Source organism: Lolium perenne, chromosome 5, assembly GCF_019359855.2.
Source record: "Lolium perenne isolate Kyuss_39 chromosome 5, Kyuss_2.0, whole genome shotgun sequence".
Classification (NCBI taxonomy): domain Eukaryota; kingdom Viridiplantae; phylum Streptophyta; class Magnoliopsida; order Poales; family Poaceae; genus Lolium; species Lolium perenne.
Genome location: NC_067248.2, coordinates 189,303,129 through 189,447,307, shown reverse-complemented (window position 1 = coordinate 189,447,307; position 144,179 = coordinate 189,303,129).

Here is a 144,179-nt window from a genome sequence, read left to right as displayed (position 1 = left end):
GGCTGCTTCGCTGACCGGCCCTTCCCAGCCGGCGGCAGCGTCATCTCCTTCGGCGGCCACGACGTCTACGTCGCTACCGTCGCACCGCCGCGCTACCCGCGGCAGGTCCTGCACTGCGCAAGCCCTCCTCCACGAGCCGGCAGCAGCGCTCCCGCTAGCCCCGTCGTCGTGCAAGTCATGATGGCTGGCGAGGAGCTCCCCACCAAGAACCCGCGCACCCGTGGCCCCAACCTGGAGCGCAACGTCGACCCCAACGCCTCCGGCTCGGGCCCAAAGGCGCCACCTCCACCGTCCCGGCTGGACGAAGTCCGGGAGAAGCTGAGCACCCCGCTCACGCCTGGCGCCGACCCCACCACCATCGAGGCGGATTTAGAGGCGCACCGCCAGCTCCTCCTCAAGCAAACCGAAGAACTGGCTGCTGCCAAGCGCCAGATGGAGATCACCCAGCGCGAGTACAACCGCGCCCACGGCCTCACTCCAGGCGGCGACGGTCCCAGCCGAGCCGGCCAGATCTGCCGCAGGGGCCGCGACCTTGGCGCCGAGATCGCCCGCGACGGCGCTCCTTCGCCGGCTCCGTCCGCGGAGCTACCCGTCTACAACACCCCCGACAAGAACATGCGCGCGGCACAAGCCGCCGCAGAAGAGCTGAACCGCCTTGAAGGTGAAGAGTTACGCCGCCAAACCATGCGGGTGACTGAGCTGCTCAACGCAGCCAACAAGCAGGCGGCCGACCCCAGGTATGTCAATGCCCCCAGAGCTTCTCACGCTCGTGGCGCTGCAGGCAACGACAGGGAAGGCGCCAGGGACACGGCCGAGTCCGCCTCCCCAGCACCAAGCCGGCACCGTGACTCCCGGGCCACGCACGCAAGCTCGGGCCGGCCGAGCCAACAGCCGAGCGGCAGCAGCCGCAGCCGGCCTCCCCCAAGCCGGAACCAGGAGCAAGACTCCGAGCCCCGCCGTCAGCACCGGCCGGCTCCAGAAGCAGCCGGCACACGCCAGCCGGCACGCTCCCGGCTGGGTCCCCGCATCGAGCCCACCGACGCCAGAGACCGCCTCGATCAGCTGGTCGAATCCCGCATCGCGGAAGAAGAGGCGCCGGCTTGCCCCAAGTGCTTCGGGCCCCGCATCGCCAACGAGCCCTTGCTCGACGGCTTCCAGCTCCCCCGCGACACGCCCAAGTACGACGGCACCGCCAACCCGGAGGACTGGCTGCAGGACTACTCCACCGCAGTCGGCATCTCTCGAGGTAACAAGCGGTGGGCGGTACGCTACTCCCCCCTGATGCTGGTTGGCTCCGCCCGCACCTGGCTCAACAACCTGCCAGCCGGCAGCATCAACGGCTGGCTGGATTTCGAAGAGGCCTTCGTCAGCAACTTCACCGGCACCTACCGCCGGCCGGGTCGCCCTCAGCAGCTTGAGATGTGCAAGCAGGGCCCGGACGAGACGGATCGCGCGTACCTGACGCGCTGGTGCGAGATGCGCAACTCCTGCGAGGGTGTGCACGAGATCCAAGCCATCAGCTTCTTCATGGGAGGCTGCCGGCCCAACACCATGCTGTGGCACAAGCTGCGCCGAAGTGACCCCAAGTCGATGGCCGCCTTGATGGCCATCGCGGACAAATACGCGCTGGCTGAAGAAGCCGGCAAGGCGCCGGCTGACCCAGCACCGACTCCCTCCAGGCGGGACCACCACAAGTCGGCTGAGCACAAGCCGGCAGACGGCGCCTCTCATGGCAGCCGGCGGGACAACTACCGCGGCAAGCGTCACAGCGACCAGCCGGACCGCCGGTACGGCTCCGCCCACGTAGCCGCCGTGGCAGACAACGCGGCAGGCGGCAGCCGCCGCCAGAAGCAAGACCGGCAGTGGAAGCCGAAGTACACCTTCGAGCAGATGCTCGACTCGCCGTGCAAGTACCACAGCGGCAAGAACCCCTCCAACCACACCACCCGCGACTGCCACTTCATGAAGCGGCTGACAAGCGGTGAACCTCTCCCGCCTCCACCCCCGCCCCCACCAGCCGGCGGGCCGGGTGTCCAAGCCGGCGCAGAGAACGCCAACCTCGAGCACCACGAGGCTAACCAAGTGCACCATGGCGGCCGATATCTGGCCGAAGATGCCACCTACATCATCTTCACCTCCGAGCCCGAGGACAAGACGAGCCAGCAGAGCCGTTTCCTCGAGGTCAATGCGGTTATACCACCGGTCCCCCAGTACCTAAACTGGTCAGAGCAGGCCATCACTTTTGATCGCCGTGACACACCGGCTGTCCTGCCGAAGCCGGGCAGCTACGCCATGGTCCTCGACCCCACCATCGGCACAACCCGGCGCAGCGTGCGTTTTTCGCGCGTCCTCATCGACGGCGGCAGCAGCATCAACATCCTCTACCGCGACACCGCCCGCAAGCTGGGCATCCAGGAGGCCGAGTTGCGCCCCACCCCCACCGTCTTCCATGGCATCGTGCCTGGCCACTGCTGCCACCGATCGGCCGGATCACGCTGGAGGTGATGTTCGGGAAGCCGGACCACTTCCGCACCGAGAGAATCGAGTTCGAGGTGGTGGACCTCGTGAGTCCCTACCACGCGCTCCTGGGCAGGCCGGCCCTGACCAAGTTCATGGCGGTGCCCCACTATGGGTACCTGAAGATGAAGCTGCCTGGCCCCAAGGGGGTCATCACCGTAGCCGGCGACTATCGCCGCTCCATGGACTGCGCCACGCAGAGCTCCAAGATGGCCTAGACGCTGGTCATCGCCACCGAGAAGCAGCTCATCCACGACGCCGTCGCCCTCGCCAAGGCCGCGCAGACAGACCTGCCGGCTGCAGGCAACCCGGCTGGGACGACTCACTTCCAGCCGGCCGACAACACCAAGAAGATCCTGCTGGACCCGGCGCAGCCGGACAAGTACGTCACCATCGGTGCCGGCTTGAGCAAGAAATAGGAAAGCGAGCTCACCAGCTTCCTCCGTGAGAATCGGGACATCTTCGCATGGACTCCAAGAGACATGCCGGGTGTGCCGAGGGAGTTGGCTGAGCACCACCTTCACGTCCGGCCTGAAGCCAAGCCGGTGAAGCAGCCTCTCAGGCGCTTCGCCGAAGAAAGAAGGAAGGCCATCGGTGAAGAAATCGCCCGGCTGCTGGCAGCCGGCTTCATCATGGAAGTGCTGCACCCGGACTGGTTGGCGAACCCGGTCCTGGTCTTGAAGAAGAACGGCTCCTGGCGCATGTGTATCGACTACACCAGCCTGAACAAGGCGTGCCCGAAGGATCCCTTCCCCCTGCCGCGCATAGATCAAGTCATAGACTCGACTGCCAGCTGTGAACTGTTGTCTTTCCTAGATGCCTATTCAGGCTACCACCAGATTCCTTTGAATCCGGCTGATCAAATAAAGACTTCGTTCATTACCCCGTACGGGGCTTATTGCTACACGACTATGCCGTTCGGCTTGAAAAATGCAGGTGCCACCTACCAAAGGTGCATGCAAAAATGCTTGCAGGATCAAATCGGCAGAAACGTTCACGCATATGTGGATGATGTCGTTGTAAAGACCAAGGAGACGACTACCCTCCTTGATGACCTGAGAGAAACCTTCACCAATCTGAGAAGATTTCAGATGAAGCTCAACCCGGCCAAGTGCACATTCGGCGTGCCGTCTGGCCAGCTCCTCGGCTACCTCGTCTCTCAGCGAGGGATTGAAGCCAACCCGCAAAAGATCAGTGCCCTGGCCTCCTTGAGCCGCTTCGTCAGCCGGCTGGGGGAGAAGGCACTGCCCCTGTATCAATTGATGAAGAAGGCGGACAAGTTCGTCTGGTCACCGCAGGCGGAGGAAGCCTTCCGTGACTTGAAGCGCGTGCTCTCAACCGCGCCAATCCTTGCAACGCCGGCTTCAATGGAGCCGACGCTGTTGTACATCGCAGCCACCAACCGAGTGGTTAGCATTGTCCTGGTGGTGGAGCGCAAAGAAGACGGCAGGGAGCAGCTGGTCCAGCGCCCAGTCTACTACCTTAGCGAAGTGCTCTCCCAGTCGAAGCAAAACTACCCCCACTACCAGAAGGTCACCTACGGCGTCTACATGGCGGCAAAGAAGCTCAAGCACTACTTCCAAGAGCACCCCATCAAGGTGGTTGCCACGGCACCCTTGGCGGAAATCATCGGCAGCAAGGATGCCAACGGCCGGGTTGCCAAGTGGGCCCTGGAGCTAGCCGCCCACACCATCCTCTACGAGCCACGCACAGCCATCAAGTCGCAGATCCTCGCGGACTTCTTCGTCGACTGGGCTGAGATGCAGTACCTGCCGCCCGTGCTGGATTCCACACACTGGAAGATACACTTTGACGGCTCGAAGATGCACAACGGCTTGGGAGCCGGCATCGTCCTCACCTCTCCCAAGGGAGACCGGCTGGACTACGTCCTGCAGATCCACTTCGCCGCATCCAACAATGTGGCGGAATATGAAGCGCTCATTCATGGGCTGAAGCTGGCCAAGGAGATTGGCGTGCGTCGCATACTTTGCTTCGGCGACTCCGACTTGGTTATACAGCAACCATCTGGCGACTGGGACGCGAAGGACGCCAACATGGCCTCATACCGCTTCCATGTCCAGCAGCTATCCGGCTTCTTCGACGGCTGCGAATTCCACCACGTGCCACGAGCAAACAACGAGGCGGCTGACGCCTTGTCCAAGATTGGCTCAACCCGGCAAGCCATTCCACCGGGCATCGCCTTGGCAGTTCTCAAGAAGCCGTCCATCATACCGTCACCGGATTCGGATTCAATATTCGTGCCGGCTGACCCGGGGGCTGCTCAGCCGAACCCAGGGGCTTCATCGCCCAAGTCGGGGGCTAACAAGCCAAACCCGCCGGCTACCATGCCGAACCCGGGGACTTCTCAGTCCAACCCGGGGGCTTCATCGCCAAACTCGGGGGCTAGCAAGCCGAACCCGCCGGCTAGCAAGCCGAACCCGGCGACCATGCAGTCGAATCCGAAAGCTCCCACGCAGGAGGCCCTGTTGGTTAGCGTATTCGAGATAAGATGCGTACCTTCATGGGCACAAGAATTCCTCTCCTACCTCACCGACGGTGTGCTGCCTGATGATAGAGTCCAGGCCAGGCAGATTGAGAGAAGGGCCAAGGCCTATACAATCATCAACCACCAGCTGTACAAACGCAGCGTAAGTGGGGTGTTCCAGCGGTGCGTCGAGCCGGCTGAAGGGATTGAACTCCTACGGGAAATCCATCAAGGGGAGTGCGGACATCACGCCTCATCCAGAGCCATAGTGGCCAAAGCCTTCCGGCACGGTTTTTGCGGCCGATCGCGCTCAGAGACGCAGAAGAGTTGGTGAAGAAGTGCAACGGCTGTCAGCGCTTCGCAAAGAAGAGACACCAGCCGGCCTCCGCCTTGAAAACCATCCCCATCACATGGCCATTCGCCGTATGGGGCTTGGATATGGTGGGCCCATTCAGAACGGCGCGAGGCGGCATGACACACCTCTTGGTGATGATTGACAAATTCACCAAGTGGATCGAAGCCAAGCCAATCAAGAAGCTGGATGGCTCCACAGCCGTCACATTCCTCAAGGAAATCATCGTGAGGTTCGGCTACCCCCACAGCATCATCACCGACAACGGCAGCAATTTCTCCCAAGGCATCTTCTCTCGCTATTGCGGGGAAATGGGGATCCGGATGGCCCTAGCCTCTGTGGCGCACCCAGAGTCCAACGGACAAGTGGAGAAGGCTAACGGCTTGGTCCTAGCCGGCATCCGGCCCCGGCTGGTGGAGCCGCTTGAGCGAGCAGCCGGCTGCTGGATTGAAGAACTGCCCAATGTGCTGTGGAGCCTGCGCACAACGACAAACCGCTCAGTCGGCTTCACACCGTTTTTCCTCGTATACGGGGCCGAAGCCGTCCTGCCGACTGATATCGAGCACGACGCGCCAAGGATCAAGCTCTACACAGAAGCCGAAGCCAAAGAAGCTCGCGAAGATGGAGTTGACCTGGTCGAAGAGGCCCGGCTGCTGGCTGCGTCTAGATCTACTATCTACCAGCAGAGCCTCCGACGCTATCACAGCCAGAAGGTCCAGCCCTTAGCATTCCGAGAAGGAGACCTAGTGCTCCGGCTGATCCAGCGGACAGCCGGACAGCATAAACTGTCATCCCCATGGGAGGGTCCCTTCATCGTGAGCAAGGCAGTAGGCAATGATTCCTACTATCTCATAGATGCCCAAGAGGCTAAGAAAAACAAGCCGGACAAGGCTGACGAGGAGACTAAACGTCCCTGGAATGTCAACTTACTCCGCCCATTTTACACATGAGAGCAGGAATGTATGTATCCCTTGTATCCCCTTTGTAGGCTATGAAAAAGCACGCGCCAAGAGCGCCGTTTCCGACAAGTTTTTCGCGTACTCTACCTTGTTTCGCCAATTGGCTTGAACCCTCTCACGCGGTCGGCTCAGTAACGTGATCCGGTTTCCGACAGCCGGCTTCCGATCCAGCTACAGACCGCAACCCGGCTGTCCGGCTGGCGGGAGTAAGGCCTAGGGAGCCGGCACGCGAAAAACGACTAAGGGAAAGAGTAAAAGCGAGTTGACTTGCAACTTTTCATATAAGTGCCGGATTGCCGAATTCAGCTCGTTCGACCGAAATACTGTCAGCCTCACCCAGCGGCCCGCTCTTGATCCGGCGACGGATCGCAAGTCGGACGTACGACCGGCAAGATCACAGCCAAAGAGTGGGGCGGATGGGAAAAAGCGAACGAGTCGAAAGAAAGCAACTCGGCACACAAATGATTAACAAACACATTAAAGTGTGACATAATTAAAGGATGATAATATTCATACATGCGCACCCGGCATCCCGGGGATTTAATAAAATTGTCTTGGCAAAAGAACAACTGGAAAGACAGGTAAAACTAAGACGCGGCTGGAGAAGGACCAGCCGGAGGAGCGTCAGCGGAGCCGGCTGCCGGGTCGTCTTCGGGCTCGTCTTCCGCCTCCTCATCTTCCATATAGTCCTCATCGGATGGAGGAGGGTTCGGGTCCGCGATGAAGAGGCCCTTGTCGACGAAGTCGGCGATGGCGCTGGCTCGGGCAAGACGGGCGGCCTTGTGTTCGGTTGGGAGCTTGTCCTCCACGCCGGCTCGCCGGTACTCGAGCTGCCCCAGGTCCACCTCGTTGTACCAAGAGAGGACGAAGGACAGCGCCATGTCGGCACCAGCACGCGTGGCCGACTCCTTCCAGTCGAGGAAGCGATCCGGCGCCCGCTCCATCAGGGAGGTAAGACTGGAGACATCTTGCGGCACCGCCTCCTCAGGCCACAGCATCGGCACCAGCTCTTCAACCGCCTTCCGGAGCTCCCAGCCGAGCTTGGTGATGGGCTCGACGCGGGCAGCCATGGACGCCGTGTAGTCCTCCATGGAGAAATACTCCGAGCTGCCCTCGCCGGTCTCCCGCCTCCTGGACTCGTGCGCAACGCCAACGGCTGCCAAAGCCGCGTCCTGCGTCTCCGGAAAGGCCGCTGCAAGAAGAAGCAAGTCAGAAATCATCGAAGCCGAAATAAGCTGAAAAATGCAAATTTTCGAAGTCCTAAGCCAAAAGGAAAAGCCTGGCGGCAGCCGGCAAGATCCGACTGCCACCAGCCCGAAGATGGAAATAGCAAAGGAATCAGAAGTTCCTGCTGCCGGCTGCCAACGAAAGCCGGCAGCCGACAGCCGAAAGCCGGCAAAGGGAAAGGAACATAGAGATGCACTCACCCGCCAAGCCGCGATCAAGCGCGGCAATCTCATCCGTCCAGCGCTTGGCGGTAGCCGTCAGCTCCGTGGACTTGGCGGTGACCTCCTCCTGCAGCGCAAGCCGCTGCTTCTCCACCTCCATCAGCCGCCGGCTCAGATCCTCCACCTTCTCCTTCTCCGCCGTCCTAAGGGAGTTGAGCTCAGTGAGGTGGTTCTGCTCCAGCAGGCGCAGCCGTGTCAGCTCCTGCTCAGCTAGCTTGAGCTTGGCGGCTGAAGAACGGCCCGCCTCCTCGCTCTCGGCGCACTGGGCGCGAGCAGCCCGGAGATCCGACTCCAGCCGCGGGACCTTGGCGGCTTCAACTGCGAGGCAGCCGGAGAGAAACGTCAGCCAACGAAGATTAAAAAGAAAATAAGACATCGAGTCGAAAGAAGCAAGAGCTTACCCTTGGCGGTTTCCAGCTCGCGGGCCAAGTCGGCCCGGTCCAGCTTGGCCTTGTGATAATGGGTAACGGCGCGGTTGTACAAAGTAGTGCGCCGATCCATCACAGCCTAAGGAAAAGAGAAAAACAGTCAGCTAGGCGAAACCCGTGCCGGCTCCAAGCAGCCGGCCCATGCCTCGGAGGGCTACCAGGATGATAACCAAATCAAAAAACAGATAAAGCTTACCTTGCCGGCTTCCTCCACCTTGGCAACGCTGGCCGCGGTCTCGGCAGCCCTGGCCTTGAGGTGGGCCTGCAGGCTGGAGAAGAACATCTCCACCGATGCTTGGCCGGGGTTCCCCCCCCCGGCTAGTCACCTCGTAGGAGTCGGCACTGAGCCACGCCTGCTCCATAGTGCCAGCCGAGCCAAGGCTGGAGTCGGAGGCGGATGGCACATGCAGAAGCATGGCACCCTTGGCCACGTGCAGGCCCTGCTGCGGCGCCGATGGGGCTCCCGTCCTCACCAGCGCGCGTGAGCCGGCACCCTCCGTGCGCGCCGGCTCATCCCTTGCCGGCTCCTGCCTGGTTGGCTCCCCTGTCGTCGGCTCCGGTGGTGGCGGCGCTCCGTGCGGCGAGATGGCCCGGCTGGCGCCGCCGTCTCCGGCGCCTGAGGTGCCCCCTCCGGGCTCTCATCCAGCACCACCACACTTGGCGGGGTGCCGGCTCCGGTCGCAGGCGGCGCGGCCCCGCCGGCTCCGGCTCCAGTCGCGGATGGTGCAGCTCTGCCGGCTCCGGCTCCGGCTGAAAGCGGCATGCCCCGCCCGGCCCCAGCGGCTGGGTCCGTAAGGCGTGTCCGGCGCGGGAACATATCGTCCAGCGTCGGCTGCCACGTCGGCTCGGCCCGCGTGCCACGGTCAGGCGCTGAGGCCAGCGGCACGGCGAAGGAAGGTGCCCCTGCGGAAGGCGCAGTACCCGCAGGCGGCGGTGGCGTAGGAGCGCGCGATGAAGGCTGCGGCGTTGGCTCCCTCCTTTGGCGCAGCGGCGGCGACGCGACGCGCGGAGCCTGCCGGGAGCCGCCGCCCTGGGCAAACTTGATGGGAGCCCTGGCCGGACAAACAAGGAGAAGATAAGCATAAAAAGTAAGGAAAGAAAAGGAATCAAAGAAGAAAGAGAAAGAAAACTCACCCGGCCTGCTCCGGAACCTTCTTCGGCTGCTGCCGGCGGAGCTTCTTCGCCTTCGCCTCCAAGGCGCCAGTAGAGCGGGGCTCGCTGGCCCGCTTCTTCCCCTGGCGCGCCGAAGTCGCCGTGGTGCTTGGCGGTCTCGCGCGCAGAGGCACGGCCGGGATCGGCCCCGTGCCGGACGTCGCCGGCTCCTCGTCCTCCTGCTGCTCCGGTGAAGGGGGCGGATTGTGCTCCCCCTGGCCGCCTAGGTCAGGCGCCTGCAGCAGGTCGTCGTCGCCGGCCTGGTCGCCGGCTTGGTCAGCCGGATCGACGTGATCCGGCGTCCACCTCCTCGTCGCCAGGTCGCCGTCCTCGGCGTTCTGGCGCTCAAAGAGCTAGAATGACAGAAAAAGCATGAGCGAACAACAAGTCGGAAGTCGGCAAAAGCAAAAGGAAGTCGGCCTCGCAGCCGCAAGCCGGAAGCCGGTGAAAACACAAACTTACCCGTTCGGGCGGGTGGTCCCTGTCGCGGGGCGCCAGCCCGTAGTTCCAGTCGTCCGGCATGTTTGCCTTGGTGATGTTATTCACCCGGCTGGCCACCTGGGCCTTGGAGAGCACCGCCTTGGACGTCCGGTTCGGGTCGAACCGGCCGGACATGTGCCCGATTTTGTGGGTGCGCCTCTGGAGCGGCAGCACTCGGCGCTCAGCGACGGTGCAGAGGAGATCCTCCGCAGTCAGCCCGTTCTCGACGGCTGCCCCCAAGAAGTCCCAGAGCTGGTTCACCTCGGCGTCCGGATCCAACGTGCGGGCGTTGTAGCTCCAGTTGATCCGGCCGACTGGAGGAGCCGGGTTGAACTCCGGCAGGTTGATCCGGTCGACGAGCTGCCCCTCGTTGCGCACATAGAAGAACGACATCTGCCAGTTCTTCACCGAGTCAACGGTGGGGATCTTGGGGAAGGGCGTACCAGGCCGGGTGTAGATCGAGGCGGCGCCGCAGGCCCGCAGGCGGCCCTCGGTGGTTTGCGCCTTCAAGTAGAACAGCCGGCTCCAGAAGTCGATGTCTGGCCACAAGCCGGCGTAGGCCTCCATGAACGCCACGAAGCAGCTGAGGAGGACGCACGTGTTGGCCGGCAGGTGGTGCGGCTGCAGGCCGAAGTTGTTGAGGAACTGCCGAAAGAAGGTTGAAGCCGGCAGGCCCAGCCCGCGATCAAGATGCGCGCCGAAGACGACGCGCTCGCCGGGCTGCGGCTCGGGCTCCGTCTCCTCGCCGGGCGCCCGCCAGACCACCGCCGACGGGATCCGGCGGAGGCGCACCAGCCGCTCGATGTCATCCTCCCGCATGTATGAGCCCCTCCACGATCCGCTGGCGGAGGCCATTGTCGAGGAAGAGGAAGAAGTTGACCACGAGAGGCGAAACGGCGACGAAGAGCCTTGCGACGGCGGCGGCGACGACGGCGGCTGAGGACGCTCCGTGGAAACGCGCGGCCCCGTGGCGCCGGTTTGGTGGAATGGCGGCGGCGGCCCGGCGGGAGAACGTCGGGGCAGCTGCTCGCCGGAGTTCGCCAGGAGGTTTTTGGAGAAGAAGTGTTGGCGTGCGGCGGAACGCTCGAGCGAAGAAAGGAGAGAGCTTGAGCGAGAGGACGAAGAGCGCGAGGAAGAAGAAGGGCGCCTCGGTACCGCTACCGGGGGCATTTATAGCCGCCTGACGCGCCAGTTGCGCGGCCACGTGGCGATCGTGGGCCACGATCGGGATTTACTGCGGCCTTAACTACCCCCACGACGGCAGCGGTTACCGAAAACGGCCACACCACGTTCCCCACTACCGCACCGGATCCGGAGGAACATTGATGTGACCAGACGAACCGACCGCAGAGCCAGGCGTCAGACCGGTCAAGTCGGGTGCAGGACCCGAGGCGGCGGAGACTCCGGCGCGCCGCAAGCCGGAGCCGGACAATAAGTTCAACTCGGACCAAAAGTCGTCAACAAGGCGGAGACGCCACCAAAACTTGCGAGAAAACGAAAGCTATACAAGTGTAAAAAGCGGCCGGCTAGAAGCAGCCGGCGGGAACGAGCCGGATGAGGGCGCAGCCGGCTGAATGGAAATTCTCAGTCGGCCCCTCCAAGTGCCGTCAAATATATTCGAGAAGCCAGGAAAACCTGCCTAGGTCCTTCTAGACGCAGGACCTTGCCAGCTTCGGGGGCTAATGTCGGGGGGAAGACCCCGGATAGGGCAATGGACGCGGAGCAGCCGGCTGGCCACTGGCCGGCTCGCGGCAAATGCCGGCTGAGGAGCAGCCGGCTGGCGCCGTGGCCGGCTGGTCCGGAAGCCGGCTGGCTCTAGGTCCTAGTCGGCCTGGCTACGGCCACCAATGCTGTAGCTGGGCCGGCTTCTACAAGCCATATCCGACTGGGGTTTGTACCTCAGACCGACTCGAGGCTGGCGAGTCTTGCACTGGAAGGAACCGGGTCGGTGATCCGGGTTCCCAAAGTCCACACTGGCTCCATCTTCCGTAAAGCGCGGGGCACTGTGGAGCAATAGTGCCACGCGCCGGACAGGCCGTCAGGGCTTACGACGATCCGTACTGGCTACAGTGGCTGACGGCGACAGGGACACCTCCTCTCCATACCGCTGACCGTGGCAGCCGGATGGGACAGGCCACGACGCCTCAACGGCTCCTGACGTCACCGCCTCGGGAAGGAGCGGAAGCCGGAGCCGGCCAAGCCGGCCAGTAAACTATAGGGTCTTTTATGTAAAGTGCCAGTGCCTATATAAGCCGCACTACCCCCTCTCGTGCAGGGGATCGATCATTCTCACTTCATTCCACCCTTATCGCTGCCCTGTGAGAGAGACCATCGTCTCCCTTAGCCTCCCAGGAGCAGCCGGACACAGCTCTAGGAGCACCATTGTATTGTGTGATCATCATATACACTCATAGCAGGAGTAGAGGTTTTACCTCCATCGGAGGGCCTCGAACCTGGGTACGTCGCCGTGTCGCTCGTGCCCATACCCGCATCCGGATACCGCCGTGAGATCCCTCAGGAACCACTTCGATTAGCCACCCTATGGCATATGCCGTGACGATACCACGACAACGGCACCTTGCCGGATGACGAATATGAATCCAGGAGGATCCAGAGGAGGTCCAAAGCATACACCATCATCAATGGCGAGGTGTACAAGAGAAGTGTTACCGGTGTCCTTCAAAGGTGTGTGGAACCGGAAGAAGGAAAAGAAATGCTTGAGGAGATTCACCAGGGAGAATGTGGGCACCACGCTTCATCAAGGGCACTGGTAGCAAAGGTGTTCCGGCATGGGTTCTATTGGCCTACTGCTTTGGAAAATGCCGAGGATTTGGTAAGAAAATGCAATGGGTGCCAGAGGTACGCCAAGCAAAATCATACCCCAGCATCCGGTTTAAAAACCATACCACTAACTTGGCCGTTTGCTCTTTGGTGCCTTGACATGGTTGGCCCATTCAAAACTGCAAGAGGGAATATGACTCACATCTTGGTTATGGTGGATAAATTCACCAAGTGGCTAGAAGTGAAACCTATCACAAAATGTGATGGGCGCACAGCGGTGAAGTTTTTAAAAGATGTTATCTTGCGGTATGGATACCCGCATAGCATTATCACTGACAATGGAAGCAACTTTGCTCAAGGTGAGTTCAAAATATGTTGTGAGGATAACAACATCCGGTTGGATTTGTGCTCAGTGGCACACCCACAAGGCAAAGGCCAAGTGGAAAGAACGAATGCTTTGGTGCTTTCCGGTATCAAACCGAGACTAATCGAGGCGGTGGAAAAGTCACCGGGGTGTTGGCTCGATGAGCTACCATCAGTGTTGTGGAGCATAAGAACAACTCCAAACCGGTCCACCGGATACACTCCATTCTTCATGGTTTACGGAGCAGAAGCGGTCATACCAACCGACATTATCCATGACTCACCAAGAGTGCAGCTCTATACCGAGCAGGAGGTAAAAGAGGCCAGAGAAAATGATGTGGACTTGCTAGAAGAAGCAAGAGAGTTGGCATTGGCAAGAACAGCCATTTACCAGCAAAACCTCAGACGCTATCATAGCCCGAAGGTTAACCCGAGAGTATTCCGGGAAGGAGATCTGGTGCTACGCCTAGTGCAGCGCACTGAAGGCTGGCATAAGCTTTCACCTCCATGGGAAGGTCCCTTCATTGTGAGCAAGGCTCTCCACAATGATGCCTATTACTTGATCGACGCACAGGAATGGAAAAAAGGAAAGGCGGACAGGTCCGGAGAGGAGAGCAAGCGTCCATGGAACATAGCTCTGTTGTGTCCCTTCTATTCTTGAAGTTGTGCTATAAGAAGTTCCTTTTTGTACCTTATATGCTATGAATAAAAGATGTCGGGACCTCGAATGAATCTCGGGGACTACCCCCGAATTTGCATGCAATATGTTTATTTTTTCAGTTCACTGGTTGCTTAGTGAACATTTTTCTTTCCGGTTTAGTAGTGTGCTAAACCTACCGGAGTCTTCGACTCTGCTGTTGTCCGCAACCCGGCTTCATGGCAAGCAAGATAAACCGGTAGCAATTAAGCACGCGAACTGCGAAAAGAGAAAGTGGGAACGAACAATCTGGAAAAGCTTAACTAACCCCGGTTAAACCGGTTTTTTGTGAAAATTTCGAGTTATTTCTAAGTTCAAGAAAGTGCTTGCTTGGTAAAAGAACTTTGTGCTTATACGCCAAAGAACGCCCAGAGAAGGCAGGCAGAGCCAAAGCAAAAGAGCCAAGTGTGCATCGAATTGGATGCGGAAACAATTCTGAAATCTTTGCAGTGCAAGAAAAAAGCAACATGATAAGCAAATATGCTAAGGCAAACATAAGTTAATTAACTAACGGTATAGACTACCGGCATAAAATGTGGTAGCACAACCAGAAGAGCGATTAAGTTTATCTTACATCATAGACCCCGACATACGGGGGTAGAATTTAACGGACATTGTTTCAAAGTTAAACAGGGCAGACAGGCAGATAACAGGCAGTACTTAAGCAACAGGGGCTTCAGGAGGAGCGTCGTTGGCATCGGGACCTTCCAGAGGCGCATCACCAGTTCCGGCCTCCTCATCGTCTTCACCTTCCTCCTCAGTCCTTGACGTCTGGAGGAGGGGGGATGAAGGTGCGCATCTCGGCGTACTCCGCGATGTGGTACGCTCGATCCTGCCGCTTCGCGGTGAGGACCGGGTCCAGGTCGGTAGCAGCTTGCTCGCGCACGCCGGTGAGGGCGTCCAAGTCCAGGTCCGGATACCAGGAACAGGCAACGCGAAGCGCTGAGTCCGCTCCGGCACGGGCAGCTAAGCACTGCCACTCCCGGATCCTTCGACCGGCACCCTTTAGGCGGTCGCTGATGAGCGAGAAGGTGTCTGGCACCTCTTCTCCAGGCCAGAGAGTCCGGAAGAGCTGGGTGGCCACCTGCGGGATGTCCGAGAGGTTCCGGCCCACGGCACGCATGTGGGAAACCCGCGCGTTCAGCGCGACCAAGTGGTCATAGGGGTCCCAGGGCGCATCCAGGTTCTGATATGCCTGTGCAACCCGGCGCTCTCCAACCTTCTTCACGGCATACGCCTGGGAGTCCGGGAAGAGCCCTACAAGATGAAGAAAAGAAGCTAAGCACATGCTACCGGAAAAGATAAGCTTCTAAGCAGAAACCGGAAAAGAAAAAGAGAAACTTACGGAGGGCAAGCGCGTTAGTCTGCGTAACCAGAAGGTCGTACTCCTTCTGCTCCGCCTCTAGCCGCGCGGCCTTGTCCTCGGCTGCTTTCCGCGCCTTGGCGGCCTCCTCCAGTTCAGCCTGCAACACCACATTGGAGTTGCCAGCATCCTCCAGCGTCTCATGCAGCTTGGTCTCCGCAGCGGCTTGGGCGGCCTTCATCTCCTCGTTGTGCTTGAGCCCAAGCTGGATGAGCTGGTCCTTAAGATCCTTGGAGATGGCCCTCTGGGCGCTCAGATCCTCCTGGTGCTGCCGGATGAGCTGGTCCTTTTCCTCTGGAGCCCGGAAAGAAAATGTTAGCAAAGTTGTACTGATAAAATGAAGAGGAAGCAAGTCAACCAGAAGAGAGGAAGCAGTACCTTGGGCGGCGGCAAGCTGAGTCCTGAGGGCCTCGATAGAAGCTTCTGGGATAGCTGTTAAAGCAGAAAATCATAAGTACTAAGAGAAAGGAAGCTTTCCGGTAAGAAGAGGCCGGATGCGCAAAATCTTACCTTGGCACTTGCTGTGTGCCTTAGCGAGATCCCGGTGCTCCCAAAGAAGCTCCTCAAAGAGGATCTTCCGAGCGTCAGCCATGGTCTGTTCAAGAAAAAGATGTTAGCTAAGTTTCGCGCTAAGATCAAAGTTCTTAACCCGAAACTCGGGGACTGGCTATGCCGGTTTCGCGCGTTTCTAGCTAAGTTTCGCGCTAAGAGCAAAGATCTTAACCCGAAACTCGGGGACTGGCTATGCCGGTTTCGCGCGTTTCTAGCTAAGTTTCGCGCTAAGAGCAAAGATCTTAACCCGAAACTCGGGGAGTGGATATGCCGGTTTAGCGCGTTTCTACTTAAGTTTCGCGCTAAGAGCTACCCTCTCAACACGAAACTCGGGGACTGGGAAGATAGACAAGATTCAGCAAAAGAGAAACCGACATAGATTTTAAAGTTGAAGAAAAGATAGACAAGATCCGGAAGAAGAGAAACCGGCGTGAGTTGAAAAATAGAAAAGGTTTGGTAGGACTTACCATCATATTGTTCGTGGCATCGAACCACGCGCTGTCCAGCTCCTTGACGGCCCGACGCAGCCGCATAAAGTGCTCCTCTGAGCACCGAGGACCAGCAGGGTCAGGCGCCGGTAGCCGGTCCTTGCCCAGGCCGCGGGTCGCCTCGGACACGTCCGCGGCGTTCCACTTTTCGGCGTAGGGCAGCAGGTGCCCCAGCTCCTGGCCTTCACGCTGGAACTCTGTAATCCGGCCAAGCAGGCCGGTGGCCTTCTCGCCGGCAGCGATAGCAGCGCGGGCGGCGTGCAGCACCAAGGGCTGCTGGCCGCCAGAGGAGGTACCGGAGGCTGTCGCCTTCCCCTTGACGGTCTTCAAGGTTTTGGGCGGTGGCGGCGTTGGCGTGGCCCCGGCGGGCTCGGCGCGAGGAGCTTCCGGTGGTAGCGTTGGCGTGGTCCTGGGAGAAGGGGGAGCGTCAGGCGCGTCACCCGGGTTGGAGCTTGCCGGCGCGGAAGTATCCGGCGCGGCTCTGGAGGGGGAAGACTCCTTGGTCTTCTTCTTCTTTCTTTTCTGGACGGGAGGAACCAAAGGTTCCGCCCGCCCGGCAGCTTCTTCTTCGGCACCGAAGTTGCTGGCGCCGGTGTCTTCTTTTTTTGGAGGGGAGATAAGTTCCTCCTCCGCGCGATGATCTGGCGGTGTAGGGGCCGCGCGCCCCGCACTTGTGGTGCCTCCCAGAGGGGAGGCAGAAGCGTTGCCGACACCAGATGGTGCCGGGCTTGTATGAGGAGGAGGGGTTGAGGTCCTTGCGGATCCACCATAGCCCTCAGGCCTTGGGCCGAGCTTGAGCGCAGGGCTGAACGAGAGAAAAAGAAAGGGTTGGAAAAAAGCAACCGGAAAAGAACTTGGTAGAAACAAAACAAGCAGAGAAACGGGGGCTTACCCAGAAGAGGTCGGCATTTGTTTGCTCTTGTAGCGCCTCACGCCTGCGACCTTCCCCGCAAAGGGTTCCGTCCGGAAGCGCTTGGAAGGAGGGGCCTGGCTTGAACTGGCGTCAGACGCCGGAGCTTTGTTCTTCTGGCCTTGGGCCATGAGCTTCTCCACAAACTCTTGGCCTGCCTCGGCCCGCAGGGGAGGAACATGCTCGTGGACCTGCGGGTTGATGTTGGCTGAGGGAACGTCTACAGAGGAACAATAACAGAAGAATATAAGAGATCAAAAAGAAGAGCTACCTCAAGCAAGGTCAGGTCGTCGGACGAACCGGATGCTTCAGGTGGAGATTTACCGAGGCGCGAGGATGGTGTCCGGCCCATCTTCAGATCTTGCCAATGGATGTAGGGGTCCGGGTCGACCTTGTCCAGGGGACGCTTCCGACAAGGACCTCGCCGATCTGCGTCAATACGGGGGAAGCGATCCTTGGCCTGAAAACGATGAAAAGAAGATTAGACATAGTATAAAAGTTACCGGTAAACTGACCCGAGTTGCGTAAACTCTTACTTCTTGGGTCGGAGGGTTAGTGGAACTGAGAGGCCGGAAGCCCCATTCCCAATCATCCGGCATGGCAGTCTGGCAGATCTGCCTAGCCTTGAGGACAATGTCCTTCTTGCGGAGAGGAAGGCCGGTGATCTTGGTAGGATCACCGGGACCGTACATCTCGCTCATCTTGTGAGCCCGGCGCTTAAGAGGAAGCACCCGGCGTGAGATGAAGGCGCGGATGATATCGTCGGAGCAGATGTTAGTCTCCTTCATCAGCTGCTCCATGAAGCGTGTCACCCGGTTTGTTTCGACATGATTTGTCTTTGGGTTGAAGCCCCAGTTGACTTTTCTGGGCGGCGCCGGATTGAAAGGTGGCAGATTGATGAGATCTGCGGCGCCGTCGTTCTTCACGTAGAAGAAGGTCCCTTGCCATAACCGGCACGACTCGAGACCGGAAAACTTGAAGAAAGGGCTCCCTTGGCGGGAGCCGATGATGCAAGACCAGCATTGCACGTGGGGTTTGGGTTTAGGAATTTCCTTGCCCTGAACGGAATTGATCCGTAGAGCAAAGAAGCGGGCAAATGTCTCGCGAGTGGGACGAATGCCGATATAAGCCTCCATAAAGGTGGCGTAACAAGAGAGATAGAAAACGGCATTGCCGGGAAGATGGTGAGGTTGGAGTTGGTAAAAATCAAGAAAACTCCGGAAGAAATCGGAGGCGGGGAGGCCGAAGCCGCGCTCGAAGTGAGCGAGAAAAACGACGTGTTCACCGGGCCGAGGCACCGGTTCGATTTCGTCGCCAGGAAGCCGGCAGGATACTCCCTCCGGAATCCTTCTGGACCGGTAAAGCCAGTCAATCTCGTATTTACTAACGTTAGAGCCCATCCAGGCTCCACGTGTGATACCGGTAAGATCTACGCCGGAAGCTTGGCTAGAGCTGCCGGCCTCTTGGTCGCTACCGGCATCGACGTCCATCTGGACAAGATTGGCGGTTAAACCGTCGGAAGATTGGCTATGGAGGCTACTGGAAGATGAAGCGGAGGAGGACTCTTCGCTAGACATGAGAATCGACGCGGAAAAACACAATCCCCAAGATTTACCCCCGCGCGAAGATCTACGAGTAAGAGAAAAAGAAAAAAGAAAAGAGGAAGTAAATATACTACCGACCCAAGATCTAGAAAGCAAGCAAAAGAGGGGCAAAAGCAGATTAAGCCTAACCTGAGGCAGCGGCGTCGTTGAGGAGGAAGTTCACCGGTGGAGCGGCGAACTAGCGGTCGACGAGGAGGTCCGGCGACGGCAAGGTGGAGAAGAGCTTGAGGAAGCACTAATGCCGCGGCCGCGAGAGGAGCACCACGAAGATTTTCCGCGCGGTGAAGTTCGGCGAGGGCCGGCGGAGCAGCAGTGGAGGTTCGCCGGGCGGCGAAGTGCGAGCGACGAACGGGAGCGACGGAGGCGCAGAGGGCAAAGAGCTCTGTGCGCGAGGAAGTGGGGAATGCGAAGAAGGAAGAAGAAGGGGTGGTTTTCTCCTTATAAAGGAAGAGGAAGAAGTGGGCCAAAAACCGCTGGGCCGCGACGGTTCGCGCCGCGGGCCGCCACGTGGCACAGCGATACACGCGTAGAAAGCAGAAAGCCACAGGGAGGCCACATGGATCCGGAACGGCGGCCAGGATCCGCTGTGCAGCAGTTAATTCGGGCGCAGAAGCCGAAGGGAAGTGACCCCTGACACTGGCGCGTCAGTTACAGTGCGCATGACACTGACAGGGGCGGGGCCCGAGAAATTCTCGACTTCGCCGAGGAGATGTTTAATGACCAAGATACCAGAGAATAAGATACCGGAAAATGCTTTGAAAAGAGCAAGAACGTGAGTCCGGGCAAAGATGCCGGATCCAAGCTAACCGCCGGATAGATTAAACCGGTATCCTAGGATGTGAGAACCTGGCATGGTCTGTTGGATAGAATCCACCAGACTATACCAGCTTCGGGGACTAATGTTGGGGGGATGACCCCCGGTATGCCAAAGGCATGCCAAACCGGATGGTTTGGGCCATCAAGATACTGGTTTAATGTTTATACCGGAGCACAAAGATAAGAGTTTGGTTAAGTAAAGCCAAGCCGGTATCCCCAAGAGGGGTATACCGGAACCGGATGAAGAAGACACCGGGCTACCGGTAAGAAGAGCATGTCGGCAAGACTGGTCAAAGATTCTCTTCAGAGCTAGAGGACAAGGATGAGCTAAGCAAAGTGACATTAAATGAAGCCCTGGCGCCAAAGAGAGGGATGACGCTGAAAGAAGCCGGAGGACGTCACCCTTCCTGATTAAAGAAGACCCCGGCGTCATATATGATTAAAGTAGCTTTGTAAAGTAGTTTGTCCAGTAAAAGATGCCATTAGGGTTTCTTGCCCTGTAAGCCACCCTCTCCCCTATATAAGGAGAGGGGGCATAGCCCTTACGGGCACGGTTGCACAGACGATTACACAGGGGTTAGCTGATAGAGGAATAGAGGAACCTTGTAACCAGAAACCTGTACCATGTTGAGATCAATGAAGATCGTGATCTAGAGCAGAGTTCTTCCTTGTGTGTTTCTTCTTGTATCACTGCCTTTGGCTAAGTTCTTGAGGAAAGCATCCGGAAGTTCATTCCATCTAATCAAAAACCCTCCCCCGAATCCTCTTGCGTCCATTCGGCCCCAACTTAAGCCATCCCATGGCATCTGCTCGTTCGCCACGATGACAGATTATAAGACTTCCTCTTGTCTAATAATCACTTATAGCTTTGTAAGACTTTCTTCCATTTGGCCTTCCAAACCCCCATTAACGTTCTTTATGCCATAACATCCTGGTGCTAATACCAAATGCTTGCGCTCACCGGTTGAGTAGACTTCGAAACAGTTGATTCATGACGTTCATGTTTATGTTTACTTGACTGAATCCTTCTTATGTTGTGAAAATTTACTTGATGCTTGGAATGAAGGATAGAACTTCTACGCTGAATACTTAACACATCTTTAATGAACTTTATACGATTTCATGTCTTTAAAGCAATAGTTCATGAAAACTTCTAGCTTGTTTAACTCTTGCATTATCATATCTTATATCAATATAGACATTTGCTTTGAGTGATTTGATCTCAGTTCATATGCTTTACATCATTATTGGATCAAGATTATGTTGGTAGCATGTCACTTCAGAAATTATCTTTGTTATCGTTTACCTACTCGAGGACGAGTAGGAACTAAGCTTGGGGATGCTGATACGTCTCCAATGTATCGATAATTTCTTATGTTCCATGCTTGTTTTATAACAATACCTACATGTTTTATACATACTTTATGTCATATTTATGCATTTTCCGGAACTAACCTATTGACGAGATGCCGAAGTGCCAGTTCCTGTTTTCTGCTGTTTTTGGTTTCAGAAATCCTAGTAAGGAAATATTCTCGGAATTGGACGAAATCAACGCCCACGATCTTATATTTTAAGGAAGCTTCCAGAGCACCGAAGAGGGGCCAGAGGAGAGGCCCAGGGCCACCACACATGGTGGCGGCGCGGCCCAAAGGGGGGGGGCGCCCCCTATTGTCTGGCCCCACCAGGGCCCCTCCGAGGCTGCCCTTCCGCCTACTTAAGGACTCCGTCACGAAAACCCTAAACGAATAAGCCACGGTACGAGAAACCTTCCAGAGCCGCCGCCATCGCGAAGCCAAGATTCGCGGGACATAAGTCTCTGTTCCGGCACGCCGCCGGGACGGGGAAATGCCCCCGGAAGGCATCTCCATCGACATCACCGCCATCTTCATCACCGCTGCTGTCTCCCATGAGGAGGGAGTAGTTCCCCCTCGAGGCTAAGGGGTGTACTGGTAGCTATGTGATTAATCTCTCTCCTATGTACTTCAATACAATGATCTCATGAGCTGCCTTACATGATTGAGATTCATATGAGCTTTGTATCACTATTAATCTATGTGCTACTCTAGTGATGTTATTAAAGTACTCTATTCCTCCTCCATGATGTAATGGTGACAGTGTGTGCATCATGTAGTACTTGGCGTAGTTTATGATTGTGATCTCTTGTAGATTATGAAGTTAACTATTACTATGATGGTATTGATGTGATCTATTCCTCCTTTCATAGCTTGAAGGTGACAGTGTGCATGCTATGTTAGTACTCGGTATAATTGCGTTAGTCTATCATGCGCTCTAAGGTTATTTCAATATGAACATTGAATGTTGTGGAGCTTGTTAACTCTGGCATTGAGGTGCTCTTGTAGCCCTACACAATTAATGGTGTTCATCATCCAACAAGAGAGTGTAGAGTGGTTTTATTATGTGATCAATGTTGAGAGTGTCCACTAGTGAAAGTATGATCCCTAGGCCTTGTTTCCAAATACTGCAATCATCGCTTATTTACTGTTTTAATGCATCTTTACTTCCTGCAATATTACCATCATCAACTGCACGCCAGCAAGCTATTTTCTGGCTCCATTACTACTGCTCATATTCATTCATACCACTTGTATTTCACTATCTCTTCGCCGAACTAGTGCACCTATATATCTGACAAGTGTATTGGGTGTGTTGGGGACACAAGAGACTTCTTGCATTGTGATCGCAGGGTTGCTTGAGAGGGATATCTTTGACCTCTTCCTCCCTGAGTTCGATAAACCTTGGGTGATCCACTTAAGGGAAAACTTGCTGCTGTTCTACAAAATTCTGCTCTTGGAGGCCCAACACTGTCTACAGGAATAGAAGCGTGCGCAGACATCAAGCTATTTTCTGGCGCCGTTGCCGTGGAACGAAAAGCTACACCACAGATATTTCCTCCCACGTCAACCACGCGCCAGTTGTAGACAGTCAAGTATTTTCTGGCGCCGTTGCCGGGGAGGTAAGGTAAAAGGCACTCACACTCCGGTCCCAGGTAACTAAGTTATTTTCTGTTGTCGTTGTAAGTGCTCAAAGCTATTTCCTTTAGATCCTGCAATTGCATCTTTTTGTTTCTTGTTTTTATTTCACTAGTTAGGCATAATGGAAAGCAACTATGAGCTTTTTAATCTATTTCCTGAGTTAAGACATGGATTGTTTGATGCGAAAATTTAAAAACCTATGGAACCTTATTTGCATGCTAGTAGCAATGATATTAGTATGAACGCTTTGAACACCATTGTTGCTAATGATATGGAAAATTCTAAGCTTGGGGAAGCTGGTTTTGATGAGCATGATATTTTTAGTCCCCCAAGCATTGAGGAGAAAATTTTCTTTGATGATACTTTGCCTCCTATATACGATGATTATAATGATAGTGGTATTTTGGTGCCACCTACTATGGAGAGTAAATTTTATTATGATTATACTATGCCTCCTACACTTGATGGGAATAATAATGATAGCTACTTTGTTGAATTTGCTCCCACTATTACTAATAAAATTGATTATGCTTATGTGGAGAGTAATGATACTTTTATGCATGTAGCTCATGATAAGAATGTTTCATGTGATATTTATATTGTTGAGTTTGCTCATGATGCTACTGAAAATCTTTATGAGAGAGGAAAATATGGCTGTAGAATTTTTCATGTTACTAAAACACCTCTCTATATGCTTGTTGCATTATGCTTCATGAATTTGTTTATTTACAAGATTCCTTTTCATAGGAAGTGGGTTAGGCTTAAATTTGTTTTGAATTTGCTTCTTGATGCTCTCTTTTGCTTCAACTCTTATTTCTTGCGAGTGCATCATTAAAATTACTGAGCCCATCTTAATGGCTATAAAGAAAGCACTTCTTGGGAGATAACCCATGTGTTTATTTTACTACAGCAATTTTTGTTTTATATTTGAGTTTTGGAAGTTGTTACTACTGTAGCAACCTCTCCTTATCTTTATTTTATTGCATTGTTGTGCCAAGTAAAGTCTTTGATAGTAAGGTTGATACTAGATTTGGATTACTGCGGAGAAACAGATTTCTTGCTGTCACGAATTTGGGTTGAATTCTCTATAGGTAACTCAGAAAAATCTGCCAATTTACGTGAGTGATCCTCATATATGTACGCAACTTTCATTCAGTTTGAGCATTCTCATCTGAGCAAGTTTAGTGCCCTAGAAAAATTTGTCTTTACGGACTGTTCTGTTTTGACAGATTCTGCCTTTTATTTCGCATTGCCTCTTTTGCTATGTTTGATGGATTTCTTTGTTCCATTAACTTCCAGTAGCTTTGGGCAATGTCCAGAAGTGTTAAGAATGATTGTGTCACCTCTGAATATGTGAATTTTTGATTATGCACTAACCCTTTAATGAGTTTGTTTTGAGTTTGGTGTGGAGGAAGTTTTCAAGGGTCAAGAGAGGAGGATGATATATGATTAAGAAGAGTGAAAAGTCTAAGCTTGGGGATGCCCCCGTGGTTCATCCCTGCATATTTCAAGAAGACTCAAGCGTCTAAGCTTGGGGATGCCCAAGGCATCCCCTTCTTCATCAACAATTTATCAGGTTTCTTCTATTGAAACTATATTTTTATTCCGTCACATCTTATGTACTTTACTTGGAGCGTCTGTGTGCTTTTATTTTGGTTTTGTTATTTTCATTCTCTGAATAAATGCTTGTGTGGGAGAGAGACACGCTCCTCTGGTTAATATGAACACATGTGTTCTTAGCTTTTAATGTTCATGGCGAAGGTTGAAACTGCTTCGTTCATTGTTATTTGGTCGGTTCAGGAAATGTTGCATGTGGTAGTGGTATAATGAAACACTTGTATAATCTTGTAGATCATTGAGCTTTGATAACTTGATTCTTTGCAAACGTTTTGAGGTATTTAGATGGTAAGGCATGCTGGATAAATAAGTTAAAATTAGTAGTGGATTGTTCTCTTTAAGCTTGTGCCGTACTACAAACTCTATTTAAATAGTTGAAGGTGTAGTTGGACTTGATAGTTTTCCATGTCTGAGAGTTCATCGTAATAACTAAGTTGTGTTGAAGGTCGAGGGAGCTAGCGGGGTACTTGTGCCACCGTGAACGGCCCTCCTTTTAGTAAATTTTAATCATGCTCTTAATGATGAACCTGCTAGTTGTTTGCAATAAGCTTGTGAGTTCTTTTTGACTAATGTTAAGCTATGGTTTTTGGCACTTCCACCATCCAAATTTGCTAGCCTCTTTGGTACTGTGCATTGCCTTTTGCTCACATTGAGAATTGTGCATACTTCGCCAGTACATCCAAACCCGTGGGAGGACTTTCTCTTGTTCTCCTACACATAAGCCCATACATCTCCTCAAAACAGCCACCATACCTACCTACCACAGCATTTCCATAGCTGTTCCGAGATATATTGCCATGCAACTTCCATTTTACATTACATGCCATGTTGTCATTTATCATTTACATATTGACAAGGGATTAACTTGTCAATGCCTACGGGTTGTAGACTAGGGTTTAGTTGGAAGTAGAGGGCAAGTAGATCTCGAAGGTTTTAGCCGAAAAGTACTCGACGATTATGAAAACTAGGGTTTGAGAGACGATGATTCGATGCTTTCTTTGTCCCTCGACTCCCCCTTATATAGGAGGTGGAGCCAAGGGATTCGTGTTGTACAAGTTACAGAGTCCGGGAAGGTTTACAACTCATCCCGCAAGATTACAAACACCACCTCTATTACAATTCTAACTTTCCTTAATATCAACTTGGGCTTCCGAATCTTCATATTCTTCGGGTCGTGGGCCTTTAGTAAACCCAGGGTACTATCTTCGGCAGGCCCATTGGGGATGCCTATGTCAGTAGCCCCCGAGATTTTGCTTGAATCGTAGAATCAGGGAAAATCTCCACTGTTTATTTTTACTCGACAACTTTAAAACTTATCTATATTTCTTCTTATGAATTTCTATATTGTACAGGGATAATGGTAATTGGGGCTAGTTCATCTGACAGATCAGGTACTAGTTAACTGCTCTAGTGGCAATCCGCAAAAACCTACTTCAAGATCACGTCCCTGGACATGATCTCGGGATACTGGTGTAAACTTCGACAGGTGCCGCTTAAGGTCTTACCATTCTGTCGAGTCCCAGTCATATTTATCGGGTACCTAACGCGTCCGTTAGGATTTTTCTTCGTATCTGTTGATACGGATAAAAGTAGCAAACCGACGTCAGAGACGGCGCCACGCCACACAGAACGGATCTGGGGTCTTACCTTCGCAAATTTGCGGCATTCAGAAATTGATCGCAACTTTGGCATTCTGAGAATATATTGTCGAGTGCTTATTCGGCTGTTGGAATGGCACATTTTATTGAGTCAATGGATGACTTATATTGCTCTCCCGATGGGAGTATATGTAGAGTTATGTATATAACTCGAAATATGCTCACTTTTTCTTCTTCTTTTTCTCCATCTCTCTTTCTTCTTTTTCTTCTCTCTTCTTTCTTTTTTTTATAATTTCATCGGGCACGCGAACAGCGTTCCCGATGGGAGTAGCCCCCGAGGCTACAACCAAGGACTTGTGCTTGGATGTAGGCTCCACGCCTTATGTCGCTATATTTTCTCCTGTCACATATTTTGTCCAAATTTCTCGGGTGCGCGAACAGCGCTCCCGATGGGAGTAGCCCCCGAGGCTATGAGCAAATATTTGTATTTGATCATAGGCTCACGCCATTTCTATTTTGTCTTTCTTGATCTTTTCATTTTTTCAAAGTAACCCCCGAGCATTTGATCAAAAACTTGTATTTGATCAAAGGCTCTCCAACATTTTTTCCCTGTCGCCGTTTTTATAAAGCTGTTGAGTCGAATTTTTCTCCTTCTAAAGTGACGCTATTGCTGACGATAGCCATGATTGCAGGTCCTGAAATCGCAAGAAATCCTCTCCCGCTGCCTTGCGGGCCCAAATTACTCATTATCTTGACACGTCGTGCAAGTGGGGGACACACGTCCTCCGCTTTTCCTGGCGCACGTACTGTAACTTCTCCAGTGTTAAAGTACGTTTTTACCCCTGTTCCACGTGGTCATCATCTGGCACATACTTTTTCCATCCAACGGTCCGCCGCTTCGCCGCACCTCTATATAAGATCCCCTTCTTCTTCCTTGAGCACTTCCGCTCGCGCCGTTCTCCTGCTCTCCTTTGCAAAACCTCCTCCTGCGCCCACAACTCCCTGAGCTCATCTTCTCCCAAACTGCATTCCTGCGCCATTGTTCATGCCACCGCGTAGATTGACCAGACACAGCACGCCGGAATCGACGATGGCCTCTGCGGATCTGGGAAGCGCCGAGTGGGAGAGATCTAAAATCTCCACCCAAGACATCAACCTTCTGAAGAAACTGGGGATCAGCAAGAAGCCCAAAGCGTTGTGCTTCCCCAGCGAAGAAAGCTACCCAATCCCTCCAATGGAATATCGGGTTAGTTTTGTCGACCATCTCATCCGCGGCCTTTCTGCCCCCATTCACCCTTTCCTTCGAGGGTTGCTTTTTTGTTTATGGTCTGCAACTTCATCACCTCACGCCCAATTCGATCCTCCACATTTCCATTTTTATCACCCTCTGCGAAGCCTTCCTTGGCGTCCAGCCCAACTGGGCGCTATGGACGCGCATTTTCTTTTGTCGCCGCAATGGCTCTCCCAATGTCGCCTATAACATAGGCGGCGTTGTTATCTGCGTTCGCCCCGATGTCGAGTATTTCGACGTCAAATTCCCTGATTCAGTTCAAGGGTGGCGCAAGAAGTGGCTGTACATCCATGAGGAGAACAATGGATGTGCTGAAGACAATATTCCTCCTTTTGACGGTGCCGAGAAAATCTATCGTCGCCGCTCTTGGGACGCAGAGGCTACCGAAGAGGAAAAAACGGCGACAGAGGCATTGATGACTCGCATCCACGAGTTGCAAAACACTCGCGGCAAAGAGCTATCAGGTATCCAAATCACAGCCTATTTCCTTAGAATCCGAGTGCAGCCTCTTCAGGCTCGCAAATACCCTCTCTGGAAGTATGCTGGCGACAAGGATGCGGATCGGTTGTCGGTGAATTTAGAGGTCAAGGACTTAGAGAAACTTGTCCGAAAAATCTCCTCTCTCAGCAAAAAAGATCCTGTCCCTTCTTCTTGCCGCGTAAAACCATACAGCGCCACCAATGCGCTCCCCGAGGTAATCCTTATCGACTTTGCTCATTTTCATTTACCATCCTTTGCACAACTCTTTTGCTGACGCTTCTCCTTGTTTTCGTATAGAACCATCCAGACCTTGTCTGGCTTCCTCCCCTTCCTGAAGGTGGAGAAGTCGACGAGCGAGCTGTTGTCATTGAAGACAACCAAGATGCTCCTGTCCCTGATAGTGATCCCGCAGGTTCTCGAAAATCTGCGGGATCCTCTGAAAAGGAAGCGGAATCCGAAGGTACCACCTCGGCACAGTCTCCTCCTCCCGCTGTTTCCCCAAAGAACAAAAGGAAGAGGACTGAAGTCGAAGATTCCGGCACCTCCAAAGCCGAAGAAACTGCTCCTTCACGCCGGAAGGCATCTTTTGATCCATACCTTGAGGCCCTCATCAGCTCGTAAGTCACCTTTTACTTCCCCTTATTTTTGTACTTGAAGATTTTTGTCTATCTTGCTTTTTATGCTGCCGCCATTTAATCGTAGTGGTGACGAGGAAGAAATACCAGCTTTTGATGCGACTGCTCGAACGGGTACGTCGCATACTCTGGTTGTTTCTGAGGTGCAAGTGGAAGGAGAAGAATCTTCGCCTCCTCAACAAAACCTCGACGCTCCTACTCCTCCTTCAAGCCCCCTTGTCCCTTCACCAAAAAGGACGAGGGTTGAAACAATCACGGAGCCTGCCCTACAATTGGGCAGCTCCTCGAGTCCTCTTCTGGATGATGTAAGTCTTTAATTTCTTGCTGTCATTGTCTATATTTCCTCTGTTTGCTTCTTTATGCCATCATATTTTTCCCATACCGACGTTCTCTTTCTTTATCCTTCTTTGATAGCCTATGATCAAAGAACTTATTCGCATTGGTGCCCAATTCATTGGGTACCGTGAGTATGCCAGCAAAACCGAAGGTATTGACTCCTTGCTTGCCTTTGTTCATGACTTCGTACTCCTGTTTTATCGCTATTTTGACTATTTTTAACTATTTTGGCAGAAAAACTTGCGGAGGCCAACAAACTTGCCGACACGCTTGCTCAGAAATTAGAGCAAAGTGAGGCGGCTCGCAAGAAGGCCGAACTTGATGCTGGCAAAGCTAAAGCAGAGGCTGAGAAGGCCAAGGCAGAAGCTGCTGGTGTCGAAGATCTGCAGAAAAGGCTTCATGATGCCGAAACTTCTTTGAACGAGCATAAGGCCGCACAGGCTGCTCGTGAAAAAGCGATCATCAAGCGCTTGGACTCGCAGAATCGGCGCTTTGTCAGTAAGTTTGTCGATTTATTCTGTCCTCTTTAGATTTACTTTTCTTTACTTGCTTGTCGACCAACATATATTTTCTTCGACAGGTAAAACAAACCAAGAATTTGAGCTTGAAGATCCCGACAACGATCCTCTTCTCGACGCACTCTCTATCCTTGAGTTTCATGGAACAGGAACTCGTGAAGGCATTGAACAGGCTGACGCAGGGTTGTCACGGCTGTTCCCCTACTTCTTCCCGAAGAAAATGGAACCCAAGACTTTTCTTGCTCTTGCCAAGGACTTCAATCCACCAGAATATCTTGGACTGAAGATGCGCCAAGAAAACATGAAGATTGCTGTCGAAAGCACTGTCGCCTTGGTTGCTGATAGCCAGCAAACTATCGACTGGACGAAAGTGGGCGACATAGAAGAGATGGAGACCACGAAGTGGCGAGCACTGATCAGGGCAGCAAAGCCCAACACAAAGAAGATCTTGGCCTATCTCGGAATCAAGCCAACTTCGACTCCTAGCTCGTCGAAGCCGGAGGTCTAGTTGAATGCCCCTTCTTTTTCTTTTTTTGTTTTTCCTATTTCTTTTGCCGTTATCGCCACAATAGCTTTGGCGATAATTGTCCTAGTAATCCTTTGAAGAACTCCTTCTGTAATGTCTGTGTAAATTTCCTGAAGATCAATGGAATTCTATCTTGCGCGATCATTTGATATTGAGATTTTCTTTTCCAGTTGATATTTGATAACTACTCTGCAAATCCTCGTCCTGCCGATACTTCTCCTGCTTCCTCCTTCTCGAAGAAAACACTCGTCGATGATAGCCTCAACGAAGGATCCTCGAGTAAACATTTGTCGCAAGATTTGCAAGAACTTCGCCAGCAACTTCAATCCATGAAAAAACAAATGCTTGTGCTAATGGAACAGTCTCGAAGATCTTTGGAGAGAGAAAAAATTGCTCTTCAACAGGCTCAAGATGCCATTGCTGCAAAGGATGCTGCGGTTGCTGAGGCTATCGAGGCTTCTTCCCGAGAAAATTATATGCTTCAACTAATGAGTGACGCCAGTCTGGACATGACAGGTATGCTTCCTACGCGTAACCATACTTGATGTAATTCCTGCTATTTTCCCATAATATTTTCTCCGCTGGACCAGGCTCTTTTTTGGATACTGCTGCCGAAGATCAACGCGTTGAAGCTCGAGCCAGTGTTCTACTCAGACTTGCTGCACAACACAGTTCTAACTTTTGGGTTACCCCTGAGCGTACCCGCCAAATTGTCAGATTCCAAGATCGCACGGCTCAGGTCCGTGATTTCCTCGACTTCTGTACAAAGACCTTGTTTTTAGTGTATGGAACCATGTTCCCGCGCAACAGGATGCCAGAAACTCTTCTTGCTTTGATGGAGAAATTTCGAGATGCTCCTCGAATCCATGGCTTCGTGCGAGCTCAACTCTCTGCTGGCGCAAGATTTGCTATGATGATGATAAAGATTTGCTATCCAAAATTGCCCATGAACCAAATTGTTTCCAAGTGCCTGGCTAAGATGTCAAAAAAGAAGAGAAACATGGGCAAAATTGATGATCTTGTGACTCCTGTAGCCGAAGATATGATGGATGAACTTCTTCGGATGGATGCTGAGTTCTTTGTGAAGGGTAGCTATGATGAGCATAGTACTCGTGCTTCCAATGAGCGAATAACCATAGACCATGTGCTAGGTATCCGCTGAAGGTTTCTTCCTTTTTCTTGCTGTATTTTCTCCATTGATGCGTCTTTGTGTATTTGTAAACATGATCTATATTGTAAAGCTGCTAACTATATATATTTATATTTTTTCTGTTTTTTATCGTCAAGCCCCCGAGTGTCTTGGTGACGATGTTCTATATTTTGTTGCGAGGTTTTCAGACCAAAGCAATAGAATTTTGATGAGTATACTATTTTATGGGTGCTAGCCCCTGATTGTCCATTTGGCGAGGTATTTTGTACCAAGGCGAAATATTTTTGTAAGTCTTAGTTCATCTATATTGTGTATATTTTGTAATCTTGAAGGCATTTAGCCCCCGAGCATGTCAAAGAACAAGAAGTATATCTCCACTATCTTTATTATATTGCAGCACCGCGAGCCCGCCTCATTAAAAACCTTTCCAGCCCCACTCGGTGCCCTAAAGAGGAAAAGAGTGCGTCTGAAAACTCGCGGGCGTTTCAGTACATTTTGTTTTTACAGAGGAGGACTATATTTCGACTCTAAGCGTAGAAACGCCTAAGCTGCGCCACGTTCCAGGGGTTTTTCTCGGGAACCCCTGTCTTCTTGTCCTTGATCCTGTATGCTCCTCCGTCGATTACTTCTGTGACGATGTAAGGGCCCAACCATGGTGACTCGAGCTTTTCAGTACTTTTTTGATTTAGCCGTAGGACCAAATCTCCGACCTGGAAAGATCTTGGCCTTAACCGTCGACTGTGGTAATTTTTGAGGTCCTGCTGGTACTTGGTAACTCGTGAAAGTACTTCATCTCGAGCTTCATCGAGTGCATCTACGTCGTCCTCCAAAGCCTTTCTTGAAGTTTCCTCGTCATACTCTGTCACTCTTGGAGAATCATGCTCTATCTCAATTGGCAGTACTGCCTCAGCTCCGTGGACGAGGAAGAACGGAGTTTCTTGTGTCGCCGTATTTGGTGTTGTTCGGATACTCCACAAAACACTTGGCAATTCTTCTGGCCAAGTATGTCGAGCCTTTTCAAGTGGTCCCAGCAGACGCTTTTTGATACCGTTGCAGATGATACCATTGGCTTTCTCGACTTGGCCATTGGTTTGCGGGTGCCCAACTGACGCGAAGTGCAATTTGATGCCCACTTCCGCGCAGTATTCCTTGAACTCCTTGGACGTAAAGTTACTACCATTGTCTGTGACGATGCTGTGAGATACTCCAAATCGAAAAACGATGCCCTTTACGAATTTGACTGCTGATTCTCCATCTGGTGAATTTATCGGCTTTGCTTCTATCCACTTGGTGAATTTATCGACAACAACCAACATGTACTCGTATCCTCCTGGCGAAGCTTTGTGCAACTTTCCCACCATATCGAGTCCCCATTGGGCAAATGGCCAAGACAATGGTATTGGCATCAGCTCTGCTGCCGGGGAGTGGGGTTTTGCGGCAAATCTTTGGCACGCGTCGTAGGTTCGTACTATCTCTTTTGCATCCTCTATTGTTGACAACCAGTAAAATCCAGCCCGAAAGACCTTGGCTGCAATAGCTCGACTGCTTGCGTGGTGACCACATATTCCTTCGTGCACGTCCTTTAGGATGATTCTTCCTTCTTCGGGTGTGACGCACCTCTGCAGCACGCCCGAAATACTTCGTTTGTATAACTCACCTTTGACTACTATAAAGGCTTTGGATCATCGAATAACTCGCCTTGCTTCAACTGGATCTTCGGGTATTTCTTTCCTTAGGATATACGATATGTACGCTTGCATCCATGGAACTTCTACCATCATCACCAGCTCATGTTCATCTTCTTCGTCTAGAGCTTCTTTGAGAGGCGCCAAAGTTTTCTCCTCCTTCGTTTTCTTCTGCGCCTTCCATTGCTTTGTGGATCTCTCAGCTATTTCTTCCCAAAACACTCCTGGCGGTATTACAAGGCACTGCGACCCGATGTTTGCAAGAACATCGGCTTCGTCGTTGCTCAGCCTGCTGATGTGATTTACTTCACATCCATCAAACAGCTTCTCGAGTTCATTGTATACCTCCTTGTATGCCACCATACTGTCGTTGACTGCATCACATTGGTTCATAACCTGCTGAGCTACCAATTGTGAGTCGCCAAAGATCTTTAGTCAAGTTGCGCCGCAAGCTTTCGCCATCTTCATCCCATGTATAAGGGCTTCATATTCTGCTTCATTGTTAGATGCGTTCGGGAACGTCATCCGTAGGACGTACTTTAACTTGTCGCCTTCAGGTGATATGAGTATCACCCCTGCACCAGCTCCTTCTACTCTCTTGGAGCCATCGAAGTTCATGGTCCAGGTTCTCGACAAATCTGGGGGTCCTGTATTTTGTAGTTCCATCCACTCTGCAATGAAATCTGGCAGGATTTGCGACTTGATTGCTTTTCTTTTTTCATACGTGATGTCCGGAGGGGAGAGTTCTATTCCCCAAAGGGAGACACGTCCTGTGGCTTCTGGATTGTTCAGTATATGTGATAGAGGTGCTTCATTGACCACTATGATCGGGTGTGCCGAAAAATAGTGGCGCAATTTTCTTGCTGTCGTGAATACTCCATATGCTAATTTCTGCTTTATCAAGGGTACCGCTGTTTTGAAGGAGATAAAACTTCACTAATAAAATATACCGGCCTTTGCACTCCATGGAGTTTTCCTTCTTCTTCTCTTTCAACGACTAGCACCGTGCTAACCACCTGGGGTGTGGCTACGATGTATAGCAGGAGAGGTTCCTTCTCTTTCGGCGCCACCAGGATTGGTGGTGTCGAAATTGTACGCTTCATATCCTCGAAGGCTCTATCAGCCTCTTCGTTCCATTGGAATTTCTCCCCTTGCTTGATTAAAGCATAGAACGGTAATGCTTTTTCTCCCAGCCTGGCGACAAATCTGCTTAAAGCTGCGACTCGCCCAGTTAGCTGTTGTATTTCCTTTAACTTTGTTGGCTTCCTCATGGTTACGATCGCTTGGATTTTTTCGGGATTTGCCTCAATCCCTCTCGCTGAAACTAGAAAACCAAGAAGTTCTCCTGCAGGGACGCCAAAGGAACACTTCGTCGGGTTCAATTTGAGGCAGAATTTGTCAAGGTTGTCGAAAGTTTCCTTCAGATCCTCAATTAGCATCGTTCCCTTCTTTGATGTGATGACGACATCGTCGATGTACACTTGTACGTTTTTCCCAATTTGTGTCGCCAAGCACTTTTGCATCATCCTCTGATACGTTGCTCCCGCGTTTTTCAGACCAAAAGGCATGTTCTATAGCAAAACACGCCATAAGGTGTGATGAACGCTGTTTTGACCTCATCTTCTTCTTTCAATCCGATCTGGTTATAACCAGAATATGCATCCAAGAAGGAAAGACGTTCACATCCTGTCGTGGAGTCGATAATTTGATCGATCCTCGGGAGGGGGAAGTGATCCTTTGGACAATGTTTATTGAGACACGTAAAATCGACGCACATGCGAAGGACTTTAGTGTTTTTCTTCGGAACCAACACTGGATTTGCTACCCATGTGGCCTCTGTATGCAGCTCTTTTATAAAACCAGCTTCTCGTAGTCGATCTATTTCTGACAGCATAGCTTTGCGGTTTGGCTCCGAAAAACGCCGCAAAGGTTGTTTGATTGGTCTCGCTAGTGGATCCAAGTTTAGGTGGTGCTCGGCAAGTTCCCTGGGTACTCCTGGCATGTCAGCTGGACACCATGCGAAGATTTTCCAGTTCTCACGGAGGAACTCGACGAGCGCGCTTTCCTATGCGAGGTCCATGTCGTTTGCGATGGATGTCATCTTTTTCGGGTCTGTCGGGTGAATCTGCACCTCCTTAGAATTTTTCTCAGTGTTGAAAGTTGATTCTTTATTTGGCCTTCCAACATCTGGTAGCACGTCGTAGTCAGTCGTGAGCCTTGACGCCATATACTCTGCTTGCATCCCGAAAGTTTCTGACAGTCGATGAAAATCCTTATCACACTTATCGGCTAGGGCAAAGCTTCCTTTGACTGTGATTGGTCCCTTAGGTCCAGGCATCCTCCACAACAGGTACGTGTAATGTGGTACCGCCATAAACCTAGCGTATGTCGGTCGTCCCAACAAAGCGTGATACTGTGATGGGAAATCTACGACTTCGAATTCCAACCTCTCTATCCTGTAGTTTTCTCGGGTGCCAAACTGAACATCGAGATTAATCTTCCCCAGCGGATAACTTGGCTTCTCTGGTGTGATACCGTGGAATCTCGTGTCTGTTGGTTTCAGGTTTGCTAGGGATATGTTCATCTTCCTTAATGTATCTGCATACATAAGGTTTAAACTGCTGCCGCCGTCTATGAACACTCGAGATACGTCGAATCCTGCAATTACTGCTGGTAAGATGAGTGCTGATTGCCCTGGTCGAGGAACTTGCTGTGGATGATCCGCTATTGTGAAGCCAATATCTTGCCCTGACCAATTAAGATACTCGACTGTTGGTGGAGGCATCTTCTCTGCCATGAACACCTGTCGCGAGATTACTTTTTGAGCTCTATTGGATGGCCTGCCTTTCTGAATCGTCGAGACCGCCCCATTGGAATTGGGATCAACATAAGGCGGTGGTGCAGGTGCTGCCGCAATTCTGAGCTGGTGTCGATTATCGTCCGTAATCGCGGGAGGGGGTGGTAGGTGAATTTCACTCCTGGGCCCCTGAGGATTTCTGGGTGCTGCCTGAGCATTGGCATGCCCGGCCCACCTTAACATTGCCTGAAAATTTCGGCAATCCTTCTGCAAGTGTCCCGACTGTCTTTTTCCGTTGTTGTCAAGATAAAAATGCATTTGACACGGCCCGTTCATCATCTCCTCGGGAGACACGAAAGGCCTCTGAAACCTCGACCCGGTGTTCTGCCTGTTGTTTCGAGAGTCATCTCTATTGTCGCCTCGCTGCTCGTTGCTCCTCTGATAATCACCTCTATTGTTTCCTCCAGCGCTTGCTCGGAAGCCAGCCGAAATTTGCCCAGGTGCATCATAACCCGAGTATTGCCGAGGAAATCGTCGCCTATTTTGATAATTTCGGCCGCGGTCCTCCTCTGGTGACCTATGCCGTTTGTTGTGAACATCATCTTCTCCATCTGCCCATATGTTTGCTATCTCCATCAATGCTGATACTGTCTTTGGATTGGTTCTCCCCAAATCTTCGACAAAATCCCCTCGCCTGATTCCTGCGACAAACGCATCAATCGCTCTCTCGTCAGATATATTTTCTGCCGAGTTTTTTTATGATATTCCACCTCTGGATATATTTTCTCATTGATTCGTCTGGCTTTTGTCGACATGCCCGCAATTCCTCTAGCGATGCAGGTTTTTTGCAGGTGGACCGGAAATTCTTGACGAATATGTCCTCGAAGCTATCCCAGCTGTCGATAGATCCTGGAGGAAGCTTCTTGATCCAAGATCGCGCAGCTCCACTTAGATGCACCTAGATGCTTTGCATAGCTGTTGCTCTGGTCCCTCCAGTGAGCTTCACCATCTCGAGGTAATCAACTAGCCAATCCTCTGGATCTGCAGGCCGTCGAATTTCTTGAAGTTATCAGGCAACTTAAATCCCGAAGGGACTCGAGTTTTTCGTACTCTCCTCGTGAAGCATGGCAAGCCGCACATATCCTCATCGTTTAGTTCTGGGGAGTGCCGATGTTCCCTTCTGCTTTGCCGTGCTCTATCCACCCTTGCTTGTGCTGCCGTGTCCCTTGCTCCACTTGTTCCTTTGGGAGTCGCTGCTGCTGCCGCAGGTCGTGGACTATTTTGCCTTGCCGTTCCTTCGGGAGGTGTTGATGCAAACGCCGTTCCCATGGCTCCAACTCCTGCCATTGCCATGTTGTACAGTGCCTCCCTTGGATCTCCTGGAGGTGGCCTGGACGCAAGGATAAAGGCTTGTGTCGCCATATACCCAGCTTCTGGTGTCTTGGGGATAATATTCCCTCTTGTGTCTATCGACATAAAAGACATGTCGAGGTTTTGACCTTGACCTTGACCTTGCTCTGTTTCGAGCTTCCCTGTGGCTATCTCCCGAGGTTCCAGATTGTCGACTCAGCTCTGCCCTTCGCCTGCTTGACGCAGAGGCTGCCTCCTTTCTTCTGTTCAGGGAAGCTGTCTGTTTTTCCAACTCCCTCGCGGCCCGTGTGAGCCTATATTGATATGCTTGCAACTCTTCTGGCGTGGCTGTTGTAGCCATTGGTTCTGAGCCATCCATAGCTCTTGCGGCTCTGTCCCATGCTGCTTGCGGGAGTTGAACTCTATCACGAGGCTCAGATCCGATATATTTGTTGCCTAGACCTCGTCGTAAATCAGAGGGATCGACATATGGATTTCCCAAATCGTCGAAAGCCTCAGATGTTTCCTCCTGATCGCGGCTTGGCTCTCCGATGGCATAAATCTGATGGTATTTTGTATTCAGATCTATGCTGGGTTTGGTGACACCATCATAAAGATTGGTGAAGACCTTGCCCACTGTAGTGGATTTGTCGATGAAGTTGAAGCTGTCGACACTGCTCGAGCCATCGCTTATATAGGAGTCCGCAGATGACTCGAAGGACATGTCGCTGAAGATCTTGGCGAGCTTTTCGCTTGCCCTAGTGCTGATGAAGCGTGGCGATGAAGTCTCCTCTTCGCCTAACTCAGTCGACGATGTTGAGTTCAAAAAATCGGAATCGACCGCCGAAAATCCCGACGAGATCGGACCTTCGAGATGATATGTTCCCTCTTTCTCGACGCGAAAGTGGAATCTTCCAAACGTCATCTCCATAGGCTCCTCCAGATACGCATATGCATCCAAGCGGGAGGGCGGGTGAGGAACAAAATCGACAAGACCAGTTGCGATCTGTTTACCTCGATCCATTGCGTTGCTTGCAGTTGATGAAGTCGACGATCTTGAACGTGCCATCGAGACCAGATCCTTGACGCCTCTAATTCCCACAGACGGCGCCAATTGACAAGGGATTAACTTGACAATTCCTACGGGTTGTAGACTAGGGTTTAGTTGGAAGTAGAGGGCAAGTAGATCTCGAAGGTTTCAGCCGAAAAGTACTCGACGATTATGAAAACTAGGGTTTGAGAGACAATGATTCGATGCTTTCTTTGTCCCTCGACTCCCCCTTATATAGGAGGTGGAGCCGAGGGATTCGTGTTGTACAAGTTACAGAGTCCGGGAAGGTTTACAACTCATCCCGCAAGATTACAAACACCACCTCTATTACAATTCTAACTTTCCTTAATATCAACTTGGGCTTCCGAATCTTCATATTCTTCGGGTCGTGGGCCTTTAGTAAACCCAGGGTACTATCTTCGGCAGGCCCATTGGGGATGCCTATGTCACATATTGCTTTGCATGATTCTATACAGCTGATGTGTGGTTTACCCATGTTACGCTAGATCATTGGACATCCTGCTACACTGGCAGAGGCATACAACTTCATACATCATGTTTTATTCATTATGAGCTATTTGTACCAAAAAGTGTGTTGTCATATTAGGATGTTGCCCCTAAAAGTGAAAAGAGCCATGGAGGCCATCAAAAAGAGAAAAAGAAAAGAAAGAAAAAAAATAGAAAAGAAAAAGAAAAAGAAAAAAAGAGAATAAAGAAAAAGTGGGAAGCATTACTATCTTTTATCCACACTTGTGCTCATGTTTTAGCACCTGCATTATCCATAGTCATCATTTGTGCTCAGGTTTAGCACCTATATTCCATATGAGAGAGTTTTCATGTTTTACTAGTATATCTATGTGGGGAATTTACACTATAGAACTTGCGTTGTATATTCCAATGATGAGCTTCCTCAAAAGTGCTCTAGGTCTTCGTGAGCAACCAAGTTGGATGCACCCCCACTAGTTCCATTGGAGAGCTTTCATACACATATAGCTCTATGTGCATCCGTTGCATGGCAATCACTACTCCTTGCATAGCTTCGATTATAAGACTTCCTCTTGTCTAATAATCACTTATAGCTTTGTAAGACTTTCTTCCATTTGGCCTTCCAAACCCCCATTAACGTTCTTTATGCCATAACATTCTGGTGCTAATACCAAATGCTTGCGCTCACCGATTGAGTAGACTTCGAAACAGTTGATTCATGACGTTCATGTTTATGTTTACTTGACTGAATCCTTCTTATGTTGTGAAAATTTACTTGATGCTTTGAATGAAGGACAGAACTTCTACGCTGAATACTTAACACATCTTTAATGAACTTTGTACGGTTTCATGTCTTTAAAGCAATAGTTCATGAAAACTTCTAGCTTGTTTAACTCTTGCATTATCATCTCTTATATCAATATAGACATTTGCTTTGAGTGATTTGATCTCAGTTCATATGCTTTACATCATTATTGGATCAAGATTATGTTGGTAGCATGTCACTTCAGAAATTATCTTTGTTATCGTTTACCTACTCGAGGACGAGTAGGAACTAAGCTTGGGGATGCTGATACGTCTCCAACGTATCGATAATTTCTTATGTTCCATGCTTGTTTTATAACAATACTTACATGTTTTATACACACTTTATGTCATATTTATGCATTTTCCGGAACTAACCTATTGACGAGATGCCGAAGTGCCAGTTCCTGTTTTCTGCTGTTTTCGGTTTCAGAAATCCTAGTAAGGAAATATTCTCGGAATTCGACGAAATCAACGCCCACGATCTTATATTTCAAGGAAGCTTCCAGAGCACCGAAGAGGGGCCAGAGGAGAGGCCCAGGGCCACCACACATGGTGGCGGCGCGGCCCAAGGGGGGGCGCGCCCCCAATTGTCTGGCCCCACCAGGGCCCCTCCGAGGCTGCCCTTCCGCCTACTTAAGGACTCCGTCGCGAAAACCCTAAACGAATAAGCCACGGTACGAGAAACCTTCCAGAGCCGCCGCCATCGCGAAGCCAAGATTCGGGGGACAGAAGTCTCTGTTCCGGCACGCCGCCGGGACGGGGAAGTGCCCCCGGAAGGCATCTCCATCGACATCACCGCCATCTTCATCACCGCTGCTGTCTCCCATGAGGAGGGAGTAGTTCTCCCTCGAGGCTAAGGGCTGTACCGGTAGCTATGTGGTTAATCTCTCTCCTATGTACTTCAATACAATGATCTCATGAGCTGCCTTACATGATTGAGATTCATATGAGCTTTGTATCACTATTAATCTATGTGCTACACTAGTGATGTTATTAAAGTACTCTATTCCTCCTCCATGATGTAATGGTGACAGTGTGTGCATCATGTAGTACTTGGTGTAGTTTATGATTGTGATCTCTTGTAGATTATGAAGTTAACTATTACTATGATGGTATTGATGTGATCTATTCCTCCTTTCATAGCTTGAAGGTGACAGTGTGCATGCTATGTTAGTACTCGGTATAATTGCGTTAGTCTATCATGCGCTCTAAGGTTATTTAAATATGAACATTGAATGTTGTGGAGCTTGTTAACTCCGGCATTGAGGTGCTCTTGTAGCCCTACACTATTAATGGTGTTCATCATCCAACAAGAGAGTGTAGAGTGGTTTTATTATGTGATCAATGTTGAGAGTGTCCACTAGTGAAAGTATGATCCCTAGGCCTTGTTTCCAAATACTGCAATCATCGCTTATTTACTGTTTTACTGCATCTTTACTTCCTGCAATATTACCATCATCAACTGCACGCCAGCAAGCTATTTTCTGGCGCCGTTACTACTGCTCATATTCATTCATACCACTTGTATTTCACTATCTCTTCGCCGAACTAGTGCACCTATACATCTGACAAGTGTATTGGGTGTGTTGGGGACACAGGAGACTTCTTGCATTGTGATCGCAGGGTTGCTTGAGAGGGATATCTTTGACCTCTTCCTCCCTGAGTTCGATAAACCTTGGGTGATCCACTTAAGGGAAAACTTGCTGCTGTTCTACAAACCACTGCTCTTGGAGGCCCAACACTGTCTACAGGAATATAAGCGTGCGTAGACATTAAGCTATTTTCTGGCGCCATTGCCGGGGAACGAAAAGCTACACCACAGAGTTTTCCTCCCACGTCAACCACGCGCCAGTTGTAGACAGTCAATGTCCAAGAGGACGATGCTGCCGAGGATGATGCCTTCATCAGGAGCAGGCGACGTAAGCAGATAGACGAAGATTTTATTACAACGGCTGAATGAAGTCCTAGCGGACAAGATAATGATGCCGTTGGAACTTCTCCACCTTCCCCTGCCAAAAAAGGGCCGACAGGCTTCTTTGCTGCCGAAGATGACCTGGACCTGTGAGCATCTTTATCCCTTTGTGACTTGTCCTTTGTTGTTCTGTATGCTAATCATTTATTTTTCTTAAGCAGCTCTGATGATGATAATGTTCCTCTCGCAAAGAGGGCCAAATTATCTTTTGAGAGAACGACATCAGCTAAGGAGCCAAATCCCTCTCCTTCCAAGTCGACGCCGCCCCCAAGAATGACTGTAGAGAAGATTCCAATGTCGAAGGTTATTCCTTCTGGCGATGTTCCCACTTCATCGGCTGCTCGCGACCACGTAAGTGTTTAGTTTTCCTTGATTTATCTCTTTCTTTGCCGAGCTTTTTTTTATCCAACTGAATATTCTTGATTTTCTTTATTGCAGCCGATTTATGCCACAGTTGATGCTGTGGTAGATTTCGCTGAGCAGTTCACCCGACTGGAGTCCGAAAACGCTCAGCTTAGGAAGACTGTCAAAACTTCGGCTGATCAGGTGCTGGAGGCCAACAGGCTTGCCACCGACGCCAAGAACGAAAATGTCTTGCTGAAGGAGGAGTTGACGAAGCTGAAGCAGCAGATGAATGATGAACAAGACGCCAGGCACGAGGCTGCGGCTGCAGCCGATAAAAAGGAAGGCGTCCTCCGTGAATCCATCAAGGATTTATTGGGTAAGGTTCATGGCACATGGCTTCTCTCTTGGTATTTCCTTTCTGGTTGCTGATCTGTCCTTTTTTCAGAGGTTGCCGATATAACCATCACTCGAGCTCAACAGCTTCGGGAGGACTCTACATCTGACGCCCTTTCGCTCGCCGCTGAGTCCAATGTCCAAGTTCTTGGACTTCTGCAGAAGACTAAAGGAGCATTGTCGAGGCTATACTCAATGATCTTCCCAAAGATGAAGCAGGACAAGACTCTTGGCGAGATGGCAGAAGCTTTCCTTGTCGACTCTTCCGAGCCTGTAGAGGTATTGAAACGCCGTTCCCACTTGTTTGGGGCGGTTCTTACTTTCCAGCTGCTGATGGGCTATGGGATGGGGTCTGACTTAGAGAAGTTGTCTAAGGCATTGCCTGTGGACGACGACAATCATTTAGTCGACCTCGAACCCTTCAAGCGATCGGCAGTGACATGTGCTAATCAGCTTCTGAAATTAGTTGATGAAGCAAAGACCAAGTCTACTCCTGAAGCTACCCCTGGCTCATCATCGGCATTCCCTTGAACTCTTGCTCCATTAATTGTAAATAAGACCTGACGCAATTTGACTTGGCCCTGTTTTATTTCGGCTCTATTGCCAGTTTGAACAATCTTTTGAATGTAACATACATACTCAGCACTCCCGATGGGAGATTTATGTTAATGTTGTTCTTAACCGAAAGTTGTACTGCAGATTCCTTCATCTTCTTCCCGTGTCGAGCTTTTTCCAAATTCTTCGACTAGCGATGAATCTGGCCTTGTTCGTCATTTACATGACCAAGTGTCTCGTTTGAATAAAGATATCACCTCCCTTCACGCGATGGCAGCATTGGTGAAGAAAAAGAGTGAAATAGCAACTGCCATTGAACAACATGCTCTCGATCGTCTTCATATCGCTACTGAAAGTTTGGGCTGTAAGTGTTAACCCATCTTTTGATTCCTGACGTAGCTTGGATGTTCCTTTAACTGATACTCATTCCTTTACAGTCGTATCTTCAGATAAATCTGAGGAGAACAAGAAGATCCATGAAAAGGTCGAGGCGATGACTGACGTTGCTCACCTGAAACACGATTTATGGTTGCATCGTCCGAAGGCTGTTATCGTGGCGAAGTTTGAGCATCGGGTAGAAAAGCTGCATTACTAATTTGATAAATTCCACGCTCATCTCACGATGGTTTGGTAGACTTTGTTCCCTCTGGATCAAGCACCCGAAACTTTGTCTGCTCTGTTTACCCGATTCAAGTCTCCTGAGAGGATTCGACTGTTGGTGCGGAAAGAGCTCCTGGCTGGTGCTGAACTTGCCTTTGCTTCAGTATTGGCATGTCATCCATCTTTAGACTTGAAAGCCGTAGAAAACACCGAGAGGAGTTTAGGCCAATACTATGATATCGCTAGAGGTCCTGCATATACCATCATCTCACGGATGGAGATAGGTCTCGAGAGAGACCTGAGGGCCCAAGGGAACCAGGGAGCCCAGTCATGAATGTAATAACCTTGTACCTGCATAAGATTGTTTTGTATAAATTTAACGTGTGCTTTGCACATCATATAATACTGGCGAATTTATTGTCGAGGGCGGTTGAGTGATCAATTCAACCTGCTCTCCCGACGACTTCGTTGTAATTTGCAAATTTATTGCGAAGTCGATATGTATGTTTTGTAGGAGCGATACCCGTCGATTTAATCGAGGGAATTAAACGCTTGGCTTCGTCACACGGTGCACCGGTTTGAGCCTTATTTCGTGATAGTATAACCATCGACTGCAGCACTCGCGTATTTTCTCGAGGCTTGGATTGGTTGTTTTTGTGCATCATTAATCTTAGCTCCCGTTGAGAGTATTTAATTAATGACACTGTGCGAGCGTATTTTTTGGCCAGCGCTCCCGATGGGAGTAAGAGCCAATGGCAGGGGCCCCGAACGATTTGTTCGGATGATGAGGCCTGGGTCAAGAAAAGAGGTAGAAAACCTGATTAGATATTTATTCATAATGCAAAAGCAACCTTAAAGGCTATCGAGTAATAAAAAACAATTGTATCCTATGTGTAGAACCGTCGCAACTGCGCGATGTTCCATGGATTCTCAACGTCTTTTCCCGAAGTTGGGTTTTTGAGCCGATATGCTCCTCCTGGTATCACTTCAGTGATGATGTATGGTCCTTCCCATGGAGATTCGAGTTTCAGGGGTCTCTCTTGCTTCAGCCGCAGTACCATATCTCCAACATTAAAGCTTTGACTGCGTATTCGTCGGCTGTAGTGATAATTTCTCAACGCCTGCTTGTAATATCCCAGGTTTAGAGGCTATAAAATGAGAGAACACCAAACTGTGCATTGCACTCATGCATAGAAAATCTAGGGGATTTTCGCGCTTTCAACTAAACTTACCACAGTAACTGAAGTTTCACTTGACTTGCTGGAATGGAAGTAGATCATCAAGTCAAGCGCTATAAACTTCACTGTGATCTTTGCTAAAACCTTGTTTTGGGTAGAGATGATATTATCTAGGGGCTAGATCAAATAGAATTAGTTTTACAACAAACAACACCTTAAGTAAGGATCAACTACAAAATCTTATAAAGGATCTCAACATGCCATTCCTTACAACAACACATGAATAATTATCCAATCCTAAATCAAAGAACTCAATTAATTAAGAAACTATTCTTTACTTATCTTTTCCATGTCTTCTACTAAATAAATGTTCCTACCATGAGTCACATGGTATATCTTTTCAACTACAATACTTGAACCAAGTCAAGAACATTCATATTCGTTCTTCATTAACTTTTGATCATTCCAACCTTGTTTCCCAACTCATTCCATTAAACCTAGAGAAAGGAGAGAACCATTCATGTGCTTATATTATGCATTCCAGAGAATTTAGTTTAATATTCAACCTATCTATGTGAGGTAAACCATTAATACTAATCAATTCTATAAGGAGTACAAGTCAAGTACTAAACCCTACATGACCTAGATAACACTTGATGGTAAGTAAGTACCTATTTGACTAGAGATTCAAGAGAGACAATTGTTGTGATCATTACAACTTGGTAATGATCATAAACCCTAGAGTAACCCTATCTATCTCAGAAAGCTTAAGCTACATATGTATACTCAAGTATATGGACTTATACTTGATCTTGGAGAGAGAACCATGATTCACTAAAGAATTATTATAAGGCCAATACTTTGATCATTACAAATTGGGTGATGATCATAAACCCTAAGAATCTAAGTGAGTGTGTCGAGAGAAGTATTAAAGAAGAGAGACTAGTGAGGAATAAGTTGATCATGTCTAATACATGATCTTACTTTATAAATTGAGGTGATAAGTTCAACCTATATATGTGATCCATAGATCTCATTCTTCTCAGGAAATAATAAGTAAATCGTTAGTAGTTAATCCAGACCAATACTCATGCCTTGTGTAGTTTTGAGTTGGTATTTAAACCTTCCCTGTTCAAACACTTGAGACAAACCTAGCATTGCCTTGATACAATAATTCTACCTAAGTGAGGTGGATAACCCTAGCCAATTAAACATAACCAAGCTTATGCTCATACCTAATCCTAGTTGTGTATCACTTGGGTGATCACTACTAAAACCCTAAACCCAATTTGAGTTTCAATACAAGTATAAATTTAGATTACAAATAGAACCCTACCATGCCTCATGCCTATTTCATACTTCAAATAGTGAAGTATTTCCAAAACCATAAACCTTGTCATATGGAACCAATCTACATAAAATATTATGTCCTAACTTGTGTATCATAGATCACAAGTATCAACCAGCCATATATGCCTAAGGACTAAATGCCATTTGGTGAGTAGAATGAAACCAATACCCTATTCTACTTTGCTATCCAAATACCTTGTTTAGTGAACCAAATAAAATAGTATTCATATAAGTAGTTGAGTTAACCATGATGAGCATAGAATCTATCAAAGATAATTTAAGCTAGAAGTTGCTAAGCAAGATTAGTAATTATAGATTTTGTTCAACCATTTTCTCAAACTCTTAAAAAAAAAATCTCCACACAAAATGATGAATCCAATTCCATCCTCATTTTCACGACTACTTTAAATACTAGTCATAATTATAAACATGGGAACAACTCATATTATTAAGTACTAGCTCAACCTACTCATGTGTTCATTATGCACAGGTTATAAATTTCAAACCATTTACACAGAATTTGTTCCTAAATGAAAAAGGAATTGAGATAAAAATCTAAACCTATTTCTATGTTAATTAACCCCCACAACATATCAATCCAATCAAAAATTCAATATTTATTTAAACAGCAAAATAATACAGTAAGCATTATTATCAATTTATGTTGATATTCAAATAGTTTAGAACCTGCAAAACAAAATAGAAATCAGATTTGAATTCAAATAACAAAATTCAAAACAGAAAATAAAAACAGAAAATGAAAAAGGAAATAGAAGAGAGAAGGACTTACCCTGGTGGACCTCAGCACCGCAGCAGCCCAACCACCATCTCCACACCAAGCCCACCAGTAGCCCAGCCCAAGAACGAAGTCAGCCCAACACCACGTAACGTTTCAACGAAGAAGAAAATGGGCGTCGTCTTCTTCTTCGGCGTCGACAGCGCACAGGAGCTTCATGGCCACGTCGTCGCTGCGGATAGAGATGCTCCTGGACGCCAAGATCATGAACAACGCTCAATTGAAGTTGCACCGAGTCCGTGTGATCCAAAGTTCGCCAAGATTCGTGCCTAGATCGAGTTCATCCTCGTCGCCGTATCCGCACCGTCTCCGGCGATGCGCCGACGATTCTGACCTAGCCATGGCCTATAAATAGGAGGGGAGGACCGCCGTGCTCTCCTTGATCTTCTCCATGCCTCCATTCCCTCTCTAGCTTGTCCAATTGTTCCCAATCATCCATTCACTATCGCCGGCGTCGAGGAAAAATATGGCGATGGGAGCCACCCCAGACTCCAGCGCATGGTCGAGGAGAAGCGCCTCGGCGCGTAGGCCATCTGGGAGCAAACATGCATCAAGAGGAGCTCGGAGCCAGAAGAATTTCACCGTTCCCTTTCCCTCGAGTTCGCCGGGAGTTCATCAATCGCCGTCGTCTTCGTCGACCATCGCCGGAGCCGACCACACCTTGAGCTTCACGGTGATTTTCCGCATCTGTAGAGCATACTCTCGCATCCAATCGACGTCTGTAGCTCCGTTTAGCCACCTCGCCGGAGTGCACCGCCGCGGGACATAGTTTCCGACGAAGCTCCGGTGAGTCCCCGCACAAACCATCACCACCAGTAGCTTTGTCTCGCAGTCCTCGTTCAAATATGCCTAGCCGCGCATCTCGGGAGGTTGTAAATCGGCGGCGCCACCGTGCTCTGGCCGCCGGCGTTTAAACGTCGGTAAGGTCAAAGGCCACGGTCAATTTTGACCAGTCCTTGCCGACGTGTGATACGTCTCCAACGTATCGTTAATTTCTTATGTTCCATGCCACATTATTGATGTTATCTACATGTTTTATGCACACTTTATGTCATATTCGTGCATTTTCTGGAACTAACCTATTAACAAGATGCCGAAGTGCCAGTTGCTGTTTTCTGCTGTTTTTGGTTTCAGAAATCCTAGTAAGGAAATATTCTCGGAATTGGACGAAATCAACGCCCAGGGGCCTATTTTGCCACGAAGCTTCCAGAAGTCCGAAGACGAAACGAAGTGGGGCCACAGGGTGCCCAAACCCTAGGGCGGCGCGGCCCCCCCGGCCGCGCTGGCTCGTGGTGTGGGGCCCCGTGCCCCCTCCGACTTGCCCTTCCGCCTACTTAAAGCCTCCGTGACGAAACCCCCGTATCGAGAGCCACGATACGGAAAACCTTCCGCAGACGCCGCCAACGCCGATCCCATCTCGGGGATCCAGGAGATCGCCTCCGGCACCCTGCCGGAGAGGGGAATCATCTCCCGGAGGACTCTACACCGCCATGGTCGCCTCCGGTGTGATGTGTGAGTAGTCTACCCCTGGACTATGGGTCCATAGCAGTAGCTAGATGGTTGTCTTCTCCCCATTGTGCTATCATTGTCGGATCTTGTGAGCTGCCTAACATGATCAAGATCATCTATCTGTAATTCTATATGTTGCGTTTGTTGGGATCCGATGAATAGAGAATACTTGTTATGTTGATTATCAAAGTTATATCTATGTGTTGTTTATGATCTTGCATGCTCTCCGTTACTAGTAGATGCTCTGGCCAAGTAGATGCTTGTAACTCCAAGAGGGAGTATTTATGCTCGATAGTGGGTTCATGCTCGCATTGACACTGGGACGATGATGTAAAGTTCTAAGGTTGTGTTGTGCTGTTGCCACTAGGGATAAAACATTGATGCTATGTCTAAGGATGTAGTTGTTGATTACATTACGCACCATACTTAATGCAATTGTCTGTTGCTTTGCAACTTAATACTGGAGGGGGTTCGGATGATAACCTGAAGGTGGACTTTTTAGGCATAGATGCAGTTGGATGGCGGTCTATGCACTTTGTCGTAATGCCCAATTAAATCTCACTATACTCATCATGATATGTATGTGCATGGTCATGCCCTCTTTATTTGTCAATTGCCCAACTGTAATTTGTTCACCCAACATGCTGTTTGTCTTATGGGAGAGACACCTCTAGTGAACTGTGGACCCCGGTCCAATTCTCTTTACTGAAATTCAATCTACTGCAATACTGTTCTACTGTTTTCTGCAAACAATCATCTTCCACACAATACGGTTAATCCTTTGTTACAGCAAGCCGGTGAGATTGACAACCTCACTGTTTCGTTGGGGCAAAGTACTTGGGTTGTGTTGTGCAGGTTCCACGTTGGCGCCGGAATCCCTGGTGTTGCGCCGCACTACATCCCGCCGCCATCAACCTTCAACGTGCTTCTTGGCTCCTCCTGGTTCGATAAACCTTGGTTTCTTTCTGAGGGAAAACTTGCTGCTGTGCGCATCATACCTTCCTCTTGGGGTTCCCAACGAACGTGTGATTTACACGCCATCAAGCTAAATTTCTGGCGCCGTTGCCGGGGAGATCAAGACACGCTGCAAGGGGAGTCTCCACTTCTCAATCTCTTTACTTTGTTTTTGTCTTGCTTAGTTTTATTTACTACTTTGTTTGCTGCACTAAATCAAAATACAAAAAAAATTAGTTGCTAGTTTTACTTTATTTGCTATCTTGTTTGCTATATCAAAAACACAAAAAAAATTAGTTACTTGTATTTACTTTATCTAGTTTGCTTTATTTACTATTGCTAAAATGGCCAACCCTGAAAATACTAAGTTGTGTGACTTCACAACCACAAATAATAATGATTTCTTATGCACACCTATTGCTCCACCTGCTACTACAGCAGAATTCTTTGAAATTAAACCTGCTTTACTAAATCTTGTTATGCGAGAGCAATTTTCTGGTGTTAGTTCTGATGATGCTGCTTCCCATCTCAATAATTTTGTTGAACTATGTGAAATGCAAAAATATAAAGATGTAGATGGTGACATTATAAAATTAAAATTGTTCCCTTTCTCATTAAGAGGAAGAGCTAAAGATTGGTTGCTATCTCTGCCTAAGAATAGTATTGATTCATGGACTAAATGCAAGGATGCTTTTATTGGTAGATATTATCCCCCTGCTAAAATTATATCTTTGAGGAGTAGCATAATGAATTTTAAACAATTAGATACTGAACATGTTGCTCAAGCTTGGGAAAGAATGAAATCTCTGGTTAAAAATTGCCCAACCCATGGACTGACTACTTGGATGATCATCCAAACCTTCTATGCAGGACTAAATTTTTCTTCACGGAATTTATTGGATTCAGCTGCTGGAGGTACCTTTATGTCCATCACTCTTGGTGAAGCAACAAAGCTTCTTGATAATATGATGATCAACTACTCTGAATGGCACACGGAAAGAGCTCCACAAGGTAAGAAGGTAAATTCTGTCGAAGAAACCTCTTCCTTGAGTGATAAGATTGATGCTATTATGTCTATGCTTGTGAATGATAGGACTAATATTGATCCTAATAATGTTCCATTAGCTTCATTGGTTGCACAAGAAGAACATGTTGATGTAAACTTCATTAAAAATAGTAATTTCAACAACAATGCTTACCGGAACAATTCTAGTAACAACTATAGGCCATATCCTTATAATAATGGCAACGGCTATGGTAATTCTTATGGGAATTCTTACAACAATAATAGGAATTCACCCCCTGGACTTGAAGCCATGCTTAAAGAATTTATTAGTACACAAACTGCTTTTAACGAATCTGTTGAAGAAAAGCTTGGGAAAATTGATATACTTGCTTCTAAAGTCGATAGTCTTGTCACGATGTTGATCTTTTGAAATCGAAAGTTATGCCTAATGAAAATCATCATAATAAAATTGTTACTACAGCAAATGCCATCCAAGTTAGAATTAATGAGAATATAAGATTAATGGCTGAACTGCGTGCTAGGTGGGATAGAGAAGAAAATGAAAAACTAGCTAAAGAGAAGAATGTAGCTAAAGTTTGGACTATTACCACCACTTGTAATGCTAATGCTACACATGTTGCTGCACCTCCTACTAATACTAATAAAAGAATTGGTGTTAGCAATGTTTCCACTTCTAATGCAAAGCGAGAAACTGCCTAAAACTGCTAAAAGCTGAAACCGCTCGTGATAAAGCTGCTGAAATTTTTTCCAACATTGGGGATGATGATCCCATTGCTTTAGATTATAATGGTTTGAATTTTGATGATTGCCACATCTCTGAAGTTATAAAGTTCTTGCAAAAACTTGCTAAAAGTCCTAATGCTAGTGCTATAAATTTGGCTTTTACACATCATATTACAAATGCTCTCATAAAAGCTAGAGAAGAGAAACTAGAGCGCGAAGCCTCTATTCCTAGAAAGCTAGAGGATGGTTGGGAGCCCATCATTAAGATGAAGGTTAAAGATTTTGATTGTAATGCTTTATGTGATCTTGGTGCAAGTATTTCTGTTATGCCTAAGAAAATTTATAATATGCTTGACTTGCCACCGCTGAAAAATTGTTATTTGGATGTTAATCTTGCTGATCATTCTACAAAGAAACCTTTGGGGAAAGTTGATAATGTTCGCATTACCGTTAACAATAACCTTGTCCCCGTTGATTTTGTTGTCTTGGATATTGAATGCAATGCATCTTGTCCCATTATATTGGGAAGACCTTTTCTTCGAACTGTTGGTGCTATCATTGATATGAAGGAAGGTAATATAAAATATCAATTTCCTCTCAAGAAAGGTATGGAACACTTCCCTACAAAGAGAATGAAGTTACCTTTGGATTCCATTATGAGAACAAATTATGATGTTGACACTTCATCTCTTGATAATACTTGATACACACTTTCTGCGCCTAGCTGAAAGGCGTTAAAGAAAAGCGCTTATGGGAGACAACCCATGTTTTTACCTACAGTACTTTGTTTTTATTTTGTGTCTTGGAAGTTGTTTACTACTGTAGCAACCTCTCCTTATCTTAGTTTAGTGTTTTGTTGTGCCAAGTTAAGCCGTTGATAGAAAAGTAAGTACTAGATTTGGATTACTGCGCAGTTCCAGATTTCTTTGCTGTCACGAATCTGGGTCTACCTCCCTGTAGGTAGCTCAGAAAATTAAGCCAATTTACGTGCATGATCCTCAGATATGTACGCAACGTTCATTCAATTTGAGCATTTTCATTTGAGCAAGTCTGCTGCCATTTTAAAATTCATCAATACGAACTGTTCTGTTTTGACAGATTCTGCCTTTTATTTCGCATTGCCTCTTTTGCTATGATGGATGAATTTCTTTGATCCACTAATGTCCAGTAGCATTATGCAATGTTCAGAAGTGTTAAGAATGATTATGTCACCTCTGAATATGTTAATTTTTATTGTGCACTAACCCTCTAATAAGTTGTTTCGAGTTTGGTGTGGAGGAAGTTTTCAAGGATCAAGAGAGGAGTATGATGCAACATGATCAAGGAGAGTGAAAGCTCTAAGCTTGGGGATGCCCCGGTGGTTCACCCCTGCATATTCTAAGAAGACTCAAGCGTCTAAGCTTGGGGATGCCCAAGGCATCCCCTTCTTCATCGACAACATTATCAGGTTCCTCCCCTGAAACTATATTTTTATTCCATCACATCTTATGTGCTTTTCTTGGAGCGTCGGTTTGTTTTTGTTTTTGTTTTGTTTGAATAAAATGGATCCTAGCATTCACTTTATGGGAGAGAGACACGCTCCGCTGTAGCATATGGACAAGTATGTCCTTGGTTTCTACTCATAGTATTCATGGCGAAGTTTCTCCTTCGTTAAATTGCTATATGGTTGGAATTGGAAAATGATACATGTAGTAATTGCTATTAATGTCTTGGGTAATGTGATACTTGGCAATTGTTGTGCTCATGATTAAGATCTTGCATCATATGCTTTGCACCCATTAATGAAGAAATACATAGAGCATGCTAAAATTTGGTTTGCATATTTGGTTTCTCTAAGGTCTAGATAATTTCTAGTATTGAGTTTGAACAACAAGGAAGACGGTGTAGAGTCTTATAATGTTTTCAATATGTCTTTTATGTGAGTTTTGCTGCACCGGTTCATCCTTGTGTTTGTTTCAAATAAGCCTTGCTAGCCTAAACCTTGTATCGAGAGGGAATACTTCTCATGCATCCAAATACTTGAGCCAACCGCTATGCCATTTGTGTCCACTATACCTACCTACTACATGGTATTTTCCGCCATTCCAAAGTAAATTGCTTGAGTGCTACCTTTAAAATTCCATCATTCACCTTTGCAATATATAGCTCATGGGACAAATAGCTTAAAAACTATTGTGGTATTGAATATGTAATTATGCACTTTATCTCTTAATAAGTTGCTTGTTGTGCGATAACCATGTTCACTGGGGACGCCATCAACTATTCATTGTTGAATTTCATGTGAGTTGCTATGCATGTCCGTCTTGTCTGAAGTAAGAGAGATCTACCACCTTATGGTTAAGCATGCATATTGTTAGAGAAGAGCATTGGGCCGCTAACTAAAGCCATGATTCATGGTGGAAGTTTCAGTTTTGGACATATATCCTCAATCTCAAATGAGAAAATTATTAATTGTTGTTACATGCTTATGCATAAAAGAGGAGTCCATTATCTGTTGTCTATGTTGTCCCGGTATGGATGTCTAAGTTGAGAATAATCAATAGCGAGAAATCCAAATGCGAGCTTTCTCCTTAGACCTTTGTACAGGCGGCATGGAGGTACCCCTTTGTGACACTTGGTCAAAACATGTGCATTGTGATGATCCGGTAGTCCAAGCTAATTAGGACAAGGTGCGGGCACTATTAGTACACTATGCATGAGGCTTGCAACTTGTAAGATATAATTTACATGATACATATGCTTTATTACTACCGTTGACAAAATTGTTTCATGTTTTCAAAATCAAAGCTCTAGCACAAATATAGCAATCGATGCTTTTCCTCTATGGAGGACAATTCTTCTACTTTCAATGTTGAGTCAGTTCACCTATTTCTCTCCACCTCAAGAAGCAAACACTTGTGTGAACTGTGCATTGATTCCTACATATTTGCTTATTGCACTTGTTATATTACTCTATGTTGACAATATCCATGAGATATACATGTTACAAGTTGAAAGCAACCGCTGAAACTTAATCTTCTTTTGTGTTGCTTCAATGCTTTTACTTTGAATTATTGCTTTATGAGTTAACTCTTATGCAAGACTTATTGATGCTTGTCTTGAAGTGCTATTCATGAAAAGTCTTTGCTTTATGATTCACTTGTTTACTCATGTCATATACATTGTTTTGATCGCTGCATTCACTACATATGCTTTACAAATAGTATGATCAAGATTATGATGGCATGTCACTCCAGAAATTATCTGTGTTATCGTTTTACCTGCTCGGGACGAGCAGAACTAAGCTTGGGGATGCTGATACGTCTCCAACGTATCGATAATTTCTTATGTTCCATGCCACATTATTGATGTTATCTACATGTTTTATGCACACTTTATGTCATATTCGTGCATTTTCTGGAACTAACCTATTAACAAGATGCCGAAGTGCCAGTTGATGTTTTCTGCTGTTTTTGGTTTCAGAAATCCTAGTAAGGAAATATTCTCGGAATTGGACGAAATCAACGCCCAGGGGCCTATTTTGCCACGAAGCTTCCAGAAGTCCGAAGACGAAACGAAGTGGGGCCACAGGGTGCCCAAACCCTAGGGCGGCGCGGCCCCCCCCCCTGGCCGCGTCGGCCTGTGGTGTGGGGCCCCCGTGCCCCCTCCTGACTTGCCCTTCCGCCTACTTAAAGCCCCCGTGACGAAACCCCCAGTACCGAGAGCCACGATACGGAAAACCTTCCAGAGACGCCGCCAACGCCGATCCCATCTCGGGGATCCAGGAGATCGCCTCCGGCACCCTGCCGGAGAGGGGAATCATCTCCCGGAGGACTCTACGCCGCCATGGTCGCCTCCGGTGTGATGTGTGAGTAGTCTACCCCTGGACTATGGGTCCATAGCAGTAGCTAGATGGTTGTCTTCTCCCCATTGTGCTATCATTGTCGGATCTTGTGAGCTGCCTAACATGATCAAGATCATCTATCTGTAATTCTATATGTTGCGTTTGTTGGGATCCGATGAATAGAGAATACTTGTTATGTTGATTATCAAAGTTATATCTATGTGTTATTTATGATCTTGCATGCTCTCCGTTACTAGTAGATGCTCTGGCCAAGTAGATGCTTGTAACTCCAAGAGGGAGTATTTATGCTCGATAGTGGGTTCATGCCTGCATTGACACCTGGGACAGTGACAGAAAGTTCTAAGGTTGTGTTGTGCTGTTGCCACTAGGGATAAAACATTGATGCTATGTCTAAGGATGTAGTTGTTGATTACATTACGCACCATACTTAATGCAATTGTCTGTTGCTTTGCAACTTAATACTGGAGGGGGTTCGGATGATAACCTGAAGGTGGACTTTTTAGGCATAGATGCAGTTGGATGGCGGTCTATGTACTTTGTCGTAATGCCCAATTAAATCTCACTATACTCATCATGATATGTATGTGCATGGTCATGCCCTCTTTATTTGTCAATTGCCCAACTGTAATTTGTTCACCCAACATGCTGTTTGTCTTATGGGAGAGACACCTCTAGTGAACTGTGGACCCCGGTCCAATTCTCTTTACTGAAATTCAATCTACTGCAATCCTTGTTCTCTTGTTTTCTGCAAACAATCATCTTCCACACAATACGGTTAATCCTTTGTTACAGCAAGCCGGTGAGATTGACAACCTCACTGTTTCGTTGGGGCAAAGTACTTGGGTTGTGTTGTGCAGGTTCCACGTTGGCGCCGGAATCCCTGGTGTTGCGCCGCACTACATCCCGCCGCCATCAACCTTCAACGTGCTTCTTGGCTCCTCCTGGTTCGATAAACCTTGGTTTCTTTCTGAGGGAAAACTTGCTGCTGTGCGCATCATACCTTCCTCTTGGGGTTCCCAACGAACGTGTGATTTACACGCCATCAACGTGGCACCTGACGTGTAATTTGGTCCCACCAGTCAGTCTCTGCGGGTATAAGTGAACGGGTATGTTTAGTAATTATGTTTAATTTCAAATTCCAAAAAATCACTGAAACTTTGCAAAATTATATAAAATCCATTTCAACTCAGAAAAATCTGAGTAATATATCAAAATGCTCACAAAAATAAACTCTATTCAAATAAAATATAAAACAAAAATGCGTGTCAAATAAAAATTCACTTATTTTTAACTTTATTAATTATGCCTTTCCATTTGTTTTAAATACAATTTGAATTCAACAAATAGTTAAATATCAAAAATTAAATTATAACTATTCAGTAACTAAGTAAAATGTTAAGATTAATTTTCTTTACCATAATATCATTATTTAAATATTAGTGGTAATCCATAAACCCTAAGTTGCATATTACTATTTTCTATTTTCTTTAAATAGTAATAACTCAAGAAAATATTAAAAGCCAATATTATTTTGGTAGCCCAACAATTGTTTACTTAAACATCTTAAGTCAACAAGTTAAATACTTCAAACCTAATAACAATTATTAAACCCTGATTCTTAATTAAACCTAAATAAGAATTACTCTAATTATTAAGTCTTGTGAAAATTAATAAAATGTCAAATCATTATTTTTGTTTCAAAGTAATTAGTTACCACACCTATGTTGCCAATCATCATTTTAAGAGTTGTACCATAATTTAGAAACCCTAGTTTCAATTTGAGCAAGACCTTGATCCCATTATTTCATGTGATCATCCTAAATTAGTGCAACCCTAAAACCCTAGGGGTTTAGCCCATGTGATCATCTCCACTTCACCTTTATATGTAGAAACTTAATAAACAACCAATGAATACATACTCATGATCCACTAAAATAAAACTAGGTACAATTCACAGGAGACTATCATCTCATGTCTTTATTTTTGGTTAACACCTATATGATCCACTAGCATAAAACCAAGTCACATAAGATTATCATTTTATGTCCCTATTCAAACCTATATAATTCCCTAAGTGTCACTTAGGAGTAAACCCTAACTTATTAATTGGATTAGTACCATTGATCACCACTCCATTATACCACACCATTAGGATAACCCTCAACCATCAAACCCTAGTAGAACCATAAGATAAACCCTAGTACCAACCTTGTGTAACCATTCACATCACATGCTCCTATTCCACTAAACCCTACTTAGGAAATGATAAGCCACTTAGCTTAGAAACCATTAGAGATTATTTAGTAAAGCAAATGTGAAGCCATAGTAAACCCAATAGCTAATTTATAGAACCATCTTGATAACCATCCTTTGATATGATGCTTAGAAGAAACCATAGCAATAAACCTACCAATACTTGCTACATATAGACCAATTCTATTTAAGAACCAACTAGTTCCTATTAGTGCAACTAAATGAACTCAATAGTAAACCCTAGAGTTACATAGCTCCTATGTATAGTAGTTCATATTCTTATTTAACCTGTTCTTCAAAAGTTATTCCTTTGAAGTACAAATGTCAATCAAACCATAGAAGCCATAGTTCTTATTTGAAATACTTCTTATTTCTTAAACAACATGTTCTTCAAAAGTTATTCTTTTGAAGTATAATATAAGTAATCATCAACCATGTCCTGTAGAACTTAAAATTGACAACTGTTCTTCACATATTATTCCACTACTATTCTTTATGTGTATGATTGTTATGATGTCTTATATCACTTGATTATGATGCTAATATAACGAAACTCTAATAAGAACCTTGTTTGAGAACCATTCTAAAAGTGCAACCAACCCTAAAGAAATCTTTACAACTCATACATCCTAAATCATCGAGATTAAGTTACGCTCGGGATGATTGCATCTCATACTATGCATTATAGCATCTTGCCAGTTCTTTAAACATTGTCCTTACCGGACGATGATGGTATTTCAGCATTTGGAGTTCTCACGTATCGAAGCTTTTGCCTGCATAATCTTGCAGTCAAGAAAGGCAAGTTCATCGCATGATCATGTCAATTGATTATTTGTATCAAACTATATGCAAAGTACTATACTTATCACTCATGCATTGAAAAGCAAAGTATTATTTTACAATTATGAATATGACTATGTGGTGGGCAATGGAACCATGGTATGTGTTGATATGGTGGAGGTTCCATTGCATGGGTACTACTCATCTAGGACTAAGTACCAATGCCGTCCAGTGATTCTAGCGCCGTACATATCGCGTTATCCATAAGATCTACAATGGCTCTGGGGAAGTCAGCTGTATCTTTTCCCTTCTGCACGCCAACGGGCTGGTAGAGCTGCGGGGTGTTGGAGGCACTGCCGTAGGTTGGGATATCCTTTTAAATCCCCATCTGTGTGTGATGTTGAGCTCTACGGTCTATGATGGATTGTCCAAAGTACACCGTGAGTAAAGCCGTATCATCGGAAGAAGTCTACTGGGGTTGTGCGGTTGGACAAAAGGGTGGGTTTGCAGGGTCGCGGAGAAGGCAGTGATTGGCTTGGTTCTTATACTGGGCCTCACACCAAAGGAAGTGTGGACTAGGACATACTCTCGGCCAGCAACAAGGATAAGTTCTCTTATGGGGTAAAGTAACACACCTCTGTAGAGGGTATTAAGAATTGTGACTGTCACTCCCTGTTCCGGGAAGGGAACTGCGAACGCGGCAGAAAAGGAACTCCACAAAGTTATGTTCAACCTGTGAAGACTGACGGGCATAGTTTTTAGAATAAAATAAACCTTTTGAAGAAATGTTTATGAAAACTTGCATTCGCCTATGACTTTCTGGTCTATGGCTGTAGCTAGTGCATGATACACCTATTTCCTAATATGAACTTGCTGAGTACGCTCGTACTCATTCCCTCCCATTTGAACCCCCTTCTTAGATCAAGGCACCGAAGGAGAAACTACCGTGGAACTCGAAGACAAAGAGGTCAACTGCAACAAGATGAAGAATCCAATCAAAGAAGTCGATGGAGTCAATTTTTGCATCAGCTATAATGGAAACCTAGACTAGTAATAAAAGGGAACTTTTCCCTAATCCTAGCACCTAAGTAGCTAGATTTCTTTAGCAAGCCAAGTAGCTCTTAAGCTTGAGTTAGCAATAAGTTAGACTACGAGTCGTTCTTCTGGAGCTTTATTTGCAGTTTTACCTCACTGTAAAGTAGGAGGCTGTGTGGATCTTATGTAAACAGTTCGTGTGTACTTCTATAGACATACCTTGGACTTGCATATGTTTCTGTTGTACCACTCTGAGAGATGTAATATGAGTGGAACAGTGTTTCACTTGTGTTATGTCAACGACTTGTGTACTACACCATGCAGTGGTACGCTGGGTCATCACAGCTGGTATCAGAGCAAATGCCTTGACCCTAGGATTAAAACCCTTTAAAGGAGACCTATAGGTTTGGTAGTGTCTATAGGAAGTAGTCTTAGTTAAGTCAACTATGCTTAAACCAACTATTCTTCTGACTTGAGATGGGTATTCACTTGAGAATAATCCTGACACACTTGAGTCAATCTTTCTTATCTATCTTTCTTAAGAAAAGTTGATTAGTTATCTTGCTTCATTCCAAATAACTAGAACACCATTGGAGCTTAAGATAATGGGTGGTAGTAGACCACAGTTGGTATACAACACATGGTAGTCCAAAGAGAGGATACAACCATAAGGAAGATATCCTATTGGAAGAAGTATACCAATACAAGTATGGTTAAGTAAGAGTCATTTAAAATGTCAAAGACTGATGTTAAGTAAGGGAGATAAGTTATATCAGGTGGTATATGCCTATGATGAGTCAATCATAGTAGGTAAGGAAGAGTGATAGGAGTATTTAAGTCTACTTTTCATGGTAAAGTTGGTAATCATATGTGATTCACTTGAGAATCATGATGTGAGGGAATAGAACATCATAAGTGAGTGAACAGAAGTATCATGAGGAGTAGGATTTAAGGAATAGTTCGAAAGCTTAGGCCTTAAAATCCTAATAACTGTACCAAGTATGTTAGAATCATAGTCCTTAATTAAAGAAGGCTTATTTAGTGTATATCACATAGAGAAATCCGGGAGTTATAGGTGGTATATTCTAAACAATCATGTGTTTAGAGTAGACATGTTAGAACTAATTGTACTATAGGAAGTAGTCCTCAATAGCACATATATATGATATACTATTTTGTTAGTACTTCCATGGAAAACTAGGTTAACTTCAACTATCCCAGGCCATTGTGTTTCAAGTTTGTCTCATTGCAAATGTGCAATTAAGATAAATGTTGAGACAAATAGTAGAAATTCACGTATTCGTGCTAAGTATCACAATCTAAACCTATCTTATGTGGTGTTATATACTACACATCTACGCCTGATATTTAGGGATGTTTTACCCAACTATTATACTCAGGCATATACTGATGTGTATTATAAGCACAAAGCTGAATCTTCTTGGATTTTATTGGATTTTCATTGATTGACTAGATCCATACATGAAGTTTGACTTTGATATGCAAATGCATGTTGCAATATCAAGCTCTTACTTGATGTTATAGGTCTAGAGGGTAAAGGTATTCGTGTGAGGAAGTGATGAATTCTGAAGATTTTAAAGATAAGATGAAGGTTCACTTGAAGAAGGAAGTACAGTTGTGGGAAGCAACCACACTACTTCAAAGGAAGGATTAATTAAAACTCACTTTTATCCTTAATCAAGAAGTACTTCAACATGGAAGTATCATGAAAGTGAGAAAAATAGTGAATATGGAGCAGTAGAAATGGAGCTATATTCATTATGGAAGAAGGGATTACAAGTAGAGTCACTTACGATACTATTTTCATAGTGTCAACAAGTGGTTATCTGGCAAAACAAACCCTAGAAGAAGGAAAATAGACAAGTGAAGTCGCAGCTGGTATAATAAGACCGCAGCTGATATAGGATAATCATGAAGAGAAAGTATGTGAAGTGAGGTATATCTTAACTAAAACTATAAAAGTAGTCACAGCTGGTAGGTAGATATTGACTAGAACCATAACGTAGCCACAGCTGGTATCCAATAAGCCACATCTGGTGCTAAATAGTCTGCAGCTGGTACCAGATAGCCGCAGCGTGAACAATTCTTTACCCTAAAAGAAAGAGGGATAGCATAGCTGGTATTCCGTAGCTGGTAAACATTTAGTTGGAGGATTCACATCGTGTTATCACCAGAATTTGACCGAGTCAGAGGTGGGCCGCGATCAAGATTGGGCTTGAAGAAATATACATGGAAGAATACGTGAACCGGCCTTGTACACGAAGTTTGGGCTAGTTTGCCCTTGTATCTGTAAATATAGTAGGATACGTGTCGGTTAGTTAGAGTTTCGCTCGTGCACGGTTGGGATTATTCCCACGTTAGAAAGTCTACGGACTATAAATATGTATCTAGGGTTATCAAGAAAGACAACAATCACGTTCATCACAAACCAATCTTGGCGCATCGCCGACCCCTTGTTTCGAGGGTTTCTTCCGGGTAAGCATCATGCTGCCTAGATCGCATCTCGCGATCTAGGCAGTATACGTTTATTCGTTATCCATGCGTTGCTCGTGCTAAAGCCTTGTTGATGGCGAGCAACGTAGGTATCATAGATGTGTTAGGGTTAGCATTGTTTTACCGTGCTACATGTTTTTGTCCATGCAACCCTTAGACGTCTTGCCGTCCTTACACCTTTCTTAGGTGTAAGGGCGGCACCTTGCTTGATCATTGTTTAGTAGATCCGATCCGTTATGATCGCTCCTTGATTCATCAAGGATTAGTTTAATATCTGCATAGTTAGGCCTTACAAACGGGTTGAATGATCCAGTAGCATGTAGGGTGTAGTTTGCTAACCCTAGACAAGATGTTCCGGGGATCAACTTAATGTTGGTTTTTAGGCCTTGTCTAGGGTCGGTTTATGATCACCGTGCGTGGCTGCCAGGCTCAATCACGAGTAGGATGTTCCGATTATGCGGTGAAAACCCTAGATCGTCGTAGGTCGTTTTAGCTTTGTTTTGATCAAGCAGGACCACCATGCAATCGTAAACCCCATACGAGTCATGGGTGGATCGGCTCCTTGAGCCGATTCACAGGACAACCTGAGAGCCGATCGAGGCTCGTATTTAATGTTTATGTGTATGCCATGCAGGAAACTAAGCGAAGCAAATCCATCACCTTCCTGATCAGGTATAGATCAGGTGGCACGCCCTTGCACCAGCATCGGGACGTGCGTACCAGGAGCTTTGCGGGCCGTCGCTCGGAGGGACCAGGGCCAGCCGCATCCCTAAGGTTGTTCCCGGCTCTTCGTGTTGCCAGCCGTAGCTCGTCGGTGGGTTTCGGACGCCAACACATCGGTTACCCACAATTGTGTGGATACACCACAAAGAATTCTTCGTGAGACTCTAGAAAAGTACAAACCTAAACCAGACCAAGACTAATCTTCCAACCTTGGAGTTTAATGATTAGAAGAAAAGGAGCTTGAAGATCATTAGTAAACTCCAAGGGGGAGAGGAAGGCTGAAGGAGAAGTATTAAGATATTATTTGTATTTTGATAGATGGAGAAAAAGGTCTGAACTAAGAGGAAGTCCGATCTTATTTTTATAAGGTTGTTGGGAAGTACCCATATAAAAGTACTCTCAGGAGGTTGTTGATACGTCTCCAACGTATCGATAATTTCTTATGTTCCATGCTTATTTTATGACAATATCTACATGTTTTATACATACTTTATGTTATTATTATGCATTTTCCGGAACTAACCTATTGACAAGAAGTCGAAGTCGCCAGAAACCCTCCAGAACGCCGCCACATCGCGAAACTCCATCTCGGAACCAGAAACTCCGTTCTGGCACTCCGCCAGGACGGGGAATTGGAGGAGATCATCGCCATCATCACCACCGACGCCTCTCCATCGACCAGCAATGTTTCCCCCATCCATGTGTGAGTAATTTCCCCGCTGTAGGCTGAAGGGGATGGTAGGGATTGGATGAGATTGGTCATGTAATAGCATAAGATTGTTAGGGCATAGTGCCTAGTGTCCGTAATTGGTACTTTGATGATATTGTTGCAACTTGTTCTGCTTAATGCTTGTCACTAGGGCCCGAGTGCCATGATCTCAGATCTGAACATGTTATTGTTTCATGATGATATGCATTGTTTTATGATCTTACCTGCAAGTTGTATACACATGTCGCTGTCCGGAACCCGAGGCCCCAAAGTGACAGAAATTGGGACAACCGGAGGGGAAGGCAGTGATGTGAGGATCACATGTGTTCACGGAGTGTTAATGCTTTGCTCCGGTACTTTATTAAAAGGAGTACCTTAATATCCAGTAGATTCCCTAGAGGCCCGGCTGCCACCGGCTGGTAGGACAAAAGATGTTGTGCAAGTTTCTCATTGCGAGCACGTACGACTATATACGGAACACATGCCTATGGATTGTTTAGTACTTGGACACCGTTTTATTATTATCTGCAAATGCCCTGCTTTGATTGTTACATGAGTTTCTCTCATCCATGCAACGCCCGTCATCCATCCCTGTGCCTACAGTATTTTAATCCTGCTATTTACTGTAATCACTACTGCTGTCTTTGTTACTCTGCTGCTGTTATTTCACTACTGCTACTGCTATAAAACTGTTACTACTGATAAACTCTTGCGAGCAAGTCTATTTCCAGGTGCAGCTGAATTGACAACTCCGCTGTTAAGGCTTTCAAGTATTCTTTGTCTCCCCTTGTGTCGAATCAATAAATTGGGTTTTACTTCCCGCGAAGACTGTTGCGAGCCCCTATACTTGTGGGTTATCAAGACTATTTTCTGGTGCCGTTGCCGGGGAGGCATAGCTCTACTCATAAGTTCACCTGGGGAGTACACTCTACCTCTCTCTTGTTTTTTTTTTTTGCTTTGTTTACTTTTGCCTAGTTTATTTGTGCTTAGTTTATTTCTGACCTGTTTTATTTTTCTTAGTTTACTTTTGTCTAGTTTCTTTTTGTTTTGTTTTATTTTTCTCATATACCCACAAATCCATAAAAAATTGAAAAATCGAAAAATTAAAAACTGTTGTTATGGAAGAACGTATAACTATGTTGGAGCTTATTGAATTATATAATAATTATAGAGAATCAAGAACGGGTAAATTCATGAGTGCTGTGATAGAAAAATTGAATACAATTGCTCAAATCTTGCTTAAACGCCATGATATAAATTGTTGCTCTAAAAAGGATACTAAACATCTTAAATTTCAATGTGGCTTTAGTGAAGAAGTTTTAATTAAGAACTATAATTGGAATAACTATATTCATCTTGGGTTCGAAGAGGTAGAACAATTTGTTTTGTTTATGGGAGCTTCTGAGATCGAATCCTTCATAGCTAAAAATTATGAAACTTGTGTTGTTTGTAAGGACCTTAAAGATTATGTCTCTTCTATCCTTAATTTTTGCATAGAAAGTTACAGTGATAATCCTTATGTCATTGATTATAAAGAGAGACTCATTAATGCACAAGAATGCACTCACAATTTGCAGGAACCTGTGGAAGAAGAAATTGATAAACCTGAAAGCTCATTGGATGAAAAAGAAGAGGAGAGTGATGAACAAAAGGAGGAAGAATGGATTAGCTACCCATGCCAACCTTCTAATGAGAGTAAATCTTTATCTCTTACACTATTTGATTGCCCTCCATGCTTACCGAAGAAGGATGAATGTTATGTTCCTATGGATTCTCTTGAAATAGTACCTATGAGTAAAACTTGTGAGAATAATTATGCTACTGTTATCTATGATAATCCATGCTTCTTTGATAAAACTTATGATAATGCTTTGTTTGTGCCTGATGTCGAAATGCATGGTACTAAAGAGTTTTGCGTAGCAAATGTTTATGATAAATCTCTAGATGATGGTCCTATGTTACTTGATAATATTAATTGTACTACTAATGAAAATGGGATTGGAGAGTTCTTGAATTTATGTAGGAGTCCCATATCATTTGAGAATGATCAATCATCTTGTTATATTATTGATAAAAGTGACTTTGAAAGTTTTGATCCCACTATTTTTGAGCTTGATAAAAATTATGTGTTTGTGGATCATGAAAAGTATGCTTCATGATTTGGTGACATATAATTGAGGGAAACTACTATAGGAACTTGCTAGAGTACTAAACATGCTTCAAAACTAATTCTTACAACTTAGAACAAGCATGCCAGCTCACTAAACATGTTACCTACAGCAGCAAAATATTCAAGATATACTCAACCAAACAAAATTCTAATTGGATAATCGGAGGAGTCACATACCGGAGAGCAAATGTGCCAAATTTCAGACAAAAATCTGGGCTGAGCAAAGAGATCGAGAAATCCTGAGCTCTTGAGCAAAAACGCGAGTGAGAGAAAGTTGGTACGAGTTTTTTCGGGAGAGAGTGAGATGGGAGGAAGAGATGAGTAAGTGGGGCAAGGAGGGGCCCACACCATAGGGTGGCCCGCCTCCCTCCTTGGCCGCACCGGTTGGTGGGGTGCAGCCCTGGGGTGCCCCACTGGTCATCCCCAGGTGCTCCCAGATGTCTCTTCGAAAAATAAGACCAACAGTATAATTTTTGTGAATTTTTGAAAACTTTGAAAAATGCACATTTCTGGGTATTAAAATTATTATTACTGGGCAGAAAAAGATTTTCAAATCTCTAATTGACTAAAGAACTTTGCAAAACAAATGGTGCTACATCAAATAGAACAAGTGGAGGAAGAAAGAGATGTTGTTTAGCTCCTCTATGCATATAAAATTTATTTGTTAACAAGGTTGATCAAGTCTTGCCACCAAATAAATTTTACATGGCATAAGATGAAATAAACCTCAAATAAATCATGTTACCTTGTATTGAATTGATATGGATCCAATCATAATATTTTGATATCCCTCTTTAGGCTCATATCTAGGACAATCAATAACTCCCACTTTGATAGTTCTCACATTAGAAATTGCATTAACTCCACATACTTTATCAATCCTCTTGGGGAAATAAACGGTATGCTCCTTGTCATCAACATTGAAAGTAACTTTCCCTTTATTGCAATCAATAACAGCCCCTGCGGTGTTAAGAAAAGGTCTCCCAAGAATAATAGACATATTATCATCTTCAGGCATTTCCAACACAACAAAATCAGTTAATATCAAGCAGTTATTAGTAACTTGAACAGGAACATCCTCACATATACCAACAGGAATAGCAGTAGATTTATCAGTCGTTTGCAAAGATATATCAGTCGGTATCAACTTATCTAAATAAAGTCTCTTGTAAAGAGAAAAAGGCATAACACTAACACATGCTCCCAAATCACATAAAGCAGTTCTAACATAATTATTCTTAATAGAACAAGGAATAGTCGGTATACCTGGGTCGCCCAACTTCTTTGGAACTTTACCATTGAAAGAGTAATTAGCAAGCATAGTGGAAATCTCCTCATTAGGAATTTTCCTTTTGTTAGAGACAATATCTTTCATATACTTTGAATAAGGAGGAAATTTAATAGCATCAGTCAAAGGGATTTGCAAGAATAAAGGTTTCATCCAATCGCAAAATTTATTATAGTGTTCTTCTTCCTTTGATTTTAGTTTCTTAGCAGGAAAAGGCATTTGCTTTTGAACCCAAGGTTCTCTTTCATTACCATGTTTCTTAGCAATAAAATCTTCTTTAGTATACTTTTTATTTTTAGCATGCTTTTCAGGTTCATCTTCAACCTCTTGTTTATCAGAAGCATCATTCTTATCATTATCTTTATCATGTTCATTACCACTTTCAGTTTCAGCATCAGAAATAGAAATACTATTAGGATCATTAACAGGCTCGGAGGATTCTACAACATTTTTATGTTTCTTTTTCTTTTTCTTAGAAGGAGCACTAGTTTCAACTCGTTGAGAATCTTGTTCAACTCTTTTGGGATGCCCCTCAGGATATAGAGGATCCTGAGTAGAAACACCGCCTCTAGTTGTTACTTCATAAGCATGTTTTTCTTTAGAATTATTTTTTAACAAGTCATTTTGCACTTTAGTGAGTTGATCAATTTGAGTTTGAATCATATGAAAATGTTTAACAAGCATCTTAACATCATTGGAGGTTCTCTCCACAATATCATGCAAATTACTAATAGCTTGAGAATTTTCCATTAAATGATTCTCTACTCTCATATTAAAATTTTCTTGCTTAACAATATAATTATCAAACTCCTCTAAGCATTGAGCAGGAGGTTTTGAATACGGAATATCTTCCCTAGTAAAGCATTGAAGAGAGTTTACCTCAATCATGGATGAAGGGGGAATTATCTTACATAAATCTTCTATGGGAGGTAAGTTCTTCACATCTTGAGATTTAATACCTTTCTCCTTAAGAGATTTCTTGGCTTCCCTCATATCTTCATCATTTAATTTAATCAAACCGCTCTTCTTCAATATCGGCGTCGGGGCTGGTTCAGGTGTAGTCCAATCATCATGATTCCGGCCTATTTTAGCCAATAATTCTTCAGCTTCGTTTGGAGTTCTTTTCCTGAAAACACAACCAGCACAACTATCCAAATATGCCCTAGACTCGATGGTTAGTCCACTATAAAATATATCAAGTAAATCATGCTTTTCTAAATCATGTCCAGGTCCAGCTCTGATAAGAGAGCAAAATCTTGCCCAAGCTTCAGGCAATTTCTCTCCATCTTCCTGGTCAAAACTATAAATTTTCTGCAAAGCAATATGTTGAGCACTAGCAGGAAAGTATTTCCGAAAGAAAACATCAAGCAAACCACTTGGACTATCAATAGAATCAGGAGGCAAACTATTATACCAAGTTTTAGCATCATCCTTTAATGAGAAAGGAAAAAAATTTAGCAACAAAATAAGTACGCTTCTTGATATCATCAGAAAACAAGCTACTCAAAGTAGAAAGTTCATTCATGTGTTCTACAACACTTTCTTTTTCAGTACCACAAAAAGGTGTTTTCTCAACAATAGCTATATGAGATAAACCAAGAGAAAAATCATAATCCTTATCCTTAATGTTTATAGGAGATGTGGCAAATTTAGGATCAGGAGACAGTTTATATCTAACAGTATGTTGTGCAAGAAGCTTTTTAATTTTACTTGCATCAGTAGTAGCATTGCATTTAACAATAAAATCATCATCAAGTTCCACATAATCTTCATCAGGATCATCACTAGAGTATTCAACAGACTCAGGTGAATTAACAGGTGTAGCAGTATTTTCATTAGGAGTTTCAGTATTTTTAATTTGTCTAGACCTAGCAATTGTAGCATCTAGAAATGATCCTAACGAACCACTATCATCAAGCACAGCAGAAGAATCATCAAAATTATAAGAATTTTCAGATTCAGCAGAAGTACCAGCATGTGCAGCTTGTGGTGGTGAAACAAGTTGACTTATCACAGATGGTGAATCAAGAGCAGCAGAGGTACTCAGAGTTGTACCTTTTCTTGTAGTGGATGGTAATATGGCGACTTTAGGATCGCGAGATTTACCCATGATGGAGAATTTGCAGCGAACAATATCAATCCAAGTGAACTTCCAAATAAAGCTATGCTCCCCAGCAACGGCTCCAGAAAATAGTCTTGATGACCCACAAGTATAGGGGATCACAATAGTCTTCGCGGGAAGTAAAACCCAATTTATTGATTTGACACAAGGGGAGCCAAAGAATACTTGAAAGCCTTAACAGCGGAGTTGTCAATTCAGCTGCACCTGGAAACAGACTTGCTCGCAAGAGTTTATCAGTAGTAATAGTTTATAGAAGTAGACGTGTAACAAAGACAACAGTAGTGATTATAGTAAACAACAGGATTAAAATACTGTAGGCACAGGGATGGATGAACGGGCGTTGCATGGATGAGAGAAACTCATGTAACAATCAAAGTAAGGCATTTGCAGATAGTAATAAAATAGTATCCAAGTACTAAACAATCCATAGGCATGTGTTCCATATTTAGTCGTACGTGCTCGCAATTAGAAACTTGCACAACATCTTTTGTCCTACCAGCCGGTGGCAGCCGGGCCTCTAGGGAATCTACTGGAAATTAAGGTACTCCTTTTAATAGAGCACCGGAGCAAAGCATTAACATTCCGTGAACACATGTGATCCTCACATCAGCGCCTTCCCCTCCGGTTGTCCCAATTTCTGTCACTTTGGGGCCTCGGGTTCCGGACAGCGATGTGTGTATACAACTTGCAGGTAAGATCATAAAACAATGCATATCATCATGAAACAATAACATGTTCAGATCTGAGATCATGGCACTCGGGCCCTAGTGACAAGCATTAAGCATAACAAGTTGCAACAATATCATAAAAGTACCAATTACAGACACTAGGCACTATGCCCTAACAATCTTATGCTATTACATGACCAATCTCATCCAATCCCTACCATCCCCTTCAGCCTACATCGGGGGAATTACTCACACATGGATGGGGGAAACATGGTTGGTCGATGGAGAGGCGTCGGTGGTGATGATGGCGATGATCTCCTCCAATTCCCTGTCCCGGCGGAGTGCCAGAACGGAGTTTCTGGTCCCGAGACAGAGTTTCGCGATGGCGGCGGTGTTCTGGATGGCTTCTGGCGATTTCGTCCTCTCCCCGTGCGTTTTTAGGTCGAAGATCTTAAGTAGTCCAGAGGGGGGAGTCTGGGGCCGCCCGAGGCGTTGCCACCATAGGGCGGCGCGGCCCAGGGGCCCACCTCGCCGCCTTATGGGGTTGGCGCCTCGTGGCCCCCCTCCTTCTGGTCTTCTGGTTCCGTGAGTTTTCTGGGAAAATAGGCCCTTCGACATTAATTCCGGGGATTTTCCTGAAAGTTGAGTTTCTGCACAAAAACAAGACACCAGGGCAATTCTGCTGAAAACAGCGTTAGTCCGTGTTAGTTGTATCCAAAATACACAAATTAGAGGCAAAACAATAGCAAAAGTGTTCGGGAAAGTAGATACGTTTTGGACGTATCAAGGAACTCGATGAGCGCGCCTTCCTATGCGTCAGTAAGGCATGCCGACTTATTGACCGTCTTCTTCGGGTCAGTGGGGTGCATGATACGTCTCCAACGTATCGATAATTTCTTATGTTCCATGCTACTTTTATGATGATACACACATGTTTTATACATACTTTATGTCATATTTATGCATTTTCCGGCACTAAGCTATTAACGAGATGCCAAAGAGCCAGTTGTTGTTTTCTGCTGTTTTTGGTTTCAGAAATCCTAGTAAAGAAATATTCTCGGAATTGGACGAAATCAACGCCAGGGGCTTATTTTTCCACGAAGCTTCCAGAAGTCCGAAAGGGAAACGAAGTGGGGCGACGAGGCGCCGCCACACTAGGGCGGCGCAGCCCAAGGGGGGCCCGCGCGGCCCTAGTGTGTGGGCCCCTCGCGTTGCCCCCTGACCTACCCTTCCGCCTACATATAGTCTTCGTTGAGATAACCCCAGTACCGAGAGCCACGATACGGAAAACCTTCCAGAGACGCCGCCGCTGCCAATCCCATCTCGGGGGATTCAGGAGATCGCCTCCGGCACCCTGCCGGAGAGGGGAATCATCTCCTGGAGGACTCTTCACCGCCATGGTCGCCTTCGGATTGATGTGTGAGTAGTTCACCCCTGGACTATGGGTCCATAGCAGTAGCTAGATGGTCGTCTTCTCCTCATTGTGCTATCATTTTCAGATCTTGTGAGCTGCCTAACATCATCAAGATCATCTATTTGTAATGCTACATGTTGCGTTTGTTGGGATCCGATGAATATGGAATACTATGTTATGTTGATTATCAATCTATCATCTATGTGTTGTTTACGATCTTGCATGCTCTCCGTTATTAGTAGAGGCTCTGGCCAAGTCGTTACTTGTAACTCCAAGAGGGAGTATTTATGCTCGATAGTGGGTTCATGCCTCCATTAAATCTGGGACAGTGACAGAAAGTTCTAAGGTTGTGGATGTGCTGTTGCCACTAGGGATAAAACATCAATGCTTTGTCTAAGGATATTTGTGTTGATTACATTACGCGCCATACTTAATGCAATTGTCTGTTGTTTGCAACTTAATACTGGAAGGGGTTCGGATGATAACCTGAAGGTTGACTTTTTAGGCATAGATGCATGCTGGATAGCGGTATATGTACTTTGTCGTAATGCCCAATTGAATTTCACACTACTCATCATAACATGTATGTGCATTGTCATGCCATCTTTATTTGTCAATTGCCCAACTGTAATTTGTTCACCCAACATGCTATTTCTTGTGGGAGTGACACCACTAGTGAATTGTGGACCCCGGTCCATTCTTTACATCGAATACAATTTACTGCAATACTCGTTCTTACTGTTCTCTGCAAACATCATCATCCACACTATACATCTAATCCTTTGTTACAGCAAGCCGGTGAGATTGACAACCTCACTGTTAAGTTGGGGCAAAGTATTTTGGTTGTGTTGTGCAGGTTCCACGTTGGCGCCGGAATCCCTGGTGTTGCGCCGCACTACACTCCGCCACCATCAACCTTCAACGTGCCTCTTGACTCCTACTGGTTCGATAAACCTTGGTTTCTTACTGAGGGAAACTTGCTGATGTACGCATCACACCTTCCACTTGGGGCTCCCAACGGGCGTGTGCTTTACGCGTCAACAAGCTAAATTTCTGGCGCCGTTGCCGGGGAGATCAAGACACTCTGCAAGGGGAGTCTTCCACTTCCAATATCTTTACTTTGTTTTTGTCTTACTTTACTTTTTTTTTACTTCTTTGTTTGCTGCATTATATCAAAATATGAAAAAATTAGTTGCTAGCTTTACTTTATTTACTATCTTGTTTGCGTTCTCCATATTAAAAACACAAAAAAATTAGTTATTTGCATTTACTTTATTTTTGTATCATGACTAGTCCCGTAGTTGTTACTCTATCACCCGAGGAATCAATCTTTACTTTTAAACAAGGGGGTGAGGAGAGTTTTAAAGAAGCCTGGTCTAGACTTTTTGATTCTTATAATAAAACTGAACCTAAAATGACGCTAAGTTTACTTCTTAGTAATTTTTATTTTGGGCTTATTCTTCGTTATAGATATGCCTTAGATGCTGTAGTGGGAGGAGATTTCCTTCATTGTGATGGGGATCAAGCTTTTAATGCCATAAAAAAATTGTTTACATCATCTAGCTCCACTAATAATTTTGATCCATCCCTTGTTAGTATTTATAATAGATTGAACACTCTTGAGACAAATGTATCTTGCTTAAAAGAAGGGTATGGTCGAATTCGTGAGCATTTTGATTATGCTCCAATAAACTCTGAACCGTCAATGTGGGACCCCACTATTAAAGTTACTATTGATGGTAAAATTTTCGATGCTCGTTGTGATATTATGACTGAATTTTGCCTTATGCCTCAAAGTATTTATGAAACTTTGACACTCTGGGGACTTACTGAATGTGGAGAAGGAATAACTCTCACTGATAACTCTGTTATAATTCCTAAGGGAATAGCTGAAGGAGTATTCACAACCCTTCTTGGAAAAACGGTATCCACTGATTATCTCGTTATTGAATGTGTAGGTATAGGACAAATCACACTTGGAAGATCCCTGCTGAAGCTCTTCGGAGTAACCATAGATGTGGGAAAAGGCACTCTAAATTCCTCCATAACTGGATGTAGTCATATATTCCCCAAACCAAAGAGTAAGAATAAGAGTAAGAAGGGTAGGCGCAGAGCCTCTGGTAAGAATGCCAATGCTTCATCTCTTGATAATACTTGATACACACTTTCTGCGCCTAGCTGAAAGGCGTTGAAGAAAAGCGCTTATGGGAGACAACCCATGATTTTACTTCTGCACTTTTGTTTTATATTTGAGTCTTGGAAGTTGTTACTACTGTAGCAACCTCTCCTTATCTTAATTTTGTTGCATTGTTGTGCCAAGTAAAGTCTTTGATAGTAAGGTTCATACTTGATTTGGATTACTGCGCAGAAACAGATTTCTTGTTATCACGAATTTGGGCAGTTTTCTCTGTAGGTAACTCAGAAAAATCTGCCAATTTACGTGAGTGATCCTCAGATATGTACGCAACTTTCATTCAATTTGAGCATTTTCATTTGAGCAAGTCTGGTGCCCCAGAAAAATTCGTCTTTACGGACTGTTCCGGTTTGACAGATTCTGCCTTTTATTTCGCATTGCCTGTTTTGCTATGTTTGATGGATTTCTTTGTTCCATTAACTTTCAGTAGCTTTGTGCAATGTCCAGAAGTGTTAAGAATGATTATGTCACCTCTGAACATGTAAATTTTTGATTATGCACTAATCCTCTAATGAGTTTGTTTTGAGTTTGGTGTGGAGGAAGTTTTCAAGGATCAAGAGAGGAGGATGATACAATATGATCAAGGAGAGTGAAAGCTCTAAGCTTGGGGATGCCCCCGTTGTTCATCCCTGCATATTTCAAGAAGACTCAAGCATCTAAGCTTGGGGATGCCCAAGGCATCCCCTTCTTCATCGACAACATTATCAGGTTCCTCTAGTGAAACTATATTTTTATTCCATCACATCTTATGTGCTTTACTTGGAGCATCTTTATGTTCTTGTTTTTGTTTTGTTTGAATAAAATTGGATCATATCATTCATTGTGTGGGAGAGAGACACGCTCCGCTGTTGCATATGAACACACATGTCCTGAGCCTTATTCATAATGTTCATGGCGAAGGTTGAAACTGCTTCGTTAATTGTTATATGGTTGGAAACAGAAAATGCTACATGTGGTAATTGGTATAATGTCTTAACTAATGTGATACTTGGCAATTGTTGTGCTCATATGGATCATGTTTAAGCTCTTGCATCATATACTTTGCACCTATTAGTGAAGAAATACATAGAGCTTGTTGAAATTTGGTTTGCATGATTGGTCTCTCTAAAGTCTAGATATTTTCTAGTAAGGGTTTGAGCAACAAGGATGATAGTGTAGAGTCTTATAATGCTTGCAATATTTTCTTATGTAAGTTTTGCTGTACCGGTTCATACTTGTGTTTGCTTCAAATAACCTTGCTAGCCTAAGCCTTGTATTGAGAGGGATTACTTCTCGTGCATCCAAATTCTTGAGCCAAAAACTAAGCCATTTGTGTCCACCATACCTACCTACTACATGGTATTTCTCTGCCATTCCAAAGTAAATTGCTTGAGTGCTATCTTTAAATTTCTATCCTTTGTCTTTGCAATATATAGCTCATGGGAAAAATAGCCTAAAAACTATTGTGGTATTGAATATGTACTTATGCATCTTATTTCTTATTAAGTTGCTTGTTGTGCGATAACCATGTTCCTGAGGACGCCATCAACTATTTCACCTTTGTTGAATATCATGTGAGTTGCTATGCATGTTCGTCTTGTCTGAAGTAAGGGCGATTTACCATGAGTTGAATGGTTTGAGCATGCATATTGTTAGAGAAGAACATTGGGCCGCTAACTAAAGCCATGATCCATGGTGGAAGTTTCGGTTTGGACAACAATCCTCAATCTCTTATGAGAATATTATCTGTTGTTGAATGCTTATGCATTAAAGAGGAGTCCATTATCTGTTGTCTATGTTGTCCCGGTATGGATGTCTAAGTTGAGAATAATCAAAAGCGAGAAATCCAATGCGAGCTTTCTCCTTAGACCTTTGTACAGGCGGCATAGAGGTACCCCTTTGTGATACTTGGTTAAAACATATGTATTGCAGTGATAATCCAGGTAATCCGAGCTAATTAGGACAAGGTGCGGGCACTATTGGTATACTATGCATGAGGCTTGCAACTTGTAGGATATCTTATACATAATACATATTCTTTATTACTACCGTTGACAAAATTGTTTCTTGTTTTCAAAATAAAAGCTCTAGCACAAAGATAGCAATCCATGCTTCCCTCTGCGAAGGGCCATTCTTTTACTTTTATGTTGAGTCAGTTTACCCACTTCCTTCCATCTTAAGAAGCAAACACTTGTGTTAACTGTGCATTGATTCTTACATACTTGCATATTTGCATTCATCATATTACTTTATATTGACAACTATCCATGAGATATACATGTTACAAGTTGAAAGCAACCGCTGAAACTTAATCTTCCTTCGTGTTGCTTCAATGCCTTTACTATGAATTTATTGCTTTATGAGTTAACTCTTATGCAAGACTTATTGATGCTTGTCTTGAAAGTACTATTCATGAAAAGTCTTTGCTATATAGTTCAGTTGTTTAACCATTATCTTTACCATTGCTTTGGATCGCTGCATTCATTACATATGCTTACAATAGTATTGATCAAGATTATGATAGCATGTCACTTCAGAAATTATCTTTGTTATCGTTTACCTACTCGGGACGAGTAGGAACTAAGCTTGGGGATGCTGATACGTCTCCAACGTATCGATAATTTCTTATGTTCCATGCTACTTTTATGATGATACACAAATGTTTTATACAAACTTTATGTCATATTTATGCATTTTCCGACACTAACCTATAAACGAGATGCCGAAGAGCCAGTTGATGTTTTCTGCTGTTTTTGGTTTCAGAAATCCTAGTAAAGAAATATTCTCGGAATTGGACGAAATCAACGCCCAGGGGCTTATTTTTCCACGAAGCTTCCAGAAGTCCGAAAGGGAAACGAAGTGGGGCGATGAGGCGCCGCCACACTAGGGCGGCGCAGCCCAAGGGGGGCCTGCGCAGCCCTAGTGTGTGGGCCCCTCGCGTCGCCCCCTGACCTACCCTTCCGTCTACATATAGTCTTCGTCGAGATAACCCCAGTACCGAGAGCCACGATACGGAAAACCTTCCAGAGACGCCGCCGCCGCCAATCCCATCTCGGGGGATTCAGGAGATCGCCTCCGGCACCCTGCCGGAGAGGGGAATCATCTCCCGGAGGACTCTTTACCGCCATGGTCGCCTCCGGATTGATGTGTGAGTAGTTCACCCCTGGACTATGGGTCCATAACAGTAGCTAGATGGTCGTATTCTCCTCACTGTGCTATCATTGTCGGATCTTGTGAGCTGCCTAACATGATCAAGATCATCTATTTGTAATGCTACATGTTGTGTTTGTTGGGATCCGATGAATATGGAATACTATGTTATGTTGATTATCAATCTATAATCTATGTGTTGTTTATGATCTTGCATGCTCTCCGTTATTAGTAGAGGCTCTGGCCAAGTCGTTACTTGTAACTCCAAGAGGGAGTATTTATGCTCGATAGTGGGTTCATGCCTCCATTAAATCTGGGACAGTGACAGAAAGTTCTAAGGTTGTTGATGTGCTATTGCCACTAGGGATAAAACATCAATGCTTTGTCGAAGGATATTTGTGTTGATTACATTACGCACCATACTTACTGCAATTGTCTGTTGTTTGCAACTTAATACTGGAAGGGATTCGGATGATAACCTGAAGGTGGACTTTTTAGGCATAGATGCATGCTAGATAGCGGTCTATGTACTTTGTCGTAATGCCCAATTGAATTTCACACTACTCATCATAACATGTATGTGCATTGTCATGCCATCTTTATTTGTCAATTGCCCAACTGTAATTTGTTCACCCAACATGCTATTTCTTATGGGAGAGACACCACTAGTGAACTGTGGACCCCGGTCCATTCTTTACATCGAATACAATCTACTGCAATACTCGTTCTTACTGTTCTCTGCAAACATCATCATCCACACTATACATCTAATCCTTTGTTTTACAGCAAACCGGTGAGATTGACAACCTCACTGTTAAGTTGGGGCAAACTATTTTGGTTGTGTTGTGCAGGTTCCACGTTGGCGCCGGAATCCCTGGTGTTGTGCCGCACTACACTCCGCCACCATCAACCTTCAACGTGCCTCTTGACTCCTACTGGTTCGATAAACCTTGGTTTCTTACTAAGGGAAACTTGCTGCTGTACGCATCACACCTTCCACTTGGGGTTCCCAACGGGCGTGTGCTTTACGCGTCAACAGTGCACCTGCAGCTTCTTGGCTTCCTTCGCAGCGTCAAACTCGTCGGATCTTACATTTCGATTGTCGGCTGGTGACTGCGTGTGATCTGTAACGGCGTCGACTGCATTGAGTTCTTCCTTGGATCCGAACTTTGAGGCGATCTTCTAGAAGTCCCTGTCGCAGTTGTCTGATCGGGTAAAGCTTCCATGAACGATTATCGGTGTCCCGTTGTTGCCTGGCATCTTCAGTTTTAGGTACGCGTAATGGGTTACGGCCATAAATTTGGCAAACGCAGGCCTGCCGAGGATGGCGTGGTACTGAGATTCCCAGTCAACTACTTCAAACTCGATCTTTTCCTTCCTTAAGTTGCCAGGCGTGCCGAAGACCACATCCAGTGATGTTTTACTAAGAGAATAAGCGGGTCGAGTCGGTATAATGCCGTGGAATCCTGTGTCGGACTCTCTTAGCATGTCGACTGTTAAACCCATTGCTTTCTTAGCATGGCCACTTCCTCCGTCCATGAAAACTTTGCTCATACTGTACCCTCCAATCTGTGCTTCAAGAACAAGGGCTGCGTGACCAGGCCTTGGAACGGCCTTCGGGTGATCCGCCCTACTGAAGGAGATACTCTGATCTGACCACTCGATGAATTCGGGTGTATCGACCATGGCAACTTCCGCATACTTTACTTCTCAGGAGAATTTTTTGATTTCTCTCTTTGAAAAGCTGGTTTTATGGATCATGTTGACTTGCCCGCATGGTTCCGGGAACACCTCGGTTGGTACATGCTTGTCTCCTCCTGCTGGCACGTATGGCTCCGGTACGTATGGTTCTGGTGGATAACTGTAGGATCCTGCCCTTCTCTCCGTTGTGCGAACTTTTGACATGGCCTCGGCTCTGAGGTCGTCGCAGAACTGCCGAATTTCCAGAAAATGTTGACAGTTCCTTAACAGGTGACTGGATTTCTCTCGACCATCCTTCGGATCGATGTAAGAGTGAAGATAACATGGTGCCTCGAGCTGCTCCGTAGCCGATAGATACGACGAGCGAGTGCGGCCCTTGATCGATAGCGTGTCGTGGCATCCTCGTTCGAACTGATGAAGGTGAGCTGCTGTTCGTTCTTCCTCTTCGCAGTGCGAGTCCCTTCGTCTTTTCCTTCGCCCTGCTACAACGTCGAAACTTCCTCGGTTGCTCTCTTGCATGTTCCTGGATGGAATTTTTAGGGTTGTCATTGGAGTGACACCTTCCGAAACTGAGGTCTTCGGGCTAGATGCGCTGGTCCTAGGGAGGCGAAGGAAGCCCCTGGAGTCGATGATGAAGTGGACACAACCGAAAGTAGTATCCATGTCGCCAGACGATCCTGCAGGGATCAAGTGCGGCGCTTCGGGGTGCAGCACGAACTCGAAGGACCCGCAGCGGATTGAATCTCTTGGATCTGATGGTGTTGGTGACTCGAGTAAGAACGCCGCAGATGTGATTGGTACTGCCGATGACTTGCCTGGTGCCGACAGGCTTCCCACAGACGGCGCCAATTGTCGAGGGTACTCCTCGGCAATGCCCTCCGATTGGGGCTTAGGGTTGATGGAATCCTGTAGGCTGACACGAGACATCGGTTCACAGACAAGCAGGGAGAGCGATTTACCCAGGTTCGGGGCCATCGATGAGGTAAAACTCTTACGTCCTGCCTGTCTGATCTTGATTATGAAAATATTGGGTTATAATGGGGTGCCGAAGGGTTCGGCTGAGATCTCGTCGAGAGGCTAAGTGCTGCGGCGACCTAGCTCTAGACTTTTGGTGGCTAAGATTGCTAAGATTTATCGTGTCCCTCGGCAGCCCCTCTCCTGGCCTTTATATAGGAGGCCTGGTTTCAAGAGGTCTAACCGAGTATGACTAGGTTTACAGTAGTTCTAGATCTAGACTTTCCTTGTTCGGCTCCTTCCTTATCTTGTCCTCCAAGGAATCTTCTTGCTGCGCCATCCAAGTGGCCCGCCTTGCCATCGAGTACCTTCATGGGCCTCCAGTTAGGTTGTTCAGGATAGGGCAATGTCGGTTACCCGAAGGGTAATGCCCACGTCAGGTGTCTCTCCATAAAGATAAATAGCATGTTGGGCAAACAAATTACAGCTGGGCAATTGATAGAATATCGATCATACACGACAAGATAATTACTATAAGATTTGATTGGGCATTACAACATAATACATAGACCATAATCCAACTGCGTCTATGGCTAATAATCCACTTTCTGGTTATCGTCCAAACCCCTTTAAGTATTAAGTTGCAAGCAACAAATTACCACATTAAGCAATGTGTGTAAAGTAAACAATAGAATTACTCTCGGATAAAACGTTGTTGTTTTCTCCCTAGTAGCAACAGCACATCTACAATCTTAGAAGTTCCTGTCACTCTCCCAGATTACTAGAGGCAGGAACCTACTATCGAGCATAAATACCCCCTCTTGGAGTCACACGCATCTACTTGGCCAGAGTATCTACTAGTAACGGAGAGCATGCAAGATCACAAATAAGATATGACATGAATATATAATCGAACTCAACATAGTACACAATATTCATCGGATCCCAGCAAACGGATTTTCAATCCTCTGCTCTACCAACTGAGCTATCCTGACCATTTATTGTGCATCATCCTAGTAGAGTACTTGTATCTATGTCAATTAAAGGGACTAAAAAATAAAAAAGTATTCTAAAATTGGACTTAGTAAATATAAGGATAATGATATGGATTGTGAATGACTTACTTAATAATAGGGATTACTTGCCTATACTATAATATGTTCATTTGTATGAATGGGATAAGATCGGGGATTGTCACTGACTTAGAACTTTCGACTTTTGCAAGTAGAGACTTAACTGACTGGGTAAACAGTTTGCGGGCAAATCCTAAACTATTGCATTATTTTTTTAAGATATTCTGGTCCGACGCAAATGAATTGATAATCCGACATGAATTCACTTAAGATGATCTTCATCATGTAGGGCAGCTCACAAGATCTATACACGATGCACAAATTGGAGAAGACAACCATCTAGCTGCTGTTATGGACCCATAATCCAGGGATGAACTACTCACGCATCACTTCAGATGCGGGCATGGCGATGTAGATGCCTCCAGCGATGATTTCCCCCTCCGCCAGGGTGCCGGAAAGAGCTATAGAACCCCCCCGAGATGGGTTCTCCAATGGCGGCCGCGATGGAACTTTTCGTGGATGGATGCTCGGGTATCCAAGGTTTTCCCGAGAAGATGTATAAATAGGTGGAGGATTTAGGTCGGTGGGGTGCCTAGGGGGCTCCCACCACCCCTAGGCGCGGGCCACACCCAGGCCGCACAATGGGGTGGTATGGCATCCTTGTGGTGCCTCTTCGACCCCCCTCTCTGGACTCTGTCTTCGTTTCGGTAAAATATTGACTTCGGCTTTTGTTTCGTCCAATTCCGAGATTATTTCATGTACAACTTTTCTGAAATACAAAAAAAATAGAAAACAAGAACTGGCACTGTGGCATCTAGTTAATAGGTTAGTGCCGGAAATCATGTAAAAGTGCAACGAAGTGTAAGCAAAACATATATGAATTGGTCTAAAATAAGCATAGAGCATCAAAAATTATAGATACATTTGAGACATATCACAGGCACCCACCAACCTCGCCCTTCCGCCTATTTATTCACCTATTTGGGAAAAACCTAAATACCCAAGCCTCCATCCACGAAAAGTTCCGTCGTGGCCGCCATCACCGACCCTAGCTCGGGAGGGTTCTGAAGCTCTTCCTGACAAGGTATTAACTTGTCAATGCCTACAAGTTGTAGACTAGGGTTTTCGTGGAAGTAGAGGGCAAGTAGATCTCGAGGGTTTCAGCCGGAAAAGTACTCGACTGCTAAAAAGCTAGGGTTGTGTTGACAATGAATCGATACTCTCTTTCTCCCTCGACTCCCCCTTATATAGGAGGTGGAGCCGACGGTTTCGTCATGTACAAGTTACAAACAACGAGAGACTCTTTCAGTTCGTCCCGTATTGATTACAAGTCTTTATTCCTAATACAACTCTATATTTCCATACCGACGGTTAACTGGGCTTCCGGGCTTCATATTATTCGAGTCATGGGCCTTCAGTAATCCCCGGGTACCTTCTTCGGCAGGCCCATTGGGGATGCCTATGTCAGTAGCCCCTGAGATTTTGCTTGAACGGAGAATCACTAAATAATTTTCATAAAATAATCATATATTGTATAGGGATAATGGTAAATGGGGCTGGTTCATCTGACGGATCAGGTACCAGTTAACTGCTCTCGTGGCAATCCCGCAAAAACCTACTTTAAGGTCAAGTCCCTGGACTTGACCTCGGTATACTGGCATAATTTGACATGTGCCGCTTAAGGTCTTACCATATGCCGAACTCTAGTCATATTTTATCGGATACCTAACGCGTCCGTTAGGATTTTTCTTCGCATCTGTTGATACGTAAAAAAGTAGCAGAGTGCATTCATGTGTGATACCACGCCACGCAGGACGGATCCCGGGGTCTTACATTTGTAAAGTATTACGACATTCAGAGATTTAACCGCGACTGAGGCGCTCTCAGAATATATTGTCAAGTGCCTTTTTCGGCTGTAGGAATGGTACATTTATTCGAGTCATATGATGACTTATTATCTTGACCTCCCGATGGGAGTATATGAAGAGTTATATCGTAACTCGAAATATACTCAATTTGACTCCTTCAGTTTCATCGGGTACGCGACCAGTGTTCCCGATGGGAGTAGCCCCCGAGGCTACAACCAAGTGCTTGTACTTGGTTGTAGGCTCACCTTTTTACCATCTTGTCGCTATATTGTCAACGTTCCTATTTTTCCATCTTTATCGGGTGCGCGACCAGTGCTCCCGATGGGAGTAGCCCCCGAGGCTACAGTCGAGTATTTATACTTGGCTGTAGGCTCATCTTTGTCTTTTTTTAATCAACTCCATATCAAACTTCCTATAAAAAGTAGCCCCCCGAGCATTTGAACAAAAACTTGTATTTGATCAAAGGCTCCCGAGGTTATTTTGTCTGCATCATTAATACACCTCGGTCGCTAACTTTCAAAGAATTGCAGTCGAAATACCCCTTATAGTGACACCGGCACTGACGATGGCCAAGAACGTTGCATTGGGAAGGTGCGGGTTCTATCATGTCACTGACCTGTGGGTCCCTAATACTGTGTCGCTTGACACATTATGCAAGTGGGGGACACACGTCCTCTGCTTTTTCTGGCACGCGCGCTGTAGCGCCTGTTTAGTTACTTTAGAGTAAAAAGACCTTTGTGCCCTTGTGGATACATGTAAAGCATCGAATCCATTTCCTTTCCATCTGACGGCGCGACGGATCAATTCTTTCCTATAAATCATCTTCTTCCCCTTTCTCTTTTCCCTTCGCTGCGCCGTTCAAATCTCTTCTCTCTCTCCTCCTTCGTCATTGCCAACCTTAAGCCTTCTACGCTCGCCCCGCCAAGCACTCTTTTCCACCACCAAAGCTCGCTTCATGCCTCCGCGCTCGAGGCTAGCCAAACACTCCGCTCCAAGAACCGACGCTGCCATGGAGGATGTGGAGATCTCCGGATGGGAGAGATCCAAACTCTCCTACCAGGACAAGAGGGGCCTCAAGAATCTTGGCTTGTTGAAGAAGGAGGACTCCCTCATCTTCCCCGGGGACGAGAGCGCTCCGAAGCCTTGAATCGGATATAGGGTAACTTTCATCGACCATCTTATCCGCGGCCTTTCCACCCCCGTCCATGAATTTCTTTGTGGACTTCTGTTTGTTTATGGGATTCAGCTGCACCAGCTGACCCCAAACTCCATCGTCCATTTCTCCCTCTTTATCACCCTCGGCGAATGCTTCCTCGGGACCCATCCCCATTGGGGCCTGTGGAAGCATATTTTCTATCTCCGGCGTAACAACTCCCGCAGCGTCATCTACAATGTAGGCGGCGCTTGCATTTGCGTCCGACCCGACGTAGATTATTTTGATGTCAAATTCCCCGATTCCGTCCAAGGATGGCGCAAGAGGTGGTTGTACATCAAAGATGAATCTGTCGGCAACCAGGAGTATGGCATTGCTCCTTTTGATGGTGCCGCAAAAATCATCAGATGCCGGTCCTGGGACGCTGAAGCTTCTGCCGAAGAAAAAGCGGCTACCGACGCTCTGATGAAACGCATCTACCAGCTCCAGAACACCCACTGTGAAGAAATGTCGGGTATCCAGATTACCGCTTATTTCCTTAGGATGAGGGTGCAGCCTCTGCAGGCTCGCAAAAACCCCCTTTGGATGTATGCTGGCGAGGAAGACGTCGATCGCATTTCCAAGGATCTTGCTGTAAAGGACTTGGAGAAGCTTATTCGACGCTTTTCTTCACTAAGCAAGAAAGATGAGGTTCCAACCTCTTGTCGGGTAACACCATACAGCGGCTACCACCCCCTTCCCGAGGTAAGTGATTTTTCCTTCGAGTTGATCTTCTCTTTTTCGACTGATCTATTTTTTATATTTTGCGTATTTATCTATAAACTTGTCCCTGCAGAACCACCAAGTCATGTCTTCTCTTCCTCCCCTTCCCGAAGGCGGGGAGGTAGAGGAACGAGCCGTTGTCCACGACGACCTGCAAGAATCTGCTCCTCTCAAGAGTGAAGTCATCGCATCAACCAAATCCACGGCTTCCTCCGATAAAGGAAGTGATTCAGAACCTTCCGCGTCTGGCCGCTCTATCTCTCCTCCTCCCGCTGTTTCTCCAAAGAACAAGAGGAAGAGAGGCCTAGCATGGGCCGAGGGGATGCTCCCTAGCCTAATGGGCCAGGGGCACATGCCCCCCCAAGGCCCAGCCGGCCAAACCCCTAGGGTTTCCCCAAAACCCTAGGGGATCAACTTGGGAGGGAAGAAAACTTCCCCTCCCCCTTTTGGCCGCCGGCCAAGACCTAGATGGGATTGGGGGGCCACCCCAACTGACCTCCCCCCTATATAAAGAGGGGAGGGGGCAGGGGGCGCACCACCCCTTCCATACCTAGCTCTGGCCGCCCCCTTCTCTCCTCCATAGAGCTGCTCCGGCTTGGCGAAGCCCTGCAGCTTTTCTCCTCCTCCACCACCACCATGCCATCGTGCTGCCGGGATTCCGAGGGGATCTACCACACCTCCGCTGCCCGCTGGAATGGGAAGAGGACGGGATTCATCAACACCGTACGCACGGCCGAGTACAGAAGTGATGCCGGATTGCAGCACTGGATGATCGACTATATCAACAACGAGATCTAATCTCGTAGGCTTTGGAAATCTTCGAGGGTTAGTCTCACATACATCTCGTTGCTTCGATCTTCATAGATTAGATCTTGCCTTCTCCTAGATTGGATCTTGGATTTGTTCTTATTCGTGGTAGAATTTTTTGTTTTCCATGCTACGAACCCATCAACATTAACATCCTCTACCGCGACACGGCTCGCATGCTGGGCATCCAAGAAAGCAAGCTCCGCCCCAACCCCACTGTCTTCCACGGCATTGTGTCGGGACACTCCTTCCAGCCGATTGGCCGGATCAAGCTGGACGTCATGTTTGGCAAGCCGGACCACTTCCGCACCGAGGCGATCGAGTTCGAGGTTGTGGACTTGGTCAGTCCCTACCACGCGCTCCTGGGCAGGCCGGTCCTGACCCGATTCATGGCGGTGCCCCATTATGGGTACCTGAAGATGAAGCTACCTGGCCCTAAGGGGGTCATCACCAACGCCGGCGACTATCGCCGCTCCATAGAGTGCGCCACGCAGATCTCCAAGATGGCTCAGACGCTGGTCACCGCTGCCGAGAAGCAGCAGATCCAAGACGCGGTGGCCATGGCCAAAGCCGCGCAAACCGGCATGCCGTCTGTAGTTAACCCGGCTGGGACGACTCACTTCCAGCCGGCCAACGACACCAAGAAGATCTTGTTGGACCCATCGCAGCCGGACAGGTTCGTCACCATCGGTGCCATCTGGACATCAAATAGGAGAGCGAGCTCACCAGCTTCCTCCGTGAGAATCGGGACATCTTCGCATGGTCTCCACGGGACATGCCGGGTGTACCGAGGGAGTTGGATGAGCACCACCTCCACATCCGACTCGAGAACATACGGACGAAGCAAGCCGAGAAAGGGCGTAGCCGGCTAGAAGGAAATTCCCAGTCGACCCCTCAAGTGCTTTTCAATAAAATCTATGGGATCAACGACTAACGGCCATGAAAAACCTGCCCAGGTCCTTCTCTATGCAGGACCTCGCCAGCTTCAGGGGCTAATGTCGGGGGGAAGACCCCGGGTATGGAAAAAAGATTGGGAACAGTTGGCTCGAGGCCGGCTGGCCCACGGCAATGGCCGGCTGAGGAGCAGCCGGCTTAAGCCATGGCCGGCTACCTTGCGAGCCGGCTGACCCCAGGTCTACGCTGGTCCAGTCATGGCCGTCTGCGCTATGGCTGGGCCGGCTTCTATGTGCCATGTCCGGCTTGGTTTTTGTCTCTCCCCTGATCGGCTTGAGGCTGTTAAGCCTTGCAGGAGAAGGTTCAGGAAAGGTTATCCGGGTGCAAAAGTCCACGCTGATCTCATCTCCCATAAAGTACGGGTCATTGTGGAGAACTAGTGCCCCGCGTCGGACAGACCATCATGGCCTAGCCACATCGTGCACCGCAGGCTACGAGCGCCGACAGCGGACGCATCCCCCACGTCGCTGGGCACGTCATGTCGCTGCTAACCTCAGCAGGAAGGACAGATAGGCCCTAACGGCCACTGACGCCAGCGCCTCGGGAAGGAGCGAAGAAGCCGGAGCCAGCGGGCCCGGCTAGTAGACTCTAGGGACTTCCTTGTAAAGTTACCAGCACTATATAAGCCGCACTACCCCTCCTGTGCGGGGGACGATCGATCACTTCTCATTCCATACGTAGAACCGCTCAGGAGAGAGGCCTTCGTCTACCTCCAGCCCTCTCTTTGTAGCCGGATACAGCTCAAGGAGCACCATTGTACTGACATATCTCATATACACCCTAGAGCAGGAGTAGGGGTGTTACCTCCATACGAGGGCCCCAAATCTGGGTACGTTGCTGTGTCGCTCGTGCTCATACCCGCATCCGGAAACCTTCATAGACCATAGGCAGGAACCACCCGACTTGAGCCATCCTATGGCATATGCCGTGACGATACCACGACAGTAAGTGTTGCCTCACTTTCTTGAATGCTAAGGACTACACCTCTTGTTACTCAACTCCGAGTTACCAAGATTTTTCGACATACATGTTTTAACCAAGTATCGCAATGGGGTAGCTTCACGCCACCTATACAAAGGACCAAAGGAGATGTGCATCTCAACTATAGGCCATCCATACCAGGACAACATGAACAACATACGCTGAGCATCCTCTCTAACTATCTCTCACTTTTTTTCTCATACTCTTTTTTCACAACTCTTTTTTCACTCTTCTATTGAGGATGCTCGTTGTTGAAACTTCCATCATGATTAAGCATGAAACTTCCACCATGTGCATCACAACTATATGGCTTTAGCTTTAGGCACAGTTTTACCCATAAAATCACCTCCCGCAGCATAATCTATCATGTTTCTAGACATTATGTTTAACCCGTTATAAAAAGAGTGTAAGATAGTCTATTCATTAACTCCATGTGATGGGAAAGTTCTAAGAATGTTTTAAATTCTTTCCCACGTTGTTACTACATGTTCATTATCATTTTATCTAAAAGAAAATATGCTATTTCTATTTTGTCGGATCTTAACAGGTGGATAATACTTTTTAATGAAAGCCTCTTTAAGATCATCCCAACAATTAATACTAGTAGTAGGTAATGACAATAACCATTCGTTTCCTTTTCCTCTAAGAGAAAATGGTAATACTTTCAGATTAACAATATTGTTTTCCATATTTTAAATTTTTTGTATATCACAAATTTCGCAGAAATCAAGCAAATGCATAGAGGCATCTTCGCTAGAACTACCGCCAAATTGTTCCCTAGTTATAAGATTTAATAACTCAGGACTTACTTCAAAACTTTCAGCAGTTATCTCAGGTGTAATGATAGTATTCGCAATAAAATGATCATTAGGAGTGTTTGTGTAGTCACACAATTTAGTATTTCTTTTCCCCATGATTTTTAGAAGATAGTTGCTACTACGTTTTATGTGTTTTGAAATTTTTAAGACAAAGAACTAACACGCAAAAAATAAAAAATAAAAAGTAAATAAAGACTAAAATCAAGACAAATAAAATACGATGCAAAATCTAAAAGAGATAACAGAGCTTACAGTGATGTTACCTCCCCAAGCTTTGGTGATACACGGTGCTAGAAATGTCCTCATGCGCCATAAAATACTTTGTGGTGTAACTCTTCTCAGTTCCCCGACAACGGTGCTAGAAAATGTCTTGATGACGTTGGGACTCCAAGTGCAGAATGTTGCGTCAGCGAAGTATTTTTCCCACAAGGGTGACTTGAGGGTTTATATCGAACTCTCGGGTAACTGGATGGAAGAGTATTCTCCTCTCTCTTCTTCTAACAATCCTGCAGGTAAAGTAAGTTCCTTGTGTCCCCAACTCCACCGTGTGGTTGTCAAGCACAAGGTTTCGTGTAAGTAAATAACATAAGTAGAAATAAAACAAGTAAAAACTAAACTGGATAAAATAACTAAGTAAAACCTATAAAGAGGTTGATTGTTTTTGGTGTTTTGGATGCAAATAAGAAAAGTAAATATTTTGTATTTTCGGATTAAAATAGTGCAGCAAATAGAAACCAAGGTAAAACAATATAAAGGTGTTTCTTATGATAACTAGTGGACCGGGGTTCATGGGTTCACTTGACTATATTCTCTCTTAAAGTTGTGATGGACAAAAAGCAATTCATCAATGAAATATGAAGGTGCAGATAATATTATATGTAAGATCAGAATTAATATGGGCATCACGCCCTATCATAGAGATGATGCAACACATCTCTCTTATACTCCACAAGAAAAAAACTTCACCAATCTTGTATTAAGAATTAATAGAGCATAGCAATAATTACTTTGACATGAAGTTTGAATATCAAATATGCTACCTTGGACAAACAAGATCATCACTACTATCACATGATGAACATATCACATGCATTCACTTTATCCCTATTGAGGTAACAAAAGAAAGGCAAATCCATGATAGATCTTGAACATATTGTCGCTATACAATCACTAAAACCATGCTACTCCATCTAACACAGACATCACCCCACACACGCTCTTGCACATATGTTTGATCAAAATAAATACTTAAGGATAGGGTACATAATATACATCTATCAATACATCTCACCATATAATAAGATCAGATCTCATAAAACAATATCATAGAATAAGGATCCACCACATAGGTATTACAAATATGGCCATAATCACGATAGGCAACTCATATGGCACTATAACTATGAAGAACATGGGATAAATAGATCAAGTTACTGCCACAAACCCATATTCCAGAGGTGGAATACTCCCTCTTGGTCATGGTGATGCTGATGAAGACGTTGGAGAAGGTAGAGATCCCTCCTGCGCAAATCCCGACGGAGTTTCCACCTCCAATCTTCTCTGCAGTAGCCTCCATTTTCGTGTTTCTGTGTTTGTGCAGTGCTCCCCTCCCGAGAACTGTTCATGGTCATATATATAGTCGTTTGTAGGGAATACGCCGGTTCGCGAAAGAATCAGGGCAAACAAGCAATCGACGGCTGAAAGATGGGGTGGCGCGGCCTCTCTTTCCTGGCTGCGCCACTTGGTCTCTTTTGGCCATCACGCCTCTCCAGGTGGGCTTCCAGGGCCCATGTTGCTTCTCCCGATGAAAAAAGTGACGCTCCAAAATCCCAGGTCAATTTGACTCCGTATAGGTCTCTGAAAGTGAAAAATACACAAAATAGGGTTTTCCTATTCTGCAACGTTATAACTCAAATAAAGTGGATCATTTGTAAATCTCCATAAATAAATGTCAAACATGGTATTATCATGATATATGTTACAAATATGTGGGAATTCAATATGATAAAGGACAAAGTTCATGTATGCATTTTACATGCATCAGTATGCATGGGCATCCGCAAGATTATGCTTTCATTATCTTCTCCTGGCCAAATATTAGTTCTCTCTTGGGCAGTCGTGCCCTTCTTAAATTCAACAACATAGATATTTTCCATGCAGTTGGTTTTACAATAATTAAGGATACCAATGATCGAACTTTTAAATTTAGAAGCTACCGAGAAAATTTCATGTTCACGAACGAAGGTGTCTAATTGATAGGCTGTCATATAAATAATAAATTGCCATACTTGTTCCATCCCTAGATGTGCATAATCACACCTATGATAAATAAGATGCAACAACATATTCTTCATGGGATGTACATTAAAATTGAAAGTGTCTAAAATCTTTTTCAGAGCAACAATTTTTATCTTCATGATAGTCAATCAACTCAATAGCAATATAATTTAAAAATTTCAAGCAATGTTCTAATAATATCCCTTCTTGTGATTCTCCATGTTTCTTAGCAATCTCAGCAACATTGAAGTACATAAGAAAAGTGTCATAAATATTTATACTTGTGCTCATAACAGGAGTATTTTTGGTATTTTCCATTTTCTAAAAGAAAAGTACTAAAAGTAAACTAGCAATGCAAACAAGAACAGAAGCTTAGCGCTACACTCCTCGGTAACGCCGCTAGAAAATTATCTTGATAACCCCCAAGTGCAGGGGATCAACGCAGTACAATTGGATGCGTATTTGAGTGTCGAACCGACGAGGAGCTGAAGGTAAACTATCTATTCTCTAAAGCCCTATAACCCACTTATATGACCTTTTATGCAAAGCTAGGAGATATGGTGTGTGTGTGTGTAGAGGTTTTACTAGAAACTATAAGTGCTGAAAATAAAATGCAAGAAGTAAAATGCAAGACAAGTAAAGTGCAATAAAGTAAAATGCAACGAGATGAAGGAAAGTGAAGTAGAGTAACTAAAGAGAGCAAGTGTTCATGAAAATTGCTATTTCATTCATGTTCTTATCATAGTTAGTGAAGCCCGTTATAGTCTTTTGTGTTTTTTCTAGAGAGGAACCATAGATAGGTGTAGCCATGGACATGAGCAAGTACACCCTCAGTGATTGATCCTAAGGCCATTGTCATGAGCAAACAAAGGAATTATCAAGACATGAAGTACAACCACTAATGTAAGTTTAAAGGTCCCCATAATTGGACTCTCGCTAACATGAGCAAACAAAAGAATTAGGACAAGGTTTCTGTTGCTCCCGCTATCTCTCATCCTATCAGCATGCAATGGTGACAACCTTATGCATCCCCCCAACATATGTGTGCACACATATATCAGTACAAAAGATCATCATAGAAGATAACAAATACTTGTATGCAACCAGCAACAAAATTTATAACAATTTCCATGAACAATTCACTACTCAAACATCAACATAGAGATACAATAGATCATGTAAAAACAATAAAATGCATCATACATCATGTTTTCCAAGAGATTACAGAGGGGGATGATGAAGAGTTGTTATAGATGTTGATGAACATGATGAAGATGGTGTTGATGCCTTCACCGGAGGAAGGTGGAGTCCATCGGAGGCGATTCCGGTAGCGTTTTCCCCCTCCGATCTCCGCCGAAGGCGGCCTGCCGATTCTCTGTTTATGTGTTTTTGATCTACGCTGCCATCGCCTCGACGAAGCCCCCGGGGTCGTGTATATACTATTTTTTAGGTCAAAACAAGTCAGTTCGCAAAATATTGATTCGAATCAGACGGACGAGGCGCAAACGACCCCAGGTGGCGCTCTCAAAGGGGGAGGGCGCACCACCAGGCCTATTTCCCAGCCTATTGACCTCCTGGTGTCCCACTTTATCTTATTTTGTTCGTCTCAAAAATTCCGAAGCGTGGCCCTTGACCTTGCCCTTTTTGGAGTCCCGTAGCTCCTGTAATGTGAAAAACACAAAAAAGTGTCGTTTCCTCCAAACAGAATTAGAACCGGAGGAGGGAACATTGTTTAGAAAATCCCCTAAAATATCATAAAACATGGGAATAACATTATATAAGATGTAAATATATGGTAATATGTTGTAATAAAGTGCAAAGTTCATGTTTTACATGCATCATGCGCCACTGCTACTCTTTTTTTTGAAAATTCTGCTTGAAATCTAAAACCTGAAAGAAGTCATGTTTCCTTTTCGAGTTTTTAGAATCTAATTTTTTTCTAAACACCCGTAAGGGTTGAAATCGGATATGAAACTTTTCCTAGATACATTTTCATATAAAACAGATTTTCATCGGAGGCCGTATGCAACCAGAAATCCCGTTTTAGCGAAACTTGACGGCATTTTGCAAAAAAAGTTAAAATTCATGTTTGTTAATTCTCATTAATAATAGATGACATAAGACATGGGCATCTATAAGGATTTTATTTTAGTGGCACACCAGGTGCCCAAACATTTCCATCACCCCCTATACATAGCCATGGCGGACAATGTAGAGGTGCGCCACTGCTACATCAGATAGCAGTGACGCACCATTAAGGGGTGCGCCACTAGTAAGCTTGGGTGAGGGGTGGACCATGGCGGATCTTTAGTAGTGGCGCACTACTAGGCCGGTGCGCCACTCCTAACTTGCCTATCGGTGGAGCACCATTTTCTGGTGCGCCACTGCTAGCAATATACGGTTATGTCTTTTTCTAGTAGTGTTTAGCCAAAATAAAACCGGGCCGCTGGGGCTACCCTGACACAAGCGGACATAACCGTCAACGATACTAATTTGATGTTTACGGCTTGATCCAAACGAATGCAGACAGATGCTTTTGTTGTCCGTTTTGTGTCATTATACCTCGTCCCTGCACATGTACTCGTTGGCCACTTGGCCAGTCAAATGATCTCAGACTGACTAGAATAAGAATGTATGAACGGAGTCCCCAAAGCCAAAGTCCCTTCTCAAATTTTTAAGACTACTCATAGTGGTAGTAACATAGGTAATAATTTTCTCAAAAAAAAAAACATAGGTAGTAACATCATACATTTCAAGATATTTTAGTGACATGGCATGATAACAAATGAAGAAATTGGCTGAGGTGGTAACTAGTTATTATACCATAACATCACACTTTTCAACATAAGATGAGTCTACAAACTATTGTTCTGGATTCCAAGAGTAATAAATATGACCTTGCATGATACCATCCATTTGTTACTACCCGCTATAGAGGTAGTAACATAGAGTGGTTACATGTGTATGTTACTACTCTATGTTACTCTTCACTATGGCATCTTCTTTCCAAGATATTTCGTCCAATCCAGTGACAGCCCCGTAGCCCAAAACAAACATGCAGGCGTGGATACAGACCACAAGTAGACCCATCCTATATACTACTATAACCTCAAACCCAAGGCTCCATTGATCAAAGCATTGCATGCATAAATATTGGAAATGTAACACCAGCTTGTCTCTAAATCCTCGATCTTAGGGGCGGACTTCTCTCCTTTGTTAGGTCACTTTTACATAAATGGTCATCTCTGACCGCACAGATCCCACAGTTCATCGGACTACCGCCTGAGAGAAATCCCTTGCCTGGCTGCTCGGCTGTCTCAGATGATGCGGTGACGTCTATGGGCGCCGCTAACCTTCTTAGAGGGAATCGTCACTGTGTTGGTTCCGTCAAGCTCTGAGGTAAAGCTTAGCTTTGTCCTACCAGACCGGACAATGGCGGCATGCATGTGGTGTTGTCTACCTCCTTGGAGGCACTGTTCTGGATCCATATCCGTAGGGAAAATCTCGGAAGTTTGGCGGTGTTGGGCCATCATGTATGCTTTCCATGTCGGGTCATTTGATAGGGGAAACCCTAGACCTTGGTCTCTATGGACGGGCTATGACGGCGTCCGGCGCCGTCCTCCCTCCCGAGGGCATCATTTTTGGACCATGTGCTGGCCGGAGTGGTCCAGAGGTGGTGATGTGTGGCTTCTACTGTGTCAACATCGGCGGGACTAGGCTGCGTGGTGCACAACGGTATCTTGACGGCGGACGCATGTTGATGTACGCCCGCAGGGTGGATGCGATGTCTGGCCCCGTGGCAGCGTCAACGGCAATCCTGGCAAGGGTTTTTCTTCGATCTTAACTTCTAAGATGGCTTGGCTAAAATTGGCTTAGGCAACTTCGAGAGTGTGCACATAAGGCGCTCTCTAGTTTTGGCTGGCGAGCCGAGGATGGTTGTAGTCGGAGAACTAGACGCCGTTTTGTCTCCTATCGTCGAGCTAGTTGGTGATGCGTTGTCATCTTATTTGGCGGCTTTGCTTTGTATGTTTGTTGGTAAGCCTTATGCCACTCTTTGTGAATAAATAAAATAAATGACGTATTGTGTAGAGGCCAGGTAGTTCCCCTTTTCGATTTTTTATAAAGAATGCATACCATTCCTCAATTTTTTTGCGAAAACATACCTTTGCTCTAGTAAAAGACGAAAACTCGCCTACAACTTTGGAGAGATTCTCTGAACTCCAAGGGAGATGTCCATGTTAGGGAATTATCATAATGAAATTCTTAATGATGGTTATATATGCGAGAAGTATTGAGGAATCGGAGTAGGTGGCTGAATAGCATTGATCTAGTTTGGGTGAGTTTGACCTTGCGAAGTTGCGGGGGACTATAATAAAATATGCAGAGAGCAACACAATTCAACCATTGCAAACTGAGCCTTAGCCACGTTCCTAAAAAAACTGAGCCTAAGCCACGTAAACAACAGGCCACTCTTTCGATCTGTGGTTGTCTACAAAAAAATTCAGATCAAAGGAGAAAAAAATATATCTAAAAAGGACGACATGAGATGGATCAAGATCGAGGTGGGTTCATGGCTTGTGTTTGTCACCCACAGTGCATGCATGCATACAGGTTCACATTTATGACATGTTAAGAGCCAGCGCTTCCTGCATGCAGATCCTACATATCCTATCGATCATCTTAAAAGGCCCTGCAGGCTGCATGCACTACATGCTTATGCAATGCCTTTGGATCAATCGATCGATCAATCGATCACCAACATGCTGCATGCATTGCCTAATGATGTATAGATCTCCATGCTTGCTAGCTGCAGCGGTTGCTACATTGAACACAGAAATACTGGCGCACATATGGTTGCTACAGCGCGAGTTCCATGCATACAGACTGTGGGATCTCTGTCTCATACTGTTCGTCGTGATTGTCCACAGCCTAGCAAAGCTACTTATCTGAGCCATGCATTCACCCCCGGCATCCGGCAAAGGCCCCCTTTTTTTGCAAATAGAAAATTAAGTCGAGGAGATCTGGAATGCAGCAGTCCGATTCTATAGGAGATCTAGAATGAACATGTGAAACGGCATGGGATCCCGCTTCTAAAGTTATCTTTCAATCAATAAGTCAAATTTTAAATGGAAAATTTAAAGTAAATGACTTAAAAGTGAGATATAAGTGGAATCACAATTGCATCCCTTTGAAACGGTAAAATATGAAAATAAGAAGTGGAACATAAATGTGCTGAGCGGATATGATCCACCATAAATAGTTTTCAGTACGTATGGTTTGTTGAAATACAAAGGTTCGCCTCAAATAAAAACATGAGAGACCGTAGGAACATCAGTTTTTTTTTGAAAGGGAGGCAAGAGCCCCAACCTCTGCATCGATCGATGCATGCGGTAATTTATTACTTTATTGTAAAGTTGAAGTCTTACAAAAAATTACGTCATGATTCACACATGATCGATACATATGTATCAACCATCTACAAAAGAGAGACACCATGAAATGGTTCAGCATCGTCATGTTAACCACTTAATTTATGATCAAAACTCCAGCTGCACATATTACCACCCATTGAATACTTTTTAAATGAAAGACACTACTGAATCATAATTAGCATCACACTTATGGAAAAAGGAGCTTACGACACAGGTCTTTACCAGGCCCGGGCCCGCAGGAGTGCAGCCCGTGCGGCCGCACAGGGCCCCAAAATTTTGGGGGCCCAAAATTTCTGACTTTGTATTATATAGTCTGTAAATGGAAGTAGAATCACAAAAGTATTGCAGCTCCAGCGGTAATGGTGCACAATCGGGTTTCAGTGTGGGTACGTATAATTGGAGGTGCAGGTTCGATTTATGCTTGCCCCGTCTTGTATTTTTTTCCCTCTGATTTTCTTGTTGGCTGCGTCTAGTCTTTTCCCCTCCTATTTTAGCTATTCTGACTAATGGCTAAGACGTACTAAAAAATAAAATTCTAGTTCTAAGTCTTAAACATGCCAAGATTCTCAGATTCAAATCATATAAAAATTAGCACTACGTTTTAATTTCACAGATTGTTAGGTAAGTTAATATAGCGTTATATGCACTACATATTGGGATAGAAGTCTTTGAGATTTTGAAAGTATTTTCCTACTTTTAAAACCTAAGTAGGAAACCATTACGGTTAGACCACCGGTCTGATCGGTTTTTAAGCTATACAATATGTTTCCTCTTAAAATAATTTTAAGCTGATTTTATCAAAAATTTAGAATCTACAAGCGCAAGCAAGTAATTCGCAGTTTAAATACTCATCTACGGCATATATAAATTATAGTTATTCATCAATTTTTTTTTTAGTGAAATAGGGCCCCATCTGACCCGGCCCTGGTCTTTACATAGCTACGATGCATACAACCATACAAACAAAAGAAGAACACACAATTGATGCAATACAAGTATGTAGAGAACTCGTATCAAGGGGCTGTTCATGGACTATATTGTTATCCATGTGGGTTTATTAAAATATCCCTTGCCCCTGGTCTAAGTGTATAGACCTCCATAAACAGTCGTTAGTTCTCTATTTGTTAAAGAGACGGCAACAAACAAATTAAACGGGTACACTGATAAATAGGGGAGGGGATTTTGTGACCACTGCTAATTGATTCACGTGGTCATATAATCATGTAGAGAAATACACAGATGGAAAACCAGAGAAGGTGAATTCTTGGAAGTTTATTTTTGCAAAATATTAGCGTTTGTCCAATGACCTTTTCCTACCAGTTAAATTAACGAGACATAAAAGTAGCTCTTGGTGCTTCTGTGCCTATCTAAACAATGAATATCTGAATAAAGGGCCGTTCACAAGTGATGGAGATGGTAGTAAGAATAAGAAACACGTGGCCATGTGTTCGTTCAGCGACGCTCGGATCCGTCCTCCAGAGGCGGACAGCTCCTGCGGCCTTCTACAAGGTGGGGCGGCGACTTCTTCCCGGCGGCGAGGGGTACGGCGGCGGCGCCGTCGCCTAGGTTTCTTGGGGCAAGTTGTGGATCTGATTGTGATCTTTTCTGGAAGCTCAGGGTGCTCTGTGCAAATTTCTGGGTTCTTGTGCTTTTTCCTTTGTTTCTGTTGGACCTAGCTGTAATTTGTACTGAGTTTTCCTGTTTTATTAATCAGATCCTTCCTCAAAAAAAAAAAAAAAAAGAAACACGTGGCCATGAAGCATATGTTGACAGGTTCGTCCGGTCTAACTCAAGGCAATAACCTTTTAACTCACCACTGTTTATGACCTGTACTATCGAGCCTCTGCTAGCCCCATCTGACTTGACGACGCAATAGTACTGTGATCAAGTTGTTGACATGCACTCGTCGAGTAGCTATTAGCTAGCTAGCTGGAATTAAGGAAAAGATGGTGCTTTCCTACATGATTGTCTATTTCGTCCGAAGGTCCGTCGAACCTACACCATCTGATGACGTGTGGTACTAATCAACCAGAGAATGAGTCGCCCAGGAAACAGTGCATTGTTCTTTTAAGGTGGTTCAAAGGGATGTTGCTTCCTATATATGTTCTTTTGTCTCTTTTATTTGAGAGTATATTTTCTAAGTGCAGAACAGTTGGACGTAACCAATCACACTATATTAACGTCACTTTTTTTTAATAGAAACAACCTCTAATTTATATGATAACTCAGCAAGCAAAGTACAAGAATGCCGTGCTTCAGCAAGAAAACGATAGTAATTCAGTTTGCGGTTATGGACCGGCACTTCACTGAGGTAGAGAGAGGAGGCGATCCAAAAACCGATCTAGGATTCGGTCCCACTCGCACATGTTTCTTTCGGATGGCACGGTGTGCATTTTCTGAATATCACCCAATTGTTCGTGTTTGGTTTACCATCGCACACATTTGAACATAGTTAATTGTTTGTAAATGTCATTTGTCAACTAGCAGATTAGGCTGCAGCTAATAGCTGTACATGCAGAACATTGCTAATAGCGTTTCTCCGGCTAACAATAATCCATATATCATTTAAAATTCCCGCCTAAAATAGTACTTTCTCCGGCCAAATTGATTGGGGCAGCTTGTGGCATTTAATTTGGACCGAAGTGATTAGCACATTTCAATAGCGTTTCATCACCTACACCACATGTATATATACATTGTGAGAAAGTTTTCAAGTACTAATTAGAGCCGAAGGGAGTAGCACATTTAGATTTATGGGATTTCTATTTTCGTGCCCTCGGTTCTTTAGTTGTGCTCAGTTTTCTCCAGCTACTTAGTTTTTTCTCAGTTTTCCTCAAGACCTTGTCTGAAACCATCACAGGTGCTGTAACGGCCGGTTGCCCGACGGTTGACCGTTATCTTCTGACTAGTGGGGCCACGTAGAGCCTGCAAAGACACGTCAGACCATCCATCTTTGTTTGACCGTAAGCATCGCTGTATCCCTGACCAAAACGCGCACGAGTTTGGCTTCGGTATATCGAATGACAAGTGGGCCATGGCGCTGATACAAGGGACAATACACGGGTAGGAATAGATTTTTAAACGGAGCTCTACAGCGATGGCACGGAGGAGGTCGCCTGCGGGGTGCCGAGATGAGATCGACGTCCACAAAGAACTGCATGAGGCGAGACCAGACGCATTAGATAGATATGAACTAGACGCGTTTAACCATGCAAAGAAGAGAAGAAATGGTCGACGACATCGACGACTACCTCAAAACTTTGACTGACCGTGTCCGACACGAACGCGAGCAATGTAGAGAAAACTAGTGTCCCTTCTTTCTGGCGTGTATAGATGGGTGCTAGAAGAGTGTGGTGGCGAAGGGAAAGACCTCGCGGTGTTCTGTGGCGTCCAGCATAGCGGGGCGGCGTGGCCGTGCCCACATCGGCGTGGATGCATGTTCGGCATTGGCATCAGCATGTACGTTCGGCATTGGCCTCGGCGGTATCTCTGGTGTGTCAGTGATCGAATGAGGGGACGGGATTGAGGGTGCATCCCGACGGTGACCTAGCAGTGGCGGCGAGCATAGCCGTTCTGACCATGCCGATATCGGCATCGGCAAAGTTTGGAGGCTGTGGTGCTCGAATCAAGGAGGGATTTGTTTCTTGTACGCCAAAAGTGATTTGAAACAAGTTTCGTGTTGAAGGTTAGGTAACGAAAGTTTGTAACTAAGCCCAAAATTATACTAGCGCCATGGTGAGGTTCTTTTTGATAGAGCTATACGGTTGGGCAAACTTTTTTGACACTTTTTAGATAGGGTTCCTTGTTGTTACACGTATGGCATCATGTATGGCAAATTTGGGGTCATTTGGAGATGTTCAAAAAAATCACTTTGCTTAAACGCATGCCGTTTCGTCTCACTGAAACCAGCTTTTCTAACAAGGTGATTTATTCTACCTTCTCTAAATGAACTCAAATTTCATACAGCTGATCTTCTATACATAGATAGATATATTGTTTCGTTTTTATATTTTTCGAACTTTTTATTTCCCTTTATAATAACCAATTGATTTTCAGGTCAAAACCTCGAAAAACGGCATCATGTATGGCATCATTTTCGCCATAAACTTCAAATTTTGTGAAACTTTCCCTTTTAGATATTCCTTGTTGTTATAGATATGGCATAATGTATGCCAAATTTGGTTAGGTCTCACTGAAACCAGCTTTTGTAACAAGTTAGGTTTTTTCGACCTTCTCAAAAGGGATTTTTTCTACCTTCTCTAAATGACCTCAAAAATCATACAGACGATCTTCTATACAAAGATAGGTAGATTGTTTCGTTTTTACATTTTTTTGAACTTTTATTTCCCTTTATAATACCCATTTGTTTTCAGGTCAAAACCTCGAAAGTTAACATAACTAGATGGTGAACCCTTCCAAACTTCAAATACATAGATAGATAGATTGGTTCGTTTATCATTTTTTGCGTGAAAATTAATGGCTACATCAAATCGGTGATGGTTTATCATTTTTTTCGTGAAAATTAATGGCTACAACAAATCAGTGATGGTTTATCATTTTTTTCGTGAAAATTAATGGCTACAACAAATCGGTGATGGTTTATCATTTTTTGCGTGAAAATTAATGGCTACAACAAATCGGTGATGGTTTATCATTTTTTGCGTGAAAAGTAATGCCTAAAAGAGTTTATAATTTTTAGCGCGTGAAAATGAATACAGAAAACCGCCCTTTAGCATACTTAGAGAGTGGAAGGTAACCGCCGACAGAGAGAGAGGGGTTATCCTGCCCGTTAGATCATACGATCAATGGTCGGCGGGCACGATCCGCGTGACATGGGCTAGACCAATTAGGGCAATGTTGCACGTGTGGGAGAATTTGTGGAGGGAGAGGGCAAAACTGAGTAGTATCAAGAAACCAAGGGCACCTATGTAATAAACAGACTAAGGGATTCAAATATGAGATTTAAAAAATGGAAAATGCGTGTTTTGTACAATAAAACCCATCTTGGCCTATCTCAAACTATTTGCAATACAAATATACATGAGTGTGAGAATTGTGGCCTCATTTAGACAAAGTATGTTTTGTGGAAAGCTGTTTTGGGAAGGGCTTATTGTGGAAAACCATGCACCTTCTGTAGGGATTCGTTGCATAGAAAACAAAAAATTTCCTACCGCGAGAACGCAATCCAAGCCAAGATGCAATCTAGAAGATGGGAGCAACGAGGGGATGAACGAGACTAACCCTTGAAGATTTCCAAAGCCTATAAGAGTAGGCTCTTATTGCTGCGGTAGACGATCACTTGCCGCTTGCAAAAGCGCGTAGAAGATCTTGATCACGGTGCCACGATCGGGCAGCACCTCCGTACTCGGTCACACGTTCGGTGTTGATGACGACGTCCTTCTCCCCATTCCAGCGGGCAGCGGAAGTAGTAGATCCTCCTCGGAATCCCGGCAGCATGACGGCGTGGTGGCGGTGTCGATGGAGATCTCCGGCGGAGCTTCGCTAAGCATATGCGGGAGAAGTAGTGGAGGAGGGGTGCTAGGGTTTGGGGAGAGGGGGTGCCATGGGCGCCGGCCTCAAGGGGGCAGGGGTGGTGCGGCCAAGCCATGGGCTGCCCCCTCCCTCTCCTCCTCATTATATAGGTGGAACCCCAAGGGTTTGCCCAAAGTCTTCGAATAAGACCCCAACAGAAAAACTGCCTTATGGACGAAACCTAGAGGGACAGGGACTCTCCCCTTCCCCTTTTTCTTGGCCGGCCAAGGAGGTGGAGTCCACCATGGACTCCACCCTCCCACTTGGTTGGCTGGTTAGGGTTTGTGGAGTCCCTCCGGGACTCCTCCTTCCATAGTAATTTATTTCCGGATAATTCTAGAAACCACCTTCCATAAATTCACCGGATCATTTCCAAACTTGGAAAGTGACTTCCTATATATGAATCTTATTCTCCGGACCATTCCGGAACTCCTCGTGATGTCCTGGATCCCATCCGAGACTCCGAACAAAAACTTCGAACTCCATTCCATATTCCATATCTACTTAAACGACATCAAACCTTAAGTGTGTCACCCTACGGTTCGCGAACTATGTAGACATGGTTGAGACTTCTCTCCGACCAATAACCAATAGCGGGATCTGGAGATCCATAATGGCTCCCACATATTCAACGATGACTTTAGTGATCGAATGAACCATTCACATACGATACCAATTCCCTTTGTCACGCGATATTTTACTTGTCCGAGGTTTGATCATCGGTATCACTCTATACCTTGTTCAACCTCGTCTCCTGACAAGTACTCTTTACTCGTACCGTGGTATGTGGTCTCTTATGAACTTATTCATATGCTTGCAAGACATTAGACGACATTCCACCGAGAGGGCCCAGAGTATATCTATCCGTCATCGGGATGGACAAATCCCACTGTTGATCCATATGCATCAACTCATACTTTCCGGATACTTAATCCCACCTTTATAACCACCCATTTACGCAGTGGCATTTGATGTAATCAAAGTACCTTTCCGGTATAAGTGATTTACATGATCTCATGGTCATAAGGACTAGGTAACTATGTATCGAAAGCTTATAGCAAATAACTTAATGACGTGATCTTATGCTACGCTTAATTGGGTGTGTCCATTACATCATTCAACAATGACATAACCTTGTTATTAATAACATCCAATGTTCATGATCACGAAACGATGATCATCTATTAATCAACAAGCTAGTTATAAAAGAGGCTTACTAGGGACTCCTTGTTGTTCACATAACACACATGTATCAATGTTTCGGTTAATACAATTATAGCATGGTATGTAAACATTATCATAAACACAAAGATATATTATAATAACCATTTTATTATTGCCTCTTGGGCATATCTCCAACAGTCTCCCACTTGCACTAGAGTCAATAATCTAGTTTACATTTGTAAAGATATAACACTTTGGCCTTCCGGTGCTTTATCATGTTTTGCTCACGGGAGAGGTTTTTAGTCAACGGATCTGACATGCTCAGAACCGTATGTATTTTGTAACTCATTTGCGTCTCAACTCATCACTCATAAATGAGTCGGCATTAAATATGTTTGGTCTTCTGGTGGAACCTTAATTCCGCGGTCTGAAATATGTCGCTAATATTGTCACACACAATATAGCTTCAAAGATCTGACTCTGTTGGAACTACACCAAGTTCTCAAAGAACCTCTTGACTTAACATCCTTTGTCATTGTCAAAACAATGACATACTCTGCCTTCTTTTGTAGAATCCGTCACAATATTTAGAACTCTTCTAAATCTAGCATAGACAACTTCTAGCTCATTGTGCTACCTTTTAAACAACACTTAGTCTAATTTGAGATTTGAAATTTTATTTTCATATGTGACAAAACAAATATCGGTGCAACATCTTACAGCGATTTGTTTGTCATTTCTCCATACAAAACTATATATATATATATCCTTGGTTCTTCTTAAGTACTCAAGAATATTCTTTACCGTTTTTCAATGATCATCACATGAACCATTCTGGTATATGCTCCTAACTCTTTAGAGCACAGGACATCTGATTTTTGTACATATTCTTTGTGATCTAAAATCACTCATGTGTTTTTACTCATCAAGTGTCAGATACACTTAAGTCTTGTTAAAACTTCACATGACAAGAACATTTTCTTAATATTTCTATATTGAACTATTTCAATATCCATTCTATGTACTTTGACTTAAACATATTATGTGTTTCAATCTATCTTCATAGATCTTGACACAAAATTTGTTTCAGTTCATATCCTTTCATTGAAGTTAATTTCTCAATGAAACCTTTTAATCAAGTATATAATTACATAATTTATAACCAACTATATGTCATCTACATAAGTATTATAAATATGCCTCAGCGCTCCCACTTAATTTCTTGCAAATGCAAGCCTCTTCATCGTCTCTGATGAAATCAAAAACTCTTTGACGATTTCATCCAGTGAAAATTCCAACTCCGTGATACTCACTTCATCCAATTGAAGTTTGTATACCTATCTAGTATTCCACGGACCAGCAAAACTCTTGGTTGTATCTTGTATACACCTTTAATACACACTTCTCTTAAGTAATGTATTTTGCCATCCTACTAGCATATCTCATAAAAGAAATATGTAGTGATTACTAGAATAATCCACATAGACTATAAGCATTGCCACGGAAGATCTAATCTTATCGTAGTCAACTCTTTGAACTTTGTCGTAAACAACTTTTCGACAAGTCGAGCTTCTTCAAGGATATTTCATCCAAGTCCATCAATTTTATAGATCTATTTACTTTCAAAAAGTATTTATCTATCTTGGATTTCATGGCGTATAGCCATTTTAACGGAGTCAGGGCCCATCATAACTTCTTTGTTTGTAGTTGGTTTATCATTGTTCAAAATCAATCCTTTGTCCACAAATCATTTATTTGATCACAAAGTAAACCATACCTACAAGGTTCAATATGTACTTCGATCTCCATGGCTAAAACACTTTGTAGTCATGGGAGCCATGATCGTCGTGGCCGCTTCCGGAACCAATTCCGATGCTGCGCTACTCTGATCATTATGCTCAGGTTCATAAACTTTATCAAGTTCTATTATCCTCCCACTCAAAAATTTCGCTAGAAACAATTTCTTGGAAATAAGAAACATTGACAAACACTTTTGTCTTTGTCTCCATAGTGGGAAGAATTCCCAATCAATTTTCTGGGATAACCAACAAAGACATTCATCCGATTTTGGTTGTAAACTTATTTACTTATGCTATGCATACCAAAATTTAAGAAAGGACTATTAGGGTTCATACCCATGCCATAACTCGTATGGTGTCATTTCTACGGATCATGATGATGCTCTATTCAGTGTAAAAGCGGTAGTCACGAAAGCATAATCCACAAAAATATAATGGCGTCATAATATTTTATCTCATCATTAATCCAACAAGGTTTGGATACATCTCTCGGATACTATATCATCATTATGATACTCCAAGAAATGTGAGTAGTAGAACAATTTCATGACTCTCTTAGATGTTTGCTAAAACTTGTAATTCAAATATTTTCACCATGATCCAATCATAGATATTTGAATTTTCTATTACGATGATTTCCACTTCATGCTGAAATTTATTTGAATCCATTCAAATGTTTCAAACTTCTTCCTTATTGAATATATCCATATATATACTCAATTCATTGTTGAAAGTTTTCATGAAGTAGAAGAATCTCCCGCACACAACTATGCCCAGTGAACCACATATATCATTATGTATGTTTTCACTAAGTTAGTTGCCCGTTCAACTCTTGGCCTATGAACAGTATTTCAGTCATTACTTTTTAGAAAAGATTTTGCAAGCGCCAAACGATTCAACAAATCAAATGACTCCAAAAATCCATTTGCATGGAGTTCCTTCATGCGTTCCTTTCTAATATGACCTAAATGGCGGTTCCACAAATAAGTGGAATTCAAATCATTTGCCTTATGGCATTTTAGCGTCAGTATTATGTGCGTGTGTTTCACCATTAAGATTTATAATAACTTATCCATCGTATATGGAGTAATGTCATAATTTGAACAACTCATTGTTTTCATTTGACCAGAGCAAAATAACAATTATTAAGTTCTTTATTATAAATTCTAAGAGCTAGATATAATGCCAACGATGAACATAATAACACTTTATTTTTTGTTCCAGACGTGCATTCCTATCATATTCCTTGTCAGTCACTTAGGCCATTGTATTCTTGTACTTGTTTTGTATGACACTTCATACCAACCAATATGGCACAAATACCCAAGAATTTTCATTGTGAGACCTAACTAGGAATACAACCATAACATGTATATCATTTATATACACCTGAGCTAGACATTCTAGTCTTTTCTTTCTTTCTGCCAATAATCTTTTGTAGTTTCTCTTTTAGCTTTCCTCATTATTCAGAAAAACACATCAACTTCAATAACTTCTTGGTTTGTTGTTCAAATACCAATAACCTTGAGGTTCTTACTTTGAAGTTGATCATCATATGTCAAGTGTTCCGGATTTCACAATTAGTAACCTTGTAATATGATGAACAATTTCACTCATAATTTTATCCATTGTATCATGATGACTTTCTGAGACCATGTCTGTACATGCTAGGCTCGTAAAGTTTTAACCTTAGTATTCGCATATGCAAATCTGGCTTGCACCCGTTGTATGCACACGTAGAATCTATAACACTCGATCATCACGTGATGCTTCGATACGACGAGTCTTAGCAACGGTGCATACTAAGGATGATAACTTCATGGATATGCGAATATTGTTAGTGCCCCAATAGTTGGAGGATTGGGACGCCTTGCGTCTTCAACCTTCGTACATTCCCATAAAACTTATGAGTTTATGTAGTCTCACCAAATTATATTCTATCATCTTGCAATAAGGTCTTAGATATCATATATATCTCATACCTTGATTATTTCTGAAAACTAAATTTTCAGCTCCTTACTTTTCAAACAGATTTGAACTTCGAATTTCACGGAGACAAGATAACTTTATGTACTAATTGAAACCATAGCTCTTTGAATCAACAATGTGAGGTTTACTAAAAGTTTGCTATAGGACTTAATCACTTCTTGATTTTTTTTAAAACAATACGGTACCAGTCCGTAAAGTTTCTTGTCAGATTTTAACAGTATATCTATCTCAATAACAAGACTAGCGCATGGTAGAAAAACGGATGCCAATACTACAAAATTAATTCAAAATACTACTCAGACTATGTTTATGATAATTAGTTCATGTTTTAATCTAATTACTAATGAACTCCCACTTAATACAACATCCCTCATAGTTGTTAAGTGGTACACGATCCAAATCCACTACACCAAAACCGATCATCACGTGAGATGATGTAGCTTCAATGGTGAACATCAACATGTAGATCATATCATCCATATGACTCGTGTTCAACCTTTCGGTTTCTGTTGTCCCGAGGCCATGTCTGTACATGCTAGGCTCGTCAAGCAAACCCAAGTATCCCGCGTGTGCAACATGGCTTACACCCGTTGTATATGAACGTTGAATCTATCACATCCGATCATCACGAGATGCTTTGAAACGACGAACTTTGGCAACGTTGCATACGAGGGGAGAACACTTTATTATCTTGATATTAATGTGAGGGATCATCTTATAATGCTACCGTCACGTTCTAAGCAAAATAAGATGCATAAAGGATTAACATCACATGCAATTCATATGTGATATGATATGGCCCTTTTGTCTTTGCGCCTTTGATCTTCATCTCCAAAGCACGGCCATGATCTCCATCATCAACGGGCATGATCTCCATCATCGTCGGCGTAGCGTCAAGGTCCATGGCGCCGTCTTCATGGTTGTTCACCTCATGTAGCAACTATTACAACTACTTTGAAATACTACTCAACATGAAAATTAAAGACAACCATAAGGCTCCTGCCGGTTGCCACAATACAATAATGATCATCTCATACATATTCATCATCACATTATGGCCATATCACATCACCAAACCCTGCAAAAACAAGTTAGACGTCTCTAATTTGGTTTGCATATTTTACGTGGTTTAGGGTTTTCGAGAGAGATCTAATCTACCTACGAACATGAACCACAACGGTGATACTAATGTTGTCAATAGAAGAGTAAATTGAATCTTCACTATAGTAGGAGAGACAGACACCCGCAAAGCCTCTTATGCAATACAAGTTGCATGTCGAACGAGGAACAAGTCTCATGAACACGGTCATGTAAAGTTAGTCCGGGCCGCTTCATCCCACTATGCCACAAAGATGCAAAGTACTCAAACTAAAGACAACAAGAGCATCAACGCCCATAAAACCATTGTGTTCTACTCGTGCAACCATCTATGCATAGACACGGCTCTGATAGCACTGTAGGGATTCGTTGCATAGAAAACAAAAAATTTCCTACCGCGAGAACGCAATCCAAGCCAAGATGCAATCTAGAAGATGGGAGCAATGAGGGGATGAACGAGACTAACCCTTGAAGATTTCCGAAGCCTATAAGAGTAGGCTCTTATTGCTGCGGTAGACGATCACTTGCCGCTTGCAAAAGCGCGTAGAAGATCTTGATCACGGTGCCACGATCGGGCAGCACCTCCGTACTCGGTCACACGTTCGGTGTTGATGACGACGTCCTTCTCCCCGTTCCAGCGGTCAGCGGAAGTAGTAGATCCTCCTCGGAATCCCGGCAGCACGACGGCGTGGTGGCGGTGTCGATGGAGATCTCCGGCTCCTCTTCGCTAAGCATATGCGGGAGAAGTAGTGGAGGAGGGGTGCTAGGGTTTGGGGAGAGGGGGTGCCATGGGCGCCGGCCTCAAGGGGGCAGGGGTGGTGCGGCCAAGCCATGGGCTGCCCCCTCCCTCTCCTCCTCATTATATAGGTGGAACTCCATGGGTTTGCCCTAAGTCTTCGAATAAGACCCCAACAGAAAAACTGCCTTATGGACGAAACCTAGAGGGACAGGGACTCTCCCCTTCCCCTTTTTCTTGGCCGGCCAAGGAGGTGGAGTCCACCATGGACTCCACCCTCCCAATTGGTTGGCTGGTTAGGGTTTGTGGAGTCCCTCCGGGACTCCTCCTTCCATAGTAATTTATTTCCGGATAATTCTAGAAACCACCTTCCATAAATTCACCGGATCATTTCCAAACTTGGAAAGTGAGTTCCTATATATGAATCTTATTCTCCGGACCATTCCGGAACTCCTCGTGATGTTCTGGATCCCATCCGAGACTCCGAACAAAAACTTCGAACTCCATTCCATATTCCATATCTACTTAAACGACATCAAACCTTAAGTGTGTCACCCTACGGTTCGCGAACTATGTAGACATGGTTGAGACTTCTCTCCGACCAATAACCAATAGCGGGATCTGGAGATCCATAATGGCTCCCACATATTCAACGATGACTTTAGTGATCGAATGAACCATTCACATACGATATCAATTCCCTTTGTCACGCGATATTTTACTTGTCCGAGGTTTGATCATCGGTATCACTCTATACCTTGTTCAACCTCGTCTCCTGACAAGTACTCTTTACTCGTACCATGGTATGTGGTCTCTTATGAACTTATTCATATGCTTGCAAGACATTAGACGACATTCCACCGAGAGGGCCCAGAGTATATCTATCCGTCAACGGGATGGACAAATCCCACTGTTGATCCATATGCATCAACTCATACTTTCCGGATACTTAATCCCACCTTTATAACCACCCATTTACGCAGTGGCGTTTGATGTAATCAAAGTACCTTTCTGGTATAAGTGATTTACATGATCTCATGGTCATAAGGACTAGGTAACTATGTATCGAAAGCTTATAGCAAATAACTTAATGACGTGATCTTATGCTACGCTTAATTGGGTGTGTCCATTACATCATTCAACAATGACATAACCTTGTTATTAATAACATCCAATGTTCATGATCACGAAACGATGATCATCTATTAATCAACAAGCTAGTTATACAAGAGGCTTACTAGGGACTCCTTGTTGTTCACATAACACACATGTATCAATGTTTCGGTTAATACAATTATAGCATGGTATGTAAACATTATCATAAACACAAAGATATATTATAATAACCATTTTATTATTGCCTCTTGGGCATATCTCCAACACCTTCACAGCTACTGGGTGATTTGAGAAGGCCTTTAAGAAGTGGAAATTTGTGGTAAAACTTGATTTATCTATGACTTATCTATGTTTTGAGAACTGGCAATTTGTGGTAAAGACTCCATGAGTATGTGCCACTATTTTTCGGAATTTTTTGCACATTAAATGACTCATTTAACTAGTTAATCCCATTTGTTGATTGTCTGTTGACCAGCTACTTGAGGGTAAAACTGAGCATATTGCACTAGCCAGTATTAGCACTCAAGGGGAAAACTGAGCACACACAAAATGCTAGTATAATACTCGAGGTTATACCTTAGTATATCTAAATTTCCAGGGTTAGACTCGAGGACGCGTGTTGCGGTGCAGAAATGGAAGACGTGCAATCGTGGACGCGTATCGCATTGCAGAATTCCAAGACGTGCAGACGTGCAGCGGTGGACGCGTAGGACGCGGGTCGCATTAACCACCCCTTGCCTTTATAGACGCCTCCTCCCACTATCTCTGTCACTCTCACTCGCCGACGCAACGCCGCCTCTCTCACGTCCCATCATCTTCTCCAAAGCAAAAAAACCCTCTCCCTCTCCATCTCCTCTGCCGGCGAGATGGACAAGGAGAATGCAAATCCCATCGTCCACGGCGCCGTCGGCTCCAAGCGCGACGCCTCCCTCTTCGACGCCGTCCCCTCAACGGACCTCGCCGCCGTCCCCTCAACGGACGTCGCCGCCGCCTCCGCCGGTGCATCGGAGGCTGCTGCCGCCGGTGGCGGTCAGATCCCGCCGGGATATGACCCCTACGAGCCGGTGCCGTACGTCCCGCCCCCGAACCCCTACGACACCTCCATGGAGGACCCATGGAACGAGGTAACTACGGTTTGCTTCCTTTTTTGTTCCCCATTCCTTTTTGAACCCTATTTGTGCCGGTGTAGATGGATCTGTGGATGGATGAGTATTGGGCTAATATTTGCGCCGATTTTATTCCATTTTGCTTTGATCCCTCCTTGATTTCGTTTAAGATTTGGGGTTCGGCCGTTCGGTTAATTTATGCAAGTAATAATGGGATCTCAATCAGTTAATTTATGCAAGTAATCATAGGATCTCAATCAGTTATTTTATGCACGAATCAAAAGATATCAACCGTTTAATTTTGCAAATAATCTGGAATGTGTTCAAGTTCAGATCTGGAATCTGTTTCTTTGCCTATGATGAATCGGTGGGCACAGATTTTTACAGGGAGGGTTCAGCGAACCATTTATGTGTACAAATCTGTAGTGCATGAGCTTTGGTTCGCTTACACCGTCCCTCCCTGTAGACATATAATCGTGTCCACTCTAACTGAGGCTGCCTCTGTTTTTCCTAACTTTGTTATCATGCATGTTAGTCATCGTTGCAACTCATTCACTAATAGTTCCCGTTTGATATGGATCAGCTGTCTGGCAGCGACGTCGGCAGCAATGACGAGCACCATGACATCAAGGCTCGCCAGATGCTGCGGAGGCTGCAGGTCGGCAAGTACGTCTCCTACTTCGCCGTCGACAAGGGTGTCTACAGGTGCCCCTTCTGCACTAGGAGGCTCGGCGGCACTGACTTCAACTGCCTCCTCACGCACGCCGAGAACATCGGCAACACCAACCCCAAGGTCGGCGTGTCGCTGAACCCCCATTCCTTCCGTGCCAAGCACTTGGCGCTCGGCATGCACCTCCGCAGCATCCAGCGGGTGGAGATCTCCGACGGGCGCATGCCTCCGCTCAAGCCCAAGGCTCCCAAGGGGAGCAACAAGTGGAGGCAGAGGCAGATGGGGTAGGCGGAGTCCTGGACGTGTGCTGTTGCTGCCTCCTCCATTTTGTTGTTGGGATCCCTTTGTTGTTAGCTAGGGATCCCTCGTTGTTATGTTGTTAGTATGATGGTGCTGTGAAGAACCTCGAACCCTACTATGTTTGGCTGCTGAATGCAGCTTATTATCTAGGGAGGGATCCCTATTATCTACCCCTATTCTACTATATGACCTTGTGAATTTATCGTACATTCCCTGTAGATTTGCTTCTAGATTTAACTACATACATATGGACCAGATGGAGTACTAGATTGGGCTCCCTACTAGATTTGCTTCCATATTGGGCAAACAACGAGGGCCAAAAGGCACAAATAATAATTGAAGGAAGACAGAAATGCAAGCTTCTCTAGATTTGATACTAATTAGGTGAAAAAAGGCAGAGAGAAGGAGGCAGAAAAGGTACTCTTAAAAGGGAAATGCCAATGGCCGAGAGAGACAAAACCCAGCTCCTGCTCACGTGCAACCAAACGCTATCTCATCCTGTCCCATGCGGTCCCTTTCTACCAGCCCCACGCGACGCGGCCCCACACGTCAGCACGGAACTGTCAACTTAACGGGAATCTTGCTGTCTGAGCTGCTTCTGCGGGTTTCACACAAGCACTTGGGGAAAACTGAGGAAAAACTAAGGAGCTGGGGAAAACTGAGCACAACTAAGGAACCGAGGGCACGAAAATAGAAATCCCTAGATTTATTGGCTATTTCTTTACGGGTAGACGCGATTTCTCGCAAAGTCTTTTAAACCGTATATCAGGAAATATAGAATTTACGTGGATTTCTTGTCTGCCTCGTGGAAGATCCGGAGATATATTACTTGGTGTCATGATAGACACCATGGATGTGTTGGCTAGTTCGCATGGGGAGTTTCGCATTAAACTCCACATATGTTAATAAAGCTGACAATTTTACATGGAGTCTTGTTGCCGGCCCAGGAGGATTCCAAGGCTGCTTTTTCACGAGATGGTGAACCTTACAAAGGATAATCTAAACCCAATGAGCATTGCGGGAGAGGGGGAATTTAATTTGCTAAGGTTCCCTTTTGAGAAGAGTAGAGGCCGATTTAACAATCATTGGCCTTTTCTATTCCATGTGGTCATTGATAGCTTGGATTTAAGAGAGTTCTCTATGATTGGAAGACAGTTTACTTGGGCTAATAGCCTTCCCGAACATACATACGAAAAGCTAGACCGGGTACTCATGGATACTGATTGAGATTCTAAGTACCCAATGGTGTCTATGCCAGCTCTAGAATGCATCGTAGGTTTCTTGGACCATGCTCCCATCTTATTGACTACTAGATTGCCTAGACCACCATCTACTCGCTGGTTCAAGTTTGAACTTGGTTGGTTACAGCGGGAGGGTTTTCAGGATATGCTCAAGAAATTTTGGGAAAGACATGTTGCTAATGAGTCTCCAATAGTGAGGTGGAATAATAAAATGCGTTCGGTACGCAAACACCTTTATGGTTGGGCTCGCCACACAACAGGTTTACTTAGAAAAGAAAAGCAACGACTTTAATCTATCATAAATGACCTCGAAGCTTGCGCAGAAGTCTGCCCGTTGACCGCACATGAGATTGAGCTTAAAAAACAATCAAATGCGGATGTAGCAAATCTCTTGTGTGAGGAGGAGATTAAATGGCATCAGATATCTAAATTTCAATTTATTATTGAAGGGGATTCGAATACAAGGTACTTCCATAGTATTTCCAACGATAGACAATGGAAGAAACACATTTGTTCTCTTGTACAAGAAGAAGGTATGATTGAGGCCATCAACAACTAAAGTCGTATATTACCAATTATTATAAATCTTTGTTTGGCGCATGATATCTACGCATGCTTATATTCTTGTAGACAGTGTTGGGCCTCCAAGTGCAGAGGTTTGTAGAACGGCAATAATTTTCCCATAAGTGGATAAACAAAGGTTTATCGAACTCGGGGAGGTAGAGGTCAAAGATATCCCTCTCAAGCAACCCTGCAATTACGATACAAGAAGTCTCTTGTGTCCCCAACACACCCAATACACTTGTCAGGTGTATAGGTGCACTAGTTCGGCGAAGAGATAGTAAAATGCAAGTGATATGGATGAATACGAGTGGTAGTAACAATCTGAAAGAAATATGGCAGCAAGTAAACATGTAGTAAAATAGTAAATAAACGGTGTTTCGATGTTTGGAAACAAGGCCTAGGGATCATACTTTCACTAGTGGTCACTCTCAACAATGATACCGTAGAGGAATATAAATATAAGCACTTCACTATGCTACTCTGAACTACTCTCCCATGCTGCAAAAGCACACCTTAAAGATGTATTCCCAAGTACTAATGAACACCCCACTATGTCACTTTGACCATTCATAGGAGGTACTAACACACCACAATTTCATAGAGACATCCAACTCAAATCATAATTCACTGAACAACTATTATGTGAAATATAGCCTAAGAGACCCACACGGTGCACACACCGTCACCTTTACACACGTGGGACAATGAGTCTCCAGAGAACACATAAGTAAAATCCACTTGAATAGCATAACGACATCTAGATTACTCCTTGATAAACCACATAGCTACCTGTAGATCCTTCATCCCCGGGGGGAGAACTACTCACTCCTCATCGTGGGAGTCAGCAACGGTGATGGAGATGGCGGCGGAATTGATGGAGATGGCTCCGGGGGCAATTCCCTGTCCCGGCAGGGTACCAGAACAGAGAATTTTGTCCCCCGAATCTTGTCTACGGCGACGGCGGAGCTACGGAACTTTTCATGGGCGGAGGCTTGTATATCCAGGGTTTTACCGAGAAGATATATAAATAGTCGGAGGAATCAGGTCGGTGGGGTGCCTGGTGGCCCCAGACCACCCCTAGGCACGAGCAAGGTCCATGCCGCGCCTAGGGTAGGTCTGGCCACCTTGTGGCCCTCCTCCGCCTCTGCTCTGGACTCCATCTTCACTCCAGGAAAAATAGGAACTTTGGCTTTTGTTTCGTCCAATTCTGAGAATATTTCATGTTCTACTTTTCTGAAATACAAAAACAGCAGAAAACAGGGAACTAGCACTGTGGCATCTTGTCAATAGGTTAGTGTCCTAAAATGAACAAAAGAGCCACGAACTGTAGAGAAAACATATAGCAATTGTTGTAAAACAAGCATGGAACATCAAAAATTATAGATACATTTGCAATGTATCAACATCCCCAAGCTTAACTCTTGCTCGTCCTCGAGTAGGTAAGTGACAACAAAAATAATTGTTGAGGTGACATGAAGCCAACACAATCTTGATCGTGTTATTGTAAAGCATTGTGAGCTGGGATCTAAGTAGTCTAAACATAGGCATGATAGATATAATTCAATCGAACTTAGCAACTATGTTGTAACATGAAGAGTAACTCAAACAAACGATCATGAATAATAGTGCATTGAAAGCAACTGTTTGTTTATGAGCATAGAGTAAACATAACAAAGTGGTACTCAACATACCCTTTATGGAGTAGCAAAACATAAATGCTAGGACACCTTTAAAGTTCAAAGGGTGAATAGATACAAGTAATTTGAGAGCAAGTAATAGCACAATCATGAATCAATCAATAATAATTTTGGGACTATGCATTGCACTAAGAATGAAAATTATGCTCTCTTAATTGGTGCATAAAGTAGAAGATGAAGACTCAACATAAAAGAAAAAGAGAGACTCTTTGCAGAGTAAGCAAGATAAACAAGTTTTATAAACCTTTCAAAAAGTATGGTACTTGTTAGCTTTGAGCTCTCATTGCCCCTATCATAAGGATCTTGAATGGTTAAAGTTAATGTGATTAAAAAATGAGCTATATGCTTGCAAATCACAAGTTGAAAATCTCATGCCCCTTGAATGCGAGTACCTAAACCTCATACTACTCAACTTAGGTCCCAAATAAGTTCTTGTTATTGTAAGTATACATGTATCATTGAGAACCGCCAACGGGGTACCTCTTGCCTCTTGCCCGATGATATGGAGGTACTCTTGTAGGAGAAATCCCATGCCAAAATGACAAGACAAACAGACAGTGAGCATCTCAGCAATTTTTTATTTACTATGAGAATAGGTTTTTATTGCAAATGCTTCATAGAATGCTCACTATAGCTTAGCTGTAAATTTCCACCATGAATGATGCATGGCTTAGATTAGCGGCCTAGGCATTTCTCTAACTCATATACAAACTTCATGGACTTATAAGTTTCCATTTTATTTCGCACTGCTAGACATCCATAAACAAAAGAACATGACATCAACTAATTATAAGTGCAATATCAAAAGTGTTCCCCATGAAAGTATGGTTCTACTAACTCCCAACTCACAATTTGCAAACATATAAAATTCATAAGATAGGCACAATGATCAAATTTATTAAGTGCAAGAAAGTAAATGTGCCATTAAGTTTGTGAGAGCTTTACTGACCAATTTTCTCATGCCAAAATTTAATTTGGAAGATAAATAAAAATATGATGAATTACTTGGAATAGCAATAATGCTACTAGGTAGATATGGTGGACACAATTCGCAAACTTTGGTTAATGGTGGTTGGATGCACGAGTAGAGATCATACTCAACACAGGCGAAAGCTAGCAAAAGACTGGGAGTGACCAACTAAGAGAGCAATAATGACCATAATCATGCATAGCGACAAAACATTATCAATAAAAGCATAAAGTGATATTAAAAGTCAAAAACTAAATGATCATAGAGGTTTTAGTTGACTGGTTATAGTCATAACATGGTATAAGCATGCGCCAAGTCAACCCAATAAAGCATCAAAGGAGAATACCACAATATATATTATGCTTTTATGATGGAAGCAACACATGATTCTTTCAATGACACATTATGCACTCTCATCCATTTGAAACAAATCATGCTACAACAATAAATACTAAGCATATGACAAGAATAACATCAAACATGACATGCCAAAGTCTATGCCACAGTCTAGACAAGCTTTCTTTTGCATCACTATACTCATAAATATTTTACTCGTATCCAACACCAATCAACTTATTTGAAATAGCTCTCAGAGATGAAATTCATTATGGACCAGAGAGCTAATCATACACAAATAAAGAATACTAACAAGCTCTGAACAAAATTACAATCGAAAACCAAGAGCTAAACGCAGTACTAGAAAACTAGAACACACGCAGAACAATAAAAGTGAAAACTAGAGCGTTCTATGCAATTAAAATGGAGTGTGTCTCTCTCCCACACAATAATACTAGAATCCAACCATATGCTACAACAAACAAAAAAAAACTAACCTGGAAAAAAAAGACGCTCCAAGAACAACACAAAGTATATGAAGCAATAAAAATATAGCGTCCAGAAAGATGACCTGATGCTTTGTTGATGAAGAAGGGGATGCCGTGGGCATCCCCAAGCTTTGACGCTTGTACCTCTTCAATATGTCTTGGGGTGCAGGGGCATCCCCAAGCTTAAGCTTTTGTCCATTCTTCATCTCATCACATCATTTTTCTTTCCCTACACTTGAAGTCTTCCTTCATACAAAACTTCACACAATTCTCTATTAGCAGCATTAGTACAATCAAAATAAAAAATCCACTTGGGTTCAGTGATAACATATATCAAACATATATTAAAGCATTAGCTACTGTAGCAACCTTTTAAAAAGCTCTTTGATTAAAACAACTAAAAAAGAAAGAGATTTAAGAGGCAAATGTAAATAGTGCAGAAATCTATCAAAACAGAACAGAAGGTAAAGATCGATTTTTCGAAAATACTCTATTGCTCATCTCGAAAAGTGGTCAACTAATTAAAGTTAGATAATAACCTGCGGCATATGTATAAAAAATGACAGCTCAAAATTCCGCTCTGGCTATTTTTATGAATTTTTATGGTAACAACATAGAATCTGTTTTCTGGACAGCAACTTCGCCAAATCTTACTTTCTTCCTATTAGAGGCTATTCTTGGAACAAAAACGAAATAAAAATGATAAGGAGAGATTATTACAGAGGTAATAACTTCCAAGACTCAAAATAAAAGAAAAAATACAAAAATAAAACAATGGGTTGTCTCCCATAAGCGCTTTTGTTTAGCGCCTTTCAGCTAGGCTGAATAATTTGAGAAGATGCTCACATAAAAAATATGAATTGAGGTAAAAGAGAGCATCAAGGAATAAATATGAAACACATTTAAGTCTAACCCACTTCATATGCAGAGGAATATTGTATACAAATAAATCCACAAAGAACAAAGTGACAAGCATAGGAAGATAAAACAAGAGTAACTTCAAAATTTTCAGCATATAGAGAGGTGTTTTAGTACCATAAAAACTTCTACAACCATATTTTCCTCTCTCATAATAACTTTCAGTAGCATCATGAATAAACTCAAAAATATAACTATCACATAAATCATTTTTATCATGAGCCACATGCATAAAATAATTACTACTCCCAACATAAGCATAGTCATTCTTATTAATTGTAGTTGGAGCAAATTGAACAAAATAGCTATCATTATTATTCTCATCACCATAATAATCAAATATACGAGGCATATTGTAATCATAATTAATTTTCTCCTCGGTAGTAGGTGGACTTAAAATAACATAATCATCATTGTGATCATCATATATTGGAGGCATAGTATCATCATAGCAAATTTCCTCCTCAAAATAAGCTAGGGAAATAAAAATATCATTTTCATAAAAACTATCTTCCCCAAACTTAGACTTTTCCATAGCATTTGCAATAATGATGTTCAAAGAATTCATACTAATAACATTACTACCAGCATGCAAGTAAACTTCCATAGGTTTTTTTAATTTTCTCTTCAAAAACCTCATGTTCTAACTCAAGATAAATACTATAAAGCTCTCTAATTTTGTTGTTGTTTTTCATTAAGTCTAACTAGTGAAAATAAAAACAAGAAACAAAAAAAATGTAATTGCAGAATCTAAAGGAAATTAGTTCGAGCACTCACCAGCAACTAAAAAAAACTTAGTAGCCAGAGGATGTGAGTACATTTTACCTTACCTCCCCGGCAACGGCGCGAGAAAAGAGCTTGATGTCTACGCACACTTCTGTTCTTGTAGACAATGTTGGGCCTCCAAGTGCAGAGGTTTGTAGAATAGAAGCAAGTTTCCCTTAAGTGGATCACCAAGTTTATCGAACTCAGGGAGGTAGAGGTCAAAGATATTCCTGTCAAGCAACCCTGCAATTACGATACAACAAGTCTCTTGTGTCCCCAACACACCCAATACACTTGTCAGGTGTATAGGTGCACTAGTTCGGCGAAGAGATAGTAAAATTCAAGTGTTATGGATGAATATGAGTGGTAATAACAATCTGAAATAAATATGGCAGCAAGTAAACATGCAGTAAAACAGTAAATAAACAGTGATTCCATGTTTGGAAACAAGGCCTAGGGATCATACTTTCACTAGTGGTCACTCTCAACAATGATATCGTAAAGGAATATAAATATAAGCGCTTCACTATGCTACTCTGAACTATTCTCTGGTTGGATAACGAACACTAATTTACCGTGTAGGGCTGCAAAAGCAAATCTTAAAGATCTATTCCCAAGAACTAATAAACACCCCACTATGTCACTTTGAGCATTCATAAGAAGTACTAGAACACCACAATTTCATAGAGACATCCAACTCAAATCATAATTCAGTGAAGAAGTATTCTGTAAAATATAGCCTAAGAGACCCACACGGCGCACACATCGTCACCTTTACACACATGGGACAGAGTCTCCGGAGATCACATAAGTAAAATCCACTTGAACAACATAACGACATCTAGAATACAAAGCTCATTGTCACATAAAGATCACACCATGGGAGAGAGAGATAAACCACATAGCTACCGGTAGAGCCCTCAGCCCCGGGGAGAACTACTCACTCCTCATCGTGGGAGTCAGCAACGGCGATGGAGATGGCGGTGGAGTCGATGGAGACGGCTCCGGGGGCAATTCCTCGTCCCGGCAGGGTGCCGGAACAAAGACCTCTGTCCCCCGAATCTTGTTTGCAACGGAGGCGGACCTACGTAACTTTTCGTGGGCGGAGGCTTATATATCCAAGGTTTTCCTGAGAAGATGTATAAATAGGCGGAGGAATTAGGTCGGTGTGGTGCCTTGTGGCCCCAGACCACCCCTAGGCACGGGCCTTGTCCATGCCGCGCCTAGGGTAGGTCTAGCCACCCTGTGGCCCTCCTCCGTCTCTGCTCTGGACTCCGTCTTCGCTCCGGGAAAAACAGGAACTTTGGATTTTGTTTCGTCAATTCTGAGAATATTTCCTATACAACTTTTTTAAAATACAAAAACAGCTGAAAACAGGGAACTGGCACTGTGGCATCTTGTCAATAGGTTAGTGCCGGAAAATGCATTAAAGTGCCACGAAGTGTAAACAAAACATATAGCAGTTGGTGTAAAACAAGCATGGAGTATCAAAAATTATAGATACGTTTGCAACGTATCAGCGCACCTGAGGATTGGAACTTCTCGATGGATGAGTCTATAATAGAGGATATCCCTCAGGTGTTCAATGAGGAAAATAGCTTGCTTACGAAATCCTATACCGAGGATGAAGTTAAAAGAGTTGTTTTCCAAATGGAACACAATAAAGCACTTAGTTTGATGGCTTCCCCACTGAGTTTTACCAGACTTTTTTGGATACTATCAAGGAGGATCTTCTAGCCATTTTTGGTGTTCTTCATACCAGACATCTAGAATTGTTCCGCCTGAACTTTGGTGAGATAATTTTATTGCCCAAGGTTAATGAAGAAGAAAGGATACAACAATATCAACCTATTTGCCTACTTAATGTTAGCTTTAAATTTTTCACTAAGCTTGCTGCCATCAGGTTGAACTCGATGGTCTATCATATGGTCCGGCCATCACATACTGCTTTTATGCAAGGGTGTAACATCCTGGATGGGGTGGTTATCTTGCAGGAAACAGTTCGTGAATTACATCGGAAAAATTTGAATGGGGTAATCCTAAAGATTGACTTAGAAAAAGCCTATGATAAGGTTAAGTGGTCTTTCCTCCATGAAACTCTCAGAATGAAAGGTTTCTCTGGTAAGTGGCGTGCTTTAATCCATAGTTTTGTCTCGGGAGGAAGTATTGCTATTGAATTCAATGATGATGTGGGCGAATTCTTCCAAACCAAGAAGGGACTTAGAAATTGTGATCCTTTATCGCCAATGTTATTTAACATAGTGGCTGATATGCTCGTTGTCATGATTGAAAGAAAAATCCGATGACCAAATTGAAGGTGTGATTCCTCATCTAGTAGATGGTGGACTATCAATTTTTCAGTATGCTGATGATACAATTATTTTTATGGAACATGACATCGAGAAAGCAAGAAACCTGAAGATAATTATGTTAGCGTTCGAGCAATTATCGGATCTAAAGATAAATTTCCATCAGAGTGAGTTGTTTTGTTTCAGGAGGCCAAGTATCAGGTTGAACTGTATGCTGAATTATTTGGCTGCGGGCAAGGCTAGTTTCCTATTAGGTATCTGGGTATTCCAATTCATTATCGGAGAGTGGCCATAGGCGAACGGAAGATGGTCGAGGAACGGCTACACATTATACTAAGTAGCTGGAAAGGGAAGTTACTATCCCTCGGAGGAAGATTAGTTCTAGTAAATTTAGTACTAAGTAACAAGGTGTTGTACATGATTTCCTTCTTCCAATTTCCAAGAGGAGTTCTAAAACGACTAGATTATTTCCGGTCAAGATTCTTTTGGCAAGGGGATAGTGAGAAGCGGAAATATCGACTTGAAAATGGAGTGTGGCTTGCTAACCATAAGATCAAGGAGGTCTTGGTATTCAAGACCTTGAGATCAAAAACAGGGCCCTACTTGGTAAGTGGTTGTTCAAGCTACTTACTGAGGAAGGAATTTGGCAAACCCTCCTTAGGAGAAAGTACATCAGCCCAAATGCGCTGTCTCGGGTTTCGTGGAACCCGAGGACTCCCATTTTTGGGTAGGTCTTATGGCGATGAAGAAAATCTTCTTCCCGGCCATGTGGTTCTTTCTCCATTAAGGATGGATCGGAGATTAGGTTCTAGGAGAATAAATGGCTAGGTAATGCCATGCTTCGCGCACAATATCCGGCTTTGTACAATATAGTGTGGCACAAGAGTGATACCCTTGCTAAGGTGTTGGAAACTTCCCTACCGAATGTGTCATTCCGAAAAATTCTCATTGGGCCTAGGAAAGCATCGTGGAATGACTTGTTACAACGTCTAGATTCTATCCAGTTGACGCAAGGGTTAGATGAATTTTGATGGAATCTTACTGGAAGCGGTGGTTTCTCGGTGGATTATTATCCTTGTCGATACCATTTGAAAATTTGGAAGGTGAAGATGCCGCTAAAAACTATGGTGTTTGTGTGGTATCTTTGTTCGTGTGGTGATTCTTACCGAAGATAACCTTGCAAGTGATGGAGCTTTAAAACACCAGCAAAAGTCTCTCGAAACGTTGGGACTCCAAGTGCAGAGTGTGTAGTCCAGGAAGCAATTTTCCCCAAAAGGGTGACCCGAGGGTTTATATTGAACTCTGTGGGAACTTGAGAAAAGAGTGTTATCTTCTCTCTTCTTCTAGCAATCCTGCAAACTAAAATAAAGCCTTGTGTCCCCAACTCCACCGTGTGGTTCTCAAGTACAAGGTTTCACGTAAGTAAATAAAACTCAGTAATAATAAAGCGAGTAAAACTAGATAAAATAAAGTAACTAAGTAAAAAAACTATAAATGGGTTGATTGTTTTGATGTTTTGGATGCAAACAAGAAAAGTAAATATTTTTGTATTTTTGGATTAAAATAATGCAACAAATATAAAAACAAGATAAAAGCAAGATAAAGGTGTTTTCTTGTGATAAAAAGTGGACTGGGGTTCATTGGTTCACTTGACTATTCTCTCTTTTAAGTTGTAGTAGACAAATAGCAATTCATCAATGAGATATGAAGATGCAAAACAATAACATGTGAAAGATATGCATTCATATGGGAATCACGTCCTAACATAGAGATGATGCAACACATCTCTCTTATAGTCCACAAGAAAGGGATAACTCCATGCAATCTTGTATTAAGAATTAACAGAGCATAGCCATAAATACTTTGACATGATGTTCGAATATAAAATATGCTACTTTGAACAAACAACATCATCACTTTTGTCACGCGACGAACATAGAACATGCATTCACTCTATCTCTAGTGAGGTAGCAAAAGAAAAGGAAAAACCATAATAGATCATGAATTTGTTGTCACGGTCCAATCATTAAAACCATGCTACTCCATGCTACTCCATCTAATACACACATCACCCCACACACGCTCTTGCATAGATGTTGGATCAGAACAAATACTTAAGAATGGGGTATATAATATGCATCTATCAATACATCATGCACATAATATGATCAGATCTCATAGCACAATATCGTAGAATAAGGATCCAGCACATAGGTATTACAAATATGGCCAAAATCATGTAGGGCTGCTCATATGGCACTAAGAACTATGAAGAACACTACCACAAACTAGTAGTACAGAGGTGGACTACTCCCCCTTGATCATGGTGATGATGAAGACGTTGGAGAAGGTGGAGATCCCTCCGGCGGTGATCCCGACAGAGCTTCCCCCTCCAATCTTCGCTGTTGTAGCCTCTGTTTTCGTGTTTCTGTCTTCTGCGGTGCTCTCCTCCCGAGAACTCTTGGGGGCATATATATAGTGATTTTTAGGTCAAAATACGTCGGTGGGCGAAAGAATCAGGTCAATTTGACGATCAACGGCTGAAAGAGGGTGGGTGGCGCGCCCAGCATGTTTGGGCGCGCCACCTGACCTCTTTTGGGCCTCAGGCCCATCCAGGTCTGCTTCCAAGCTCTAGGGTACTTCTCCTGATGAAAAAGTGACGCTCCAAAAATCTTAGGTCAATTTGACTCCGTGTAGGTCTCTGAAAGTGAAAAATACGCGAAACAGGAAATTCCTGTTCTACAGAGTTATAACACAAATGAATATGATCATTGGTAAATCCCCATAAATCAATGTAAATCAGGGTATTATCATCATATATGTTGCAAATATTTGGGAATTCAATATGATAATAGACAAAGTTCATGTATGCATTTTACATACATCAGCGAGACGCAATTTTTAGGGAAGCAAAAGGTGGGTCTTCTGTCATCATGACGAGAGTTAAACATCTTTTCTTCAAGTGTTCATTTGCTCGTTCTATATGGTTAGCCATCCAAAAAGGTTCTACCTTATACCCACCATGTAGTGTTGCGAACATTTTCGGAAAATGGCTCAATGGTGTGGATCCTAGGTTTAAATTGCTTTTATTAGGGTGAGAGCGAGTGTTGATATTTGGTCGCTATGACTATGTAGAAATGAAAAGGTTTTTAATAATAAAATGTTCTTCCCTTTTGCATGTCATCTACCGCTGCATGGCTACTCTACCTCTAAAGTGTGTGGTTCATCGAGACATCTTTACGGAGGTGTCTAAACGGTTAGAGGATATATAGTGAGGGATATTTTTTTTCCCAACATCGGTGGAAGCGTAATCTACAGATTGGCCCATGATACGTCTCAAACATATCTATAATTTCTTATGTTCCATGCTAGTTTTATGATGATACTCACATGTTTTATACATACTTTATGTCATTATTATGCATTTTCCGGCACTAACCTATTGACAAGATGCCGAAGAGCCAGTTGCTGTTTTCTGCTGTTTTTGGTTTCAGAAATCCTACAAAGGAAATATTCTCGGAATTGGACGAAATCAATGCCCAGGGTCTTATTTTTCCACGGAGCTTCCAGAAGACCAAAGATCATACGAAGTGGGGCCACGAGGGGCCGTAACCATAGGGCGGCGCGACCAGCATGGGGCCCGCGCCGGCCTATGGTGTGGGGCCCCTGCGCCGCCCCAACTCTGCCCTTCCGCCTATTTATTCCCTCCGTCGCGAAAACCCTATCACGGAGAGCCACGATATGGAAAACCTTCCAGAGACGCCGCCGCCGCCAATCCCATCTCGGGGGATTCAGGAGATCGCCTCCGACACCCTGCCGGAGAGGGGAATCATCTCCCGGAGGACTCTTCATCACCATGATCGCCTCCGGACTGATGTGTGAGTAGTTCACCCCTGGACTATGGGTCCATAGCAGTAGCTAGATGGTTGTCTTCTCCTCATTGTGCTATCATGTTAGATCTTCTGAGCTGCCTATCATGATCAAGATCATCTATTTGTAATGCTACATGTTGTGTTTGTTGGGATCTGATGAATATGGAATACTATGTCAAGTTGATTATCAATCTATCATATATGTGTTGTTTATGATCTTGCATGCTCTCCGTTGCTAGTAGAGGCTCTGGCCAAGTTGATACTTGTAACTCCAAGAGGGAGTATTTATGCTCAATAGTGGGTTCATGCCTCCATTGAATCTGGACAGTGATAGAAAGTTCTAAGGTTGTGAATGTGCTGTTTCCACTAGGGATAAACCATCGATGCTTCGTCTAAGGATATTTGTGTTGATTACATCACGCACCATACTTAATGCAATTGTCTGTTGTTTGCAACTTAATACTAGAAGGGGTGCGGATGCTAACCCGAAGGTGGACTTTTTAGGCATAGATGCATGCTGGATAGCGGTCTATGTACTTTGTCGTAATGCCCGATTAAATCTCATAGTAGTCATCATGATATGTATGTGCATTGTTATGCCCTCTTTATTTTTCAATTGCCCAACTGTAATTTATTCACCCAACATGTTATTTCTTATTGGAGAGATACCACTAGTGAACTGTGGACCCCGGTCCATTCTTTTACATCTGAATACAATCTACTGCAATCATTGTTCTCTACTGTTCTTCGCAAACAAACATCATTTTCCACACCATACATTTAATCCTTTGTTTACAGCAAGCCGGTGAGATTGACAACCTCACTGTTAAGTTGGGGCAAAGAATTTTGATTGTGTTGTGCAGGTTACACGTTGGCGCCGGAATCCCTGGTGTTGCGCCGCACTACACTCCGCCACCAACAACCTTCACGTGCTCCTTGACTCCTACTGGTTCGATAAACCTTGGTTTCTTACGGAGGGAAAACTTGCTGATGTACGCATCACACCTTCCTCTTGGGGTTCCCAACGGGCGTGTGTTTTACGCGTCATCAAGAATGTTTTCTGGCACCGTTGCCGGGGACCTGAAGAAAAGTTACACCACAGAGATCTCTAACTCCCACGTCAACTGCACGCCAGCAACTGTTTTCTGGCGCCGTTGCCGGGGAGATCAAGACACGCTGCAAGGGGAGTCTCTCACTTCCAATCTCTTTACTTTGTTTTTGTCTTGCTTTACTTTACTTTATTTACTGCTTTGTTTGCTTTCTTATATCAAAAACACAAAAAAAATTAGTTACTTGCTTTACTTTATTTAGTTTGCTTTATTTACTACTGCTAAAATGGGTACACCTGAGAATACTAAGTTGTGTGACTTCACAAGCACAAATAATTATGATTTCCTATGCACACCTATTGCTCCACCTGCTACTACAGCAGAATTTTATGAAATGAAACCTGCTTTACTAAATCTTGTTATGAGAGAGCAATTTTCTGGTGTTAGTTTTGATGATGCTGCTGCCCATCTTAATAATTTTGTTGAACTTTGTGAAATGCAAAAGTATAAGGATGTAGATGGTGACATTATAAAATTGAAATTGTTTCCTTTCTCCTTAAGAGGAAGAGCTAAAGATTGGTTGCTATCTTTGCCTAAAAATAGTATTGATTCATGGACTAAATGTAAGGATGCTTTCATTGGTAGATATTATCCTCCCGCTAAAATTATATCTTTGAGAAGTAGCATAATGAATTTTAAGCAATTGGATAATGAGCATGTTGCCCAAGCATGGGAAAGAATGAAATCTTTGGTCAAGAATTGCCCTGCCCATGGACTGACTACTTGGATGATCATCCAAACCTTTTATGCAGGACTGAATTTTTCTTCGCGGAACCTATTGGATTCAGCTGCCGGAGGTACTTTTATGTCCATCACTCTAGGCGCCGCAACAAATCTTCTTGATGATATGATGATCAATTACTCTGAATGGCACACTGAAAGGGCTCCACAAGGTAAGAAGGTAAATTCTGTTGAAGAAACCTCTTCCTTGAGTGATAAGATTGATGCTATTATGTCTATGCTTGTGAATGGTAGATCTAATGTTGATCCTAATAATGTTCCTTTAGCTTCATTGGTTGCTCAAGAAGAGCATGTTGATGTGAACTTCATTAAAAATTATAATTTCAACAACAATGCTTATAGGAATAATTCTGGTAACCACTATATGCCATATCCTTCTAATAATGGTAATAGTTATGGTAATTCTTATGGTAATTCTTACAACAATAATAGGAGTGTACCCCCTGGTCTTGAAGCCATGCTTAAAGAATTTATTAGTACACAAACTGCCTTTAACAAATCTGTTGAAGAAAAGCTTAGTAAAATTGATATTCTTGCTTCTAAAGTTGATAGTCTTGCTGCTGATGTTGATCTTTTGAAATTGAAAGCTATGCCTAATGAAACTAAAGATATTAAGTCATTTGCTACAGCAAACGCTATCCAAGTTCTAATTAATGAGAATATTAGATTGATGGCTGAATTGCATGCTAGGTGGGAAAAAGAAGAAAAATTTGCAAAAGAGAATAATGTAGCTAAAGTTTGGACTATTACCACCACTAGTAATGTTGATGCTTCACATGTTGCTAGACCTCCTACTATCAATGGTAAAATAATTGGTGTTGGCAATGTTTCTACTCCTAATGCAAAGCGTGCAAAACTGCCTGAAACTGCTTGTGATAAAACTGCTGAAATTTTTCAAAACATTGGGGACAATGATCCCATTGCTTTAGATCATAATGGTTTAGATTTTGATGATTTTCACATCTCTGAAGTTATAAAGTTCTTACAAAAACTTGCTAGAAGTCCTAATGCTAGTGCTATAAATTTGGCCTTCACAAAACATATTACAAATGCTATCATTAAAGCTAGAGAAGAGAAATTAAAACTTGACACTTCTATTCCTAGGAAGTTGGAAGATGGTTGGGAGCCCATCATTAAGATGAAGGTCAATGATTTTGATTCTAATGCTCTATGTGATCTTGGTGCAAGTATTTCTGTTATGCCTAAGAAAATCTATAATATGCTTGACTTGCCACCATTGAAAAATTGTTATTTGGATGTTAATCTTGCTGATAATTATACAAAGAAACCTTTGGGGAGGATTGATAATTTTTGCATTATGGTTAACAATAACCTTGTCCCCGTTTATTTTATTGTCTTGGATATTGAATGCAATGCATCTTGTCCCGTTATTTTGGGAAGACCTTTTCTTCGAACTGTTGGTGCTATTATTAATATGAAGGAAGTGACAAGGGATTAACTTGTCAATGCCTACGGGTTGTAGACTAGGGTTTTTAGTCGGAAGTAGAGGGCAAGTAGATCTCGAAGGTTTCAGCCGAAAAGTGTTCGACGATATGAAAACTAGGGTTTGTGAGATAATGAATCGATGCTTTCTTTGTCCCTCGACTCCCCCTTATATAGGAGGCGGAGCCGAGGGATTCGTGATACACAAGTTACAGAGTCCGGGAGGGTTTCCAACTCCTCCCGCAAGATTACAAGTATTGTCTCCTAATACAACTCTAGCTTTCGTTAATAGTAAATTGGGCTTCCGATTCTTCTTATCCTTTGGGTCGTGGGCCTTCAGTAAACCCCGGGTACCATCTTCGGCAGGCCCATTGGGGATGCCTATGTTAGTAGCCCCCGAGATTTTGCTTGAATCGCAGAGTCAGGGAAAATCTCCAACTTTATATTCATTCAATAGCTCTGAACTTTACCACATATCTTTGGATACGAATTTATATATTGTACATGGATAATGGTAGTTGGGGCTAGTTCATCTGACGGATCAGGTACTAGTTAACTGCTCTAGTGGCAATCCGCAAAAACCTACTTCAAGATCACGTCCCTGGACATGATCTCGGGATACTGGTGTAAACTTCGACAGGTGCCGCTTAAGGTCTTACCATTCTGTCGAGTCCCAGTCATATTTTATCGGGTACCTAACACGTCCGTTAGGATTTTTCTTCGTATCTGTTGATATGGAAAAAAGTAGCAAACCGACGTCAGAGACGGCGCCACGCCACTCAGAACGGATCTGGGGTCTTACCTTCGCAAAGTTTTGCGGCATTCAGAGATTGATCGCAACTTTGGAGCTCTGAGAATATATTGTCGAGTGCTTTTTCGGCTGTTGGGATAGCACATTTTATTGAGTCAATCGGATGACTTATATTGCTCTCCCGATGGGAGTATATGTAGAGTTATGTATATAACTCGAAATATGCTCACTTTTACTTCTTTCTCTATTTTTTATAATTTCATCGGGCACGCGAACAGCGTTCCCGATGGGAGTAGCCCCCGAGGCTACAGCCAAGGACTTGTGCTTGGGTGTAGGCTCAACGCCTTACATTGCTATATTTTTCTTCTTTCTCGAAATTTTCACATCTGTCGGGTGCGCGAACAGCGCTCCCGATGGGAGTAGCCCCCGAGGCTATGAACAAATGCTTGTATTTGGTCATAGGCTCTTGCCATTTCTATTTTATCATTCTCGAGTTTTTCATTGTTCCAAAGTAGCCCCTGAGCATTTGATCAAAAACTTGTATTTGACCAAAGGCTCCCGAAATAATCAATCAATCTTCTGCTATCGCCATTCTTATGAAGCTGCTTTAGCCGAATTTTTCTCTTGCCAAGGTGACATCATTGCTGACGATAGCCACGACCACTGTATCGGGAAAACGCGAGAACTAATCTCTCTCTGCCGTGCGGGCCCAGACTGCCCATCAAGTTGACACGTCATGCAAGTGGGGGACACACGTCCTCCACTTTTCCTGGCGCACGCACTGTAGCTTTTGTTCTTTCTCGTCTGTATGAAATTACTTTTTACCCCTTGTCCACGTGTACACCATCTATCCTGCAATCTCCTCATCCAACGGTGCGTCGATTCACCGCACCTCTATTTAAGGTCATCGTCTTCCTCCGTCAATACTTTCGCTCGCACCGCACCTCTGCTTCTCCTCTGCAAAATCCTCCACTGCTCCCATTGCTTCAAGTGCTCAACCACGCTCACATCTTTCTCTTCCACGCTCATTGATGCCACCTCGCGCGCGTCTGACCAGGCATAGCACTCCGGAATCCAAGATGGCCGCCGAAGATCTGGAGTGGGAGAGATCCAAGATCTCCAACCAGGATATGAACCTACTGAAGAAGCTGGGGTTCACCAAGAAGGAGAACGCGCTCCGCTTCCCCAAGGAGGAGAGCTATCCCTCGCCTCCAATCGAGTACCAGGTCAGTTTCATTGACCATCTCATCCGCGGTCTTTCTTCCCCTATCCACGAGTTTCTTCGAGGTCTTCTTTTTGTCTATGGGCTTCAGCTGCATCAGCTGACGCCCAATTCCATCCTCCACGTGTCAATTTTTATCACGCTGTGTGAGTGCTTCCTCGGAGTCCAACCTAATTGGGCTCTGTGGAAGCGTATCTTCTGCCTCTGCCGCAATGGCTCCCACAACGCCGCCTGAAACATTGGCGGTGTTGTTATCTGTGTTCGTTCTGACATCGAATACTTCGATGTCAAATTCCCCGACTCCGTCCAAGGGTGGCGGAAGAGATGGCTCTATGTGCACGAAGAGAGCTCCGGCTCGGTGGAAAACAATATCGCCCCTTTCAACGGAGGAGCCAAAATCCTTCGCCGCCGTTCCTGGGACGCTGAAGCTACCGAAGACGAGAAATTGGCGACAGAGGCGCTGATGACTCGCATCCACGAGATCCAGAACACCCGCGGCAAGGAACTATCAGGTATTCAGATCACAGCCTATTTCCTTAGGATTAGAGTGCAGCCTCTCCAAGCTCGCAAAAATCCCCTTTGGAGGTACGCTGGTGAAGAAGACGTCGACAGGCTCTCCAAAGACCTTCCTTTGAAGGATTTGGAGAAACTGATCCGAAGAATTTCATCGCTCAGCAAGAAGGATACGATTCCATCCTCTTGCCGCATTACGCCTTACAGTGGTGCCAATCCCCTTCCCGAGGTAATTTTTCCTCTTGACTACTATATTGTCTTCTCGAGTTTTTAGTATTTGTCGACTACTATCTTGCTAGCGTCTTTTGCATAACTTTTTGTCGACAATCTTTGTTTTTCGCAGAACCATCCTGTTCTGGCTTCTCTTCCACCTCTTCCTGAAGGTGGAGAAGTCGAAGAACGTACCGTTGTCGACGATGACAACCAGGGCACTTCTCGCCCTGAGAGTGAAGTTGCGGGTTCTCAAAAATCCGCGGCTTCCTCTGAAAAAGAAGCCGAGTCTGAGGCCACTGCCTCGACACGCTCCCTTCCTTCCGTTGTTTCTCCAAGGAACAAGAGGAAAAGGGATGAAGTCGCCGATTCCGGCGCCTCCAAAGCCGAAGAAGCTGGTCCTTCCGAAAGGAAAGCAGCTTTCAACCCTTACGAGGATGCTCTTGTCAGCTCGTAAGTTCTCTATTGCTCTTTATTGTTTTGCTCTCGACGTTTTTGTCTATCTTGATTCTTATATTGTCGCCATTTATATTGTAGTGGTGACGAGGAAGAAGAGCAACCTATTGACACGACTGCTCGAATGAGTATGTCGCGTACTTTAGTTGTATCTGAAGCTCAACCTGACGGAGATGAAACTTCGCCTCCTCAGCAAAACATTGAGCATCCAACTCCACCTGCAAGCCCCCGTGCGCCTTCACCGAAGAGGGCAAGGGTCGAGCCAACCAAGGAGCTTGCCTTACTAGCTGGTAGCTCCACGACTCCTTCCTTGGATGATGTAAGTTATTCACTTCTTCTCTTCTATTCCGAATATTTCAATGCTGTCGACTCTTCTTTGTTTTTCGCTTCCCTTTTACTTTTTGATGTCGAACTTTTTTACTGTATTGATACTTCCTTTCTCTATCTTTGTTGTCAGCCTTTGATGAAGGAATTCATCCGTCTCGGTACCCAATTCGTCGGGTACCGTGATTGTGCCAAAAAAGCCGAAGGTACTATTTTGCTATTTCTTCTGGTAAATGACCTCTCCATCATTTCTTACCATGATCTTGATTGCTGTTGACTATTTTGTCAGAAAATCTCGTCGAAGCCAACAAGCATGCTGATTCTCTTGCTCGTAAACTGGAGCAAAAGGAAAAGGCTCTCAAGAAGGCTGAATCTGATGCTGCTGTCATCGAAGATCTGCAAAAAAGACTTCATGAAGCAGAAACTGCTTTGAGCGACAAGATGGCCGAGCAAGCTGCTCGAGAAAAAGAAATCCTCAGTCACTTGCAATCGCAGAGTCGACGTTTTGTTATTAAGTACTCAAAGCCTTGTGCATTTCTTCGGGTTGCTTCACTTTCTCTAGCGTACTTATTGACGAGCTTCCTTTTGCTTGTTTTCAGGGAGAATGCATGAAGAGTATGAACTGGAATGTCGTGAAGGCGATGAACTTATCGACGCGCTTTCTCTCCTTGAAATCCATGGAGATGAAGCACGTGATGGCCTTGCTGACGCCGAAGCAGGTCTATCGAAGCTTTTCCCCTATTTCTTCCCGAAGAAAGAAGAGCCCAACACTTTTACTGCTCTCGCCAAATGCTTCAACCTGACGGAAGATCTTGGGCTCAAACTTTGCCAAGAAGGCCTGAAGATTGGCGTTGAAGGCACAATCGCTCTGATTGCTGACAGCCAGCAAGACGTCGACTGGACTAAAGTTGGTGACATAAAGGAGATGGAGACGAAGAAATGGCAATCTTTAATTAAAGCTGCCAAGCCACCCTCAAAGCCAATCCTTGCCTTCCTCGGTTGCAAACCAACTCCTGCTCCAAGCTCATCCAAGCCGGAGGTCAAGTAGACCACCCTGTCTTTCTTATATTTTCTTTTTCCTTTTGATGCTGTCGCCAAAGTAGCTTTGGCGACACTTACCCAAATAATTTGTTAGGGCGTCCTCCATTGTAATGCCTTGTAAATATTGTGAAAATCAATGGAATTTCTATCTTGCTTGATGATTGATGTCGAGCCTTTTGTTTCAGTTGATATTTGATAACTACACTCCAACTCCTCGTCCCTTCGATGTTTTTCCTACTTCCTCTTGCTCGAAGAAAATGCCTATTGATAGGGAGTCTGGTGAAGATTCCTCGAGTAAGGGTTCAACACAGGACTTGGAGGAACTTCATCAGCAGATTCAGTATGCGAAGAAACAAACACTTGTGATGATGGAGCAATCTCGAAAGTCATCCGAAAAAGAGAAGGTTGCACTGCAGCAGGCTCAAGAAGCCATAGCTGCCAAGGAAGCCGCCTTTTCTGAAGCTGCAAAGGCTACCACTCGAGAGAATTTTATGCTCGAGTTGATGAATGAAGCCAGTTTGGATATGTCAGGTATGCTTTTGCAAACCAAAACTTCTTCTGTTTTTTTGTTGTTTCCTCCTTTGAAATTCTTGTGTTGTCGCCAAATAGGTTCCTTTCTAGACACTGCTGCTGAAGACCAAAGGGTAGATGCAAGGACAAATCTCCTGGTTAACCTTTCACTTGACCATGGTTCTCTGTTCTGGGCCACTCCAGAACGCACCCGACAGATTGTCAGATTTCAAGACCGCGCCTGTCAGGTTCGTGAGTTCCTTGATTTCTGTACCAGAACCTTGTCCTTGGTTTATAGTACAATGTTTCCTCGGAATGAGATACCAGACACTCTTCTTGGTCTGATGGAAAATTTTTGGGATGCCCCTCGTATCCATAACTTTGTGCGAGCTCAACTGTCTGCTGGAGCAAGATTCACCATGATTATGATACAGATCTGCTACCGAAAATTGGATCTAACGAAGATTGTCGCCAAATGTCTGGCCAAACATTCAAAGCGAAAAAGGAACATCGACAAAATCAATGATGTTGTGACTCCTGTAGCCGAAGAAATGATGGACGAACTTCTTCGGATGGACTATAAATTCTTTGTCAAAGGGACCTATGTTAAACATACGACAACTGCTGCAAATAACAAAGGTCTATCCATAGATAGTATATTAGGTATCAACTGAGTTGTACTATATTGCGAGAAGTCATATATTTCTTGTGTCGAATTCTTCTTGACGATGAAGTTCTCTATTTTGTAAAGTGTACTCTATATTGTGAAGCCCCCGAGCCTTTGGCCGGAGCTCAGGTTTATTTTTTCGTGTCGATGAATTTTCTATTTTGCGAGAGTATATATATTTTTTTTGTTGACATGGGTTACGAGCCCCCGAGCCTGTCGTCGAAGAAAGATGTATATCACCAATATCTTTTACTATATTGCAGCACCGTGAGCCCGCCTCATTAGAAACCTTTTAGCCCCACTCGGTGCCCTGAAAGGAAAAGAGTGCGTCTGAAAACTCGCTGGCGTTTCAGTACATTGTATTTTTACAAGGAGGACTATATTTCGACACTAAGCGTAGAAACGCCTTAGCTGCGCCATGTTCCAGGGGTTTTTCTCGGGAACCCCCGTCTTCTTGTCCTTTATCCTGTATGCTCCTCCTTCGATGACTTCCATGATGATGTAAGGGCCAAGCCATGGTGACTCGAGTTTTTCAGTGCTTTGTTGATTGAGTCGTAGAACTAGATCTCCAACCTGAAAGGATCTTGGTCGCAAATGTCAACTGTGGTAATTTTTCAGATCTTGCTGGTACTTGGTGACCCATGATAGTACTTCATCTCGAGCTTCGTCAAGTGCATCGACATCGTCCTCTAATGCTCTTCTGGAAGTTTCTTCATCCTACTCCATGGCTCTTGGAGAATCATGCTCTATTTCTATCGGCAGTAGTGCCTCTGCTCCATGGACCAGAAAAACGGAGTCTCCTGCGTCGCTGTATTTGGTGTTGTTCGAATACTCCATAATACACTTGGCAACTCTTCTGGCCATGTATGCCGAGCTTTTTCCAGTGGTCCCATCAAATGCTTCTTGATACCGTTGCAGATGATACCGTTGGCTTTCTCGACCTGACCATTGGTTTGCGGGTGCCTGATACGTCTTCAACGTATCGATAATTTCTTATGTTCCATGCCACATTATTGATGTTATCTACATGTTTTATGCACACTTTATGTCATATTCGTGCATTTTCTGGAACTAACCTATTAACAAGATGCCGAAGTGCCGATTCTTTGTTTTCTGCTGTTTTTGGTTTCAAAAATCCTAGTAAGGAAATATTCTCGGAATTGGACGAAATCAACGCCCAGGGGCCTATTTTGCCACGAAGCTTCCAGAAGTCCGAAGACGAAACGAAGTGGGGCCACAGGGTGCCCAAACCCTAGGGCGGCGCGACCCCCCCCTGGCCGCGCCGGCCTGTGGTGTGGGGCCCCCGTGCCCCCTCCTGACTTGCCCTTCCGCCTACTTAAAGCCTCAGTGACGAAACCCCCAGTACCGAGAACCACGATACGGAAAACCTTCCAGAGACGCCGCCAACGCCGATCCCATCTCGGGGGATCCAGGAGATCGCCTCCGGCACCCTGCCGGAGAGGGGAATCATCTCCCGGAGGACTCTACGCCGCCATGGTCGCCTCCGGAGTGATGTGTGAGTAGTCTACCCCTGGACTATGGGTCCATAGCAGTAGCTAGATGGTTGTCTTCTCCCCATTGTGCTATCATTGTCGGATCTTGTGAGCTGCCTAACATGATCAAGATCATCTATCTGTAATTCTATATTTTGCGTTTGTTGGGATCCGATGAATAGAGAATACTTGTTATGTTGATTATCAAAGTTATATCTATGTGTTGTTTATGATCTTGCATGCTCTCCGTTACTAGTAGATGCTCTGGCCAAGTAGATGCTTGTAACTCCAAGAGGGAGTATTTATGCTCGATAGTGGGTTCATACCTGCATTGACACCTGGGACAAGGATGTAAAGTTCTAAGGTTGTGTTGTGCTGTTGCCACTAGGGATAAAACATTGATGCTATGTCTAAGGATGTAGTTGTCGATTACATTACGCACCATACTTAATGCAATTGTCTGTTGCTTTGCAACTTAATACTGGAGGGGGTTCGGATGATAACCTGAAGGTGGACTTTTTAGGCATAGATGCAGTTGGATGGCGGTCTATGTACTTTGTCGTAATGCCCAATTAAATCTCACTATACTCATCATGATATGTATGTGCATGGTCATGCCCTCTTTATTTGTCAATTGCCCAACTGTAATTTGTTCACCCAACATGATGTTTATCTTATGGGAGAGACACCTCTAGTGAACTGTGGACCCCGGTCCAATTCTCTTTACTGAAATACAATCTACTGCAATACTTGTTCTACAGTTTTCTGCAAACAATCATCTTCCACACAATACGGTTAATTCTTTGTTACAGCAAGCCGGTGAGATTGACAACCTCACTGTTTCGTTGGGGCAAAGTACTTTGGTTGTGTTGTGCAGGTTCCACGTTGGCGCCGGAATCCCTGGTGTTGCGCCGCACTACATCCCGCCGCCATCAACCTTCAACGTGCTTCTTGGCTCCTCCTGGTTCGATAAACCTTGGTTTCTTTCTGAGGGAAAACTTGCTGCTGTGCGCATCATACCTTCCTCTTGGGGTTCCCAACGAACGTGTGATTTACACGCCATCAAGCTAAATTTCTGGCGCCGTTGCCGGGGAGATCAAGACACGCTGCAAGGGGAGTCTCCACTTCTCAATCTCTTTACTTTGTTTTTGTCTTGCTTAGTTTTATTTACTACTTTGTTTGCTGCACTAAATCAAAATACAAAAAAAAAAAAAATTAATTGCTAGTTTTACTTTATTTGCTATCTTGTTTGCTATATCAAAAACACAAAAAAATTAGTTACTTGCATTTACTTTATCTAGTTTGCTTTATTTACTGTTGCTAAAATGGCCAACCCTGAAAATACTAAGTTGTGTGACTTCACAACCACAAATAATAATGATTTCTTATGCACACCTATTGCTCCACCTGCTACTACAGCAGAATTCTTTGAAATTAAACCTGCTTTACTAAATCTTGTTATGCGAGAGCAATTTTCTGGTGTTAGTTCTGATGATGCTCCTTCCCATCTCAATAATTTTGTTGAACTATGTGAAATGCAAAAATATAAAGATGTAGATGGTGACATTATAAAATTAAAATTGTTCCCTTTCTCATTAAGAGGAAGAGCTAAAGATTGGTTGCTATCTCTGCCTAAGAATAGTATTGATTCATGGACTAAATGCAAGGATGCTTTTATTGGTAGATATTATCCCCCTGCTAAAATTATATCTTTGAGGAGTAGCATAATGAATTTTAAACAATTAGATACTGAACATGTTGCTCAAGCTTGGGAAAGAATGAAATCTCTGGTTAAAAATTGCCCAACCCATGGACTGACTACTTGGATGATCATCCAAACCTTCTATGCAGGACTAAATTTTCTTCACGGAATTTATTGGATTCAGCTGCTGGAGGTACCTTTATGTCCATCACTCTTGGTGAAGCAACAAAGCTTCTTGATAATATGATGATCAACTACTCTGAATGGCACACGGAAAGAGCTCCACAAGGTAAGAAGGTAAATTCTGTCGAAGAAACCTCTTCCTTGAGTGATAAGATTGATGCTATTATGTCTATGCTTGTGAATGATAGGACTAATATTGATCCTAATAATGTTCCATTAGCTTCATTGGTTGCACAAGAAGAACATGTTGATGTAAACTTCATTAAAAATAGTAATTTCAACAACAATGCTTACCGGAACAATTCTAGTAACAACTATAGGCCATATCCTTATAATAATGGCAACGGCTATGGTAATTCTTATGGGAATTCTTACAAAAATAATAGGAATTCACCCCCTGGACTTGAAGCCATGCTTAAAGAATTTATTAGTACACAAACTGCTTTTAACAAATCTGTTGAAGAAAAGCTTGGGAAAATTGATATACTTGCTTCTAAAGTCGATAGTCTTGCTGCTGATGTTGATCTTTTGAAATCGAAAGTTATGCCTAATGAAAATCATCATAATAAAATTGTTACTACAGCAAATGCCATCCAAGTTAGAATTAATGAGAATATAAGATTAATGGCTGAACTGCATGCTAGGTGGGATAGAGAAGAAAATGAAAAACTAGCTAAAGAGAAGAATGTAGCTAAAGTTTGGACTATTACCACCACTTGTAATGCTAATGCTACACATGTTGCTGGACCTCCTACTAATACTAATAAAAGAATTGGTGTTAGCAATGTTTCCACTTCTAATGCAAAGCGCGAGAAACTGCCTAAAACTGCTAAAAGCTTTGAAACTGCCGTGATAAAGCTGCTGAAATTTTTTCCAACATTGGGGATGATGATCCCATTGCTTTAGATTATAATGGTTTGAATTTTGATGATTGCCACATCTCTGAAGTTATAAAGTTCTTGCAAAAACTTGCTAAAAGTCCTAATGCTAGTGCTATAAATTTGGCTTTTACACATCATATTACAAATGCTCTCATAAAAGCTAGAGAAGAGAAACTAGAGCGCGAAGCCTCTATTCCTAGAAAGCTAGAGGATGGTTGGGAGCCCATCATTAAGATGAAGGTTAAAGATTTTGATTGTAATGCTTTATGTGATCTTGGTGCAAGTATTTCTGTTATGCCTAAGAAAATTTATAATATGCTTGACTTGCCACCGCTGAAAAATTGTTATTTGGATGTTAATCTTGCTGATCATTCTACAAAGAAACCTTTGGGTAAAGTTGATAATGTTCGCATTACCGTTAACAATAACCTTGTCCCCGTTGATTTTGTTGTCTTGGATATTGAATGCAATGCATCTTGTCCCATTATATTGGGAAGACCTTTTCTTCGAACTGTTGGTGCTACTATTGATATGAAGGAAGGTAATATAAAATATCAATTTCCTCTCAAGAAAGGTATGGAACACTTCCCTAGAAAGAGAATGAAGTTACCTTTTGATTCTATTATGAGAACAAATTATGATGTTGACACTCCATCTCTTGATAATACTTGATACACACTTTCTGCGCCTAGCTGAAAGGCGTTAAAGAAAAGCGCTTATGGGAGACAACCCATGTTTTTACCTACAGTACTTTGTTTTTATTTTGTGTCTTGGAAGTTGTTTACTACTGTAGCAACCTCTCCTTATCTTAGTTTAGTGTTTTGTTCTGCCAAGTAAAGTCTTTGATAGAAAAGTAAGTACTAGATTTGGATTACTGCGCAGTTCCAGATTTCTTTGCTGTCACGAATCTGGGTCCACCTCCCTGTAGGTAGCTCAGAAAATTAAGCCAATTTACGTGCATGATCCTCAGATATGTACGCAACTTTCATTCAATTTGGGCATTTTCATTTGAGCAAGTCTGGTGCCATTTTAAAATTCGTCAATACGAACTGTTCTGTTTTGACAGATTCTGCCTTTTATTTCGCATTGCCTCTTTTGCTATGTTGGATGAATTTCTTTGATCCATTAATGTCCAGTAGCATTATGCAATGTCCAGAAGTATTAAGAATGATTGTGTCACCTCTGAATATGTTAATTTTTATTGTGCACTAACCCTCTAATGAATTGTTTCGAGTTTGGTGTGGAGGAAGTTTTCAAGGATCAAGAGAGGAGTATGATGCAACATGATCAAGGAGAGTGAAAGCTCTAAGCTTGGGGATGCCCCGGTGGTTCACCCCTGCATATTCTAAGAAGACTCAAGCGTCTAAGCTTGGGGATGCCCAAGGCATCCCCTTCTTCATCGACAACATTATCAGGTTCCTCCCCTGAAACTATATTTTTATTCCGTCACATCTTATGTGCTTTTCTTGGAGCGTCGGTTTGTTTTTGTTTTTGTTTTGTTTGAATAAAATGGATCCTAGCATTCACTTTATGGGAGAGAGACACGCTCCGCTGTAGCATATGGACAAGTATGTCCTTGGTTTCTACTCATAGTATTCATGGCGAAGTTTCTCCTTCGTTAAATTGTTATATGGTTGGAATTGGAAAATGATACATGTAGTAATTGCTATTAATGTCTTGGGTAATGTGATACTTGGCAATTGTTGTGCTCATGATTAAGCTCTTGCATCATATACTTTGCACCCATTAATGAAGAAATACATAGAGCATGCTAAAATTTGGTTTGCATATTTGGTTTCTCTAAGGTCTAGATAATTTCTAGTATTGAGTTTGAACAACAAGGAAGACGGTGTAGAGTCTTATAATGTTTTCAATATGTCCTTTATGTGAGTTTTGCTGCACCGGTTCATCCTTCTGTTTGTTTCAAATAAGCCTTGCTAGCCTAAACCTTGTATCGAGAGGGAATACTTCTCATGCATCCAAATACTTGAGCCAACCACTATGCCATTTGTGTCCACCATACCTACCTACTACATGGTATTTTCCGCCATTCCAAAGTAAATTGCTTGAGTGCTACCTTTAAAATTCCATCATTCACCTTTGCAATATATAGCTCATGGGACAAATAGCTTAAAAACTATTGTGGTATTGAATATGTAATTATGCACTTTATCTCTTATTAAGTTGCTTGTTGTGCGATAACCATGTTCACTGGGGACGCCATCAACTATTCATTGTTGAATTTCATGTGAGTTGCTATGCATGTCCGTCTTGTCTGAAGTAAGAGAGATCTACCACCTTATGGTTAAGCATGCATATTGTTAGAGAAGAGCATTGGGCCGCTAACTAAAGCCATGATCCATGGTGGAAGTTTCAGTTTTGGACATATATCCTCAATCTCAAATGAGAAAATTATTAATTGTTGTTACATGCTTATGCATAAAAGAGGAGTCCATTATCTGTTGTCTATGTTGTCCCGGTATGGATGTCTAAGTTGAAGAATAATCAATAGCGAGAAATCCAATGCGAGCTTTCTCCTTAGACCTTTGTACAGGCGGCATAGAGGTACCCCTTTGTGACACTTGGTCAAAACATGTGCATTGTGATGATCCGGTAGTCCAAGCTAATTAGGACAAGGTGCGGGCACTATTAGTACACTATGCATGAGGCTTGCAACTTATAAGATATAATTTACATGATACATATGCTTTATTACTACCGTTGACAAAATTGTTTCATGTTTTCAAAATCAAAGCTCTAGCACAAATATAGCAATCGATGCTTTTCCTCTATGGAGGACAATTCTTCTACTTTCAATGTTGAGTCAGTTCACCTATTTCTCTCCACCTCAAGAAGCAAACACTTGTGTGAACTGTGCATTGATTCCTACATACTTGCTTATTGCACTTGTTATATTACTCTATGTTGACAATATCCATGAGATATACATGTTACAAGTTGAAAGCAACCGCTGAAACTCAATCTTCCATTGTGTTGCTTCAATGCCTTTACTTTGAATTATTGCTTTATGAGTTAACTCTTATGCAAGACTTATTGATGCTTGTCTGGAAGTGCTATTCATGAAAATTCTTTGCTTTATGATTCACTTGTTTACTCATGTCATATACATTGTTTTGATCGCTGCATTCACTACATATGCTTTACAAATAGTATGATCAAGATTATGATGGCATGTCACTCCAGAAATTATCTGTGTTATCGTTTTACCTGCTCGGGACGAGCAGAACTAAGCTTGGGGATGCTGATACGTCTCCAACGTATCGATAATTTCTTATGTTCCATGCCACATTATTGATGTTATCTACATGTTTTATGCACACTTTATGTCATATTCGTGCATTTTCTGGAACTAACCTATTAACAAGATGCCGAAGTGCCGCTTGCTTTGTTTCTGCTGTTTTTGGTTTCAGAAATCCTAGTAAGGAAATATTCTCGGAATTGGACGAAATCAACGCCCGGGGGCCTATTTTGCCACGAAGCTTCCGGAAGTCCGAAGACGAACGAAGTGGGGCCACAGTGGTGCCCAAACCCTAGGCGGCGCGGCCCCCCCGGCCGCGCAGCCCGTGGTGTGGGGCCCCGTGCCCCCTCCCGACTTGCCCTTCCGCCTACTTAAAGCCTCCGTGACGAAACCCCCGGTACCGAGAACCACGATACGGAAAACCTTCCGGAGACGCCGCCAACGCCGATCCCATCTCGGGGATCCAGAGATCGCCTCCGGCACCCTGCCGGAGAGGGGAATCATCTCCGGAGGACTCTACGCCGCCATGGTCGCCTCCGGAGTGATGTGTGAGTAGTCTACCCCTGGACTATGGGTCCATAGCAGTAGCTAGATGGTTGTCTTCTCCCCATTGTGCTATCATTGTCGGATCTTGTGAGCTGCCTAACATGATCAAGATCATCTATCTGTAATTCTATATGTTGCGTTTGTTGGGATCCGATGAATAGAGAATACTTGTTATGTTGATTATCAAAGTTATATCTATGTGTTGTTTATGATCTTGCATGCTCTCCGTTACTAGTAGATGCTCTGGCCAAGTAGATGCTTGTAACTCCAAGAGGGAGTATTTATGCTCGATAGTGGGTTCATGCCTGCATTGACACCGGGACGATGTGATGTAAAGTTCTAAGGTTGTGTTGTGCTGTTGCCACTAGGGATAAAACATTGATGCTATGTCTAAGGATGTAGTTGTTGATTACATTACGCACCATACTTAATGCAATTGTCTGTTGCTTTGCAACTTAATACTGGAGGGGGTTCGGATGATAACCTGAAGGTGGACTTTTTAGGCATAGATGCAGTTGGATGGCGGTCTATGTACTTTGTCGTAATGCCCAATTAAATCTCACTATACTCATCATGATATGTATGTGCATGGTCATGCCCTCTTTATTTGTCAATTGCCCAACTGTAATTTGTTCACCCAACATGTTGTTTATCTTATGGGAGAGACACCTCTAGTGAACTGTGGACCCCGGTCCAATTCTCTTTACTGAAATACAATCTACTGCAATACTTGTTCTACTGTTTTCTGCAAACAATCATCTTCCACACAATACGGTTAATTCTTTGTTACAGCAAGCCGGTGAGATTGACAACCTCACTGTTTTGTTGGGGCAAAGTACTTTGGTTGTGTTGTGCAGGTTCCACGTTGGTGCCGGAATCCCTGGTGTTGCGCCGCACTACATCCCGCCGCCATCAACCTTCAACGTGCTTCTTGGCTCCTCCTGGTTCGATAAACCTTGGTTTCTTTCTGAGGGAAAACTTGCTGCTGTGCGCATCATACCTTCCTCTTGGGGTTCCCAACGAACGTGTGATTTACACGCCATCAGTGCCCAACTGACGCGAAGTGCAATTTGATGCCTACTTCTACACAGTATGCCTTGAATTCCTTGGATGTAAAGTTACTGCCATTGTCCATGACGATGCTGTGAGGTACTCCAAACCGAAAGACAATGCTTTTTACGAACTTTATTGCTGACGCTGCGTCTGGTGAATTTATCGGATTTGCTTCTATCCACTTGGTGAATTTGTCGACAGCGACGAGCATATACTCGTATCCTCCTGGCGAGGCCTTGTGTAACTTTCCCACCATGTCGAGACCCTATTGAGCAAAGGGCCAAGACAACGGTATTGGCATCAGCTCCGCTGCCGGAGAGTGAGGCTTCGCGGCAAATCTCTGGCACGCGTCACAAGTTCGTACTATCTCCTTCGCGTCCTCGATTGCTGTCAACCAGTAAAATCCAGCTCGAAAAACCTTGGCTGTAATAGCTCGACTGCTCGCGTGATGACCACATATTCCCTCGTGTACATCCTTCAGAATCATCCTTCCTTCTTCGGGTGTGACGCACCTTTGTAACACACCTGAGATACTGCGCTTGTACAGCTCCCCTTTGACCACCGTAAAAGCTTTGGATCGCCGAATAACTCGCCTTGCTTCAACTGGATCATCGGGTATTTCTTTCCTTAGGATGTATGATATATATGCTTGCATCCATGGGACCTGCACCATCATCACTAGCTCCTGTTCCTCTTCTTCTTCTTCTTCTTCTATTGCTTCTTTAGGAGTTGTCGACGTTTTCTCATCCTTCTGCTTCTTCTGTGCCTTCTTCGGCTTTGTAGATCTTTCGGTTATCTCTTCCCAGAACACACCTGGTGGAATCGCGAGGCACTGCGACCCGATGTTTGCAAGAACATCACCTTCATCATTACTCAGCCTGCTGATGTGATTTACTTCGCATCCATCAAATAACTTCTCGAGCTCATTGTACACTTCCTTGTATGCCACCATGCAATCATTGACTGCATCACATTGGTTCATGACTTGCTGAGCCACCAATTGTGAATCGCCAAAGATTTTTAGTCGAGTTGCACCGCAGGCTTTCGCCATCTTCATCCTGTGTATAAGAGCTTCATATTCTGCCTCATTGTTAGACGCGTTCGGGAACGTCATCCGTAAGACATACTTCAATTTGTCGCCTTCAGGTGATATAAGTATCACGCCTGCTCCAGCTCCTTCTACCCTCTTGGACCCATCAAAGTTCATAGTCCAGGTTCTCGATAAATCCGGGGGTCCTGTGTTTTGCAGCTCCATCCACTCTGCGATGAAATTTGGCAGAATTTGCGACTTTATTGCTTTTATTTTTTCATATGTGATGTCCCGAGGAGAAAGTTCTATTCCCCAAAGGGAGACACGACCTGTAGCTTCTGGATTGTTTAGTATATTGGATAGAGGTGCTTCATTGACCACTATTATCGGGTGTGCCGAAAAATAGTGCTGCAATTTTCTTGCGGTTGTGAACACTCCATATGCTAGCTTCTGGTACTGCGGGTACCTCTGTTTTGAAGGCGATAAAACTTCACTGATGAAATATACCGGCCTCTGCACTCCATGGAGTTTTCCTTCTTCTTCTCTTTCGACAACTAGCGCCGGGCTGACCACCTGGGGTGTAGCCGCAATGTATAACAGGAGGGGTTCCTTCTCTTTTGGCGCCACCAAGATTGGTGGTGTCGAAATTGTGCATTTAAGATCCTCGAAGGCTCTATCTGCCTCTTCGTTCCACTGGAACTTCTCGCCTTGTTTGATTAAAGCGTAGAACGGTAACGCCTTTTCTCCCAGCCTGGCGACGAATCTGCTTAAAGCTGCGACTCGCCCAGTTAACTGCTGTATTTCTTTCAACTTTGTTGGCTTTCTCATTATTACGATAGCCTGGATTTTTTCGGGATTAGCTTCAATCCCTCTTGCTAAGACTAGGAACCCGAGAAGTTCTCCTGCAGGGACGCCGAAAGAACACTTCGTCGGATTCAGCTTAAGACAGAACTTGTCGAGGTTGTCGAAAGTTTCCTTCAGGTCCTCGATTAGCGTTGCCCCCTTTTTTGACGTTATGACGACATCATCAATGTATACTTGTACGTTTTTCCCAATCTGTGTTGCTAAGCACTTCTGCATCATCCGCTGATATGTTGCTCCCGCGTTTTTCAAACCAAAAGGCATTGTTCTATAGCAAAACACGCCGTAAGGTGTAATGAACGCTGTTTTGACCTCGTCTTCTTCTTTCAATCTGATCTGGTTATAACCAGAGTATGCATCCAGGAAGGAAAGACGTTCACATCCTGCCGTGGAGTCGATAATTTGATCGATCCTTGGGAGGGGAAAGTGATCCGTTGGATAGTGTTTGTTGAGACACGTAAAGTCGACACACATGCGAAGGACTTTAGTGTTTTTCTTCGGAACCAACACTGGGTTTGCTACCCACGTGGCCTCTGTATGCAGCTCCATAATGAAACCAGCTTCTCTTAGTCGATCAATCTCTGACAGCATTGCTTTGCGGTTTGGCTCCGAAAAATGCCGCAAAGGTTGTTTGATTGGTCTCGCTATTGGATCCAAGTTTAAGTGGTGCTCGGCAAGTTCCCTGGGTACTCCTGGCATGTCAGTTGGACACCATGCGAAGATTTTCCAGTGCTCATGGAGGAACTCGACGAGCGCGCTTTCCTATGCGAGGTCCATGTCTGTCGCGATAGACGTCGTTTTCTTCGGATCTGTCGGGTGAATCTGCACCTCCTTGAAATCTTTCGCAGTGTTAAAGGTTGGTTCTTTGTTAGGCCTCCCTACATCTGGCAACACATCATAATCAGTCGTGAGCCTTGACGCCATGTATTCTGCTTGCATCCCGAAAGTTTCTGACAGTCGATGAAAATCCTTGTCACATTTATCGGCTAACGCGAAGCTTCCTTTGACTGTGATTGGTCCCTTGGGTCCAGGCATCCTCCATAACAAGTATGTGTAATGTGGTACTGCCATAAACCTGGCATATGCTGGTCATCCCAACAAGGCATGATACTGCGACGGGAAATCCAAGACTTCAAACTCCAGCCTTTCTATTCTGTAATTTTCTCGGGTCCCAAACTGAACGTCGAGATTGATTTCCCCAACGGATAACTCGGCTTCTCCGGCGTGATGCCATGGAAACGTGTCTCAGTTGGTTTCAGATTTGCTAGAGATATGTTCATCTTCCTTAGTGTATCTGCGTACATAAGGTTTAGACTGCTGCCTCCATCTATGAATACTCGAGATACGTCGAATCCTGCGATCACTGCTGGTAAGATAAGTGTTGACTGTCCTGGTCGAGGGACTTGCTGCGGATGATCTGCTATTGTGAAGCCAATGTCTTGCCCTGACCAATTTAGGTACTCAATCGTTGGTGGAGGCATCTTCTCTGCCATGAACACTTGTCGCGAGATTACTTTCTGAGATCTATTGGACGACCTACCCTCTGAATCATCGAGACCGCTCCATTGGAGTTAGGATCAATGTACGGAGCTGGTTGTGGTGCTGTCGCTATTCTGAGCTGGTGTCGATTTTCGTCCGTGATTGCGGGGGGAGGTGGTAAGTGGATCTCACTCCTGGGCCCCTGAGGATTTCTATTTGTCGCCTGAGCATTGGCTTGCCCTGCAAACCTTAGCATTGCCTGAAAATATCGACAGTCCTTCTGCAAGTGTCCTGA